Raw genomic sequence first — 142,000 nt, 5'->3', positions numbered from 1 at the left:
ACGTACGCATTCAGTGGAGGAGCTATTTCCTCCAACCAATAACTCACTCAACCCGCTGACAAGAGAGCCCACCTCCGAAGATCGTGACTGGCTGAGGGACAGACTCGGGGGCAGGTTCTCAGGAGTTTCTTGGCTTCTCTCCCTCGAGCCAGAAGAGGAACACTACAGCTTGGAAACACTTACTGTTCCTGAAATTCTCAAATATGTTGGGCATCAGGGACCTGAGGCAACTGTGGCAAGCATGGCATAGTCTGAGGAGCAACAGAGGGCAATTCAGGCGGCTACCACTGGTCAGCGAACCAACCCAAACTGGCATTTGTTCAGGAAAGGAAGGTTGACTGCCAGCAACGTTGGAGCTGTCCTGAGGTCAAAGCGTGTGACTGCTTCCCTTAGTGCCAGGGTGCTAGGGCAACAACAGACCCTTGGTGGTGTTTTGTCTGTACAATGGGGGACTATGAATGAATGTGAGGGCGTCAGGGCATTCACCACTGCAACCCAGATGCAGGTCCATGAGTCATGTTTGTGGCTCTCCCAATCAGGAGTGTTGGGGGCATCTCCAGATGGTCTGGTAGGGTCTTCCGCTGTGCTGGAGGTAAAGTGTCCCTACGGAGCCAGGGAAATGACAATTAGTGAAGCATTGCAAATCAAGGGCTTCTGTGTCAGTAAGGAAGAGAAACATTCAGCCTGCGTGAGGAGCATCCTTACTGGCACCAAGTGCAAGGTCAGCTTCACCTCACTGCAAGAAAGAAGAAGAAATTAAGAAATTGTGAATCGTTTTTAATTTACATTTACTCGCCTTTGCAATGTTGTGGTTGTTAGAGTGTTACCCCCTAAACGCACCAGGAGCGTCTGCGCCGCGCTACGTTGCGGCTGCGCCACGCTGCGACCTCCTCCTGCGACCTAACACACCAGGCGCGTTTCAAAACGTTGCGGAAGCGGAGCGTCGTGTGTGCAGCCTCCCAGTTCTTAATTAACTTTAAAACATTAATATGTAGTTGTTACCTTCCACTCCACAAACTGCAGCGACTAAAAACCAGGCCTTGTCCTTTCTGATGTTGTCCTTGTAGTAAGCATTGGTTACATCGTATACAATGGTGTGTTTCTCCACTTCCATTATGAACACCTCGTCGTCCATTGTGCGTATCGTAGTGGAGGTGTTGTGATGAAGGAGGGGGGTCTGCTAAATTAGTATATACGCGGGATGGGCCTGGCCCGGATGCTCACCTTTCCACTTCCTGCGAGGGGGGGGCTGCCTGTCCGACCTCACCTTACGGCTGCGCCGCGGCAAAAATAGGATTCATCCTAATTTTAGAGAAGCGCTGCACCGAGCCGCTTCTGGGACGCGTCTGAGACGTAACGCGGCGCGTGTGGTGGAATAGCACCCATTGACTAGAGTGGCCGCGATCCTTACGACCGCCGCGGCGCAGCCGTAACGCGGCGCAGCGCAGACGCTCCTGGTGCGTTTAGGGGGTTAGGCTTCCTGTCAGCTCGTCTGTTGGGAAGATATAAAATATTAGTTTCATGGAAGTCACATCGTCACAAATAAGAGCATTAAGACATACAGTACATAGGCTAAAACAAAACATCTAAAGATATAACCTTGCACTTTGTCTCGTGAACATTTTCACTATTTTGACATTTTTATAGATCAAAATTGAACTAAAGAAATAAAGGTAGATTAATCCATATTGAAAATAGGTGTCAGCTGCTACACTAATTATAATAGTTATATTTCTTAATTAATTAAGATATTACTGTATTGATCCCAATTGGGGAAATGTTTGTGTTGCAGCAGCATAACAAGAAAAACTAAATATAAGTTATTATATATACAAAAGTATGTTAGGGATGGAATATTAAATTGAATATAAATGTAAAATGTACATGTGATGTTACGTCCAAGAGAAGCTATGGAGCAGAGAGTTCTCTGCCAGCCAGAGGTGATTTGTTATTAGTTCAATATGTCAAACTGATTTCCCTGACTACAATCTTTAGTTCCATGGTGAAACGTTATGCTACTTGTACTAATTAGACTTATCATATAAGCCACACAGGTTTTAATAGGATGTATTCATTATCTTTACTTATGTTGCGATCTTTTCAGCAGTGCCATCTCTAAAACGGCGATACACTACCCATCATTTACATTTCACCGTGACATGGACAACAATGTAACGTCAGCTTACCTCATGGCACGAATCCAGACTCTCCTTTGGAAAACATTGGCCGGGAAACGATAGAACGAGCACGTTTCATGCGAAGACCTGTGGATGCAACCCGGAGCAAAGCAACAAACCATTGCGTAGCTAACTAGTAGCGCTAGCTTTAGCTAACGTTAGCCAACGAAACGAACTGCCGAGTCAAATTGGAAAACACTGGTAATTAATTGTTCTATAATTTGTAAAACTACGGTGTTAAAAATGACCATTTCAAAAATAGAGATTCTAATGGTAAGATATAGATATACAGATACTAAAGAGACTACAGATAGGCTACTAAAGATAGGCAGGTACTTGCTTTCAAGCAGAACACAGGGGAAAACAAACTTAGCGGGAGTGTTTACGTGTGTAGGCGTAATGACGTACAACGGACTCGACCATTTCTGTAGTCCTATTCAGCCACTCGGTAACAACCATCGTTTTTCAGACACGTAAACTCTTCACAAATCACCAGTGGGGTCACTGCTGATGTATCTACTGTCGTAGAACAAAACGTGATTTATCTCTTAAATTTGTGTCAACCACAGACCTTATTTCGAGCTATTTTCCAAAACCCTATGGAGAAAATACATTGCTTTTTTGACGAAGGAACCGGAAGTGCTAAACATGCTAACTTACTTCCGGGTTTTAGGACGCGTCACTGCGGTTCTCTATGAAAGCAGTTTCTAAAATAATATCCAGGGGATGCATGCAGAGCTGTCATTGGCTGAGATAAGTCCGGCCGTGTGTCACGCCTCCACCGTTCCCGGAAATGCATCCGCGGAGAAGCCGTGGAGGAACCATCAGTGTATCCTCGGTTATAGCTCCTCCAGAGAGCCTCCTCGACGCTCGATCCTCGGTCCTCGGTGTGCATTTAGAGAAATGAGACGTCCTTCAAAATGGCGCGCTGAAATTCATTTCCGGGTCACTACCGGAGGACCGAGGAGTCGAGGAGGGGAAATTTGAGTATTGAGAAGCCTCTACTGTCACTACTCGATCCGTCACCCTACCCGATCGGTTCTGCGCATGTGCGAGATGGTCCGGAAGTCCGGACGGCAACCCAAGATGGACACTTGACACAGTGGCTTTTAGCAAAGCTCAAAAAAAAACCCGAGAGAGATGAGTTATTGTTATTACAACGTGACTTCACTATTATTTAACAACTCTTTTTATTGGGTTCTTTTATTTGGGGTTAAGTACATTGTCAGAATAAGTGAGAAATAGGTTTAACTTCTGTTAGACAGCTATCATACTGAATACATATTTACTGTGAATGTATGCAAAAATGTATGGCATATGGCTGTCTAACAGAAGTTAAATTCATTCCTCACTTATTCTGACAATGTACTTAACCCCAAATAAAAGAACCCAATAAAAAGAGTTGTTAAATAATAGTGAAGTCACGTTGTAATAACAATAACTCATCTCTCTCGAGTTTTCTTTTTGAGCTTTGCTAAAAGCCACTGTGTCAAGTGTCCATCTGGTGTTGCCGTCCGGAGTTGTCCAACATGGCGGACCCTCTCGCACATGCGCAGAACCGATCGGGCAGGGTGACGGATCGGGTAGTGACAGTGACAATGATTACCAGAGGTGGGAAGTATGGAGCTAATTTCCTGCCATAACTCCACAAACAAACTAAACAGATTTTACAAATGCCTCATGATTCACTAACAAACACAATGTGGTTTGCAAATACAAAACACCATCTTCAAACTAATGCATTTAGCTTTGCAAAGAAAAAACATATCTATCAAACAAACACATAACATTTTTCTAATAAATCATGTTTCAGAGACAAATTCAGCAGACACAACTTTTTTTTACAAGTACATAACTTTTTCTTCTCATATTTTTTACCACAAATTCTTAAAATAAAACTGACACTGTTGCACTCGGTACTAGTTGACTGCTACCAGAAATAAAAGGTACTTTCACTGTGTACTTTATGAGTAATCCTCGATCTAAAATAAAGCACAGCTATTGTGCAATATATTTGTATTGCATGTATATTTTTTATTTGTAAAAATGTCAGATAAAGCTTAAAAGAATAAAGATATTGTTGTTATCTAAACGTTTGACCTCTTTCTTTTACAATTTTGGAATCGAAACGGGGAATCGATAAGAACCGGAATCGATAAGCAGAACCGGAATCGGAATCGATACATTTCCAACGATACCCATCCCCAAGGGTGTAACTTTGGTTTGAGAAGTGGGGGGGACACAAAACAGTAACTAAACATTAAGCAATTAAACATTTTCCCGATTTAATTTAAGAGATGTATGGATACAGCTCTCAACACTCATGAAACAGAACTGTAGCTATTTCAATAATCAAAAAGCCATAGAATATGCTCACAACCAATAACGCATATTTGATAAACTCCTCTCTCCTATCTTTATCTAATCTGCATTCTTTCTTTTTAGTTTAAATGTTATGTGTTTGTTTGATAGATACGTTGTTTCTTTGCAAAGCAAAATGTATTAGTTTGAAGATGGTGTTTTGTATTTGCAAACCACATTGTGTTTGTTAGTGAATCATGAGGCATTTGTAAAACCTGTTTAGTTTGTTTGTGGAGTTATGGCAGGAAATTAGCTCCATACTTCCCACCTCTGGTATTCATAAACAACGCATTTTCCACAAACACAACATAAAGGGATTTTCAACCGAGGAAGCTTTGCTGCTGCTGCTGCTGCTGCTGGTAAACAGCGCCCCCCACTGGTGAGAGGTCAGTATCACATCAAAGTGAATTATTGTCGTTATTGCTTCTTGTCGTTCATAATAAAAATCAGGCGATGGTCACATAAAGATCCGTGTATCTACCGTCCAATTGTTTTTATTTATTAAACACGTAAACGGAAGAGCGTTTGAGAGGCCTTTTGCTTTGTGCTTTTTACCTTACTAAATGGTCTCATGGTCCTTGGAGCGAGGGGCGGGGCGAAACTCACGGAAGTGATTTCAAAACAAAAGCGGTGATAATATTATAAACAAAGGGAAACAAGGTGAATTTAGCGATCACAACGAAAACGGCCAAGACACAGATTGAGCCCAGAAAATGGATGTTATTAAGGGCTGTAAATATAAGCCTCTGTCTAAAATGGACAACGTTGTTAGGAGATTTAAACTATACAGCGATTCTGCACTGCGGTCACTCCGCCGCCTCTCGAGTTTTTTCAAATCAGCTGCTCTTCATTCCTGCTATATTTGACGAGTGATACAAATATGTTTTAAAGTACTTTTACTGTGTAGCCTACTTTGTGAGTAATCCTCTGTCAAAGTCGCCTCCTTAGTAGCCTACATAATGCATGTTTTTCTGCTATCTTTGATGAACGATAAGAATATAATGTTACCATTAGTTCTTAATGAAATTGATACTGTTTGACTTTGTTTTACTTAGCCTACAATACATTGAAGTACTTTTACTGTGTATGTTTTGAGAAATACTTTGTCAAAGTCCCCTGCTGAGAACACAATCAAGCCACTTCTGCTAAGTTTGATGAGGGAATTATTTTTTGTTGCAATTAGTTCTTCGTGAGGTTAATCCTGTTGGACTCAGTACTAGTGAAACTACCCCCACAAGTACTATGAAGTACTTACTGTGTACTGTTCCAGTACTCTGTCAATGTCCCCTCCTGAGTACAAGAATGCATGTTTCTCTGCTATTTTGAATAAGCGTTAAAAAAAACCTTTCTTCCTGAGACTGATATTGTTGGACAGAGTATTTTAAGAGGATGGTATATGATATCAGCAATACTTCCAGTCAGTACTCCGGCAGCAGCAATTGCACACCTTGGAAAGTCTTTAGAGTCTGGCCTGGATAGCTGGTCTATCCTTCAGCACACTGACACACTGTCACTCTGGTTGGCCTCTTATGAAGCTGCTGTCTTTTAATATATGATTATTATACTTCCATCAGTCCCAGTCATTGCATGTCAATCAATAGAGCTTCGAAAAATGTGTCCAATTCAACTAAATGTTTTTTTGTGAGTGAAGGCCAGAGCTAAATTATAGATTGTTTGATTGTGTAATTACAAGGTGAGAGAAAATAAATCCACATCCTCCTATGAAACATATTGTATTTACTGTTTTTTTAGAACATTTGCATGTTGAACTACATATTATCTTCCCCAGCCTCAAGGAAATACATTAAAATAAATGGATTCATCATTTTAAAAAATTGATAAAAATGTATAAATTAATAATGTTGTGTGCAAACATTTCAAATTTAAATATAAAATGAAAAATAAGTTTACTTTTGAAAAGATTTCTCACAAAAACCTTTCTAAATTATGGTAAACTATTAAAAAAGGTTTGGTCAATATACGTTTTTCTGCCTAAAATAGTAGAAATTGAACGTAAAACTATATCAAACACCACATGCATGGCAATTAACCCATTTTTGCCCGCTATTTAAATTAACTTTGGTTAGTTAATAAAAATATTGATATTATATATATATATACATATATAATTGATGCAGTCTTTCTGAACACTTTTTTTTTTAAATACTGCAAATTAAGAATATTTTTAATTTTAACTTACGTTGAAAAGATTTGTGAAAGGATAAATTCTTCATGGGATTCAATGGCTCTAGTAAAGGGTGTGTTATGGTTGCTTGTATTATCCTCAGATAGTGGTTTGTTTAAATAACTACTGACATTTTAATAAATATTGCAAAAAAGGGCTCCAAAAAAGACATATATAACCTGGCCGGCTTAACCAGTGTGTAATTCTTCAAGCACCACAAGATTCAGAGTTTATAAAGTACAATTCTGGGCCATTGATTGTGTCATTTCTCCAAACACATACAGTAAAAATGTCTGTTTTGAAGCCTTAAAATGGTGCAGGAAAAGGACTTTACATTGTATTATACTTAAAGACAGGGCTATTCAGTTAAGAGAAGAGAAAAAGGAAAGCAAATTGTTATAATGGGTGATGTAACATTAATGACAGACATAATATGAGGTCCTTGGCACTGTGTGATCATGGGGCATCACCCTTACAGCATCAGGACAATATCATATCGTCACCTTCTTAAACTAATGGCCTAAGTCATATTTTGGAGAATTTTTTTTTTTGCCTAAATCATCTCTTCTTGATGCTGGCCACCTCTGGTAAAATTGCCTACATCCTTATTGAAAGGATAGTGCTGTTCCTACCCTGATAGTATAATGGCCTATGTCAAGAGTGTGACTTAGGCCATATATTTATAAAAGATAATGGCTTAAGTCACATTGTCTTGTGACTTAGGCAATTTTACAAGCTTTACAAAATGGCTACTTCAAGAAAAAGAAAAAACTAACAGATAAATTAAGTTATTTTCATGGTTCAGGGCTTGTCCCCTATTGGCAAGTGATGTTTACTATACTATAGGCTAGGCTATAAATGTTGTGTAGTTATTTAGTCTTTTACTTTCACAATGTATAGTTACTGTAGCTACCGAAGCTATACTATAGGTACTATAGTTACTGTAGCTACTGTAGCTCCATGAAGCATGCACACATTCCCTTCTGGGACAATAAAGACTAATCTAACCTTTCAAAAGTAACAGTTACAATTACTGCATAATTATGAATTAGGAAAAGTACATTTTGCGTTTGTCTGTTTCAATTCTTAATATTGTATTATTGTCTCCTTTTTCCACATTACATTTCCATCTTATTAGGAAAGATTACATGTTTTTTTAATTGAATTAGGCCAAATGATATTCATCAAAATAGCTTTAATGTATTAATACATAGGACCACGGTGCAATTACAAAACATTTTTTCATAATGATCACAGTTGTGACCGTACGCCTACTCCTTTTTGGTAGGAGATGCACTTGACTTTTCAGACACCGATCAGGAATCATCCAATGAAAATGAGACCGTTGTTAAAGAGATGGAGCAGCATGTACCAGGCCAAGACCCTGTATCAGATGGAGCAGACAATAACTTAAACACTCTCATTGAAGAAGAGAGTGTTGCTGAAGATGCCAAGCAGACCCGTCCACACCATGAAGAAGACTTAGATGATGATGATGTTATCATAGACCCAAACTACAATCCATCCTCTGATGAGTCCTCTCTCCCTGAAAATGATGACAGTCTGGCAGCAACTTCAGAACATTATGGTCCTCATCTAGAGGATGTATGAAAACAATATGGTCAAAAGGAAACAACATAAATACCTCAGCCCAGAAACATGGAAGCAAAATGAATCCAGGAAGAAACATCTCAAATGAATGGCATACAAGGCCAAAGGTGGTAAAGAAATAGCTGCAAAGGCTATGGGCCTTCCCTGCAATTCGAAGTTCTGTCAATCCATTACAGAAGAGCAGAGGCAGTGAATATTTCAGAAAGTTTGGTCAATGGACAACTGGGAAGAACAGAGGTAATACATCACCACTTTGGTCACAAAGGTTACCATGAAGCGAAGGAAAGAAAGTTGGTGAGGGATCTAGGCGCAGTTCATCATTTTCCTACCAACTGAAACTTCAGGATGGAACGAATCTTAAAGTGTGCAAAGCTTTTTTTCTTCTACACTTGGTATCCCTGAAAGAACCATTACACTGGCTGAACAAAGACATCATCGACCATGACGAACAAGTGGCAGACCCGCCAACTACATCTCCACCTCAGAGTGGCAAAAATGCAAAGCTGGAAACTGCTGTCACAGATTTCCTTAAGGACTGGTTGAAGGATCTGCCCACTGTTGATTCACACTACTGCAGAAGCACAGCGACCTACAAAGACAAGAAGTTCCTTCACCCAGGCACAACCATCTCCCAACTACATCAGGAATATCAACAAGCAGCTGCAATTGCTGAAGTTGACGCTCTGCCAATCAAGGAGAGGAAATTTCAGGACCTTCAGTCCATGAAACATGTCATGCCCTTCGAGTGTCATCAGCTTTTTGACAATTTGCCACATAATTAGACACACACACACACACACACACACACACACACACACACACACGCACGCACGCACACACACACACACCACACACACACACACAGTAATCAAGACGACTGAGAAAGATTCAGGGGATAAACTGATTTAAAGGTCCCATGTCATGCTTTTCCGGTTATTACCCGTCCCCTTGTGTATTATGTAGTTTTTCTGCATGTAAACGGTCTGCAGAGTCACAAACCCTCAAAGTACACCCTGTAGCGAGTAAAACTCTAACACAGAAAATACCTGTCTGTGCTGCCCCAGAACGCCTCGTTGGACATTTCTCTTTTTCCATTGTTTCTTCCTGAGTATAGTGATGTAATCTTACCCAAGTCCAAATGGACCAATCCGTGGAGCTCCACACACACACACCTTATCTTTTCTCAGCCGAGATGTTCCGCTGAGTTTTGCCGGCACACTCAGCCGCAGCTGCGTGGATCTCCACTCACGTGTGTGTGCTCAGGCTGAGTTCCGTGGTATCTCGCAGACCCCACGCAGTAACCAGGAAACGACACCAGTAATACAGCTCACACTGTCCGCTCCACGAGCCTCAAAGGGCGGAGCGGCGAGCCCCGTAACGTCTCGCCAACACAGCACCCAGACCGCATGCAGCATTCTCATCTGTTTGTCATTACTGGTGTCATTTCCTGGTTGCTAACTAACGCCATTGTAACACATAAACACTGATGTTCAGCTGTAACGGTGGTGGACTAATCAGAACAGAGTGGGGCGAGCTGACCAATCAGAGCACAGTGGGCTCATAGGGAGGGGGGGGGCAGCAACTCCAACAAGGCGTGTAGGACAGAGAGTGAATACACAGACTATACAGAGATGCTGTTTGAGAAACCAATGTGAGTTTGGAACATTGAACAATGTAAATCTATTCTAGTAGACCTCAACAATGGAATTATGATCAGTCGAAATGCCAAGACATGGGACCTTTTAAATGGAAAAGGGTTAGCTGCAATTAAAAACACAGCAAAGAAGAGCTGGAGGGAGTAGTGAGGAGAGGCACATGCCTCCTCAGGGTTTCATTTACTTGCCTTTTGTTTTATTTAGCTAAGATTTAAGTTGTACCTTTTGAGTTTGCTATATTGAATTAAAGGGCCAACAACGTCCAAACTGCCCTCTCTTTTCTGAGTCTCTGTATGCTCTTCTAGCATGTTAAACTGTTAGTGGCTGACCCAGCCCCATGGTCTGTCACAGTAATGCGGGAAAGAGAAGTGCACTGTTTTGCCTAAGTCACTTACTCCAGAAGTAATAAGGCCTAAGTCAGGTTTCAGATTGCCTAAATCACAACAACATGTTCGTAAATTGGCCTAAGTCATCTAATCCTCTTATTTTACACAATTGACAGACAGTGTTATTTGTACGTCAATAGTCATATATTGTCATAACCTTTTTGTGTGAAATAATTAATATATATCATATATTCTATATTTGGTTCAGTTTTTTCTGTTTTTTGAAAAACTTTCAAATATGACTTAGGCCATTAGTTTAAGAAGGTGACGATATGGAGTCAGACACTGGAAGTGTGCTGGAGGCTGATGCGTTGACTGGGACTGATGGAAGGATGAGGCTGATGAGACTGAAGAATCTGTGACGAATTAGCGGCTGAGGAATAATCATATATTAAAAGACAGCAGCATCATAAGAGGCCAACAAGAGTGACAGAGTGGGTCAGTGTGCAGTCTACCATCCTCTTAAAATACTCTGTCCAACAATATCAGTCTCATGAAGAATGGTTTTTTAACGCTTATTCAAAATAGCAGAGAAACATGCATTCTTGTACTCAGGAGGGGACATTGACAGAGGATTGTTGGAAAAGTACACAGTAAGTACTTCATAGTACTTGTGGGGGTAGTTTCACTAGTACTGAGTCCAACAGGATCAATCTCACGAAGAACTAATGGCAATAAAAAAGAATTCCCTCACCAAACTTAGCAGAAGTGGCTTGATTTTGTTCTCAGCAGGGGACTTTGACAAAGTATTTCTCAATAAATACAAAGTAAAAGTACTTCAACGTATTGTAAGTAGTAGGCTAACTAATACAAAGTCAAACAGTATCAATTTCATTAAGAACTAATGGTACAATTATATTTGTTATCATTCATCAAAGATAGCAGAAAAACATGCATTATGTACTATGGAGGGAACTGATAGAGGATTACTCACAAAGTACACAGTAAAAGTACTTCATTTTATTTCTGGTAGAAGTCAAACTAGAACCGAGTCCAAGAGTGTCAGTTTCCTTAAGAACTTGATTTGAAAAAACAAACTCGAGAGAAGGCGGAGTGACCGCAGTGCAGAATCGCTGTATAGTTTAAATCTCCTAACAATGTTGTTCATTTTAGACATAGGCTTATTATATTTACAGCCCTTAATAACATTCATTTTCTGGGCTCAATATGTGTTTTGGCCGTTTTCGTTGTGATCGCTAAATTCCCCTTGTTTATAATAATCACCGGTCCTTCTATTCAGCAGGATACTGAAGTGATTCAAAGTGTGATTTTAACAAACGAGTGCTTTTGTTTTGAAATCACTTCCGTGAGTTTCGCCCATAGACTGTATATATAAATGGACGTAGGGTCCGTGACGTCACCCATAGGATTCTGCAGAGTTGCCGTGAAGCCCTTAGTAGGCGGAGTCGGCCACTAACGGCTCGACAGCGACGTCAGAGTCTAACTCCCGCCTGCTCCAAATAAGGGCAAAGAGGCGGTGCTGAGGCGGAGCCGAGGTTGGACAGGGCGGGACCTGCTGCCACCGAGCGTGACGTTCCAGACCTAGCTCAGGCTAAGAAGCTAAGCTAACATGCTCTCAGTATTAAGCTAACAACCTATGCTAACAACCCAGCTTGAGGTCACTGCTCCTCGTTCCCGGCATATTCTGAAGGTAAGATACCCTGTAACTTTACAAAACTTGTTCTTTTGATTTAAATGTTCTTGAACCTACACTATACAATTGTTTTTTAAGTGCTTCACCGTTTTTTCAAATATAAATGTCATTTGTAACTAAACTTTGTAAACTAGCAGAGATATGGCCAGTGTTGCGTGAATTAAATGTGATTAATGAAATATGACTGTAGAAAAAGAAAGGTGCTTTTATATTGATTAAACCATTTTTATTTATTTCAGCATTAAGAAAAATGAAGATGGCAACCTCCTCCACGCCAAACTGCACAACCTGTAAGTTGATGGTCCTGGCTTACTTTACATGACTTCAGATGGTTGACATTACACACAAACATACTATACATATACATGTGTGCACAATTGTAGATAAACAGCACACAGTATATAAATATATATATATATATAAACTGTGTGCTGTTAATCTGTTTTTTGAGGTTTTGCTCTCTTGTTACTTTTAACCATACAGGTGTGATTTCATAGTTATTTTGCATGTTATTGTCAAAGGAACAAAATGAGAAACCCTTTATAATTGATTTGATATTCCTCATGATCTGAAGCATTTGTTGCTCTCATTTATTTTCCTCCCATAGTGACTGTATGGATAATCGGAGACAGCTATGTCCGGCATGGAGCCCAGAGAGCTACAGAGACCATCGGCAGCAACCTTGGCCTCGACCTGAGGGTGTGCTGGTTCGGTTGGGGTGGACTGCGCTGGAGAGGTGTCCTCCCTTTCTTTTCCTACTCCCCGCGAGGAAGAGCAGTCCCGGATGTCCTCCTCATCCACTGTGGCGGCAATGACTTGGGGGATGTGCCCAGTGTTCAGTTGCTGAACCAGATGAAGGAGGACCTGCACCAGCTTCACCATCGGCACCCTGGCATGAAGATCATGCTCTCCCAGATGAACCAGAGGCGCCGGTGGAGGGCTGGTGCAAATCCTGTCAAAATGGACAAGGCCCGGAAGTTTGTTAACAGTGTTATGGCTACTTTTGTTCATAGCCTAAATGGTGCCATTGTTGACCACTCCAACATTAGACATGACAGTCCTGGGCTGTTTTTGCGAGATGGAGTTAATTTCACCCCTTGGGGAAATGATATTTTTTGTAAAGTCACTAGCCAATTGCCTGAAAGACCACCTCCAAAGACTGTGAACTGCTAAAATGTCAGTATCACTGTTTTTGGATTTGGCCTTTAGAGTATGTATTCTAAGGCCCTTGCTAAGCCCAGACTGTCATGGCTAATGTTGAGTTAGATATTACATCTGTAGCCATAACACTGTTAACATGGCTGCTCTTCCTCTTCCCCACATCCCACCCCCCCCTCTTCCCCCAATGGACTCTGCAGCTCTCCAGGCCCATGCTGGGCATGGCTGTCTGTCAAACCTTTTATTTTGTATTTGTTATGATGTTTTTTGTTATTTTATTTGTTAAAATAATTATGTATTTATGTAAATATTGAAAATAAATTACATTCATATTTTCACTTCTTTTGTCTACTGCTTACTGAAAATGTTAGCTATCACATCCAAATGGGACTATCAAATGAAAGGATAAGCTTACCATACAATACAGAAAACATTACACATTAAGGCTCAAATCTTTTCCCAAGCCGGAGCAGTCTGAAAAGAGTCCCAAGTTTAAAAACACAAAATCTTGACAATGAATACTACACTGTCATTTGTCAGTGACAATGCAAACAACAGGAAGGTCTCCCCTAGTCCCATGTATGTTGGCATCAATGTCATAAGCATACCATAGAATGTAATTATGAAGTGCAACACCCACAATCCCTACAGGGTCGTACCGTCACAGAAGATAATACCTTTTAGAGAGTTTCTAAATTGTTCAGTATGCAGATAAATATTTGTTTTACAATAGAACATTTTTTCTCTATAAATGTTCCCACATGTTGTGAGCATCTACTTTAAATCTTTTGTCAACAAATAAAAAACATCTTAATTTCCTTTAGGACAACATTTTGTTCATAACACCACTACATTAACAATAAGCATAGGAAAATGATAACTGTCAACATTTAAGATTGTGCTTTTACTCTTTATGTAATCAGATCTATTTACATTGAAAATGTGATAAATACACAAGCCACATTGAAAGTTACATCTTGCATTTTATGAAAAGTAAAGGTTTCGAATCATTGTATGACTTAAAGGGATAGTGGAAATCCGCGAATTTTGGGTTTAACTTATGTATTTTTATTAAAAATAAGCATAATAAACCATTTTTTTTAATTTCATGCGCCTAGTTTCATTTTATTTTCAATTTTACTGCTCCCGACCACGCCCTCTCAATGAAACGAAATACTTCGGGAATCTTCGGGTGATGACGAAAACAAAGGAAGACGGGCACAAACATTGGACGAGGCACGAGTATTTTATTATGTTTTCTGGCTGATTTAATGCATCATTAGCCTGTACCATTGTGTACAACGCCATTTATTGCCTGTCGATTAGGCGACCGGAGGCCTCGTCATCCGATAATCCGGTACACAGTGTCGAATGTGTACACTACAGTCATCATATAGACATGATAGACTAACAGTACTGTGAGTACAGCCTACACTTGACAGGCAGCCTGGCTAGCCTAGGATTAGGACCATACTACGTCAAAAGACCGATTGGCTCTAGCTGTATATCATGCTAGTATACAATTCATTTAAATGTATTCATGTAATTAATGCCCATAAGGCTGTTACATATACAATAATAAATGTGACAAGATAATTTATGTGAACCTGACCCTGGTATGTTATGAAATGTACCCTACATGCAGTCATCCTCGGGCATAGCCATAGGCCTACAGTGCATGCATGCCAACTTTTGCAATATATAATATAGCGCCTAGCGTGAGCTATGCTTAGGGACCTACCAGTCAAGATTATTTGTGCGTAGGGGTGCATCATCTGGCGCCTGGTCCTGGTCATCCTCGCCATTGCCCATGCCGTGAACTAACTCCATCACCTCGGGCTCGAACAAATAAGGACGTAATGGTCCATCGTCTGGCTCAATATTCTCACCATCGTCGCTTACTGAACCGGATTCAGATTCAGTTCCTAAAACTACATTTTCGCAGGAAAGCCGAGAGGATGTTTCTGACTCGCTATCATCACTGGATACCTCGTACAATCCTTCTTCTTTGTCTGGTATATTTGCCCTTCCACATTCATTCTGCATAGACGCCATGGTTTGTTATTGTTTCGTCTTCCTGAGTTTTCCTCACTTCCGGTTTGGCTGACTCGATCATTTCGTTTCTAAAAAAGTTCGGGGAAGCTGCAATAAAGTTCTTCTAACATGCGTAAGGCAATTATTATATTTTTTTAATCAGATGTGATTGTTTTGGTACGTAATTATGCTTGTATATAAGTTAAAACGAAACTATTTGGGGTTCAATTTCCACTATCCCTTTAAGTACACTACAAAATAAATTAAAGATGTGCAACAACTGTATCAGTAATTAAAATGATATAACTTATGCACAGGCTTGGGAGGGCTACTTGCCAAAAACACAACCAGTAACTTCATGTGAGTATCAAGATATAAAAGTAATGTAACCTGATAACTTTCTTTTTGTTTTGGATTACTTCAATATCAAATGCAATGCAAATAAACACAGGAGAGAAGAAATATGAATATGATTTTTTTACTTAAAATGTATAATATAATACCATAAAGCAGATTCAGGCAGTAGGTGTAGAGATTCAGAACAGTACGGCTTCCAGAGAAGAGATACCATTTGATCATTTTACAACAACCACTATCTGCTCTTTTTAGGTTTTGAATAAGATTGTAATCCTGAGTTTCCCTATTATTAAAAAAAGTAAAACTAATCCGATTACATCTCTTCCTATGTAACTAAGGATTACACTTTCATTTTTTTCTATACGATCTTGATTCGTGTTCGATGTAATCCATTACTATCTAAGCCAATACAAGTCATAACTTTTGGAAAATTGTCTCAAGTTATAAATTATGCCTTCAATCTCTTTCACGTGGAGAAGACATCCCATTGGCCGAGGCGTTGCAACTTCCCTCAAGCGTCCTACATGAAAGAAAGATCACATGTTAGAAATGTGTGCACAAACTATTCAGTATGACCCGTCTTAGTTTAAAGCCCAAGTGTAAGAGTGAACAGAGGCGGAGTCTGCCTGTTTTCCAATTTGTTTTGTTTGTTGGCTGCTGCTGCCCAAACCAACACCCTCCTCACAAGCATTGACTGTTGGAATGTCATTATGCTCCACATGTGGAACAACAAAGGCTTCTTCAGGTGTGCCTTGTATCATAATGATATTGCTCTGATCAGCAGCAAGACTGTTTTCACCACTACCATGGTCTACATCTGCAACCTCCTCATTGCTATTAACAGTCGAACTAGGAGTGTCACTTACCTCGTCATTGTTACTCACCCTGCTTTTCCTTCCAGGCTGTTGTTCTTTGCCATTGGTGAAATAGAAAATGGTGGGCACTGCAGTGTTTTTCAGGCATCTCCTTCCCTAATAAAAATAATAAACAAAAACACATAAAATAACTTTTTGAGGTCTGTAGATATTCAACTTTCTTTTGAATAATGTTGTTTTAAATGTAAGAGTGCATTATAAAAGACAATAGAGGGCCAACATGTTAACTATGCAGTTAATCCATTCAACAATTACGTGTTTCCAAGATTCAGATTCAAAGGATTTATGTCATAGCACATAGGCTACAGTGTGGGAATGGCAATGAAAATCATCTGACCCGAGCTCCTCCAACAATGCAACAGTTATATAAGACATAAAACAATAAAAGAAATTCAAAATTAAATTAAGAATAATAAATTAGTGCAGGCAGAAATCTATATACACGTAAATATAATAAGACATATGCAAGAACAGAATGTAAAGATAAATATTGTATAGTAAAATTAAATTAAATCTTTTTTTTTTTACAGTGATAGCTGTTAAGATAAATAAGTTATAAGATGACAACAGATGAATGAATGTTGCTATTAAAATAATGTAAAAAAAAGGTAATATAATTCATCTGTTTTTAACATAGAGTATGTGGGGGGAAATGGCAATTCTCTATCTATGATAAAGAGTCTTTGCATAAATTGAAGAGAAATGTGATGGTTTGCAAACAAATCGATTTCTATTTTTCTTTACTTAACTGGCAAAATCTTAATTTGGCCTTTAATAAAAAGAACATTACTCATCACTGGTGTGCAAGCTGTGCCATAACAATTATTTAGCATTGTATAATGTATAACATGTATTTAATTAGTAACAACAATTTACACTCACAAATAGAACCAAGTTATTTTGTTTTAAAAAAAGGATCTGTACCCATGAGTCCGTGCTGAAGGGATGACTCTCAAAGTGTTCACTGCACAGGCGAGAAGAAACGTTGGGGGTCCATGTATTCCTCCGGATGTTCAGCACCCACTGGTCCAGCCTGTCTGGATCACCGAAAGGAAACCTTTATTCAAAAATACATGAAAACCGACCCAAAGACAACAGGAGGGTTAATGCCATATTCACTTAGTAACGCATGAACAACTTTTAAAAATATTTCTATATAGTCTGTGTTGGTAAATGTAATCTAGGTTGCACATTTCCTGCTGAAATACATGCATGGGCCTACCAAGTTACTGCGTGGCACTTTGGTTTTGATAAAACAGTGTAGTTCCACTATATAAACGTTACATTCATAATCAAACGAGATAATATGCAAGATAAATAGCTATTTGTTGTTATTCTTAATGCTTGTCATTCACACGTTAATAAAATAAAATAAGTACCGATACATAGCAGAACAATTGTGGCGATGTTCAGCTTAATAAGCCTTGTTCAACATCATTTATTTAGCTAATACTATAGCGGGCTGCAGGCGAACCAAGTCCGCGTTTCGCTAAATTCCTTGATCTCCAGTTATAACGCCGGGCTCCGCCGCTGGCCGAAGCTAACGGAGCCGCAAAGGGCTAGCTACGGCTCCGGTTAGCTTCGGCGGCGGACTCCGGCGGCCACCACTGGGATAATTGGGTCCCCTTTTAACATTTGCTCCCATTTAGCATTATGGGCGTCATAGCCATAGACTATAAAAGTCTTACCCAAGGCTGAATCATAAACTAAACTGTATATATATACACACATGCATAAAGGGTTACGTCCTTAGCTAGCTACATAACAAGCTAAGCTAACAAGCACACAAACACCTGCTAACGGGGATAACATGTATAATATTATCATTTTACTCACCGAAAAAAGCTGTGAGTAGACTTCTTGGAAGTTCTGTTAGTACATTCAAGCGCACAGCACGACATCTTAATTGTCTGGTATATCACCACGAACACGGCTAAAGCTAAAGGGTCAAGTACAGTACTATGATTAACTAACGTTGTAGCCTCTATGGTTGTAGCCTAGCAGAGTGGACAAGTTGCTGTTAGCTGACAGTGAGGCACGTATCTGTCAATCAAAGTGACCACGCCCTAATGTATGCACAAACTTTAAGACCTAATATAAATAAAAGGGTCGCGTTAGAAAACAATTCACTCACAGATCCATAATCATGAAGGTGGAATCTAACTATATCGATAATAAAATGTATGGAGCCAGGGAGAGAAACATGTTTTTTTCCGCTGTAAAGTTGGGCATTTTAACATGGGGGTCTATGGAAATTGCTCCTTTCTGCAGCCATCGCCTATCGGCCAATATATGAACTGCAGTGTGTGGCACTTCCGTATTGGCTTCCCGGCTCTTTCCCAGAGTTTGCCGCTTGGTTTCGCCCCGCCCCTCGCTCCAAGGACCATGAGACCATTTAGTAAGGTAAAAAACAAAAAGCAAAAAGGCCTCTCAGACGCTCTTCCGTTTACGTGTTTAATAAAGAAAAACAATTGGACGGTAGATACACGGATTCATAAAGAATGGTGTGTTTGGTGTGCCTCGACTTAAATATAAAATGTAATAAGACTCCCTTTGTAATGGCATTTAACTATTGATGTGTAAATAAACGGTGAATACATTTTATCCACAAAGCAGGTAAACCTAAACTGGGTTAGAATTCCTCAACCTTGACAGTCTTTTGTTTTCATCCTGGTGCTCTAAATACAGTGAGAAGAATATTGTATTCATTAACGACAAGGAATATCTGACGCCCTCTGCTGTACAAAACCCATACGTTTCATTTCCCAAGAAGAGAAACCTGAGCCCACAGCACTTCTCAGGAAATGAAAGCTATGCAGGCTATATAAACCCGGTGCAGCTGAGTAGCTCGAGGATAATCAGTTCTTACACTACACAATATATCAAGTCATGGAGCTATGTGAGTATCACTTTACATTTCATCGAGTTTTTACTTCGTGCATTCTAGGCGATTTTAATGACAAACAAAAATAATATTTACTTTAGCAAAGGTATCGATTAAGCCCGATGTTAATGTTGATTTCGATATTCATCTTGTGTTTCAGTTACTGTAGCTTTAGCTGGCGCTGGAGCAGGTAAAACGTTTTCATCTGATTGTAAACACACTTTATTAGATAGCCTACTCTTTATTGAGCCCAATTTGGGGTTATTTAGACAATCCACTTAAATGCTTACTATGTCTGACTCACTATTCATTTTGGAGTGGCCAAACAAATTGGCATTAACAACGTTTCCTCTGCAGTTGGAGCTTTATTCGCTGCTCCTGTTGTTCTGGCCGGTGTAGGGTTCACCTCAGCCGGGATCGCAGCAGGCTCCTATGCTGCCGGCATGATGTCAGCAGCTGCAGTGGCTAACGGGGGAGCAGTGGCAGCCGGGAGTACAGTGGCTGTTTTGCAGGCAGCAGGTAAAGATCATCACTTTTATGTTTTGCATTTTAATCTTTTGGCTAAACTAATGATAATGTCTGCATAGTTGATATATTAAACCTTTGATCCTTGCTGTAGGTGCAGCCGGTCTGACAGTAGCTGCCTCTGCAGGTGCGGCTGGCATCGGAGCAACCGTTGGATGGATAACTGCAGCCCTCGTCTGAGAAATCATGAAGGAACAGGATGGATGAATATGTGTACTTTGCCAAATGAAGGAGGAAACTACAATTTACAGCACTTTCACTTGCTAAACAGCACTTGTGTCATCTCAAACTAAATGTTTTGTTCAATAAATCGGTCTTCTATTAAAGAGCAACATGCAGGTTTTTCTTTTTACTAGATGTATGTTTAACCTAAGCTTGCCTGAAAATTACAATTAAAAAAAGTTAATGCAGCATTTGATATGTTTTACGAGACATAAGGGCAAGCATTCAGAGTGACAGGAGCCGTTTTGAGCTCTGCTACTAAAAACTGCTGTCAGGACATCGAGTCCACAGTTTCCCTCACAGGAAAAGGACCGGAGCTAGCTTTCGTTCCTGGGTGCGTTGTGCGAGGTGCATCCACCTCCCTGCAGCACATACTCTCCAAAGCTGAGGCCTATCAAACAAAACGTTTATCAGGACACCGTATTCGCTCCTCTCTCTCTCCCCTCCGGTACACGGCACCGTGACGTAGTGTGGAGTTGCATTAGGTAACGCTGTGGTGGCTGTACTCCTCCAGCCGTCTCCTTTGTGTTTGTTTGTTTGTTTAACCCTGTCTGTGTTGTTTGTGTGGGCGTGGTGGCTGTCACTCCTGGCTCCCGGCTCAACCTCCACTCACCTGCTGCAATCAGCTGTGCACCCTCCCCCGACTACACACCCGCTTTCCATCAAGCCATATACAACGGCATATCAACGGAGGCCGCAACCTTTCTCCGCCAGATCGTTGTAAAACCACAGTGGTATAACTTCAAGGCTACTTAGCATTATATCTATTTTCTCTAGTGATGGCGAAATGAAGCCTTATGAAGCTTTGAAGCTTTCCAGCCAATTGGTTCGCAAAAGGGTTTATCTCATGAGGCTTCATCATGGGCTTCATTTGAACACAAACCCCCTGTTGGTCAAAGTGTGTACAACAGGCAGATTGGACATCTCAACAGTGTGCTCCAGTGTTTTTCAAAGTGGGGGCCCCGACCCCCTGGGGGGCGCCAGGGGGGTCAGGCAAAGTTTGAGGGAGAGCTTGAGTTTGAGAGCTCGTGAATATTTCGCTCTGCAGCTGGATGATAGCACGGATGTAGCAAATATTTTCGTTTATATATATGAATATAAATACATTTATTGTTAATATTACTGTTGAATATTATATATAAATAGCCTTCAAAAATGCTAAAAATATATGTGAATTGTTCATATTACTGTTCAAAATTATATAATATTATAAAGACAGAAATCACTTTAAAAATGCTTTAAAATATGTTTACTGTTGATATTACTGTTTAATATGGTGTTAAGAATGTTTATAACAGAAGACACAATCAATGTAATGAACAAAAGATAAATACAAACAAAATTAGAAGAATAACTGATTATTAATTATTAATACAAATATATATTAAGAAAATGTATTAAGCTGTATGATTAATTGGTCATATTTTTGTCATAATGTACTCATCATTCAAAAAAGAAATTGGCAACAGGGGGGGTCCCCGCCAGACGATAATGCTATATGGGGGCCCTTGGCATGGCAAAGTTTGGGAACCCCTGCTCTATCTCATACCGAGTTCCCAATGAGTAAAGCCTTAGAATAACTCTAAACAACGAACATTAAATCATATTTTCATGTTAACAATATTGTTTTAATTCCTACATTTATTTATGCTTGTATCCATTTATACTTATGACATGTTCCGGCCTCTATAAGTGAGGGTCTGAGCTCTCTTGATTCCATCGTGTCACCGGGCCCGGCGGGTACAGGAGGGGTAATATGATTCTTATTATACATCCATGGGTATTATGAACGTTGTGGTTCAACGGTTCAACCGATCTGAATCGCTTCGTGAAGCAGTCACGTGGTATCGACAGGCAGCGAGGCTTCGTTTGTCATCGATGACGTCACTGGCCCAAAACGATACAAGCCTCGGTACAAGCTTCACAAAAAGCTTCGGGATTACTCGACACACGCTCCGAAGCCTCGGCACAATACGTAAAATCACTAATTTTCTCATACCTGGATGTTTTAGCGACGCGAGATACGGCTGATACTTGCGCATTAGTTTCTGTTATGGATCAGTATCAACAGTCCTGCTAGTACCGTTACTATATTATCAATACTACTTTAGTTATAGCCTGATATATGATTGCTAACTTTACAATGTTGTGATGTGACTGACGTTAGCTAACATTAACTGTAGCTAACGCCGGTCACTCACCAAGACAGCTGCCCTGTTCTCCACTGGTTCTCCTCACACCAAAGCTCCATTTCTCTCCGATGGCCGTTATTTCTTCTAATCCTTGGCTCCTGGTCTCTTGGACGCATAGCAGGCTCATATTTATATGGTTGTGGTCCGTCATATGCATTCGAATATTTATTTTCAACCTCTTCTGTCTGTGTCAAAACTAGCATTGTGATCCATGTTTATTACTGCGTTAGACCGGCCACTCTCCCCCATGTTACGTCACACGCGTCTTACAAAAACGATGCCAGATGTCACTGTAGCGTATATTTTTTGGAAAATCTAGTGTATACATCATTTTCCTACACATTTATACACTGGTGTCTCTAACCTGCAAGTTGCTCTTTAAACATATTTCAGTGTGTCGCCTGTGCATCTTTCCATTCTTTGTTATGTCCAAGAGAAATAACTTAAATTGTTTACTGGTTTATTAACCTTTTTTAAAGTAGCATTCTTTTTTCTTGCCACAGTTAAGTCGGGCTGTAAAACCAAGCAAGATGTTATTAAGCTGATGATCAGGCAATGCAAGTTTATTTATATTGCACCTTTCAACACAAGGCAATTCAAAGTGCTTTACAAAGAATTAAAGACGTTAAAATAGTGCAGCAGAAACACATTTTAAAATAGCATAATAACTGAACGCTGCTTCTCCATGTCCTGACTCTGGGGACAGAAAGCAGACCAGTCCCTGATGACCTGAGAGTTCTGGATGGTTCATAATTTAACAGGAGATCAGAAATGTATTGTGCTTCCTGTAGTCCAGTATCTCTTTCAGCATTGGCTCACTCTCTCATTAAGACCCCCTCCTCTGCTTACACTAAAAATGTAATTGTCAAAGCAACCTTGAACGTTTGGAATCAGTTCAGACGTTTCTTTGATCTCCAAACATACTCTACACTAGCCCCTTTAACTGCAAACCATGTTTTTCCTCCATCCTTAGTAGATGGCGCATTTACTATTTGGTTTAACCAAGACATTAAAACATTTTCCTCTTTCCAACAGCTATCTGATAAATGTGCACTACCTAGGCAACATTTCTTCAGGTATCTACAGATTAGCAGTTTTGTTAATAATAGATTTCCTCAGTTTCCTAATCACCCAGCTGATTCGCCGCTAGACACACTCCTTAGGCCGTACTCTGAAGGGAATGATGACGTGTATTTACGCTCAGATTTACTCTCTTCGTTTGGTTACCCTGAACTCCATTAAATCTCTTTGGGAAACAGATCTTGGGGAGGAGATTTCTGAAGAACTTTGGGAAAAGCCCTTGCTAATCTTCTATTTGTGCTAGACATGGACTGATTCAGTGCAAAGTAGTGCATTGTACACACTTTAGATTAGATTAGATTAGATTACTTTATTGTCATTACAAAAATGCAAGCACAGTGTAACGAAATTTAAGGATGGTCTAACCAGATCGCAAAACAGTCAGTTACATACACATTTATCAGAAGTATATACCAAAAAAAATGATACAAAACTAAAGGTAAATAGATGGGAAATGTATAAATAGGAATAAATACACAGATAATAATAAATAAATACAGTGAATACAGAATTGCGCTTCAGCACAGCACACGACAACAACTAGGCAGTATGGGACAGCGTGGGGTTCATTGTCAGCAGTCTGACTGCTGAAGGGAAGAAGCTGTGCGTAGTCCTGTTGGTTCTACCCGGGAGGCTGCGGTAGCGTGTCCCAGAGCGGGTGCCACGTAGGGGTACAAACAGTGTATGGTTGGGGTGGGAAGAGTCTCTGATGATGTTACGTGCCCTTCGCAGGCACCGCTTTTCATAGACTGAGGCTATGGAGGGGAGTGGCATCTTGATGATGCGTTGTGCGATCTTCACCACCCTCTGCAGTGATTTATTGTCCTTGACCGTGCAGTTACCGTACCATACAGATATGCAGGTAGAGAGGATGCTCTCGATGGTGCAACGGTAGAAGTTTATTAGCACCTGGGAGGATAGGCGGAGTTTTGCCAGTTTCCTCAGGAAGAAGATGCGCTTGTGAGCCTTCTTGACTAGGGCTGAGGTGTTGGTGGTCCAGGAGAGGTCCTCCGAGATGTGGACTCCCAGGAACTTGAAGCTGGTGACCCGCTCAACCTCTTCTCCACTAAGATGGACTGGGGAGTGCGTGCCGTCTTTGTTCCTTCTGAAGTCCACAATGACCTCTTTCGTCTTCTTGGTGTTGAGAGCCAGGTTGTTGTTAGCGCACTACTCTGCCAGATGCTCAACCTCTTCCCTGTATGCCGGCTCGTCATTGTTGCTGACAAGCCCGACCACTGTAGTGTCGTCTGCAAACTTAACGATGGTGTTTGAGCCATGTACAGGTTTGCAGTCATGTGTGAAGAGGGAATATAGGAGGGGACTTAACACACAGCCCTGTGGGAGACCAGTGCTAAGGATGAGATTCGAGGATGTGAGCTTCCCTATTCTAACATGCTGGGGTCTGTTTGTGAGAAAGTCCAGTATCCAGTTGCAGAGGGAGGGGTCGATGCCAAGGTCACTGAGCTTGGTAATCAGTTTTGAAGGAATGATGGTGTTGAATGCCGAGCTAAAGTCAATGAACAGGAATCGTACGTATGTGTTGCTCTGATCCAGATGGTAGAGGGCAGGGTATAGTGCTGTGGAGATGACGTCATCCGTACTCCTGTTCCGACGATAGGCAAACTGGTAGGGGTCAAGTGTGGGTGGGAGGCATGATTTAAGCCGAGCCAGGACCAGCCTCTCGAAACACTTCATGATGGTCGATGTAAGTGCCACAGGTCGGTAGTCATTAAGGCTTGTTGGAGAGGCGTGCTTGGGAACAGGCGCAATGGAGGTGTATTTGAAGAACGTTTACTAAGCTTAGGCTCTCTAAAATATATAAGGAGGTGGACCCAACTTGTGACAGATGTAGCCAAGCACCGGCGAGTCACGCACACATGTTCTGGTCTTGTCCGCTCTTACACTCTTATTGGACTGACATCTTTAGATCACTGTCAGAAATTACTGGAAAACCGATCGCTCCTAATGCCATGACCGTACTGTTTGGTGTAACCCCACCCACATGGCCACTCTCTTCTCTGGAGACAGCCTTCTGAGCCTTTGTTACCTTACTAGCCAAACGCCTGATATTGCTCATGTGGAATTCTCCAACATCCCCTTCACAAACCTTGTGGTTAAAAGAAGTCCCAAATTCATCCAAACTCGAGAAAATAAGGTGCATACTGCAGCATCTGATATTTAAGAAGTGTGTTACATTTGAAAATGGCAGAAAGTCTTGTTGCAATTTCCAGATATTAAAAGAGGTCCTTTGAGTTCCTCTGGTAATTATCAAATAGTAGCAGTTAAGTGAATACTGTTCAAACAATACCTGTGTTTGTGTTTTATATTGATTTATCTGTTTCATCCTTTCATAAATGTGAGGACTAAAATGGCGGTAGACAAAGGGCTGTTAAGGGTTTTATTGCTGTGGGGGAGCTGGAGCAAGACCCCACTGTGGTCTCTGGAATGTGGGGGGGATGTGTGCATGTGTGGAGGCTGCAGACATAGGAGACAGTGAAATGTCAGAGGTGTTTGTTTGAGATGACCGGAAAAGATGACCAGTTAAACTCCACCCCTTCCTGTTTCTGTTGGGATGAAAGCCTATTCAGCCTTTTGCTCTCTCTCTCTTCTCGCGCCGCTCGGACTGGAAGGTCGTGGCGGCCTGTGGGCAGGGGCCAGGAGTGGGCCTACTCCTGACATTATACATATGATATGATATGGTTTTGTATGGTAATGTATTGATTGTATTGCATTGTTATATTACCATTAAAGTGGATTATTGTTTAACGGTTAATTGTATGCTCTGGACTCCTTCCTGTATTATAACCAGCTTGTTTAGGGACGCGCGGAGATTTGAAAAAGCGGACTAGTTGTCCACTCTTATCTCCATCAATACTGAGGGGCTCCCTGGGGAAATTCCACAAGATGTGGAACCCCTTGTACAGGTATATATGGGAGCTGGACATGCCGGATGTCTCTGTACAATAGGGTGGTGGACCTGCGGTGTTAAACTGTGATTCGTGGGTGGCTGACTGACCAACAAGTGCTATGTTTTTTATTTATTTTTTATTTTTGATATATTTTTGTTCCATTTATACACATTGTTTGATCTCTACTTTTGCATTATGTTATTAATAATGGACTTATATTCAGAGCCTTTAGATTTAGATTTTGTTTTTGTTGTTGATTTTTGTCCTGTTGCAGTCCATTTTTTGTTTTGTCTTTGTTTTTTATCCTGTTGGACTCGAACCACATTGTTGTCATCCTAATTTGTTTGCCAACTGCTATTGTGCTGTCTGGCTGGCTGTTTGTTTATAAAAAACAAAAGTAAAAAAAAATGTATTTTGGCCCTAAACCATTTAATGCTTTATAAACCAGCAGCAGTATTTTTTAATTGATTCTTTGACACACAGGAAGCCAGTGTAAAGACTTCAGAACAGGAGTGATGTGATCCACTTTCTTAGTGTCAGTGAGGACTCAAGCAGCGCGTTCTGAATTAGCTGCAGCTTTCTAATAGATTTGTTAGTGAGACCTGTGAAGACACCATTTATACGGTGGCTGAGAAGTGCAAACAACAATTACAAAGTGTGAAACACTTTAACAAAGCTTGAGACAAATTTACATTTTCTAAAAAAAATTACATTTTCTAAAACAAATTTACATTTTCGAAAACAAATTTACATTAGCAAAACACTTGACGTGCAAGTGATTGACACAAACTTAAAGGGGACCTATCATGCAAAATGCACTTTTGTACATCTTTTATACATGAATATGTGTCCCCGGTGTGTCAGGGACCTCACCAAGTGTCAGAAAACACAACCCTCTCTTTTCCTCCGTACCCAAATCTCTAAAAACGGAGCTGCAACGGATTTGATACAGATTTGAATTGTTCTGACGTCAGAAAAGGGGTGCTCCGCCTATATGGGCAACTCTCCACCTATCAGGGGAATGAGCAGGGCCGCCCCTGGCCAACTTGGGGCCCCAAGCGACATTGTGAGATGAGGCCCCCCCCCCCCCGCCAACCGACAGGAGTGAAAATTTTTTTTTTGGAAACAAAGTAAGCTACCTTGCAAATATAATTCCTGTTTATTATTATTATCAACACAGTTACTTTTGTATACAGTGAGGTAAATGGTAAATGTGCATGTATGTCATTCAGTATGTGTTTACAGGTGAATACGTCTGCATTTCCTGCCAAATACTAGCCTCAAAAAGATTAAAATATAATTAATGCAAATAAACTACTTCTACTAATAATAATAATCAATTCAATAATATAAATACTATATTATTTTATTATAATATAGTTGTAATAGTCAAGACAAAACATGCTTATGACATGCTCAAAAACAGATATTTCTTAAATCTGTATTCAAACGTAGTTCCCTCTGTCAGCAATGTACCAACAACTACACACACATTGCTATCAGTATTTCTCTGTGTTGTGGTTGACATGATGATGACTGTTAGGAGTTAAGGGGAGAGGCTGAGCATCACCATGAAATGTGCAAATTGACATAAAAATGAATAAAAGAGGAAAAAATGCTCCATATTTTTTAGGCTGTAAACTTTAACTGTTATGTAAGCCAACTAGACAGACAGTGTATCACTCTTCCCCCTGTACATTAGCAGATAAAAGGCATAACATACTTGAATGAATGTTAAATAAAGAATGCTGGAAATAACTGCATCTCCATTAGCCTATATGCTATGCAGAGACTGCCTTCTTCATGTCGTGAATTGCAGCTGATGTTTTAATATGGCAATTGGCAATTTGACTTATACAACATTCACAAGTTGTACATATGACACATAAAATAACCCACCTTCGAGAGATGCTCTAGTTTCTTCATGTTTTGTTTTTTTCCCTCTTGCTTGCGCCGAACTGAAACTGTTTTTTCACCGACATCTCTTCACCTGCACTAGTGGCCGTATCAAAGCCGTGATTGGTCAGATGTTGATTCATTGCAACGGTGTCGGGTTACAGACGTGCTCCCCTTGTCACCTCTCACTGGCGCGTGTCAGAGGGGGGTGCGTGGAGAACTGCACGGAGAACTGCACGGAGAACTGCGCACAGCAGCTGAGGCCCTCTGGGCGGGGCCCCCTGTGCAAGGCGGGGCCCCATGCAGCCTGCGTGATTGGCCTGGGAATGAGAGATCGCTCGAAAGCGCTGGATACGCTGTAGTACATATGCCAGGCCTGTAAGTGGCGCTGTAGTCTGCCACAAAAGCAGCGAAGAAGACTTCTCACAGAATCAGCCCTTGCAAAAACAGGGCTGGAAAAGAGCAAATAGAGCGAAATGAGGCATGGCTAAAATGCATGATCTGTTTGGTATTTTGAAGAAAAAAACTTCACCAACATGTTTTATATAGGTATGGCCCTACAATATATTTTTCAAATATAGCATGATAGGTCCACTTTTAGTTTGTTTTGGTGGATAGACCGCCGGTACCTATGGACGGTACGAGTGTGTTTATGGTCGTTAAACATGTTTTGTGGAACGGACAAAAAAACGGTTTTGCTAATCACGATATACTTTCTTGTGCACAAGAGATACGTGTGTGTGTGTGTGTGTGTGTGTGTGTGTGTGTGTGTGTGTGTGTGTGTGTGTGTGTGTGTGTGTGTGTGTGTGTGTGTGTGTGTGTGTGTGTGTGTGTGTGTGTGTGTGTGTGTGTGTGTGTGTGTGTGTGTGTGTGTGTGTGTGTGTGTGTGTGTGTGTGTGTGTGTGTGTGTCAGAGATGATTTAGGCAAAAAAAATCATTTTCTCTAAAATATGACTTAGGCCATTAGTTTAAGAAGGTGACGGTATGTTAACATGTATAATTTGATATATTTGTATATTATAATCCTTTGTTGATAGTGTTGTATCATTTATTTGAACCAGCCGTGTGGAATTGACGGCATAGACGACCGCAGCTGCTGGTGATTGTGTGTGAGAAGGAAAAAGAAACACAGAGCAACGTAGTTTTTGACCTGTGAAAATATGTGTTTGTAATTGATACCTTTTGTTTTAAGTAAAGACAAACTATCCTGAGACGTATTTTGTCCGAGTCAAGCTTATTGCTACCTGTGAATGGATTTTTGTATATGTAGCAATGTAGCAACCATAAGGCTGAGGTTGTCTACCTGCACATGCATGTTTATACCACAAGGGGGCAGATCACCTCATGGTTCATGATTGTTTTATTCTGGACATGAACAGAAGAAGTGTTTCTGTGTGTTGTGCTTTGAGATCGTTTGAGATGCTGACATCTTGCACATGTGCCTTGTGGAAGTTAATAAATGAACGTTTTCTACACCTATAATGCCCTTGCGGTCTGAGTTGTGTTACATAAACATTTCAAAATTTAAATATAAATTGAGAAAAAGGTTAATTTGGAAATTATTTGTCACAAAAACCTTTCTAAATTATAGTAAATTATTCAAATGTTTAGTCAATAAAAGTTTCCAGCCTAAAATAGTTGAAAAATAGTTGCCAAAAAAAGGCATATATATAACCTGGCTGGCTTAGCCAGTGTGAAATTGTTCAAGCACTACAAGATTCAGAGTTTATAAAGTACAATTCTTGGCCATTGATTGTGTTATTTCTCTTAACACATACAGTTAAAATGCCTGTTCTTAAAGCCTTAAAATGGTGCAGGAAAAGGACTTTACAGTCAAGAGAAGAGAAAAAAGGAATGAAAACTGTTATAATGGGTGATGTAACATTAATGACAGACATAATATGAGGTCCTTGGCACTCAGACTCTAGAGTCGTCATTTTGTGATCATGGGGCATCAGGACAATATCATATGGAGTCTGAAGAGTTTATCGCCGGCCACTAGAGGGCAGCGTCACTGCTGTCGCTGCCCGGATATGCCGTGCTTTGACCCGGTAGTGCCTAGCGGCCATTTTAGTTCACATGTTGTTCATTCACTCCGCCTCGAGTTGAGACGTTCATCCACTCACTCATGTAAGACTGTTTCCACTACTGTTTAGTGTGTCTTTAATATATGTAATTGAATATATGTGTATTGGTCATGACATGCATGTATGTAATACTTTGTCAGCTTATCCTGCGACATTGCTCTGTTTCAGGGTGTCGTCATCTTTGTCATTAAAGTACCAAGACTGACATTGAGGAGTGTGTTTCTTCATGACGACACCATGGTCGTTGTTGGATGCCCTGTCCCCGGCTGCGAGTTCGAATCCCAAGACTTGTCTGAAGCACTCGTCATTGCTATATTGACGATTCATGGATTTAGCTACCAGCAGTCGGGCTGAGGGATGGCATCGGCAACCGGCCGATGGAGCTTGGATATCCGCCGTCGCGGACACTGGTGCGCAGTCTGACCTTTGGTCACGCACGGGAGCTCGGAGCCGTCTCTTGGCCCCTCCTCGCACGAGAGACAGCGGCTGACAGATGCCTCGGCCACCTCCTCCAACTCATCGAGCAGGAGGGTGGGATTGACGTAAATGACCCTGCCCTGGCGAGTCTGTCATCGGTCTGTGAGTCCATCTACGCACAGGATGGCGTCCTGCTCTATGGGGACCGCGTCGTGGTCCCCCCATCCCTCCGTGGGAGAGTCCTTCAGCATCTCCATGCCGCCCACCAGGGAACCTCAGCGATGGGGCAGCATGCCCGAGCCATAGTTTACTGGCCCGGGATGTCCGGGGACATTCAGGCCACCTGGGACGGATGTGCAGACTGCAACCGCAATGCTCCGTCACAGGCGGCTACACCCCCCCTGCCATCCTCACCCCCGTCCATGAGGCGAGGCGGTGTTTGCTGACTTCTTCGACTATGGGGGCAGCCACTACCTAGTTGTCGGGGACCGTCTCTCGGGCTGGGTAGAGGTCCTGAGCTCTACGGCGGGTACTGCCCTGGCGGGCTCAGCTGGCCTGGTCCAACACCTCCGTTCATTCTTCGCCACCTTCGGCGTACCGGAGGAGCTCTCGAGCTACGGTGGTCCGGAATTCAAGGTGAGCCACACTGAGGACTTCCTCCGCTTATGGCACGTCAAACACCGTGTGTCGTCCGTTAGCTTCCCGCAGTCGAATGGGAGGGCAGAAGTTGCGGTTAAGACCGCTAAGCGCCTCCTGATGTCCAACACCGGCCCGTCGGGCGGCCTTGATCAGGACCGCTTCCTGCGTGCTATGCTGCAGCTGCGAAACACGCCTGACCCCGACTGCAACCTCTCGCCAGCGCAGATCATCTTCGACCGCCCCCTTCGTGGCTCGCTCTCCTTCATGAACCGCCTCGAGAAGTTCTCGAACTCGCACATCCGCCTGCTATGGCGCGAGGCATGGGCGGCGAAGGAGGACGCCCTTCGTACCCGTATGTACCACCGAGTCCCTGGGGGCTCACTCAAGACTGCTCCGCCCATTGGCACTCGGCGAAAGGGTATTCCTCCAGAACCAGCAAGGCCCGAGCCCCCATAAATGGGACAGGTCGGGGATCGTGGTGGAGTCGCCGGGCCACGACCAGTATCGGATCAGGGTTGACGGTTCGGAACGTTTGACACTGCGCAACCGGCGCTTCCTCCGTGCCTATACGCCGGCCACACCCTGCGCCCGTGAGCAGCCGGCTGCGCCCTTGCCGCCGGCCGCTGCTCTGGACCATCAGCCCCCACCTACCCACCCGGGCCGGGGCGACGCCCCAGGGGATCGCTCAGCGGCCGGCTGTTGGACCCCGCGACTCGGCTATGGGCGCTTCCCCACCGGCACCTACTGGTGAGGTGTCCTCTGACCTCACCGTTCCTACGGGTGCCTTCCTGGGCGCACCGGTGCCGCAGTCGCCGCCGATGCTGCTCCAGCCTACTCGGCCAGGCCGCGTGAGGAGGCCGCCTGCACGTTACGAGCCCGAGTCCGGCAGCTGGATTTAGACCGTTAACCTATTCCGGCCCATAGTTTTCCGGTCTGGGGGGGATGAAGAGTTTATCGCAGGCCACTAGAGGGCAGCGTCACTGCTGTCACTGCCCGGATATGCCGTGCTTTGACCCGGTAGTGCCTAGCGGCCATTTTAGTTCACATGTTGTTCAACTCCGCCTCGAGTTGAGACGTTCATCCACTCACTCATGTAAGACTGTTTCCACTACTGTTTTGTTAGTGAATTCTAGAGCCCTGAAGGCAGGAGAGACTGAAAAGAGTCAAGGGAAGCTTATAAAAGTTAACAGCATTTAATTACACAAAAGATGCGGTGGTGTACAACATGAAATGTGCGAGTGGAGGCGGCTCTCCTCATGCGCCCGGTCAGTCCGGGTCAGCCGGAGGAAGAGGTCAATCATTGGCATGCTCTTCCTGTTGTCATCTGAGGTCTTCTCCTATTGGCCGACGTCGTCGGGGGCGGGTCCAATGCAATTCCTGCCTTGTTGTATTGTTAAATTACATCATTCTGGTGTCTGTGGTTATTTAAACATTCCCTAATAAACGTTATTCAGCGGCAATAGATGAGTGCTAAACCCAGTGTGCTCAGTGTACAACATCGCATGTCATTTCACCTTTGATTCATGGTTTGAAAATGCAGCATTTCGCCACATGCTAATGCTAACCGGAAGTGAAGCATTTTCAGAATAAAAGTATTAAGTTAATAGTTAGTGAACTTCAGGTTTTTCAGAATAAAACTGATTTAAATTAAATAGTGTATTTAATTCAAATTACGCCATATCAACATTGATTTTAATTTCTAACAATCCCTCCTTACATACCCTTTAAGGTATGTACATAATATAGAAATCAATGAGTTCTTCATCCGAACATTGCATGGTACATAACTCATAAAAGTAAAACAAAAAATACAAATAAGAATACATATTCATCATAACTATGAAGTTTTTCATTTGTGCATAACTTCTAGCTTAAACCTTTAATGTTACTTTGTAAAATAGCAGCAATTAGCTTGGTATGGAAAACGTCTAACTACCTCCTTTCACATCATAAATCATCTTCTTACTGTATCTGGTGTAAAAGCACTTGTTCTTTTACAAAGTATAAGAAAGATTAAACTATCTGAAAATAGCTAAATATTACTCTTTATTTACTTCTACTGTGTCTCTGGTGTAATTTCTGAATCTCTGCTGGTTCTAGTAGATATAGTTCTCCCCATCCACATTCTTGTTGGTTGTGGGACAGAGGAATAATAATTCAAACCTGCTGATATTTGAATCTTACTACTGGGCATATGTTACAAACAAAAAACATCTTCATGGTGAACTAAATAAAATCCTTGTAATCTTTCTCAAATCTAAATATAACAATGAACTATTCCTGTTTGTGGTAAAGACACACACTAACGTTATGTAATACAATTTCATTATGGATTCAAAAACAACTAAAGTCATGATGCTGTCAGAGTGAATGATTTCCTGAGTGTATCTGTCCTGTAAGGCACGTCATTCTCTGCTTGGATCGTGTGCAGAAATCCCATCGATTGCACCTGGCAATACGGCTTCCACCTGTCTATTATCAAGCTGAAAAATGAATACAGAATTCCAACATACTGTCATCAAATGTCTTTCTATTATGAATTTAAATTAAATGTATATCCCCATAATGAACTAAACAATAAAGTCTATGGCTTTTACTTCTAATTCTTTAACAGGCTAGTTACAAGATGTTGTCTAAATTAAATTCGGTCTCATTACCTTACTATGTTTTAGCTTAACTGTAATATGTTCTTTCTACATTTCAAACCTCAGTTACTCTAATACCTGTTAAAATATTACAAAATTGTTTCATTATCACAGGTCAACTTCTTCGGTATTCCATTCTGGAATTACATCTCTCACAGTAGCCCCTTGGCCACTGCTTCTGCATCTGTGTTACCTGTTATAACTCAATCAATATTTAGAAACATGTCAACATTCATCAAACCGTATCTTATCCCCAGATATGGAGCAGGTTAATTCTAAAACTATCATTCAATGCTCAGTTTGAACATCTGGGTTGGGGCGGAAGGTTTCTGTCAATCCTTAAAAGAAAAATTTAAATTGTGAATTTTACAGCCATGTTGACATTATACATTATACACACTCCCCCCTTTTTACACATGAACTCATGTGTAACAAAACCCTGTAATGGGGAGTGGGAAAAAAACTGTCAGGTAAATATTGGTTAGGGACATAACGAACATTATTTACAATTTTACATCCATTATCATTATTTCCACAGTAAACACTTCAGTGAAAAGAAGTGTTTCTCTCCGTCCTTCAGATTTTAGTTTGACATTTGCAAACCGTCAACTCCTGTGGGAGTAAAATATCAAGTAGATTAGAAACGGGTCACATGTGCGGTTTCCCCTTTTTGTGGAATCTTTAGGAAACCTCTCGTCCTCTCGAGCTCCAAAATAATATGTTAGTCCAAAAACATGCTTGGTTAGTTATTGTTTTAGAATCATGCAGTTACACTGATCACATGCCGGCATTCACTCACACCGTCTGGTTGTCACGTCAGGTTTGGTCAGTTACACCCCAGAGTCAGTCATGGACAGTGCTTTTGTCACACTGTCAGTCAGGGTCAAAGGTCATTTGGTCTGGGTCTTTTGGCCATGTCGTGCTCTGCAGAGTCTTTTCAGAGGTAATTCAGCATAGGCGGGTACCCTTTATCTACAAAAATATATCATATGCGGAGCGCCATTCCTTATTCATTCACGATTTCAACTATGATTTTCAAGATGGTTCTAACTTTTCATTGGGACTTCTGCCTCCCACCTTTCCTGAAACTTGGTACAAAACTCACTTCCTTAGAGTACTACTACTACTGCAATTCATTTACACCTAATTAGTATTAAAATGTCTAATAGATCTATTTCAGAAACTTGTGTACATAACTATTATCTTGTGTCAAAACATTACTAGGATCTGTGTAGCTCTGCTATGCATTTCATAGCTCATCTTCAATTCTGGTCCACCTAAAAATCATGTTAAACTCTTTAGCAGTGGGTGGAACCCTGGATGTCCGAACATGCAAGAATTACTCCCTCCTTTATCAAGGATTTAAAACAGAAGTCATTTCATATTTCCATCTTAAAGCCCTCCTATGGTAATAACTATGCCACAATAGTGAAATCAACTCTTTAGATTGGAATACTATATCTGGCTTGGCACTAGCTCTCCCTTTAACATTATCCATACAGATAAAGATTTGTCTTATAGAGTGGTTCCTAAAACTATCCCTTTAATGGTGATCAATATTGTAACAAATGAGATCACTACTTTATTCACACGTGAATAAAAATCTCTTAAAGAATATTTTGTTAACATGATGAAAAGATTGAAGAATATGGTTCTACACTGTACTCCAGAACCCACTGAAGTTAATTCAAGTTCTTTAAATGTGCGTTTTGTGAATAAGTGTGTTGATGTGTAAACTCACTCATTCCCGTTCTCCTTTTCTCCTCCTCTGGTTTTCTCAAGCCGTGACCCCGGCCTCCTCACTTCTAATCGACCATGCCAACTCCTCTGATTCTGTGTTCTCTTCAGTCCATCAGCTGTAACTCCATCCGCTGTAACTCTTTTAGGCAGCCATTGGCCCAGTTACATCTGCAGCCCCCATCATGCCACTGTTCTTGCACTGCTTTGCATTTCATCTCCTCCTTCACATTCTCTCTGCTGTTTTTATGGAGGGCGGATTCTGCTCTCATGTCCCACACTTTGCTCTTGTGCCAAATCTCGTGGCTCAGCTTGGAACTTCATGCCCTGCCCGAGGGACTGATGAGAGTATCTCTCTGTATGTCAGCAAGCTGTTTGGTTCTGGGTGCCACAGGTGGAGATAGTTCTGGCTGCAGTCTTGTTGTTGTTGTTGTTTCAGCTCTGGTTCTCTGTCTGTTCGATGGAGAAGGAGGAGTCTCCTGTTGGGTTAGGTCTTTTGTCTGCTTGGAGGGTCGGGATCGTAGCCTTTTCTAACTTAGAGGGGGAGTCCAGGTCTCAGGACGCATTACCTATAAAAAAGTCTAGCACACTGAGGTTAAATAAATCCAACCCTTTCCACTCTGACTCTTTCTAATCATACTATCTGTCTTAATTGTTAAATGCCATCTAAACAACATAACTGATGTCTACTAATGATATTACAAAAACTCACTCTAAAAATGCATCCATTGCTACATATTTACCCAACACAACTCTTTCAGGAAACCATTTTCTCCTATAAATTGAAAAACGTACATGTTTCCAGCATCACATATTCCACACACTACGAAAGAACATCTTCATATTTTAAATCCCACTGTTACTTAGAACAATAGTAAACCTGCAGAGCACACTAATCCGATCACAGTAATGAAATTTGACTCAAGTGTAGGCCTATGTCTACTTTCCATTATACTTATTACTTGTGCTGAACATTTATTTATATTGTCTAAATTCCTTGTCTATGATGTGCAAACAGTTCGGGTGTAAAATGTGTTTTTCTCAATGTATTTACACTCTACAGATTCTTGAGTTTACTCATCTCCTGGTGCTGTCCTTGTAAAAAAATGTTCAATTCCTTATTGTTTTGTACCAGTTTTCCAAAATCAGTTCTAACTGCTGTGCCGTTTCAGGAAAGGTGGCGGTACGGCTACAAAATGTGTAAGTGGGTGCCAACATGTTCCCTTTTTAACTTTGATCCGGAGTGCATCTGCAGTGCGTTCTACAACTTCCCATGGTCCACTCCATACAGGTTGCAACGAGTTCATCTTGTGGATTTTTACATTTACCCAATAACCTGATCCAACAGAAATATTCGTCATGGCCCTGGCATATGCTTCCGCCTCAATATTTCTAATATCTAACACTGGTTCTCCTCTGTATTGTGAGGTGCTACCTTGTGGTGGATATTGCTGAGTGGGGCAATCTCTGGCCAGATGTCTACAATCTCCACATATGAAGCAGCCATCATTCCTTCTTCGTCTCCATTGTCCCTTTTGTTGATGCTGTATGGGAGTGTATACCTGTACTTGCGGCTGTACTTGGGTAGGAAGATACACAGGTATTTGCTGTTGAAGATACTGTGGTGCTTGTGGCTGTACTTGCGTAGGAAGATAATACTGTTGTGTCTGAGGTTGGAATTGTGTAGGATTGTATTGTAGTACTTGTGGTGGGTTTTGTATTTGTTGATGCGGACAATCTCTGGACCAATGGTCCATCTGACCGCATGTGTAACATCCCACTTTCTTGAAACCCTTTCCTCCGCCTTTTCCTCGGAAACTTCCTCTACCTCTTTGTTGGTACTGCATCTGATATTCTGGCACCACCTGAGCTTGAACTGTTAGCGGTGCTTGCATTACTGTCTCTGTTTCTATGGTCTTCTCTGCTTTAGTTGCCATTTGCCTTGCCGCTTTCTTGTTTTTATTAGCTTCGGTATCTCTTTCAGCTATTTGTAGCTTTACAAGTCTCCTTGCTTGGATTTTATCGTCCTCATCAAGTCCCGTTTTTGCTGCCTGGTGTCTGATATCATGGTGAATGAGATGTTGTCTCCATTGTTCAGCGGGTTTATTGTCCAATCCCACCACTTCTTCCAGACGTGCCTGCACTGCTAGAGGAAGGGCTTTAATGACCGAGTTCTTCCACACCATTTCAATAGCTGGAGAAAGATCATGTCTTTCACCCGTGCAAGCCTCCCACACTTCTTCACATTTCTTCAAGAATGCATGCATGTCTTCCCCCGGCTCCTTCTTCAAGCTGCTGAGAGCATGTAAACTGCGTGTTGTCGGGTAGATGTGACGAATAGCAGCCCAATAATTCGACCTGATGTAGTTGAATGGAGTGTCATCTGGGTCATTTGTGCAATTGGCCTCGAAATCTATTGCTCTCACTTCAAGTCGTCCTTCAATCCGTCCGAGCAGGGCCCTCATGTCTCCCAAGCACAGGTGGTCTTGGGCTGTGTACTTCTCCAGATCATTCACCCACTTTTGACCTCCTTTGGTGAGTGGAGGTAGCTTTGACACTAATGCTTCCATGTCCCTGTGAGTCCATGGTTGGTATTGAAATCCTCTTCTTCCAGCCGCTATCAATGGCATGGAGGTATGTGCACCGGTCTTGGTTCTTTTAGTTTTGGGGCATGTCCCAGGGTAATGTTGCTCGTTTCCGCTGTCGTCATTTTCATCTCCCTGTCCATTGGAATAGTCAGGAGAGTAGTTTGTCCGGCGTTTTCTTTGAGTTATTTGTTCTTCTTGTTCTCTCCTTTGTCTATCTGCCATCATGTCCTGGAATCTTACATCTTCTTGTCGTCTTTCCGCCAGAAGTTGTTGGTATTTATCTTCCTCCCTTTGTCTTTCTGCAATAATGTCATTATGGGCTTCATCTGCCTTTTGTCTCTCTTCCATTCCTCTGATGAGTTCTGCTTCCATTCTTCTGTCGAGTTCCTCCAGTCTTCTGTCGAGTGCTTCCTCTCTTCTGCCGAGTTCTGCTTCTATTCTTCTGCTGAGTGCTTCCTCTCTTCTGCCAAGTTCTTCCATTACTGGCAGATATTCTGCTGCTACCACATGTAAGCTGTTTGTCAATCCCTGGCTGGTATATTTTAGATAGAGAATCAGATTTGCAACCATAACTTTTCTTTTTTCAGCTTTTTTCATAGCGTTCTTAGCAGGTCCATACCAAGGGGGTTGTCCGGCTTTGATCCATGCTTTTTCCTGTTGTAGGTATTCAGCATTCTCATGTTCAACTACAGCTTTTCTATGGGCTTCCGTTGGTCCAGGTTGATCATCTGCTGGAATCAATCCTCTCGTTTGCCACTGCTTGAACAGTTCCTCTATTTGGTTCCATGTCTTCTGTCTTTTAGTGGGAACTGTCCCAGCATCTGACCAGGTGTTTACTCTCGCCTTAATATCTGCAGTTGTGCCTGGCACTGGGAGTGCTCTTAACTTGGTGTCTTCTGGCGACATGTTTCTTAAGTACACGGATAATATTATTAAGTTATCAAAAATGAATTGCTAATCCTCTGAATAGTACCTTTGTATTCTTTATAAAGATATCCTATGTCATCTGAACTTTTTTTTTTTTTTTTTTTTTGGAAAAATAAATGTAAATGTTGTAAAACTGAGATTAGAAAATCTAAATTAGACAAAATTAAAATTATGCAAATTTCTAAAATCTAAATAAATAAATGAAAATGAACAGTGTATGGTTTTTACTTTGAAATATGAAAATAGGAATATGGTGCAAATCCAAATAAACCGTGTAGGCCTACAGTGTATACTAAAGTTTATGAAATTATGCAAATGTCATAAAATGTGTTAACTACAATACTTCAATTCAAAGAAACCACATGTAATCTTTATCTGTGTGGTGAAGAATGTGTTAACTGTAATACTTATTATGTCCGCTAGGGGAGCTGTTTCATTTGTAACTCCACTCAAATGTATCAACTAGTACTTCCGGTTCATAAACCTACTTCCTGTTTATTTCCTCAAAATATAAAGTTCAAATTACTTTCTTTGAAAAGCATGAAAAACAAAACAACTCAATCTACTTCATCTACACCATCCCTGTGTATTTAATCAGTAGTTACCGGTTGTATCTTTACTCAAACTATTTCACCATCTACTAATGCTAACTGGCTAGCTAACTAGCTTAGCAGTATAGCATTAACCACATGTGACTGGGGGAAGGGGAACAATGGGAACACTCAAACTCTGCAGATAAATAACCACACTGCTTGTCAATACAAAACAATCTTCATTTATCTTAGCTCTAAATTCTATAGATGCTGACCTTAAAAGCTGATCTCATACCAATCTTGTACATAATCGTTTCGGCTTAGATCATCACACAAAAATATACTTTTCGGCTTAAAAACTCCACACAATATACTTTATTAAACCAGACTACGCAGGTTTAACACATCAAACATATAGACTAACATGAATGGACCCAGTCCAGCGTAAAACAGATCAGGTCTGGTACCTACCCAGAGGTATCCCAGATACAATCTAGTAGTGCCTCCCCAGAAGGTCTTAATACTATGTAATATTCACATTAATCGGGCGGCGCTGAAGATACAACAGAGACGAATAGAAACACTATATACACACTCCACACCACTTGCAATCACCACGGAATTAAACAGGTAACTGTCTCACCTTTCGTTTAGGCCCAGCCAAAAACTTAGTGTGATGCTAGTTAGCTTGCAGCCTTCCCCTCTATTCCAGCTCAATTCCGCTTCAGAGTCCACCCAGTGACGCCAAATGTTAGTGAATTCTAGAGCCCTGAAGGCAGGAGAGACTGAAAAGAGTCAAGGGAAGCTTATAAAAGTTAACAGCATTTAATTACACAAAAGATGCGGTGGTGTACAACATGAAATGTGCGAGTGGAGGCGGCTCTCCTCATGCGCCCGGTCAGTCCGGGTCAGCCGGAGGAAGAGGTCAATCATTGGCATGCTCATCTGAGGTCTTCTCCTATTGGCCGACGTCGTCGGGGGCGGGTCCAATGCAATTCCTGCCTTGTTGTATTGTTAAATTACATCATTCTGGTGTCTGTGGTTATTTAAACATTCCCTAATAAACGTTATTCAGCGGCAATAGATGAGTGCTAAACCCAGTGTGCTCAGTGTACAACATCGCATGTCATTTCACCTTTGATTCACGGTTTGAAAATGCAGCATTTCGCCACATGCTAATGCTAACCGGAAGTGAAGCATTTTCAGAATAAAAGTATTAAGTTAATAGTTAGTGAACTTCAGGTTTTTTAGAATAAAACTGATTTAAATTAAATAGTGTATTTAATTCAAATTACGCCATATCAACATTGATTTTAATTTCTAACAGTTTAGTGTGTCTTTAATATATGTAATTGAATATATGTGTATTGGTCATGACATGCATGTATGTAATACTTTGTCAGCTTATCCTGCGGCATTGCTCTGTTTCAGGGTGTCGTCATCTTTGTCATTAAAGTACCAAGACTGACATTGAGTGTGTTTCTTCAGAGTCAGACACTGGAAGTGTGCTGGAAGCGTTGACTGGGACTGATGGAAGGATGAGGCTGATGAATCTGCGAGGAAATAATTAGCGGCAGAGAAATAGTTATTTATTAAAAGACAGCAGCTTCATAAGAGGCCAACCAGAGTGCCAGGGTGTGTCACTTTGCTGAAGGATATTTGGGACCAGTTATCCAGGATAGTCTCTAAATACTTTCCAAGGGGTAAAAATGCTGCTGCCGGAGTACTGACTGGAAGTATTGCTGATATCATAGTATACCATCCTCTTAAAATACTCTGTCCAATAATATCAGTCTCAGGAAGAAAGTTTTTTTAACGCTTATTAAAAATAGCAGAAAAACATGCATTCTTACTCATGAGGGGACCTTGACAGAGGATTATTGGAAAAGTACACAGTAAGTACTTCATAGTACTTGTGGGGGTAGTTTCACTAGTACTGAGTCCAACAGGATCAATCTCATGAATAGCTAATTGCAACAAAAAAGAATTCCCTCATCAAACTTAGCAGAAGTGGCTTGATTTTGTTCTCAGCAGGGGACTTTGACAAAGTATTTCTCAATAAATACACAGTAAAAGTACTTCAATGTATTGTTAGGCTAACTAATACAAAGTCAACCATTATCAATTTCATTAAGAAGTAATGGTAAAATTGTATTTTTATCATTCATCAAAGATAGCAGAAGAACATGCATTATGTACTATGGAGGGGACTCTGACAGAGGATTACTCACAAAGTACACAGTAAAAGTACTTTATTTTGGTAGAAGTCAAACTAGTACCGAGTCCAGTGTCAGTTTCATTACAATTGAAGATTGCTCCTTCCTGGTTTGATTCATAAAGTCCTATGCAGAGCTTTATTATATGTGATTACTTGCAAAGAGGCCCACAATAGAACTTTGTTTGTGTATTTAGCTAATCTTGTTACGATGTGTGAAGCAGGTAGGACCCAAATGCAGATTTACGTGAAATTCCTTTATTTCAAGGCTATTAGGACAATGACAGAACAGAACACTCACCGTGGACAAGCCAATACACAAGACAACCCGACAAAGAGAGACAGAAAACACACAACCTAAATACACCCAGGACTAATCACATAAACACGAGACAGGTGAGGAGGGAGGAGAAAACACATAGGTACCAGGTGAACACAATTGGGTAATCAGAGAGGGAAACCGACAGAAAGCAAACAGGCAGGAAACGGGGGTGAACACTTTACAAAATAAAATAGGAAACCCAAAGATAGAAAAGGACACACAAAAAATACTAACACAGACAAATCCTAACAGTACCCCCCCCCCTCAAGGGACGGATCCCAGACGTCCCAAAACAAAAAACAAAAATCCAAAAACTCAAGCAGGGTGGGTGGAGGGGGTCCGGAGGAGGGACGCATCACTAAGCCACCAGGGTGGGAGGAGGGGGTCAGGAGGACGGGACTGAACTGACCGCCCAGGGGCAAGGCAGAGGACCAGGAAGGGGTCTCGGGCGGACGGCCCGGGGGTAAGGCAGAGTCCAAAAAGGGGGATTCGGGCGGACGGCCCAGGGGCAAGGCAGAGGACCAGGAAGGGGTCTCGGGCGGACGGCCCGGGGGCAAGGCAGAGGACCAGGAAGGGGTCTCGGGCGGACGGCCCGGGGGTAAGGCAGAGTCCAAAAAGGGGGTTTTCGGGCGGACGGCCCGGGGGCAAGGCAGAGGACCAGGAAGGGGTCTCGGGCGGACGGCCCGGGGGTAAGACAGAGTCCAAGGTGGGGACCATGGAGGGGCGAAGGCAGCGGCAGGAAGAGTCAGGGGGCCGGGCCCGAGGGCGAGGACCGCTGCACTCAGGGGGCCGGGCTCGAGGGCGAAGACCAGACAGCTCTCAGGGGACCGGGCAGGAGCCGGTGTTGACCGGACAGTAACCAGAGCCGGTGGGACAGTTGTCGGCAAGATTCCCCACGGAAGAGGACAAGGAGTTGGCAGGACCCCCGGCGAGACATGTAATGTCGAGGCCTCCAACGAAACAGGACACAGGGTTGGCAGGACCCCCGGCAGGAAAGCAGTCGGCGGGGCCTCCAACGGCACAGGACACAGGACCGGCAGGACCCCCGGCAGGAGAGTTGACGGCGGGACCTCCAACGAGACAGGACAAAGGGTTGGCAGGACCCCCGGCAGGAGAGTAGTCGGCGGGGCCTCCAACGAGACAGGACATAGGATTGGCAGGACCCCCGGCAGGAGAGTTGTCGGCGGGGCCTCCAACGGCACAGGACACAGGACTGGCAGGACCCCCGGCAGGAGAGTAGACGGCGGGGCCTCCAACGGCACAGGATATGGAGTTGGCAGGACCCCCGGCAGACGAGCAGTCTGCGGGACCTCCAACGGCTCAGGACATGGGGTTGGCAGGACCCCCAGCAGAAGAGCAGTCTGCGGGACCTCCAACGGCTCAGGACATGGAGTTGGGACTCGAGAGAGGGCTCGAGAGGGAACTCGATAGGAAATTTGACAGTTGACTTGAGAGGTGACTTGAGAGGGATCTCGAGAGGTGACGTGAGCGGAGACTCGAGAGGAGACTTGAGAGGGAATTCGAGAGATGACTTGAGAGGGAACTCGAGAGGAGACTCGAGAGGGAACTCGAGAGGGGACTTGAGAAGAGACTCGAGAGGGGACTTGAGAGGGGACTCGAGAAGAGACTCGAAAAGAGACTTGAGAGGGGACTCGAGAAGAGACTCGAAAAGAGACTCGAGAGGGGACCTGAGAGGGAACTCGAGAGGGGACTTGAGAGGGGACTCGAGAGGGGACTTGAGAGGGGACTCGAGAAGAGACTCGAAAAGAGACTTGAGAGGGGACTCGAGAAGAGACTCGAGAGGGGACCTGAGAGGGAACTCGAGAGGAGACTTGAGAGGGGACTCGAGAGGAGACTCGAGAGGGAACTCGAGAGAGGAGACTCGAGAGGGAACTCGAGAGAGGACTCGGGTAGGAACTTGAGAGGAGACTTGAGAGGTGACTGGAGAGGGAACTCGAGAGGTGACTTGAGAGGGGACTCGAGAGGAGACTCGAGAGGGAACTCGAGAGAGGAGACTCGAGAGGGAACTCGAGAGAGGACTCGGGTAGGAACTTGAGAGGAGACTTGAGAGGGAACTCGAGAGGAGACTCGAGAGGTGACTTGAGAGGGAACTCGAGAGGAGACTCGAGATGGGACCTGAGAGGGAACTCGAGAGGAGACTCGGGTAGGAACTTGAGAGGAGACTTGAGAGGTGACTGGAGAGGGAACTCGAGAGGTGACTTGAGAGGGAACTCGAGAGGAGACTCGAGAGGTGACTTGAGAGGGAACTCGAGAGGAGACTCGAGAGGTGACTTGAGAGGGAACTCGAGAGGAGACTTGAGAGTGGACTCGAGAGGGAACTCGAGAGGGAACTGGAGGGGTGACTTGAAAGGAGACTGGAGGGGGGACTCGAGAGGAGACTCGAGAGGGAACTGGAGAGGAAACTTGAGAGATGACTCGAGAGGGGACTTGAGAAGTAACTCGAGAGGAGACTCGAGAGGGAACTGGAGGGGTGACTTGAGAGAGTTGGTTCGCCAACAGAAGACGGGGGGCTGGAGTTGGCCGGTATGTTGACTGGACTCGGGGAGCTGGCGTCGGCTGGAGAGCCAGCAGGAGACGAGGTGCTGAGTCGGCCGGTATGCTGACAGGACTCGGGGAGCTGGCGTCGGCTGGAGAGCCAGCAGGAGACGAGGTGCTGGAGTCGGCCGGTACGCCGACAGGACACGGGGAGCTGGCGTCGGCCGGAGACGAGGGGCTGGAGTCGAAACCATGGCTGTTGGGGCCAGGACTGAGGCTGGAACCATGGCTGCAGGGGCCAGAACTGGGGCTGAAATCATGGCTGCTGGGGCCGGCACTGGAGCCGGAACCATGGCTGTTGGGGCTCGGGCTGCTAGCCTGGCCTTGCGACGACTCCTCTTAGCAGCCACCTGAATACTCCGTGGACCTCCATAAGCCAGACGAGTTCCGGAATACGACTCCTGGACAGGAGCAGGAACTGGGGCAGAAGCACGGGTTGACTTCAGGCGGAACCCACCAAGGCGTATGGTGCCAGATTGGGAATTGGGAGACATGGAGCTAGCATGCTTAGGGCTAGCAGGCCGGGAATCACATGCTTCAAGGAAGTCCAAAATCCAGTCAGGTAAGAACTCAACAAAACATGGTTTCTCTGCTGCCAACCGGAGCGCCTCTACCAGAGCGGCCCTCTTCTGCCGAACACTGGACGCTCCCTTCCACCAATCGAAGCAGCAAGCCAGATAGAAGGTTAAATGCTGCAATTCAACCTCCCATGGATCATCTGCTGGGTCCATTTGTGGTCGGTTCGTAATGTTACGATGTGTGAAGCAGGTAGGACCCAAATGCAGATTTACGTGAAATTCCTTTATTTCAAGGCTATTAGGACAATGACAGAACAGAACACTCACCGAGGACAAGCCAATACACAAGACAACCCGACAAAGAGAGACAGAAAACACACAACCTAAATACACCCAGGACTAATCACATAAACACGAGACAGGTGAGGAGGGAGGAGAAAACACATAGGTACCAGGTGAACACAATTGGGTAATCAGAGAGGGAAACCGACAGAAAGCAAACAGGCAGGAAACGGGGGTGAACACTTTACAAAATAAAATAGGAAACCCAAAGATAGAAAAGGACACACAAAAAATACTAACACAGACAAATCCTAACAAATCTAGTATTACATTAACCCTTTAATCTGTCTGTAGGGCTGTTTAAAAAAAAATTAGCACCTGTGTAATTCCTGGAGATCTAATTGTATGCCTGTTAATCATGTGTGTAATGTAATTTGCAAAATTGGTTTGACATTCATGATTCTAAAGATTTTTTTTTTCTGGCTTTAAGTTTATTTCAACAAACACTCAAACAACAAACAGCATTTGCGGTCTCTTGCAATCATTCCCTCTGTTCACTATCAGCTCTTCTGTTGTGTCGCTCTGAAGCCACAGTTTAGGTGCAGAGTGGGGGGGGATGAGCCCTGAAGGATGGTCAGGATTGCTCTTTAGTATGCAGCAGCAGCAGCAGGAAAGAAAACCGTCTCAGGTGTAGCTTTGTGATGTTGCGGATCACAGTGAGGGGGGGGAGTCAGCAGGGGGTCCTCAGACTGCGGGACACTCAGCTGTAACAACACAGGATGAGGACAATGAGTATAAGTGAGGAAACGTTAAATGAGTTTTTATGAAAGTGCTGTTTTTCTGCATTACCGCTCTGTGGCAGGATGACGGCGTTGTCGGGCAGGACTCCAGCTTCCAGAACGAGTTGGGTGAACTTCTGCTGCACCACCTCACTGGACTCAATAGTGCGGCCTGCAAACACACAGAGTTAATTTCACCTTCACCAAATCACACAGCTATTCCATCACACAGTGTGTCTCTCTTCACTCACTGTAGACTGCGATGGAGGCCTCAGACACTTCCTCCTTCGTCTTGATGGTGTGCACCAGGGCGTAGTCGTCGTACACAACTTCAACAATGGTCATGACGTTGTCGTTGTTCCAAACTGATGAGAGCAGAAATAGAAAGGTCAGGCTGCTACGTCAAATGTGTGTGTGTGTGTGTGTGTGTGTGTGTGTGTGTGTGTGTGTGTGTGTGTGTGTGTGTGTGTGTGTGTGTGTGTGTGTGTGTGTGTGTGTGTGTGTGTGTGTGTGTGTGTGTGTGTGTGTGTGTGTGTGTGTGTGTGTGTGTGTGTGTGTGTGTGTGTGTGTGTGTGTGTGTGTGTGTGTGTGTGTGTGTGTGTGTGTGTGTGTGTGTGTGTGTGTGTGTGTGTGTGTGTGTGTGTGTGTGTGTGTGTGTGTGTGTGTGTGTGTGTGTGTGTGTGTCATGCTCTACTCACCCTGGCTGTGGAAGGTGAAGCGACCAGGAGTCTCTGTTTTCTGAGCGGTGTGAGTTGCTCTGTAGCAGGAACCGTCGTCTCTAAAAGATTGAAGAACAGGTTTGTTTTAGAATTGTTGATTTGATGATCAATCATATTTTATAATACAGACATTTCAGAGAATATTCCCCATAAATACCTGCTTTTCTGATTATACAGTATATTGGGGTTTTTGGACCAACAAAGCAATACAACTTAACAATAATATGCAGTAAGAGTCAGACCATGTCAGTTTCTTTTTCCTTTTTCCCCAGGAGAATCCTTATATTGATTTAAAGTATGATTGCATAGAGATCACTCACTTCAAGCTGGCATAGGTGAGGTCCATGTCCCCTCCTTCAGTCAGCACAATTACAGCTGTCCCAGTCTTCATTCCTGCCTTGTTGTTCACAAACCACTGAGCGTTGCTGGCTAATGCGACAGTGTACCACTTGCCTGACATCTAAAAGAAAAACAGAAGGGGTCAATAAAGACTTATAAATTCAAATCTATCAATGCAAAGTAGGTGAGAGGTTATCTGAACAGCAGCACATTGAATCATTTCATTTAAACTCTTATAACCTCATGCAATAAACATGTTACACAACCACAGTTACTGCAGGAATAACCAGCTTTATTTGTTTGTGGAATATCAGCAGAATCTAATCCGTCTCTTACCTTCTGCAGGTCGAAGTCTGCGGCCGGTGTGATGTCAGCGCAGACGGTCAGCGCACACATCAGGGCGACCAGCATCATCAGTGTGTTCTTCATGGCTGCTCCTTTGTGTTCTGGGCTTCAGCAGTAAGAAGAGTTCATGAATGTAAGGTAAAAGAGTAAGGGTGCAGGCTCCTTATATCCTGCAGAGTCCGGTTCCCTCCTCCTCCTGTCTCCTCCTCCTGCTAGCCTCTTGCAAAAACGTTTTGGCATGCAAATCACTGCCGTTACACAACTGGTGGATGGAAGAGGGGGAGGTGAGGAGGGGAGAATGAGGGAGGTCAAGAAAGAAAAGAGAGGGTGGTTACATAATAGGGTCCTTAACACCCTTCCCTTTTCCCTCCTCCATCACAAACGCTCGTTCATGCCTATCAACAGCTGTTTGGTGAGAGTGTGAATTTCTTCACCATATGGCGCATTCATCTACACTTTAGCACAAACATGGAAAGAGAAGTCACATCAACTGTAAGAGCCTGTTAAGTCCACTTCAAGTAAAGTATGAAATAAGAACTTTCTGGGTATTATAAACCAACTTTAGAGGGTTCTCTTGCAGGGAATGGTATTGCCAGCTGCACTAAGGGAGTCATTTTTCTGTCAGAGGTTTTATTATTTCCCATAAAAACATCTGCCAGTGTTGCTGAAAAGGATTTGATTGTGTGTTTGCAGTTCACCTTGAGAGTTTTATAAGTGTTGTAACCACACATTAATAAGAACAGTTGGATGATACTAAATGTTGCGTATGTCTTTGATTTATGTGCAAAAGAACACCCTCTAAATCTCAACTGTTTAGTTAGAAATTGTGTAATCCAAATTGTGCAACATGTAATGTGTTGATTGGCTTTGATTTTTTTGCACAAAAGTACCGTGGCCCTGAAGTGCAAGACACCACAGCATTTCAGAAAACACCACAGCATTTCACAAAACACAACAGCATTTCAGAAAACACAACAGCATTTCAGAAAACACCACAGCATTTCACAAAACACCACAGCATTTCAGAAAACACCACAGCATTTCAGAAAACACAACAGAATTTCAGAAAACACAACAGCATTTCACAAAACACAACAGCATTTCAGAAAACACAACAGCATTTCAGAAAACACAACAGCATTTCAGAAAACGCCACAGCATTTCAGAAAACCCCACAGCATTTCAGAAAACACAACAGCATTTCAGAAAACACAACAGCATTTCACATTGGACGGAAAGGGTATTCCTTAGTGTAAGGGAAACTTCTGTGTAGCAGCAATGCAGTGGGAGTCACCGACTCAGGAAGGAGACACGGTAGAGCAGGAGCTTTGATGTCAAACACTGGAGGTTTATTTGGAGTTAACGGCCGGAGGATTCACATCACAAGTCACAGCAGTCACGGTCTGACTGCACGGGTGGTTGCCACGTCAATTCTGGAGCGCCTCTCTCTTGTTAGCCCATTTAACTGGTTTCACAGAGAGTAATCAACATATTTTGATAAGATAGCCTTAGACAGTTTGGGCACACTGAGTTACCTGTGTCCGCCACTTATGGCCTCGAAGATGTCATACCCTGGAGTCCACAAACAACAAAGAAGGAAGTGTCCCAGTGCACCCACACCAACAGACCATCTGTGACCTAGTGTTGACCGGTCACAGAATGGGAACAATAACATTATGGCTCAAGCAGCCTATGTCCTTAAAGGAGCTAAACAGACATCAGGGTTGGTCCTGTACGTCATATCTAGGAGTCTAGGACAATTATTTCCCTAACACTTAGGGAGAACACTTCTTGTTGGCGATTGGACAGAGCCAGCCATAGAAGCACTGCTGTGATTGGTTGTTTTTGCTGCCAGTCAAGGAACTACGATTCACGATTGGCCCAACACATCAGCCGTTAGCTGTTAACACACACTCAGAGCTCACAGCTCCTCATATCTGTTCAGAAACTGGACAAAAGTTAAATATATACAAAACACAGACTGTCTATGTCATGGTGAATACAGTCGCTGCTTTATTTATGTCTGTATGACGTTGCTGTGAGTGTGGACGGAGCAGCTACAGGCAGGGATATAAACTCATCAGGTATGAAAAAGGTGACAAGGATCCAATCCCCCGACCCCACGGGATATCGGCTTTAAAATGAGGAATAACAGGATGTTAGCCATCAGAACAACTAAAGCAGCAGTTAATAATAACAGAAACATTAAAGAGTCACATCTAATATAAATATATAAAAGCATTTATTTTAATTGTGTAGCAGTCAGTTTATCATTTTGGCAGCACTGTTGAGCATTTTGAAAATGTATTTCCATGCCTCTGTTCAAGGCTTAGTCTGGCTTATCTGTATAGCCAGTGGTGTAAAGTAACTAAATTCATCAACTCAACAAGTAGCTACTATACTTGGGTACAATTTTGAGATACTTCAATGTTTTGCTACTTTGTTATTCTTCTCCTCTACAGTTCAGAGGTACATGGTGTACTTTTCCTCCACTACATGTATTTAATCCCTTTAGTTACTCTACAGATGTGGATGAATGATGTGAAATCTAATCAAGTGTTGAATCAGACTTTAGTTCCACCTGGAGTAAATCCACCAGCTACCCTGCAGTATACAAAAGTAATTCAAACTAGCTGCACCTTCACCAGCTTTGAGAACACTTTCATGATCAATCATTATAAAACATATCATATATATTATTCTGAAATGGATCAATCTGCACAACGACTACTTTTACTGTCGCTACTTTCACTATATTTTGATGATAATACTTTTCTACTTTTAATTGAGGAATATTTTGAATGCAGGACTTTTACTGTAACAGAGTATTCCTACACTCGGGTACTTCTCCTTTTACTCAAGTACAAGATCTGAGTACTTCTACTTTTACTCAAGTACAAGATCTGAGTACTTCTACTTTTACTCAAGTACAAGATCTTAGTACTTCTACTTTTACTCAAGTACAAGATATGTGTGCTTCTACTTTTACTCAAGTACTTCTACTTTTACTCAAGTACAAGACCTGAGTACTTCTACTTTTACTCAAGTACAATATCTTAGTACTTCTACTTTTACTCTATTACAATATCTGAGTACTTCTACTTTTACTCAAGTACAAGATCTGAGTACTTCTACTTTTACTCAAGTACAAGATCTTAGTACTTCTACTTTTACTCTATTACAAGATATGTGTGCTTCTACTTTTACTCAAGTACAAGACCTGAGTACTTCTACTTTTACTCAAGTACAATATCTGAGTACTTCTACTTTTACTCAAGTACAAGATCTGAGTACTTCTACTTTTACTCAAGTACAAGATCTTAGTACTTCTACTTTTACTCTATTACAAGATATGTGTGCCTCAAGTGCTTCTACTTTTACTCAAGTACAAGACCTGAGTACTTCTACTTTTACTCAAGTACAAGACCTGAGTACTTCTACTTTTACTCAAGTACAAGATCTGAGTGCTTCTATTACTCAATATCTATACTTATACCACCTCTGTTTATAGCCTATGAAAAAAACTATTAGAAAACGAAGGCTAAAGCTAACATTAGCAGATAGTGACAATGTATGCTAGCTAGCTAGCTCAATGATTCCTTAAATAATATTGCGACAGAAAAACTTTTCAGTGCACATCACGCTCTGCCGCTCCGACAGGGAGCTCTGCTCTGAACACCTGAACGGCCCGTTCTAACAGCTGTTCACCAGCGGTCAGTCTGTACCACAGTGACTCCGGACCGCACAGTTAATATTAACGAATGCACCCGTAGGTAATGTAGCTGCTGAAGCTAGACCATCATCGTGGAGCAGCAGAGCCTTATTATACATCCATGAGCAGAGCTGACAGGCAGGAAGACTCAAGCACATAGCTAGCGCTTCATTATAATATATAAAAAAAGAACACCATGCGTGTATGATGGCACATAACAGCTCGCGGCCGCAGATTACTCCGGGTCCCAGACCCCCCCCATACCCCAAAAATATTTGTATTGCAGATCTACATGAATCACACAAACAACCTATTTTGGATTCAAAACGGTGAAGTTTGCATCCCTGACAGGTTAGTTTAGCCCAGTGGTTCTCAAACTTTTTCTGTCAGGGCCCCCCTTTGGAGGAAAAAAAAGGTCGGGCCCCCCCAACACAAGTCAGGCTCAGTGGCGGCGCCAGAGATTTATTTTGGGGGTGCTGTGGGGCAGCTTGACGTTTCATAGAGGGTGCTCAAACATTTAGGGTTTCCCATTAATGTCCCGGGCGCTACAGTGGAATTTTCTACTGCAACACTCCCCACGCAAATACACAATGTACCCGCGACTGTTACAATGAAGGCTAGATAATCAGCTCACGGCATAGGTGTAAGCAGGGGTCAAGTGCTGTTTTTATAGGTGGTGTGTGGACCTCACATAGGGGGGTCCGGGGGCATGCTCCCCCGGGAAGATTTATTTTTAAATATTGAAGTTAAAAGCATCAATCTGGTGCACTTTGAGAGCAACATGAAGAGATCTATGGATACCTCTCTCAGCACCCATATGAAACAGAACTGTGAACAGATTTACTTTTTCTTTATGGATATTTTACAAATCACCCTTTTAAACTGTATTCTTGTTTTGCTGTCATATAGTATTTCATACCCGTTTTTCATTTATTCTCTTATTTTTTTATAACTATAATGATCATATAAACGTGTGCCTCGGAAATAATTGTTTACATTAATGGTGACCAAAACGTTTGAGACCCACTGAGATAACACTGAGAGAGTCCTTTAGCTCACTGAGTCTCTCAGTCTGACAGGAGAGGACTCTCCTCCACTTTGTTGTTGAAAGTTGAAAGTTTGCTCGCTAGCACCAGAAGCTAACAACAACGTTCTCCGGTACCGGTGCGCTCTCTCTCTCGCTCGCGCACACAACATGGCTCGTTACACACACACACACACACACACACACACACACACACACACACACACACACACAGAGCCGAGCTTTAATGAAACACAGAGACCCAGACGTAATAGTACTGTACTGCATCATATTATTTTAGAATCAATACTTTTTTTAATTATGATTTTTTTGTATCTTCTTTTTTTTTTATAACCATTTTTCTCTCGCGCCCCCCCTGGCATGGCTCTGCGCCCCCCACTTTGAGAACCACTGGTTTAGCCTGATCGATCCGATTCCGATTCTTTCACACACACACATACGGGTATCGGGCCGAGGGCAACACCGTACTTCCGGTATCCGCCGTTTTACGCGAGGTGCAAGCAGCCGTACACCGTCTAGGTGTTGCTAAGCTTCCTGTACTGAATATCATAGTCTATTGCCTTAATCAATATCTAGTCAACTCTAAAATACCACATATATGCAATGGCATGATAATATTATTGTGACAAGTGGGGTATTCACCTGGTGTTTCCAGAAATTAGACGTAGATCCAGCCAAAATCGACGAAGGCCACTTTCGAGGGTCGTTTTTCATACATCTGCAGGCAATCTGTAAGGGCGATCCGACAACCCACACAGCTCTAGTTCACGCTGGTAACGACCTAGAGCACACCCCTCAAGTCCAGAGATGTAATCCGAAGACATGCAGCGATTTCTTCGGTCGTTAATTCAGAAAAAAAACCTAATGCGCTCTGCCTGGCTACGTTAGCTAGCTGTTTATATTTGCACTTCCAGGATATTTGCACCTTCAGGAAAATGCCGTATTTATATATATATATATATGGTGCGTGTTGCATTGTGGGTAGCTTGTGACGTCACTGTGTGTGAAAGATATTCTTATTCTTATTTTTAGATACGCCCCGCCCCCTCTCCAGCGTCTTGTTTGAATGACAGGAGTAAACACAGAATTAATGCTTTATTAATTCATGGTTTTTAAGGGGCTTATCTCCATGTAAATACTATGGTAGACTACCCAATATTCGCATCGCTCTAATCGCTCGAGTTTCACCGCGGCTGTCAGCTGTGTTTGCTCTTGTGATTCAAACAAGAGGCGCTGGAGAGGGGGCGGGGCGTATCTCCATGTAAATCCTATGGGAGATACCAACTACAACACAATGAACATATTTGACCGTAATTTAATTGTAATACACGTTTCAAAGTGATGCCGAAGTAACTACATACTGATAACGGTTAGTAAAAACCATGAATTAACGCTTTGACAAGTCTGCAGATAAGACGGCAGGCGAAAAGCTTTTAAAATGCGTGTTTTCTGAATGGAATCGGATCCATCAGGCTAAACTAACCTGTAGCTCCTCCATCCACACTCACAACAACGTCATACAGACATAAATAAAGCAGCGACTGTATTCACCGTGACATAGACAGTCTGGGGTTTGTATATGTTTAACTTTTGTCCAGTTTCTGAACAGATATGAGGAGCTGTGAGCTCTGAGTGTGTGCTAACGGCTGATGTGTTGGGACATATTTCGCTGTCGGGTGTTGACCAATCACGAAGCGTAATTTCTTGACTGGCAGCAAAAACAACCAATCACAGCAATGCTTCTCTGGCTGGCTCTGTCCAATCACAAACAAGAATTGTTCTCCCTAAAGGAATACCCTTTCTGTCCAATGTGAAATGCTGTAGTGTTTTCTGAAATGCTGTGGTGTTTTCTGAAATGCTGTGGTGTTTTCTGAAATGCTGTTGTGTTTTGCACTTCAGGGCCACCGTACAGAGCATTGATGCACTCATCCCAGCTCTATTTGCTAAGAGATAAAAGACACAGAGTTGCATTCATTTGTTGTGTAACTCATAAGAAAGCACTTTCATAACCCAGTTATGTAACCGAACTCCCTTTGGGGTTCAACATCTGATCTATATCAACTCCCACCCCCGCAATTCACTGTTTCGCATACACCCAAAAAGCATGCAAACCTACACACGCTGTGAAATTATAATCTCAGTATAAGTGGATGGGATGTAGTTAACTTGATAATAAAACCTTTGAGATGCAGAGTCAGTGGGAGGTAGACCCTAAAAAACCATTTACCAACACCTTCATTGTGCTCTGTATGGTTTATTTATCTGACAATTGAGTGCTTTACAATTGATAGTCCTTGATGCTGAATGTGTGCAGCTCAGTTCTGCCTCCTCAGCATTCGGGGTCACAGTCTGTAAATGAGGAGTGACAGTTAGATTACAAAGAACAATCGCTGCTGTTATAATCCCTGAGTGGACGTTTGATAACAATAACGGTTGAATAAGTGAATCTAATACATGCACAGCCTGCAGGAGCAGACATGGAGACTGTGGGAAGGACTCTTGTTTTCACATTGCATTTACGTACTGCTGAATTACACCATTACATTGCAACACAATCCAGCACTTTATCCATGTTTGCTGTGCTTCTTGAAGGGATTTTCGCAAGTTATAAACAGACAGTAAATACCCTGTTGTTTATACGTTTGAATGCTTAAGATTAACTACCCCCCAAAAGCTCATACAACATCAATAATATAGCAATGAAATGGTTCGATCCTATTGATTAAACCACAGCAGCACACTATATCCTATCAATTCTATCACTAATCATAATGAAATCACTCAGCTCAGATACAACTGCTGTATAGAAATCTCCTATTGGCATTGCTGTATGTCTATAGCTTAGATGCATATCATTACAATATAATAATTGAGCTGGAGAATACATTGTTTGTCGTTCAGCAGCTTAAAGCTAACTGCAATTGTAGAAATGAAGATCGACATGTAATGCTCTGAACCAGTGACCCGTAGCTTACACTGAGGAGGATGAAAGGCATGAAATAGGTCTGAGCACGGCCATCGTTGATGTACTGCAGCGTGCAATGACCTGTGAAAATACTCCATAACTTGACATGAGCTCCTGGCAGCTGAAGGACTGTAAATCGTTTCTGACTCCTCGATTTCCAAGAAACCCTTCTGGTTGGAAGAAGGTATTTTACATGTGTCGGCATGTCTTTGGATTGAGAAGAAAGTGCTGTATTTGCAAAATGTGTCAGCTGCTCCTTTTCCTTGTCTTGTTAATATTTCATAATAGGATAATAATTTAAACACATTTAACTTACTGATGACATGGTCCCGGTCCACATCTCCACAATGACCTGGAAAGGAACGTAAATATATAAAACCAGCTGAGGTGGCAGTGTATTTCCCAAACTACTTTCCCAAATGTGCTGATTACTGGAGATTATGTAGCTCTTGTGCTTTTATTATAACACTTTACATTTGACATTGCATTTGCTAACATATGTTATATCATTTTTAAGTGGACTTACTGTAGGTGGGGAAGGGGAAGAGGTATGCCAGTCCAAATGTCTGATTTTCTGCAAGCTGCTCAAACTTGCTCAACATGGGCTCGGACAGGTCGTCTACCGATCTGCCTGCAAGAATATCATAACAATGCATTTTTAGATATATAGTGCAATCTTAATTTTTACCAAAAAAGAAAATGAGAACATGTCTGAGGAACCCACTGTAGAGTTTTATGCTGATCTGGCCCCGTTTCTGGAAGTACATGATGGCGTAAGAGCTGTAGTCCGTCTCCCCGATCACTATCTTCGTGTCCAGCTCAGAACGAGGTCCTGGTGGAAACAACATGAGCATGAAGGAACGCTGCATTGCATTTTATTAAAAGGGCTTGATAATGTCAGCACTGACCTTTAAGTGTCAGCTTGCCTGGGGCTGCTGAAAGATGGTAGACCTGTTGTATCTCCCAGCACTGGTGATTACTGAGGAGTTTGTGAGATATATGATAACATTCAGTAAAAACATTTGGAAACCTCATAGACTGCTGTTTCTTCCTCTGAGACAACTTAGAGGGATGCATTACCCCCGCTTTAAAGTAGATGTGGCTCATATAAGACCTCTTTTTGTACGTTTTATCTATACTGTTCTAAATCAGGACAGCAGATAGCTTGCACACCTTCCGGCGCAGACTGAAAACTAATCTCTTTCGACTCCACTTCGAGCGATAGAATTACTAACAAAGAACTGCTAACAGAGCACTTATGGCGCGTTTCCACTGCAGGCCTCGCTCGGCCTCGCTCGGTTTGGTTAGGCCTTATTAGGCCCGGCTCACTTTAATGCTGCGCTTCCATTACAGTTTAGGAACTGGGGCAGTTACTATAGTAACGCAGTGTAGGCGGAGCCGTGACGTCATCTTCAATGAGCGCCCCAAAAAACAACACAGCCGTTAGCTCTTAGCACTCAGAGCTCACAGCTCTTCATATCTGTTCAGAAACTAGACACAAGTGAAACCAGTACAAACCACAGACTGCCTGTGTCATGGTGAGTACAGTCGCTGGTTTATTTATGTCTGTATAGGCCGTTGTTGTGAGTGTGGACGGTCGGAGCATATATAACGTTAGCTTAGCCAAGCTCCATTTAGAAAGCACGCATTTTAAAAGGGTTTTTCGCCTGCCGTCTGTCTGCAGACTTGTCAAAGCATTAATTCATGGTTTTTATTAACCGGTATCAGTGTGTTGTTACTTCGGCATCATTTTGAAACGTGTATTACAATTAAATCACGGTCAAATATGTTCATCTTGTTGTAGTTGTAGCCCTCTTGCCAGCGATTCTCTCTCTAGTTTAGCATACTCAGCCCAACTCAGCCTGGTTGTTCCTGGCCCTAGAACCACGATTTAGTCGGGCCAGAAAAAAGGTGAAAAAGTAGCCCCGGGCCAAAACTAGGCCAAAAACAGGCCCCGCACGGCTCGGCACGCTTAAAGCGAGCTACCCGCTGCAGTGGAAACGCGCCATTATATACTAATAAAGGACTGGCTTATCCAAAGCCAGTTGAGTAGCACTTGAAATGTTTTAGCTCTGAAACCTGATGTACTTATATGATTCTGTTTTCTTCAAGTTTGTATCTTGTTGGTCGAATGCACTCATTGTAAGTCGCTTTGGATAAAAGCGTCAGCTAAATGCAATGTAATGTAATAAGCTGTGTCACAGTCTCACTCTCAGATTTACCTACTTTTCTAATGTTGCATAAGGAAATGACAAAAGAAAAAGGTTTTCCTGTATGTGGCCCAAAAAGGATTATTAATCTGCCAGGTCATGATGATCCAAAAGAATGCGTAATACAAACAGGTTTAACTGTCCTCCATCCTCCTTCCGGTTGAAGCATGAAGTCAGTAATAAAAACAAGAAAGGAGAGAGATCTGTGGCATTTTAACTCCCTCTGCAGATAAATCAAAGGTACTTACTCTCGGGTTTTAGTGCTAACAGACATGGTTTGGTCAGAGTCGGGGGAGCGAGTGAGGGTCAGCACCGTTGGCTGCACCTTGGTCCCATGGTTTATCAAGTGAGAGCATTTAGAGGCCATGTTGAGCAGGTACCATCTTCCTGTCATCTGCAGCACAAACAAGCAGGCGACCGAGGAAACAAAGGCAAGACTTTATATATTCTCTCCTAAAACTGAATTGCTTTTCTCTCTCAAAAAAGGTATGCTTTTTAGCAATTTCTACCTAGGACTTGCCCTCCTTTATCAGGTCAAAATTAATATATCTAGGGTAGAAGAACCAGCACCTTACCGTGGTAGAGAGGTTTGTGTGCCCTGATGAACCTGGGAGCTGTGTTGTCTGGAACCTTGTGTTCCTGGTAGGGTCTCCCATGGCAAATTGGTCTCAGGCAAGGGGCCAGACTAAGATTGGTTCAAAAGACCTCATGAAAGGAAAAACAAGAAGTGAGGATACCCGGCCCAGAGGAAGCCCGGGGTCCCCTTCTGGAGCCAGGCCCAGAAGGAGGACTCGTCGGCGAGCGTCTGGTGGCCGGGCTTGCCACGGAGCCCGGCCGGGCCCAGCCCGAAAAGGCAACGTGGGCAACACCTCCGCTTCTCTGTTCCGCAGGCCCACCACCTACGGGAAACATCGATGGGGTCGGGTGCGCTGCCAGACGGGTGGCAGTGAAAGCGGAGGGTCTCGACGGACCAGACCCGGGCGGCAGAAGCTGGCTTTGGGGACGTGGAACGTCACCTCTCTGGGGGGGAAGGAGCCGGAGCTTGTGCGGGAGGTGGAGCGTTACCAGTTGGATCTGGTTGGGCTCACCTCTACGCACAGCGTCGGCTCTGGAACCTTACTTCTGGATAGGGGTTGGACTCTATTCTTCTCCGGAGTTGCTCAAGGTGTGAGGCGCCGGGCGGGTGTGGGGATACTCACAAGTCCCCGGTTAGGTGCTTCGTTGTTGGAGTTTACCCCAGTGGACGAGAGGGTCGCCTCCCTACGCCTGCGGGTTATGGGGGGGAAAACTCTGACTGTTGTGTGTGCTTATGCACCCAACAGCAGTTCAGAGTATTCGGCCTTCTTGGAGACCCTGGAAAGAGTCCTGTATGGGGCTCCTGAAGGGGACTCCTTAGTCTTGCTGGGAGACTTCAACGCACATGTGGGCAATGATGGAGACACTTGGAGGGGCGTGATTGGGAGGAACGGCCCCCCTGATCTGAACCGGAGTGGTGGTTTGTTACTGGACTTCTGTGCTAGTCATGGATTGGCCATAACAAACACCATGTTCGAACATAAGGATGCTCATAAGTGTACGTGGTACCAGAGCACCCTAGGCAGAAGGTCCATGATCGATTTCGTTATCGTATCATCGGACCTGAGGCCGTATGTTTTGGACACTCGGGTAAAGAGAGGGGCGGAGTTGTCAACTGATCACCATCTGGTGGTGAGTTGGGTCGAGTGGCGGGGGAAGCCTCTGGATAGACCTGGTAAGCCCAAACGTGTAGTTCGGGTGAACTGGGAACGTCTGGAGGAGGCCCAAGTTCAGGAGGCCTTCAACTCACACCTCCGGCGGAGCTTTTCGGGCATTCCTGTGGAGGTTGGGGACATTGAACCAGAGTGGTCGGTGTTCAAAGCCTCTATTGCCGAAGCCGCGGTGGGGAGCTGTGGTCTCAAGGTCTTAGGTGCCTCAAGGGGCGGTAACCCTCGAACCTCCTGGTGGACACCGGTGGTCAGGGAAGCCGTCCGACTGAAGAAGGAGGCCTTCAGGGATTTGTTATCCCGGGGGACTCCCGAAGCAGTTGCAAGGTACCGACAGGCCCGAAGGGCAGCAGCCTCATCCGTGGCCGAGGCAAAGCAGCGGGTGTGGGAGAAGTTCGGAGAAGACATGGAGAAGGACTTTCGGGCGGCACCAAAGTTGTTCTGGAAAACTGTCCGACACCTCAGGAGGGGGAAGCAGGGAACCATCCAAGCTGTGTACAGTAAGGATGGGACGTTGTTGACCTCAACTGATGGAGTGTTGGGACGTTGGAAGGAACACTTTGAGGAACTCCTGAACCCGACAACTCCGCCCTCTATGTTAGAGGCAGAGCTGGAGTATGACGGGGGATCAACGCCAATCTCCCGGGGGGAGGTCACTGAGGTCGTCAAACAACTCCACAGTGGCAAAGCCCCGGGGGTGGATGAGATCCGCCCGGAAATGCTGAAGGCTCTGGGTGTTGAGGGACTGTCATGGTTGACACGTCTCATCAACGTTGCGTGGAAGTCGGAAACGGTACCGAAGGAGTGGCAGACCGGGGTGGTGGTCCCCCTTTTCAAAAAGGGGGATCAGAGGGTGTGTGCCAATTACAGAGGCATCACACTACTCAGCCTCCCCGGGAAAGTTTACTCCAAGGTACTCGAAAGGAGGGTCAGGCCGATTGTCGAACCTCAGATTGAGGAGGAACAATGCGGATTCCGTCCTGGTCGTGGAACGACGGATCAGCTTTTTACTCTCGCAAGGATCCTGGAGGGGGCCTGGGAGTACGCTTATCCGGTCTACATGTGTTTTGTAGACTTGGAGAAGGCGTATGACCGGGTTCCCAGGGAGTTACTGTGGGAGGTGCTGCAGGAGTATGGGGTGAGGGGGTCTCTACTCAGGGCCATCCAATCTCTGTACTCCCAAAGCGAGAGCTGTGTCCGGGTCCTCGGCAGTAAGTCGGACCCATTTCCGGTGAGGGTTGGCCTCCGCCAGGGCTGCGCTTTGTCACCAATCCTGTTTGTAATATACATGGATCGGATTTCGAGGCGTAGTCGTGGGGGGGGGGGTCTGCAGTTCGGTGGACTAAGGATTGCACCACTGCTTTTTGCAGATGATGTGGTTCTGATGGCTTCATCGGTCTGCGACCTTCAGCACTCACTGGATCGGTTCGCAACCGAGTGTGAAGCGGCTGGGATGAGGATCAGCACCTCCAAATCTGAGGCCATGGTTCTCAGCAGGAAACCGATGGACTGTCCACTCCAAGTAGGGAATGAGTCCTTACCCCAAGTGAAGGAGTTCAAGTATCTCGGGGTCTTGTTCTCGAGTGAGGGATCAATGGAGCGTGAGATGGGCCGGAGAATCGGAGCAGCGGGAGCGGTATTGCAGTCGCTTTACCGCACCGTTGTGACGAAAAGGGAGCTGAGCGGAAGGCAAAGCTCTCTGTCTACCGGGCCATTTTCGTTCCTACCCTCACCTATGGTCATGAAGGATGGGTCATGACCGAAAGAACGAGATCGCGGATACAAGCGGCCGAGATGGGTTTCCTCCGCCGGGTGGCTGGTGTCTCCCTTAGAGATAAGGTGAGAAGTTCGGTCATCAGGGAGGGACTCGGAGTTGAGCCGCTCCTCCTTCGCGTCGAAAGAAGCCAGTTGAGGTGGTTCGGGCACCTAGTTAGGATGCCACCTGGGCGCCTCCCTAGGGAGGTGTTCCAGGCACGTCCAGCTGGGAAGAGACCAAGGGGTAGACCTAGGACCAGGTGGAGGGATTATATCTCTTCGCTGGCCTGGGAGCGCCTTGGGATCCCCCAGTCAGAGCTGGTTGATGTCGCCAGGGAAAAGAAAGTTTGGGGCTCTCTGCTGGAACTGCTACCCCCGCGACCCGACCACGGATAAGCGGGAGAAGATGGATGGATGGATGGATAGGGTAAATAGCATTTAACGAACCTTTCTACACTGAACAAAAATATAAACGCAACACTTTTGTTTTTGCTCCCATTTTTCATGAGATGAACTCAAAGATCTAAAACATTTTCTATATACACAAAATAACCATTTCTCTCAAATATTGTTCACAAATCTGAAAGAATCTGTGATAGTGAGCACTTCTCCTTTGCCGAGATAATCCATCCCACCTCACAGGTATGGCATATCAAGATGCTGATTAGACAGCATGATTATTGCACAGGTGTGCCTTAGGCTGGCCACAATAAAAGGCCACTCTGAAACGTGCAGTTTTGCTTTATTGGGGGGGTCCGAAAACCAGGCAGTATCTGGTGTGAGGGGTAGGGGTAGGGTTAGGGTTAGGGGTAGGGGTAGGGTTAGGGTAATGTTGTGAATCGAGTGGCCCATGGTGGTGGTGGGGTTATGGTATGGGCAGGCGTATGTAATGGACGACGAACACAGGCCACTCGATTCACAACATTACCCTAACCCTAACCCTACCCCTACCCCTCACACCAGATACTGCCTGGTTTTCGGACCCCCCCAGACCCCCCCAATAAAGCAAAACTCCACGTTTCAGAGTGGCCTTTTATTGTGGCCAGCCTAAGGCACACCTGTGCAATAATCATGCTGTCTAATCAGCATCTTGATATGCCACGCCTGTGAGGTGGGATGGATTATCTCGGCAAAGGAGAAGTGCTCACGATCACACATTCTTTCAGATTTGTGAACAATATTTGAGAGAAATGGTTATTTTGTGTTTATAGAAAATGTTTTAGATCTTTGAGTTCATCTCATAAAAAATGGGAGCAAAAACGAAAGTGTTGCGTTTGTATTTTTGTTCAGTGTATGTTGTGCTAATAACAACAATTGGCTCATATGTCCATGTTCAAATTCTATTCAGCTGAAAATCTCCCATATTTCCTAAGACACAATATTGACATATTACACAAGCATGTCCATGTTGACAACTCCCCCACTAATCCATAACAAATCACGTGAACAATTTGTCAAATTCTCTTTTTAGCATGGGTACTTGCATATAATGGTTACATTGTTCTTCCTCCTTTAGTATTAGCTTTAAATGTTAAACAATATACAAATTGTTCAAAAACCTGCAATATATGGCAAGTGCGTCACAAAATTCCCTTTTTCTAGGTTCTTCTTGAAGCAAAATGTCAGTTTTTTGGGGCTATTCTCTCCAGGTCATTCACATTGTTTCCACTGATTATTTTTGCAATGCTATTTTTTTAAATTATTCGGACAGGTAAAAAGTGAGGACCAGAATCACTGTAAGTCTGCTCAAGTCGTCACAACTCTGCCTGGAAACTTAAATAAAACACCAACACAATGTAAACATATTTATTATAAAGTCCTTCTATTAAATGCACAGTGTCATAGCAAAATGTACCTGAAGTATCAAATGTAAAAGTACGTGTTCAGTGGTTTACCTGTTGTATGTCTACGCTCTGGGCAACGGGGGCCAGGTCAATGAGTTCGACCTTTGGCTTCTTATGGCGTGTTCTTTCGAGTCGTGGACGACTTACAGCCCCCCCTACAGCCTCAGTGGAATCCCATAAACACACACACATCAACACAGCCGCTGCCAGCATGCAGCGCCATACTCCAGCCATCACTCAGGAATACACACAGTCCTCTTCTCCTGGGTTCCAGGGTTCTGATTTCTCGTTTCCTTTTGTCCTCTTGTGTTGTATTTTCTGTCCCCTCTGTCCCTGTCTGCTGAAATCCCAATCTGATTTACCCAACCTCAAGTACACAGACACGTGAAATGTGTAAACAGACCGAGAGCAGAGGACAAACAATGTGCAACGCAGGATGGTCTGTTAAATATTAGCTTGGTCTACTGGCAGATATGAGGCCACGCTACGGTGCTGCACCGTGAGCATCAGAAGGGGGCAGCAATTCATTCTTATTCAACTTTAAGTCTTAAGAAACTCAGACAGATTAGCTTCACCATACATTCAGAGAACAAACAAAAGGTGCATTTATTGACAAGTTATTTTGCTTTTGATTCCTAAAAGATGAAACAATTTGATGTTGTCTGAAAATACAGAATCAGTAATGTCATAACTCCTGTGTTTTGCAATCTCTACATAAAAGAGGTTGTCTTAATTCAGGCAGATTGTATTTTGACCTTTTTCCAACATTCACATTCATTTTTTACATTCAGGGTGACCAACTCAACAATTAGTGAATAATACAACAGTTACTACAATTACTTTTTAGGAAATGTGTTTTTAAAGGAGCTGTATGTATATTTCTGTCCAGTTTATATCCATAAACACCAAGTCCTCTTCATTCATAATGCAATTACCAAGACATTTTGTGACACACAAAGCTTGCAAACATGTGTAGGTAGACTATTGACATTTGGGTGGTCCTTCGATGTGTCAAATGAAACACAAATGTGTCTATAAGTCCAGTGGGTTTAGTTCTGCTCCTCCTTGTTTTCAGGCTTGTTGTTTTCTCTGGGTTTAAAGGTGAGCGCCAGGCTGTTGATGCAGAACCGCTGACCTGTGGGGTCCGGGCCGTCATTGAACACATGACCCAGGTGGGAATCACACTGCAGCAAACACACACACAAATATTTGAATGCAAAGATATAATTAAATGCATCGAAGAATCTAACTTTACTGCTTTATAAAAACTGCACCCAGAGATATATTGAGCAAACTGAACCTTGGCTCCAGCGCTCAGGAAACCACTCACGTTTTTACAAAGGACCTCAGTCCCAGCATTACCCAGGCTGTTGTCAGGGCGACGAATGATGGAGGCGTGGCTTTCGTCCCGCTCCCATGTCCCATGAGCCTCTTTGAATGCCGGCCAACCCGTCCCAGAGTCATACTTAGCCTCTGAACTATCAAGAGAGGAAGGAGCATTTCCTAAATGAGAATCTGCTAATGCATTTCTATACAAATATCTAATTTATGTTGGGACGTATTCACTCATTAAACTGACTTACTTAAAAAGCGGAGTATCACAGCAGACACAGTGGTACATCCCCACTTCATTATGGTTAAGGTAGATCCCACTAAAGGGCTGAGAACACACACACACACACACACACACACACACACACACACACACACACACACACACACACTTCGTATTAGAAGCAGAAACACACAACTAACAGCTGAGGATTTTTCTCACTAGTTTTGTGCCCTAATGCTCATTATTTTGTAACTCCAGTACAGTCATTTTCCCTTATTATTTTTATATATAGTATTTAGTTACAGTTTGAGGTACTTTCTTTGAGTATTTTCATTTCCACTTTATACTTTTACTCCATATCTCTGTGATGGCAATATAGTACTTTTTACAAGATGTTTTATTATAGATAAAACTACCCAGTAAAGTAATAAAACTGTGGAAGCATGACTTCACTTGTTGCAAGACATTTTTACTTTTTGCACCTAATTAAAAAAAGTGTTTCTGAAATAAATTACATAACGAAACCGGCTCGAGATACACTTTTTGTTATATTCCATTGAATGCTCTTAACATCCCGATAGCAATGAATATCTTAAGTGCTTTGACATCTGTGGAAGCCGTGGCGCTGTAAAAAGCACGACCAATCATCTGAGCAGGCCCGACTAAAGTAACTGGATGGCCTACCTGCCTGTCAGCCTTCCATCACAGCACAAACTTATCTCGTGCCCTCATTGGTCATGTGCGCGTTCGTGTGTGTTGGAGGAGGGGTTCTGTGAGGAAGTGGCAGATTTTTTCCGGTTGTGTATTTTCAAATTCTAGCGCACTCGAGCTGGTTTCTCCAAAATTACCTACCCCACCTTTAAGTAAAAGATCTTTGTACTTTTAACATTAATTATAATCTGAGAGCTTCTCTCTCATAAAGCAGGTTTGTAGCTGGATTAACCTGAAACAGAAAAACATACAGAAGTGAGCAAAGTCCACCTGTATGTTTTTCTGGTAGATAATGTATGCAGACAGTACTCACCATCTCAGTCCCTTTCTCTCTGGTGACGACAAACTGCTCTGGGGTCAGTTTCTTCTGCCAGTCTGTGGTCTCATTGTACCGGGTGAGAGACCGCAGGCCTACAGAGAGACAGAAGGACATTAAATCCACTGTTCCTGGCCAATCCACAGTCTGTGTCCGCTCCGCAATCAACCGAAAAACAATTAAATGCATTGAATTTTTTTATTTAATTTCAAAAATATAACCCTCAATATAAGACCACAGATCCTGGGCACATGGACAATTGAGAAAATGGTTATCACATGACTTGGAACATAATACACCTCACTCCTCAAGGCTGAACAAAACAATCATAAAATGTAACTTAATGCTAATTCGTAAAGTAAAATGCAGCTCATCTGAATCCTACAATCCCACTTTAATTGTAGTCCCTTTTTGCACCAGCAGCAGGTTTGTTATTCATGCTTTGTGAGAAAAGTGCAGCATCGTGCACCTGCAGGAGTGTGCAGCCTCAGATAACTGTTGGTAAAGAAATCAAACTGTATCCCAGTACCTTGCGATGTGGACACGGGACGGATGAACACCGGGATCCTCCTCGGTAACACCGCGGATCTGACCGTCGCCTGCTGGGAAAATACTACGGAGAGACGGGCGACGAAACGCGACATGTTTGCTGCTGCTGCTGAAGTGTGTCTAAAGTCAAGTCCTGATAACAGTGTGTGCGTGTGCGTGTGCGTGTGTGTGTGTGTGTGTGGCATTACTATACTTGTGGGGACCTAAATCTGTCTACACAGTCACGTGTGGGGACTCGCCTCCCTTATGGGGACAAATTGGAGGTCCCCATGAGGGGAATCATTAATTTTAGGGTGAAGACTTGGTTAGGGTAAGGGTTAGGCATGTGTTGGTTATGGTTAAGGTTAGGATAAGTCTCCAGGAAATGCATGTAAGTCAATGTAATGTCCCCTGAAGTGATGTATACATGGTATATGTGTGTGTGTGTGTGTGTGTGTGTGTGTGTGTGTGTGTGTGTGTGTGTGTGTGTGTGTGTGTGTGTGTGTGTGTGTGTGTGTGTGTGTGTGTGTGTGTGTGTGTGTGTGTGTGTGTGTGTGTGTGTGTGTGTGTGTGTGTGTGTGTGTGTGTGTGTGTGTGTGTGTGTGTGTGTGTGTGTGTGTGTGTGTGTGTGTGTGTGTGTGAGTGATCCGGACACAGTGCACAGGGTTCACTGGAGATATTGCTAGACATGGTGCATAAAGCTCTTTATGGCTTAACAGCAGCTCGATTGTAAGTGTTATATTACACCAGTGTTATTGCTGGTGTATTTTACCGTTATATTGATATTGTAGACCTACTGGGTTTTTTCCTAGAATTTCCATTTTTTTTGGACCGTTGCAGTAGGCTACTTTGTATTTTTATCCCATCTTAATGTGTTTTTTTAATTATATACTGAATATAGTTAGTGTTTTACACATTTTCCAATAAAACAACATTGAGGTATAATGCACAGTATGCAATAACACTTTCACATTATAGGAACTTATTATGCACTGAGCAATCCTACGGTACATTATGCTCTGACTCCTCACAAAAATATGTTTTCCTTTCCTTTTCAATGATCTGACCTAATTGCCTCATTCAAGGCACAGACACCAGATAAAGACCGCCTGATATCAATCTGTCTCTCCTCTGCAATTACACTGTAAATCCTCTGTTGGGAAGAACCAGGTTAAACCAGTGTGTTTATCAGACAAGAGCACAGGCAGCGTGTTTCCATTAGGCTGGGGCACGCAACACAATAATCAACTGAACATTTGATACTTCATTGTCAGATTTAACCACAAATACACGCACAATACAAATCAATATATTGCTATATGGTCTGGTATTGCACGGCTGCAAGTGTATTTGGTGCCAGCAGGCTTCCAGGCTGGTGCATGAGGTCTACTGTGTAGCGGCAGGGCTGTGCAGGGCGCTCCTCCCTGTTGAAGAGCAGCACCTCGTTCCAAGCCCGGTTATACTCCCCTCTGACCAGTGTGCAGCTCAGTCCGATGCAATCAGCCAGACACTGAAGATACAGGTTGGAGGATAGTCATAAAGAAACTAAAGCACCTGTATTTCATTTGTTAGTGTGCACATCATGCTAATCCAAAGGAGCTTGAAATAAAATGCGTTGGGATTAATTGTAGCAATGAAAGGTGCTTTACAAATCAAATGTATTCTTATTATTGAGGATGCTGTGTGGTATCTAGGTACCTTGAAGAGAAGAGCCCTATGGCCGTAGATTCCCTTGCTGATCAAGCCGATGGGAACGACGTTCGCCTGAAGCTGAAACTTGAGCTCGCTGAGGTGCAGCACCCACGGATATTCATGCAACCTTTCCATCTCCACTGCTCCTCCCATGGCTTCACTCACCAGCCTGACTCCCAAATCCATGCACAGAAAACACATTAGGGTGCTTCAACATTTCACAGGTAGGTTCTATTACCAAAGAACAATGGCTGCCAATCATATACTCTGTGATTTTCTTTCTTATTTACAGTGACAGTGCGCGTTGGTTATGTGCGGACTGCATTCATCCGTCACCTTGCCAAGGCAGCACACTGCTCCCGTTCATCAGTCAGAGGGATGATGGATTCTTTGGCCTCTTTAATGAGAAGCTGCAACGAGACGTCGTCCATCATCTTCCACGGTTTCTCGGGTAGGGGCTCATCTTTCTGCTTGTCCTCCTCTTTCTTCTTCCTATGCACAAGGACAGTGAATGTAAGAGGAACTCAGTCAGTGTCTTTAAAATAAGGGAGAATATCAACTGTGATTTGACAGTGGCCTACATTCTTTGTTTGCGATGGTTCATTAATCACACAGCATACAACAAATAACATAAATCCTCATCGAGAAATACTACTAAATGTTCTAAGATATTATTGGCAGTGTTAATATGACTCACCTCGGGGTCCTGCGCTCTGCCTTGCTGCCGGTGTCTGTTTCCGATGCGTTGCTCTGCCTCTCTTCTGTCTCCACTGTCTCTCTGCCGCAGAAAGGATTGAAGGGTTTAAATAACTGAACACAGGTCTATTAGTCTATCTTTCTTGTATATCCTCAGTTGTTGTTGTTGTTGTTGTTGTTGTTGTTGTTGTTGTTGTGTGTGTTTATGTGGCTCTGTCTGTATGCATGCAACACACAAGAGCACCCATTTGCTCTAAAAGGTTAAAAAGGCAAACTTACCTCATTCTAACTCATGAACAGATGTATGTGTGTGTGTGTGTGTGTGTGTGTGTGTGTGTGTGTGTGTGTGTGTGTGTGTGTGTGTGTGTGTGTGTGTGTGTGTGTGTGTGTGTGTGTGTGTGTGTGTGTGTGTGTGTGTGTGTGTGTGTGTGTGTGTGTGTGTGTGTGTGTGTGTGTGTGTGTGTGTGTGTGTGTGTGTGCTTAAGGGGGACATGGTTGACCATGAGGGGGTTAATTCATCAACATGTTGGAAGCTTGTGTAACATGTGTGTATACTATGTGCGTTAAGACTTTGATACACATTCATGTATTCTTATTCTCAGTGTGCGTGTGTGTTGTGCAGGCATCTTCATAGTTGTTCTCGTAGGTCCATTAGTCTAACACAAAGGCTCTTTATCTGTGTGTGTGTTGCCATCTTTTATAAAAACAGGGATTGTTTACCCTCAAGAGGCCACACGAACAGAAGGCAACGAGGAGAGGGGAGAAAAGAAGCTAACGGGGAAATGGGATCACTGGATTGGAGAAAACAGGGGGAGGGTGTTGGTAATCTAACAGCCACAATAAATTGTACTGGCAAACTTCATGGTGTGGCTGGAAGTGTAAAACACTCAGTTATGTCTCTACCACCATCTGTGTGGGTGTTCTTGTTAGTTTCCCACTCTGCTTGTCGTGTAAGATTGATTTGCAGTGTGGGGAGCGGCTGGACATATTCTCAAAGTTTAGTTCTAGTTTTTTAATGAATTGTTTTAAGACATTCAAGAACACATACTCTGCTGCTGTGTTGACTACAATGATGGGCCGGTGCTCGTTGACCGGCTGCTTTGACATTTCCTCTAAAATCAGAATCCTTTGTCCTGCACGAGCCTGAGAAAAAGAGAGACGGAAAAGGAGTTGATGCAAAAGTGTTAAACACCCTTTGTTACAGTATGGTTTCAGACGGATATTGGTTCAAACAGATCAATTAAAAAAGTTCAAGTTGTGAAATATAGTAAGATTATGAGCATGTCTGGAGATGGGACAACATATATTTGTTGACCTCTGTTTAGTAAAGAATACACACACACACACACACACCTTCCCAGCGTCATAGAAGCCGTCACATATAAGGTCAGTGGAGGCTAAGTGACTGGTCAGGCTGTATTTGGCGGACAGGTTGGAGTTAAGCAGGCTGATCATAGCCAGCTCGCTGAAACGGCTCCTTCGATTCACTGATTGGTTGATTTCCTGTAGCATTTCCAGGGCTCTGAGACGCATACACAGAACAGAAATGCAATCATAGAGGGATATATTCAGACTAATGATACATATAAAAATACATGGACAAAATGCTCCATACTTTAGTGAGGAGCTTCATGTAATACTGTCCTATACTGACATCTAGTGGTTATTCAATATATTACTATGAGCTGGTCTCCACACTTTTAATTACATTTCCTTAAGTCAGTTTCTTACCCAAATGTGCACATCTCCACAGCGGCAGGCCCATCACTGGCACAGACGCTGATAGCCCAGCATGCATTGTGCAACACTTCTTTGTGATAGGAACGCAGCAGATTGACCAGTGGGTGAAGGCCTCCAGCACTTTGCAGCTTTGTCGGACATGGAGTTTTAGTTTCGTTAGTTTCAGTTTTATAGAGATGAAGATAAAAATAAAAACAGGAACAGTAAAATCAATATCAGCAAACTGAACTGGTATTTCCTTTATGCAAAACTAGGGCTTCCCCTATATGTTTGGTTGTTTTGGTTTTTGTTGACTAAGCTTTCTTCAGTTGAATTTTTGGTAATGCTTTGTTGTGCTAAATTCCTTTTTACGGATCCATTGATAAATTAAAGAATCTATTAGTCGATCAAATCGTATGAGTGTTAAACGACACCAACCTCTGCCCTGGCTTCTGTATCACAGGTCAGCACTGCGAGGCACCGCGTGGTGTTGACCAGCAGTTGTGTATCTGTGGAGTTCAGAGGCTCCACCAGAGCTTTAACGGCTCCTAGGGACAGAATACTGCAGCGGATGACCTCCTGCGCTGCCATGTTGCCAAGTGTGGCAGCAGAATTAGCCAACGTCCTGAGACCGCTTCCATTTAGCTGCTGGACAAGGACTTCATGGCCTCCTGCCTCGTACACTGCACTGCAGATAGAACAGAAATGGTTGAGTGATTTAATGCAAGGAGCTGACTATAAATGCAGTATCGTAACAACGCATGCAGCATGGAATGTATGTATGTTGGATTTGCTCAAATAGGTAGAGTATAAGAAACATTTTGGCTAAGGAAAGTGAGGCGGTGATGCATGGGAGGTGGAGGTAAATGTCCCGAGAACGGAAGGAGACAGTAATACTGAAATATGAAGTCAAACCGAGAGACGATGGGTATAGGGAAGATTTGTCAGGGGAATAAAAAGTGGAAGATTATAATGGAGAAAGGTAGAGAAGAGAGGTAAATGGATATTCAGTCAGGGAGAACCGTGCAAAGACGGATGAAGAATTAAATCATTTGTGAAATAGTGGAGAGGAAGGAACACTGCACAACCTTAAAACACATACAAAACGTTTAAAGACGGCAAACTACAGTTTTAAGGCTGATTATTTACATATTATGCCACTCCCACCACTGCTTACTATAGGGATTATCTTTAAAGTGTGTAATAGGTTGTGTGTCACTCACAACATGTTGAGCTGGTTGCTCTGTGTGAGGTAAGAGAGGGCCTGTGCTGCTGCCTCTTTCAGCACCAAACTCTCATTGTTCAGCAGCTGTACAACTGCCGGGATTCCACCTGAGACACACACAGATGCAACTCATTCACACTTCCTCCTGTTGAATGTGTGTGTTAATGTTAGTGTTGTTGTGTGAATGTGTGTGTACCCAGGTCTCTGAAGCTGTCTTTGCTGGCGAGGTGGAAGCTCATGACGCTCACCGCCTGGCAGGTCGCTGTTTGCACGCTGATGTCCGCCACAGACAGAAGCTCTACCAGAACCTTCTCCACATTCTGTTCATGGAGCAGTTTGCGATTCTCAGCTTCACACCATGAATGAAACAGAGAGAAAGTACGTGTCAAATATGCCCTTGTGAATTCTAAACCCAGTACAAAAACCTCTTGTTTCCTTCTGTGCTTACAGCTATGAGCAACCCTGGTGATGCATTTCACAGCATTGGACTGGATGGCAGGTGTGTTGGGGGTGAGAACGAACTCCATCAGCCTCTTCAGTCCTCCATCCTTGTGGACCAGCTGTAAACTCTCACTGTCACTCAAACAGTTAGCAACTACCTGTAGGGTCCCAGCATGAAGGTCACTGAAGTCCTGTTGGAAATAAAAAATATGTATAGGATTTAAAGGGCATCAGGATCTTAGAAAAAGTGATATTTCAAAGGGGACCATTTCTAGCTAATAGTGCAAACAAAACCTGGGTATTTTTAACTTTCTCCATATGTTATTTTCTCAAACTAAAGGGTGAGATGTAGATATACATGTTGTCTCTCTCATATACCGTGTTACTGAGGATTTCCATGAGTTTCTCAAACCCTTGCTCTTCCCTGAAGGTGTTGCATGTGTCTGCATCAGTGGTGACATTCTGCAGCGTCTTTAAAGCCAAATGCTGAATGGCAGGGAAGTCAGACTTTAACAGTTCCAGAAGTGGAGGGATCCCGCCCGACTCGTGGACTGCCTGTCGACTTTTCTGATCCTACAGACATACAGTTCAACACAGGAAACAAAGGGACAATGACAATTGTAAAACCTTTTCAATTGTAATAATCCCAATCTTAAAAACATCCACAGTGAAGCATGTTATAGATGTAACTTATGTGTCCAACATGAACAAGCTTATAAGCATATAGCCTTGAGATCTCCACTAGTCACCTGAACTAGGTTAAAGATGATTTCAAGCGAGTTGTTCTTCACATCGGGGTCTGGACTGGAGAGGAGCTGGATCAGAGGTGGCAGGCCCTTGTTGTCAAAGATCTGGACCTTACAGACGAAATCCACCGACAGACAGGCCAGGCACAGTGTCGCAAACTCATGGACCACTGTATCTTCTTGAATGGGAAAGAAAACAGTGTTAACATGTGTTAGTGTGCAACCGAACAGTGGTGTGAAGTACCTCAGCAGTACATTAACTCAAGTACTATACTTCCAATTCTGAGGAACTTTTTTACTCAACTTCATTATTATATTATCTGAAAGCTAAAAAGTTACCCCTTATTCAAACCAGATTAGACCTTGAAATATATTTAATGATCCTAAAAATACAAAAATAGGCCACCTGATGAATTGAGTCAAATGAGTGACATGTCAGTGGTGTTACAATATTTAAATGATGTTTACATAAATGAATAATCCAAAAGTGCATCACATAAATAGATGTTTTTCTTTTTGTTACTGTTGAGTACTTCTTCCACCCCTGCTATAAGTACACATCTGCTTCCGAGTCTATTCATCTTGACATCAACTGACTCACTTCACTCACCTTCAAGTGACAGTTTGTCAATGATTGATAGAATGACATCCTTTTTCTTCAGAGCACTCTTGACCTCACCTTTCAATTGAAACATGAGACAAGATTATTACCTGAGGAACAGTTATTCAGTCACTCAGTGTGTAAGTCAACAAAACAGTGAATTGTGCTGCCAGTCAACAAGTCTCAAACAGTCATCAAACATCTTAGTATGTTATCGCATGTTGTCTGACAAACCGTTGGTGGCCATGATGCCTAAGGCCATGAAAGCGTTGCGTCTGACCAGCCTGTTGTTGTTGCTGATGAGCTTACAGAGAGGCTCTAATGCCCCGAGTCCCAGCAGATAGAATTTGTTATCATCTCCTAACAATAGGGGGAGACAGTCAACAGGGAAATTAAGCATGATGGTGCCAAGCATACTAACAGTGCCTGTGGGCATTTATTATGTATTAGTAAGGATACACACTGTAATGTAATCAAAGACAATGGCAGATAACAAAATACAATTGGGATGGTGTTAAACATAGTAATACACAGGTAATATAATAACATGTTGATTGTTTTATGTCACCTCTAAATGTTTGAGCTTAGAAGGGAAACAAATTAGATGATAATGTAGATTTTATAACAAATCTGAAGATATTAGATGAGCAGTGGTCATCCCCAAGTAGGCTACATGTTGTGCTTTCAAGCAGGGATGCACACACAAAAACAATTAGGGGTTAGCAGTATAGCTTACTGTACCTTTCTCTGCAAATGTGTATATTGCTTCACAGGCTTTGACTAGGATGTCCTCCTCCTGGGAGCTCAGCAGCAGCACCACTGTTTCTGGAGTTTTTCCTTCAACAGGTAGTGGCTCAAACTGTGGAGAGAGGGAGATGGGCATCATGCTACAATGGAAACAAAGTATAGAAACCTTTTTAGAAATATTTATCTCTCACCGGTTCCTTGCATCGAGTTTCAGCTTCCTTTTTTGCTTTCTTCCCCATGTTGTGACCTAGAGAGAAAGAATATTTGTCTTAACAGCGTTTATTGATCACAGTAGTTTGACAGCAATACATGCTATGCCACATTAGCATTCATAGCTACAAAGCTAACCAGACAGCCACATTAGCAGGTTCATAAATAACGCTTTACAAACAAGTGCAGACCCACCTCTTCAAATGTCACTATGATTTACCAATTTCTCCCCCAAACTAAAGGACAAATTCTGTATTTATAATTAGCATGACAACCGGTAAGAAGGCTGTGTGTTTAGTGTTGTGGAAAAGGAGGTTGACAGTGAGTTGCTAGGCAACGCTTGCCTAGGCAATGAGGGTAATTTTCCTTAGTTTTCAAGTTATTGTTAAAATGTAGTAGGCTTTAAATGTGTGTAACTTACGCAATTTCACCATGTATATTGTGTAAAAATGGACATGGACAAGTTTATTCAATGTTTTGTATATTGCTTACCACAGAGATGTTGAATTACAAGATCTATTAAATGATGCAAAGGACAAAATCAAAAATATGTTTCCTAAATCTGTCATTCTGAGTTAATCCTCCATCAAAAGGAATGGAAAATCCAACGCGTACGTACATTTGTTGATGGGGGATTGCGGTGTGTCGTGTCCTGTACAGGTCATTGGAGAATATTGAGGTAAATGTAGCTACTGCTGTGAAGAGTGAGTCATAAAACAAATTATCTCTCCAGCGCACTGAGGCCTCCTGCTCTCAGAGAGGCTCTTACACCGCAATGTGCCAGTGGAAACAGCATGCACCAGAAAACCAAATGACCTCTAAAGACATTACCTCTGGTGGTGTGGACATGACCACCCTTCTGCCTGAAATGTGCCTCAGATTTAATCTAAACGAAAGCAAGCCAAGGATGGGGGATGGTCGGGATGATGTACAGGTTTCCCTGCTAATGCATTATCATTATTACAAGAGCTGCACACACGCGCATCCCTGCACGCACTCTCAAATCCATATGGCCACCTGAAAATGAAAAGTCGTCACACAAATGTTCACATCGAAACGGGGTTTTCTGATTAATGCACGTTGCGTTTTTTATTTGAAATGTACATGCATATTTAGGTATTAAAAACACTGATAGGATTGATTAAACAGCACAAAAAAGTAGCATAGTGGAGGAGGGTTGCAGCGAATCAGCGCCGCAGCCACTGCAGATCTCAGCAGGCTGTCACCTCCCTCCTCGAGCTGTCAGTGACAGCAGCTCACAAGAAGCTGCAGACCCACACTCAACCACCCGGTGATTTTTACCTCGAAATAACAGCTCCTCTGCGTTTTAATTCAAACGGAGAAAAGGCATGACAGGATAAACCCCTGCTCCACGGACTGACACGGGCAGGTAGCAGGAGGGCTCGTTGGCTGCTGGTTAGCTTGTAGGCTAATGCTAGTAGACTAGTGTACGGTGTTTGGTTGTGTTTTTTGCCGTCAGTTGGCTACTTGCTAGCGAAGGTCGGAGGAGCTAACGTTAGCGGATAGTCAAGAGCGTTTAGTTAGTCATTCGGCGTCATTAAGGTGTCATTTTAATAATCTACTCTAAAGATAAATAATTATTTGTATTTATTTGTCAGGGAGCTGTAAAGTATTCCTGTTTAATTCGTTTGTTAATATTGCTGAATGTATCGTTGCTAGCTTCTTGGCTATGCTAACGCCAGCTCACATCACAGGGGACTAGCTTGTGAAGGAAGGAAGAGAGGTGACTTATGATGTGTGCTGAGGGAAGCAGCATACTGTTGGGCGAAGGAGAGCAGCAGTATTAGCCTAAACACATCCTAGTTTATCCTACTGTTTCTTTCGTATAGGGCCGTAGCGTGTGTTAAGCTGTTAGGCACGTTTGATGTAGAAAATAATTCGTTGACTTTGATTTGCGAGAAATGAAAAGTGTTTGTATTTCTGAGTCGTGAGCTAGTGGCCACTTGTGCCAGCTTCAAGGGGAGATACACTGTCAGGATAATCGCACAGATCTGCAAAAACCAACTCAGATTGCTAAAAGATGGCTTCGGCGAGCAGCATTGCCGCAGCTATTGCGAGCAAAACGAAGACGAAGAAAAAGCACTTCGTCGCCCAGAAAGTGAAGCTCTTCCGTGCCAGCGACCCGCTGCTCAGCGTGCTCATGTGGGGAGTCAACCATTCGGTGAGTCAGACCATCTCATGTCCAGTTGACGATGTCTCCACGACCTTTCCTGTGCCACATTAAGCCTCACTTGCTGTCAACTATGATCATTTGTGTTATTGTAGTTGATTGACACACATGGGAGATGACAGCTGTCCAGCGGTTTGCTATTGCCGTCTACGTAAATGTGTGTCTTGCTTCGGGTATTCTGGCTCGTACAGCATCATTAGGCATGATCGGATCTTGTACTTGGGTAATAGTAGAAATACCAAAGTGTAGGAATACCCTGTTACAAGTCAAAGTCATGTGTTCAAAACGTTACACAAGTATTGTCATCTAAAAACACTCATTGTGCAGATTTCACAATCATATATATATATCATATGTTTTGATTTTAATTAGTGATGTGTTCATCAAGCTGGTCACGGTGGAGCTATTTTAATTACTTAATTTACTGCTTGGTAGCATGTGAATGTAATCCAGGTGTAACTAAGTGTTGATTTATATTGTTTATCATTAATCTATATCTGCAAAGTAACTAAAGGTACTACACAAATGTAATGGAGTAAAAGTACAATATTTACATCTGAATTGTAGAGTAATAGAAGTATAGACAAGCATAACATGGAAATACTTGAGTAAAGTACCTCAAACATGTACTTAAGTACATGTATTACTCAACACCACTGGGCATTATTAAGCTGTGTGTGTGTGTGTGTGTGTGTGTGTGTGTGTGTGTGTGTGTGTGTGTGTGTGTGTGTGTGTGTGTGTGTGTGTGTGTGTGTGTGTGTGTGTGTGTGTGTGTGTGTGTGTGTGTGTGTGTGTGTGTGTGTGTGTGTGTGTGTGTGTGTGTGTGTGTGTGTGTGGTGTGTGTGTGTGTGTGTGTGTGTGTGTGTGTGTGTGTGTGTGTGTGTGTGTGTGTGTGTGTTCGACTCTTCTTTGGCTTCCTGTTGTGCACATGTAGGATAAGCTGCTAGGGGTCTGTGTCATGAGAGAGCAGATCTTCCCATGAAAGACAGCTTATCTCTGCTCTCATTCTCTTCCTTTGCTGAATATTTGCTCTGGGGCTAATAGTACTTATATGTTGGACAGTGAGCCAACTTGGCCAGATACAAATATTCTTGGCACCAATTTCCAAATGTTAAGCCTTTTTTCCAATGTTTAACACACATTATTGTAACAAACGCGTGGGGCTTGGAATGATATATATGGAACAAATACTAAAATTAAATATTACAACATATAATATACAGTTCTCTATCAGAGCTTTCCCTCTTGCAATCTTGTTATTAATACGTATACTCGCCTTCATCCTTTACTCATCATGTTTATTATGGTAAAGCCAGGCTGTTTACTGAATATTTGATCTCATGTTTAAGGTTTAAGAGATTGGCTTTCCCGGCTGTAAACAAAAGCGCTCTGCCGTAATTGAGCACCATTACTCATTGATGTATTCAGTATAGAGATGTCGGTGACAAATTGTTCTCATGGGGTAAATAATCGTGTAAAAGATGACATACCGGTAGTTTATATAGAAAAGAATGTAGGCCCATTGCTGCAGAGTGCAGCTCTGCTTTTTGCTCTTTGTCCACATCCGCCTTAGGGTTGCCCGGCTTGGTTTTGTTATGCGTGGCAGTGGTTAACAGACAGTATGAAGCAGAGCGTGGCTTTAGCAAGTTAATGGAGAATACCTCATCTCAGTAGGAATATAAAATCAGTTTTTACAAGGTCCATCATATATTTTACATTATTATTCATTTTGCATTAAGGTAATGGGGAATACTATTTAAAAATATGTCATCCAGCGCCTTATTATAAGTTAAGACAGGGGATTATATCGCATAAACGCTTTGTGGAACGTTTGTAACTAAATGGCCACTGGAGAGAAGTGGGTTGGGGCAAGGTTTCATGCCAATTTGTGCGATTTTCACTTCCTATAATCTCGGCCTAAACGTTGTCTTCTTTAAATGCACAATTTGTATCCACTGTTTCTCTTTGTTGATGCAGATAGACATGATGTTAGAGCATGCCGTTTTTGGCTAAAGCACCAGCCGTTTTGAGGATGATTTGGCCTCTTTTGACTGACTCGTGACTCATACTGATGCTCTAAAAGCCACATCACTATTAAACATTTCAACATTGTAGGAACTATCTTACTTTCTACAACTTGGATTGAGTGTCTCTGTGATTGGGTTAAGGAATCATGGCGTGTTTGATGGACATCAGAGTGTCAGATGCCCAGTAGTGAGGGCATATTGCGGAGGTCAATACTAAGCATGTTATCTTTGGCAATTTAAACGATACCGTTTGATTTGTGTTACGGGTGGCAGTTCAGTGTGGATTAAGCCGCCTCCAGACAGACGGGTAACGATGCCAAGACAGCTAAAGACCAAGAGCTGTTATTTTGCATCTAAGCTGTAGTCTGTAGATAGATCCCAGTCTCCTGGCTGTGGTGTTAAGCCTGAGGGTGCAACGTAAGACACAAGAGGTTTACCTCCATGCTGCAACTGATCATTCGCGTTTTGATGCATGAGAAAGATTGATATTGACTAGGGATGCACGATATTGGTTTTTTGAAACCGATACTGATACCGATAACTTCCTGCTTCTCAAGACCGATACCGATACCGATAACAATATAATATATATATATATATATATATTAAATGTACCTGTAGTTTTTGCACACCTGGTGGTAAAAAAGAGACTAGTAGTGAGCAAATGACATGAGCATTACTACTATGAACAAAGCAAAGCCAAGAACAGTTTTTCTCTTCAAAGTGACCATATTTATTTTCCCAAATAAAGTTCTTGCCTTTTTCAAAAGCCTCGTCGATAGGTAAAAGCCCGGTGCCTTTGCAGCTGGCTTTGGATTTGCCGCTAGTTTAGCAGCGCAGGCGTCTTCGTACGCTTTGAACACACCGTCGTAGCCATGGCGATGTTTCAGGTGACTGATCAGGTTGGAAGTATTATAGCACGTTGCCTTCTCCCCTCCTCGTGGAACTTCTGCATTTGTTAATACAAATAGCAAGCGAACTATCTAACTCTGAAACTTTGAAGTAGTCCCATCCTACCGACGACATGTTTGTTTACTGTCCTGGCTTCACGGCCGCACGCCATTTACGTCACAGCCAGGCATGAGTTAGGGAGCGCTGGATTTGTGAAGAACTCCCCTCTTCCTAAACCACTAATACCACAGTACTGGCAAAACGGGAGGAGCCGAGTGAAAAACAAGCTCATCCCAATCCACCCACACCGCGGGATCTTTTTATTTATTTTTACCCAAAAAATATATTGTATATTATCGGGGCTATTAATACTTTTATCGGGTTTATCGGGATGACGTCATAATTCCTAATATCGGACCGATAATTATCGTGCACCACTAATATTGATGCATCGTCCGATATGACATCATCTAAGAAAGCACACTTCCCTTTGTTGGATTAGTCACTGCAGTGTCTGTTAAAAACATTAAAATATGAATTAAATGTTGTCCGTGCATGTCCAAAAGAGTGAATAATCCAAGCTCGTGTCATAAACTCGCTCCGGTCTGATTCAGCCGTCTACGGAGGAGCAATGTGCCACTGACTGAAGTATATAAGCATACAGGAGTTTGAAGAATCTACATGTTCAAACTGGATTGCATAACACAGAGCAGGACTGCCGCCAGCACATTTCCTTCTTATGCCTTAGGCTACCTCCCCTGCGATTTTTCTCACCAGCCACCTGATAAAGCGGTGTGTTTCTCATTCCATTGGCAACATACAAAAGACATTCCGTGCCAGGTCAGCAGGTTGAGCCACAGGGTGTGAAGATTACAGTTCGAAGGTGCTAATGTAAGGTTACTTTACAGCAATTGAGTTTGCAAAAGTTAACCAGTAAATAACAAGACTGCAAAGGAATGGATAAAAGGTGAGGCCTGAGAATGCAACCAACATGCAAACACATGCACACGTATATTGCAAAATGTAACCCCCACCCCTCCGTATCTTTGGCCTGTCAGTCAAAGCACTTTGGGCCCTCCAGAAAAACAGATTTCCTTTCTGAACCAAGTGAGACTGGCCAGGTTCTTACTCCAGACAATACAGAAGAGCCACGGATACTACCGTGCCAAGATGCATAGACAAATAAAAGGCACATTGATGTGGCCCAGAACCTTCCGATACATCCTCAGAAGTATTTTTATATAATGGCTGAGAAGTGGCAGGTGTTTGTGCTTCTGAAATGTCTTTGTGTGGCAAAAGGTGTGTATCAGGCAGCTTGCTAGAAATAGCCTGCGTTGACAGGTAGCCAATTTTGACTTTAATCCTAATTCTTTGAAATTGTACTTGCATCACTCAGAGCCTAAATGGGTTACACAGCTCATGGTTTTACAGAAATGGATTTAGGCCAAAGCATAAACAAATTGGAGAGGGGATTTTAGTTGTAACCGCTGAAGCTTAGTGGGTGCAAAAGATTAAACAAAACAGTCTATGAAATCAATCAGACTGGTCATTACAAAATCACCTCATGGTTCTATGTCTGCAATACACACGATAAAGAATAGGTCTTCTCTTGGATCTATTAGTGATCACAAATTATGATTTTGCGGCCTTAAAGAGTTTTTCTATGAGTTACTGTCCTTCCTACTTTATTGTATGCTTGTGAAATGATCCCTCTGCCTCAGTTATGTTCAGTCTGACACACACAGCATACATTTATCCCACAGGATAAGCCAACAAGTTGACCAATATAAAGCCTCGCTATGTAATACATTGACCCTCCTTTCATTCTTACATATTGAGGCCTGGAACTTATATATAACAGACAACACTTCTTTAGATGAATGAATGTCCCATGTTGTTGTTAAAAATAAAAGTCCTCAGGGGGTGAAGGCAGGGAACTTCACAGATTGCAGCTATAACTCTTTTAGTGTTGTTGCACCAGCCACTTTGGGACACTTCAGACTATAACAGGATGTATTACATTAAAACATTAGGTTTCAGTATGGCAAGCTGATTCTAAATATGTTTCAAGGCGTCAGAGTTTAGTTTCTGCAGTGCAAAACCGATCGGATCAACTTTTCAGCTTCATTGTCAGTAGTTTGTAAATCTGTAATGCAGATGTTGTCTGTCAGTTCTTGTTTTAAGTCCTCGGTTGTGTCGGAGTGCTCATCAGACAGCGTTCCAATGATTTGTCCCTGACTGAAGCTGCATTGTCACAGTTTAAGGCTCACACTGTGACATCCAGTCCAGCAGCTCCTGACCTGCTGTTGCATGGCATCTGCTTCTGTCCTTTTTAAAGGTCACCCATCCTGCTATTTTTAGGCAATAGCATGGGTCTCAGATATATACAAATATATAAAAAACATGTCTATGAAGTGTTTTGCTCAAAATACCAAACAGATCACCCATTCTAGCCACGCCTCATATCCCTCTGTTTCACTTCCTGTTTCAAAAGTGCTGATTTTGGGGATAAAGATTTTAAAGGAGGGGTCTGAGCTCATGCGGGACCCAGCAACTACCGTCTAAACTAAATGCTGCCGTGATGAAACGCCATATCATGGATTATCAAGGATCCTCTCTGAAACAGTCTGGAGCTCAAAGGCTTTCTCTCTTGCCGGTTACACCACGAGGTGAGTTCCTTTTGACTTCCTGCTTCTTCACACACATGCTCTCCAGCACAGGTTAGCTCTGAGTGTTAGCGATGCTAATGTAAACACCGACCATATTACGTCCAAAACACGTCACGCATTGTTTCTGATAGCAACGTTTCTGATTGGGTCGTGGGTCCACATTTCAGATATTACGTCATATCTGACGCACATCTGGATCAGCTCCGTTGTTCCCCCGTTTTTAGAGATTTGGGTACGGAGGAAAAGAGAGGGTTTTATTTTCTGACGCTGCGTGAGTTCCCCGACACACCGGGGACACATGTTGATGTAGAAAAGACATAAAAAAGTGCATTTTGCATGATAGGTCCCCTTTAAAGTAAAGATGATGGTGGTGTAGAGTTGATGTTTCACATGTTTTTTTCAATATCACGGGCAAAGAGGGAGTCAAATAGTGTGTAAAAAATGTCTTTATATTGTTCGTACAGTTCCATTTTCAATATAAAGCAGGCCGTAGAGTACGTTGGCTGTAGAGCAGGGGTCTCAAACTCAAGGCCCGGGGGCCAAATCCGGCCCGCGACTTCATTTGACGTGGCCCTGCAAGAGCTTGCAAAGAATATAATACGTTTATTAAACGGTTACATGCCGCTTTACAGAAGCACGTTGCCCAAAAACTACATGTCCCACAATGCATCTCGTTTTGTGACATGCACACTGAAGAGACTTGCAATTATTTGCCCTGGACTTCTGCTTTCAGACATAGTTAATTACTAAGTTATTATCCTATCCGATAATAATCCAATTCAGAGGCAATAATGTAATATAATACATTATTTTATATATATATATTATATATTTATATAGTTACAACCGGCCCTTTGAGTGCAACCTTTATGCGAATGTGGCCCGCGATGAAATTGAGTTTGACACCCCTGCTGTAGAGGGAGATTTAGTAGAGAATAAGAGGTCTTTTTTGTAGACAAGTCTTATGCAAGTATCCATCTGAAGTGTTCACTGCTTTTGACCTCCTTTTTAGATTTGAGTTTTTCTTAGTTCCACCCATTCCTCATTGTTACTCTCTTCCCAGCCTGCAGGTTCATTCACTATTTTTGTCATAACCTCTTTTTGTGTCATCTTGTCTATCTGGCTCACATTCATTCCCCGTCCCCCTTTCTTATCCTTTTCTTTGCATTTCCCTGTCTTTCTGTCTGACTCAGAGTAGCTGCGTCTAGTTCCATGGATTGGATAAGAGAGGGATTCTATAAATATCTGCAGGAGCGACTTACAGCTAATATATGCGATGATGATTATAGGTGAGGGCAACAGAAAAGCTGGAGCCCTGAGGCAATGACAGCGAGAATAACTTGTCTTCAAAAATATTTGTATCTTTCTTCTTGTGTGTGTGTGTGTGTGTGTGTGTGTGTGTGTGTGTGTGTGTGTGTGTGTGTGTGTGTGTGTGTGTGTGTGTGTGTGTGTGTGTGTGTGTGTGTGTGTGTGTGTGTGTGTGTGTGTGTGTGTGTGTGTGTGTGTGTGTGTCTTGCCTAAATGCAAAGTGACATGTTGCTGAGCAGCTTGATTCCTTCACCAGGCCGTACTATAACGTAAGCCTGTTTGTTGCTCAGTCGGTCTAAACCACTATATCCTTTAATAGCTGGCCTTTCATAGCACTGACCTCACAACCGACGTGCTGAGCTGTCTGCATGTGTGTTCCTATCATTTCTGTCGCACCTATTTCCACCTTAGTCATGTAGTGTTTCACACAGACGGCATGTGTGTTGTGAGATCTTTAGCCCCTAAGGAGATGCTGACATTGAATGATATCTGTCTTAATTACATGTACACTGTAATGGCTTGGTATTCCTGGAATACTCTTCTGCGTAATGTAATACTTGGAAACACACATTTCCTTTCTTCAGAGTGTGTGTGATTGAGTAGGGCTGTGTATCGGCATGAATTCAGTATCACATAAAGGGGTTTTGATTTAATGAGCGATACTGAAAAGTGAGGCAACGTACTGCAATGTTAACTTCCTCAGAAGCTTAACATCTGGCTGATTTATGATATGTGCATTCATCACAGTCCCTTTAATTCACAACACAACAGAAATAACATTGTCTGCCGCAAATGTATTATATATGGGCATAGATATGTCTCATAATTATTTGTGTGAACATAAAAATAATTTGTGTGTAAATATGTGATATGTAAAACACCACAAATGCATTTAAAAGATTTGCAAACTCACAAATAAATGTGCAAATGTAAAACGGATCTGTAAATAGGCTAAATGTTTTCACAAATAAAAAAAAGATCTGTGAATATCTCTTTAACATTTACAACTTTCGATCAGGCATTTGTGAATTCATTTTGTATTTGTCGACCAAAAATGCGCTTGCGGGTCTCAAATCTCCGCTCGTGGATCGTCTTTTTACACACACGGAATTTTGAGACATATTTTCCGCCGGTCTCTTCTAAACTCTACTCGTGTCACTCGGTGATTTTCGGAAACCACGTGATGGCCCGCTGATGACGACATTTCCCGTTTGACTGAATACACAATAAACAATGAAGAAAGAGTTGTATCTGGGCTGCTTCGCTGCCAGCTGCTCCCCCGGGACCCGAAAGTGGCGTATAGCCTGTATTTCAACATCAACGAAAGTGCTCGATATATGCTGTATTGATCCAATAAACTAACACAAACTAACTGTATCACTATAACATTAGTTCAGTCAATTTATCGAACATGTCAGAAACAAAAAAATATAACAATAATATATATATATATATATTAGTGCTGTCAAAATTATCGCGTTAACGGCGGTAATTAATATTTTGAATTAATTGCGTTAAAATATTTAACGCATGTGCAGAATGGCCCGCCCCATACGTGCCACCAGTGGCAGCGCCAGGGTATGGCTGGGGTAGGCTACACCCATACCAAGAAATGGCTTAGCCCCACCATGAAAAATGATGTTAAAGTAAGCAAAATAAAGTCTGCCAACTCGCGCGGAGTAAATTGCACAGACAGCAGTTAATAAGATTGATTTCAGTAGCCACGGTTTTGAAAACTTTTGTCACGTAGTGATCGTCTTCTCAATAGAACATCTTTGATAACGGCGTAGTGTTGTTGCAGGAAGTCTCGACGGAGAATACTTTTGCTGTAGTACAGGGCAGAGCCATATAATAGTAATAATATGGCTCTGGTACAGGGGTGCACATAACTGGTACGCAGGTTATGTGCGTAATCTGAAATGCGTACCGTCACTTGTATCACAAAGCACATTTGCGTACCGACGTACTTGTGAAGCTTTTCCAGAAGGCGGATAGATCACCGGACGACAGAGTCGGTCTCCGTGTGCACAGACAGGCTGCTGTTAACGTCGGTCTGTACAACGGAACTGTGCCCAAACTACGCCAACCGGCTGCGGTGGGAGACTCCCCCCTTCACTGGAGAACTGCGCTAAAACAGCTGATCACAACGTTCGCACTCTGTGGACACGAAGTACTCCACTAGCCGCCGCCCTCCCCCCTCTGTCGACTTTCCTGAAGTACTCCCCCGTTGATAGAAATCAACACGTAATGAATTAAGACCCCACGGTTTGATGATTGATAGGTGTGTGGGTTGTCTTTCATTTTGACATGCAGACATTTTTTATAATAAACATAGATACTGTATGTTAAATGGATATATCCGCCTTCTTTCATTTATCTTTCCATTCCCAACAATATACATAAATAAATGGCATATTTTGGACATAGTTCGAATGGTGATTAATCATGATTAATTAATTTTTAAGCTGTGATTAATCTGATTAAAAATTGTAATCGTTTGACAGCCCTAATATATATATATATTCTCTTTTTTTCACTCAGATTAATAATTATAACAAAGTACCAAAAAAATAAATAATAACAAAAATAATAATAATAATAATTTTCAGATAGTCTCTGTTCATGTTCAACAGGGGCAAGAAGAAGCTTTAACTTTTCTGGTCCTACCCCCTCTAACATATATTTTTCTTATAAAACATTAGGTCATCGTCATCAGCGACATGTTTTTCTTGTTAATCTTTTTTTTTTTCTTTTTTTTTTACAAAACAATCAAAGAAATTACTTTTTACAATTACAAGAAATAACAACAAATGGGATTTTACAGGTCCTGTTCATAACCATTAATGATTTGACTCCTAAATAATACTTTCATTTTAGATAGACTTGTACAATATTTCAGTGCATCGTTACAGTTATTCCACAGACTAACACCTGTTGATGAGATGCAATGAAGTTTGGCATTTGTTCGTACGGGTGGTTTTTTGAAAATGCAGTTTCCTCTCAACGTGCATGCTTTCTCTCTGTGTGAAAAGTCCCTGGATATTATGAGGTAATTGTTGATTTGCGGCTTTGAACATAATTTGAATAGTTTTATCATCAACCAGGTCTTGTAGTTTTAGTGTTTTTAGTTTGATGAACAATTTATTTGTTGGTTCTCTGTAGGTAGTTTTATGTATAACTCGTATGGCTCTTTTTTGCAGGACGAAGATAGGATGTGTATTTGTTTTATATGTGTTCCCCCAAACTTCCACACAATACATCATGTATGAAGGAGCAGTACAGCATAAACAAAGAAGCTTGATTAATTAGGTATTTGGCTTTATTCAGAATTGCTATTGATTTGGATATTTTGGCTTTGATATCATCAACATGATGATGATGGCGATAAAGAATGCATCTAACGTTCATTATAATAAAAAAACAGAGCATTAAACAAACCATCATGCTCTTACTTTGAAATCATGCGGAAATGTCGTCATCAGCAGGCATTCACGTGGTTTCCGAAAATAACCGAGTGACACGAGTAGATTTTAGCCGAGACCGGCGGGAAATATGTCTCAAAATTCCGTGTGTGTAAAAAGACGATCCACGAGCAGAGATTTGAGACCCGCAAGCGCATTTCTGGTCGTCAAATACAAAATGGATTCACAAATGCCTGATCGAAAGTTGTAAATGTTAAAGAGATATTCACAGATCTTTTTTTTATTTGTGAAAATATTTAGCGTATTTGCAGATCCGTTTTACACTTGCACATTTATTTGTGAGTTTGCAAATCTTTTAAATGCATTTGTGGTGTTTTACATATCACATATTTACACACAAATTATTTTTATGTTCACACAAATAATTACGAGACATATCTATGCCCATAATTAGACTATTAGATTAACAATTGATTTGAGCATCAATACTGTATCACAAAACATAATATCCCATTGCTCGAGTGTTTCTCTCTGGTCTCGCTCCCTGGAGTCTAAAATAGATTAAATGAGATGACGGTGTGAAGTGAATGCAGACGGCTTACAACTCAAGGTATGACTACTCTAAGCCTTTAATTACTCTGCAGAAGTCTTACTCATGCTGGTTGCATTTGTCAAGGCCCTGTTTCTTTCCATGTGTCTGTCTCTCTCACCAGCAACCACACACACACACACACACACACACACACACACACACACACACACACACACACACACACACACACACACACACACTCTTGCAGTCCTCTTACCTTACCACTGCTCCACTTTTATCATCAGTGTGTCCTCATTATGGCTGACCTCTCCATGCTTGTGATCTGAGGAATGGGAGTAAGGGCTACCCCCGATACTTAAGCTGCGTCACGGAATTAGCTCACATGTTCTAGTCGTGAGTTATATATTGAGAGGGACTGATCATTGTGTGTGTGCTTGACAGCAGAAGATGCACTCAAATCACATAGCATGGGTTGGAAAAGTGCATTTAAATTACACCAAATTATCTGTACACTGGTTTCAGATTTCGTTGAGACTGAAAGCCTGTCTTGTCAAGTGTGTTATATGATTTGACCTGATTGGTAAAGAAAGCCTCATTAATTAATTTCCCATTTGCAATTTTTTTCCTACCCGCCCATATTTTGCGAGAATTACATTTTACGGGCAAGCCGATGAATCAAAGTTGCACACACCCAGATAATATTGTTGTACTGTGTTTAGGGCTCTCCTTAAAAGGGCGTGATTAGGATCTTCATGTAAGATGTAGTATTCTTTATGTGGACATTGTTGGCTGTTCCATAAGGGGTCAGGGACTCTAAACAGATGATGTAATATCTTGTTAAGTGGTCAGTGAAAGGTCAGGAAACAATGCACTACAGCTCTGTGACCTTTGGTGCTCACGTCTGTCTGCTAAAGGGCAAATATCCATTCAGCTGGGCGTACTATCCAAACTGCATATGATTATCGCTGTGAATATCCATCCGTCATGTTCTGGTCAGCAAGTTGATTGAAGCTCAGCGGTGGTGTGTGTGTGTGTGTGTGTGTGTGTGTGTGTGTGTGTGTGTGTGTGTGTGTGTGTGTGTGTGTGTGTGTGTGTGTGTGTGTGTGTGTGTGTGTGTGTGTGTGTGTGTGTGTGTGTGTGTGTGTGTGTGTGTGTGTGTGTGTGTGTGTGTGTGTGTGTGTGTGTGTGTGTGTGTGTGTGTGTGTGTGTGTGTGTGTGTGGGTGTGTGTGTGTGTGTGTGTGTGTGTGTGTGTGTGTGTGTGTGTGTGTGTGTGTGTGTGTGTGTGTGTGTGTGTGTGTGTGTGTGTGTGTGTGTGTGTGTGTGTGTGTGTGTGTGTGTGGTAGGGCCGCTCGATTATGGCAAAAATCATAATCTCGATTATTTGGGTCAATAATTGATATCACGATTATTAAAAACGATTATCCATTTACTTTGAAAACATCCATTTATTGAAAAGAAAAATGTGAACAGTATGTTTTTTGATTACCCTGAACATTACGGATAATTCAACTTTTTTTTAAATAATCGTTTTATTTCGATTATGTTGTTTTCATAATCGTTGCAAGCCAAAATCGTAATTGCGATTAAAATAGGATTAATTGAGCAGCCCTAGTTACTGGGGAAATCATTTTAATGTGATTTAAGAATCTGTTGCTTTGCACCACAGTAAATATTACTGCGCTGCTTTGATTACCAGATTTCACATCCTATTCCCGCTTTGTATATTTACGCCTCTTCATATCTGTTAATTGCATGATCACTCAGTCTTGATTGCACTTTAATAGCAGCCACTTAAACTGTAATGGCATATCAATTGGCATCGAGGAAACCCATGTCCCATTTCCTCTGCTTAATTGACAGTTTGACACGAGAACATTGAGCATGCTTTGAGAGGACTCCAATGGGAAATATTACGCAAAGAAGCTGCTCCCACGCTCTCTGGCTCTCACCTGATACTAGTGTTCCCCAACTCCTCTTTTTATCTGTACTGTTATGATTTTCTTCTTAGGACACGAGAAAAGTTGGCTCACGTTAGCCGTTTTGTGTCTTTACACAAAACAACTGAGGGTATTTTTAAAATTGGCAATGCTCTAGGTTTGTTTACTTCCCCGCCTCTTGCTTTGAGACTCGCTTAATTGAAAAGAAACCCCCAAGCTCACAAAGGGAAACATCTCAAGAGACCAGTACTAGTTTTTATTGTAGTAAGAGTCCGTCTTCTTGTGCTTGTTGCTGCATTGGGTCTTTGTAGTACGTTTAGAACAGCTTGTACAGTGAGAGATTAACGTACATGTAAGGAACAGTTGTTACGTAGTATTTTATTTTGGTTCTCAGGTGACACCACCCACGAGTTCTACATGCAGAGATGTCAGCAGATCATGCAAACATTTGGTTGAAATCGTGTTTTTTAACATATATGTTAAACGGCCCATGGCCCGTGTCATGCTTTTCCGGTTCTGACCCGTCCCCTTGTGTTATGAAGGTTTTTGCATGTGAACGGTCTGCAGAGTCTCAAACCCTCAAAGTGCACCCTGTAGCGAGTAAAGCTCTAACACAAAGTACACCTGTCTGTGCTGCCCCAGAACGCCTCGTTGGACATTTCTCTTTTCCCATCGTTTGCTTCCTGGTTCTGTGACGTGTGAACACCCAGATCAACAACAAATGACCGGATTGGCCCAAATGGACCAATCCGCGGAGCCCCTCACTCACCAGGACCCCTTGGCTAACTAACAGGGAGTCCCATTGACTTGCATCGAGCTCCCTGAACACTGGTAATAGACGAGTTGGGATGGCGGAGGAATGCTCTCCGCAGACCCATTCTCACAGCGTTATAAACCTTTTTCTTACTCGATATCAAGCCACGCTTATTACTGGGCTCACAGGGAGGGAGGGGGGGGGGGGGGGCAGGAGCTCCAACAAGCCGTTTAGGACAGAGAGTGAATACCTGGTGAATACACAGACTATACAGAGATGCTATATGAGAAGAAACCAATGTGATTTTGGAAAATTGCACAATTTAAATCTATTCTAGTCGACCTCAACAATGGAAATATGATCAGTAGAAATGGCCATGGGACCTTTAAGCAACATTTAATATGAATAAAGATTGGGTCAAACAGTCTGAGAATATCAAAGGTTTCTGATTGAAATATGACCAAAAAAGAATCGGAAGACAAAGGAGGAACTTCAACATTTCTAAACATGAAATTTACACTGCTGACACATTCTCGGTGCAGCTTGCAAGTCAGTAACCGAGATATCAGATCAAAGGTGAGAGATTTCCTGTGAAGTGTCGAACGTGTCACTTCATATTGGTTTCATATCTGATTCGTCTTGCTTCTTTCTTTTTTTAATTACACTTTCATTTTCCGCCTTTGTCATGCATCCTGTTCCAAAGAAATGACCCAATGCATAGTAATGTTAGATATACTTCCAAGTAAAAGGTGTTCTAATCTCACCGCTGTCAGCACTCCCACTGCCATCTGCTAAGAGCGACTCATCTCTCTGTCATTGTTCAGGGAGATAAGGCTGTGCTGCTGACTGTGCACACTCTCTTCACCAACTTCCTGTCCAATGGAGCAACACACATTTGCTTCACTCGGGCCGGAAAACAAGTCTTCATCACCATGGAGACAAACAGGAAGTGGTGGTGTGAAATTTTGTCTGCATGTTTGATATCTGCAGGAAGATAGGCAGATTTGCTCAAGATATAAATTATGACAAGTTCCCAGCAGTTAATGTGAGGACTACGTCTGTACGTTAGGGTAGATTAGTTGTTTCAATGCAATTATGAGAAAAAAACATTGCTATCCAAACCAAAAAGGATTCATAACCGTGATTGTCAAAAGCATTATTTGTAAAAACAGCTATTCGAGTCGTTCTGATCTTAACTATAACTCCGACTGCTCTGTTTACAGTGTTTAGGGAACCGTGAATAATTTCAGGAAGAGACACATTAGCTGCTGAAACAGTGCTGTACAAAATAGGGATTTAACGATACCAAAAGTGCAGTTGTTGTTACCAGTACCAGTGAGATTCCTAGATTCTTGATACCTAATTTCGGTACCACACTAAAAAATAACTGCAAAAAATGAATTTACGTCAACATAAACTGCTTTGCTACCGTTTGCATATCATCTTAGTTAAGAAGTCAAACCGCTCATAATTCCCTTTTTTAATATCTATTTTATAACACTGTGAAAACATTTCCTTCAAACTGTACCGTCTCATTTTTAGACTTGAATCGACCCGGTACTCCACCATCTGTTCTTGTGACATCCTTTCTACAAAAACAGGCGTGGCAGGGACGGGGATATTTAAAAAGATACACACTTCAGATTAAAGTATTTGTTATGCTGTGTGCAATGGGCCTGCTTGTTTATGCAGCTTGTCTATTTGTGTAAGTGTACTTGCTAAGATCAGGCATTGTCTCCTCCTTGTGTGAAACACAGCTTTGTTGATTAGGCGACATCTCCCCACTGTGTACCCATGATGCATCTGTGCTACAGCATCACTGTGACGTTTGTGCCTGTCGCACCATGGAACTGAAATATACTCGGATATGACATCTGTGGAATCCTCAGCTTGAGCCGTCTCTTTAATACCCTCATTTTATTATCTCTTTCTTTCATGCTTTCCTCTCTTTTCAGATACGCTTCCCAGATATGACTTCTCCTATTTTACATGCTTCCTTTCTTAAAAGCATCTCCTGCTGTTCGTGTATCTTCTATTAACAATGCACACTTTCCTAACACTAATCAACGCTAATCCTAGAGGATATGTAACATGTAGGAATGGAGACGGTTTGAATTGTAACCTTCACATGAAAGTAAGACAAATCCAAAGTGCCGTACGCACAGTAACCAGCCTTGTTCTTGAAATGCTGTTTGTGTGTGTTTGCTGAGCTGGTTGAAGGACAAGTGGGAATAGTGTGCAAAGGCTGACCTTTGCACATAACTGGACAAGCTTTTGCAGACTTCAGCATTTCAGATTTGTTTTACAATTGACCCAGCGAGCCAGTACAGTAGGTCAGAGGTCTTACTTTTACTAACACACTGGCTATAAATTGCAGACAAAATCTACAGTAGCTGATTTTTATTATTATTAACAAGGTCAATATCCCCGTGTTTCCCATACATTGATTTATTTCCGCCACAATTAAATATCGTCCGCCACAAATGGATCTCATAAAAAAAAAGATATATCTTTTTTTGTTGGTAGTCTAAAGGATAGTGAGGTGGGCTGATGATCGGAAGGTTGCGAGTTCAAATCCCGCCTGGAACACCACTACTAGTGTGTCCTTGAGTAAGGCACTTAGCCCTCAGTTACTCCAGGGAGAATGTCCCTCTAATCGGTCATTGTAAGTCGCTTTGGAATAAGGCGTCTGCTAAATGCCCAAATCATATTTTGGGAGAATAAACCCCACAGATCCTCAACTCCGGAGTGTCTCACTCATTACCAACGCAACACAGAGCAACAAGAACGTTGTCTACAGTAGCCATGAACTCGCATGTATTTTCTTATTTGAGGAGGGGGTGGATGCGTGGGCCACCCGAATATATATATATATATATATATATATATATATATATATATATATATATATATATATATTGATTGGGATAAACCCCTTGAGATGCACCATCTCGTTTTCAAGGGGGTAGGTTAAGGGGCCTTTGGCTTTTTTTGCCGGGGGGGGTGCGGTGCCCCCACAAATAGAATCAAATTCTGTGGGAAACACTGATCCCCTCCACAATTGGGAAGTTATGTTGCTTATTTCACAATTAATTATGTACTTATTGTATAAATACCTCTACTGCAGTCAACCGCATCTACCTGGTCCATTTCTGACAGACTATTTGGCAGTCCTTCATGTCAAAAGTCTAGATCTAAATATGGGCCACACAAATGTACTAATTTGGGAGGCCAAGGGATCAAGTAGGTACTCGTCCACCACGCTCAACCTGTTCATCATAATAAGTCGGTAGGGATTAGCTATAATTGTATAATTAAAAGCCTCGACAGTGCAGTGCGTTGATATTGGTCAAACACAAAATCCTGAGATTAATATCAGAGAAATGTTTAAGGAATACTGTTTTAAAAAACCCTCTTCTTAGTTGGATATGCAAAGTCTCTGCACCATAATCCTCCTGCAGCATTAGGCAATATGCAAGAGTGAAACAAATATGTGATGCCTCCTAATGCAGCTTCTGGAATTGTGATACCACCTCGTGTCTTTCTGCACAATCCTAGCTGTGAGCAACAATGTAGACATCTCGAAGTACATGTGGGGCGTCTCTGTGAAGGAACACACACATATTTCGTGATTTATGTTAAAGTCAATCAAAGCTCAAATGTTTGAGTTTATGTAGTGCACCTACATTAGCAGTGTGCTTGGTGGACTGACGGGTTATTAATAGATTCAAGAAACCTGCCAGCACTCCTGCCTGCAGCCAACAAAGAATATGCAAGCACACACACACACACACACACACAAACACGCTTTATATTTGTATCACGCTGTGTCTGAGTCATAACAAATGTCAGGTCTACATATTACAGCAAGGTGATGCATGACCAGCTCCAAATGGAAACCCCTGCAACGTGCCGTATGTGTCAAACGCCCCGCTGTTTTTCAATTGAGTTATTCATCGTGCAAGGTTTATGGAAGTGCTTTGTAATTGTGCCTTTTGTAAGATCGATATCACCACCGTAAATGTGCATTCAATTCTAAATGTCCAAGTCATATGGTCAAGCTCAGTGTATCTCACCACATCAAGACATGTTGTGACCAGTGTGTCTGAAGAGAGGGTCAGACAGACTTACGCACTGGTATTAAAAAAAGCATTTCAGCAAGAAGAGAAATGCACAAAGGCAAACGTCATCACGCATTGGAAAAAAGTATATCTGCCTTTGAGCTGTGAACACACTGACACTAGATGATAGGAGAATAGCAGTGCGTCACAGACTGCAGGATGTTAAGATGACCTTTTATGCAGGAGCGACATCACTTTAAGATTCGCTAATAATCAAATCTGAATATTTGTAATTAACTTCAGCTCTAATGCCTTGGCAGAGTGCTTCTATCCCCGTCTTTTTCTTCTTTAACGACGCAGAGAAAACTGTAATGGGTGCAAAGCTCCAGTATCAAGTCAATGTATTTTCCACTTAAGGCTTTGCCAGAGATGCCTGTCCGTCAACAACATCATGTTTATCAGTGGGAATGATTGATGGTGTTTGTCTTGGTTCCGCCTATACTTCCACAGTGAGACACTCTTTTTCTGCGCACTATCCCAAAGCTTCACGTCTAGCATTTCTAATGTCCTTTTACGACATGTTTCATACTGCTTTGGGTTGCTATGTGTGTCACTGATGCTCTTTCTTCCTCCTTCCTGTGTCTTTCCTGACAGATAAATGAGTTAAGCCATGTTCAGATTCCCATCATGCTCATGCCAGACGACTTCAAGGCGTACTCTAAAATCAAAGTGGACAACCACCTCTTTAACAAGTAAGTTCATTTTTAGTACGATATTTATGAACGGATTTCCAGACAAAATGAAATACTACATGTATATAATTAATGTTATTTCAGACCATCTCATATACTCCGTTCTGTCACTCTGATGTTTTGCTTTTATCTTCACTCAGGGAGAACATGCCTAGCCATTTCAAGTTCAAGGAGTACTGCCCTCTGGTGTTTCGAAACCTCAGAGAGAGGTTTGGCATCGATGATCAGGACTTCTTGGTAAACATCCAAGCAATGTTTCTACCTTTTCATGGGTCAAATGTATAGATTAGTACGTCCTTCCTGTAGCACTAGGTTCGTGTTAATGTTCCAGCCACTAAAGACAGTCTGGTGATTTTGCAGGTATGACCTTATCCTGAAATGTATCCGAACCTTGTTTATTCAGTAATGAAACCCCCAGGTGCTCGAAGCTCACTGGAAAACACGCAACTGTTTCAAAACAAATGCGATCACAGTATTACCGAGAACAGTGTGGCACTTTTTCCTTCCCCTCTTTCGTTTCAGCCTTGATTTCCTATGTTTCCCACTCCTCCCCGGTAAATCCCCATCCCCAGTGCAGGGTATGAGTTGGCAGTATTTGGAGGTCGTTGTGTCCCGGCTCAGTGCAGCTGTCCGTCTCACATGTTTACATTACAGAGTGGGCAGGGGGGTGTTCAGACACTGGCGAGTAAAGAGGAATGCTGTGACATTCCCAACGTTAAACTTATGTTATGAGCCACATTGGGTTTATTGGTTAGTATGTTTTGCCCTGGCTCTAAAAGCCCGTTGATACCATTTCTAATTGGTGACATTACTCATTGCAGACATTGGTCACCACCAGCTGCAGGCTCTTTTGATGACATGCACAGTTTTAATGAGCAATGCTAGCAGTATTACATTTAAGTTTTGGACGGGTAACTGAAGTGCAAACAGATTAACCTTTCTGATGAATGCCTGGTGGAGAAAATGACTAACTGAAACAAAGCATGAGGATCATGGAGCTTTTTCACCTATGCCCGCCTAAGGCAAAGGGCCTCTTAAACATTTTCATCCAGTGACACAAACCACTTTAATGTTCCTCTGCCGTTAGAAGGCTCTCTTAAGGGACCCCTAGAATCAAGACGGCAACCGATGTAAGGTCTAAATACGAGAGAGAAATGCTGCCAGACCGTTGTTGAGGGTTGATCCTCACTGTTCAAGTCATCGCATCGTTTGCTTGAGTCGCAGAGGGGAAAGGGAACGGAGGGCAGAGGACATGAGACATTCTTGGACAATGAGGCATTGAGCCAGGGGTGGTGTGTGTGTGTGTGTGTGTGTGTGTGTGTGTGTGTGTGTGTGTGTGTGTGTGTGTGTGTGTGTGTGTGTGTGTGTGTGTGTGTGTGTGTGTGTGTGTGTGTGTGTGTGTGTGTGTGTGTGTGTGTGTGTGTGTGTGTGTGTGTGGTGTGTGTGTGTGTGTGTGTGTGTGTGTGTGTGTGTGTGTGTGTGTGTGTGTGTGTGTGTGTGTGTGTGTGTGTGTGTGTGTGTGTGTGTGTGTGTGTGTGTGTGTGTGTGTGTGTGTGTGTGGGGCAGATCATGCAAAAGGTGACAGCTGATCGTATCGTAGTGTGTGTGCATCCTGATGACCGCTATTTCTGTTTCTGTGTGTTCCCTGTTTGTTTTCAGAACTCCCTGACACGCAGCGCTCCCTTGAACAGTGACGCCCAGGGTCGCAGTGGGGCGCGTTTCCATACCTCTTATGACAAACGCTACGTGGTCAAGACCATCAGCAGTGAGGATGTGGCAGAGATGCATAACATCCTGAAGAAATATCACCAGGTAGTGACAGCTGATCTTATTACGTCTTGTACAAACGCAAGCCTTGATTCTTCAACGAGAAAGTCATCATAACACCGTTTGTCTTCGATAGATTCGAAACGGCTCAGAAACTAAAATGTTCTCTCCTCAAACTCTTCTGAAACAAGCGTCTAATCCTGTCTTATCTCCGCTGCCTTAATCTTGATATAAAACGCCATGAGGTCAAGGAAAGATGTGTAGGGGACATTAATAAGGACTTAGGAATCGACAACTGCGATGCTAGGAGAATCCCACTGCAATAACATTAGGCAACATAATTATGCAACGATGGATTATTGATGTGGCTCCGTCATCACTGTTGCTGCTGCAAGGAATTATGGGTCGGCATTATCTCCTTTCCTTTCATAAAGGATGATGCATTGTAGCCTCTGCTAAAGGGGATAAGAAAGGGAGCATTGAAGCACCTTTCCTTAGCTTTTAGAGAATTGCACCCTCTCTTGTCATGGCTGTCACTTAAATGCTTCGGGGTCATTTCCCTCAGTGTGGAATCCTTACGTGAATAAAAGACCATTCAACCACAGACCCGATCTTTTGCACTCGTTCTTCGAAGGAACTGCAACGAAATAGGACATTATAAGCACGTGTGCAGAATTGTAATGTGCATCTGTACTATTTCTGCCACGCGGGCCTACAGGCATAAGTCGGGAACCTCTTACCCAGCGTTTCAACATCAATAAGTGTCAGGGAACAGATGTATGTGATTGTTGTCGCGGTATGTCAGAGCTTTGACGGATATTCCTTCCGTCTTTCCGAAGTTCATCGTGGAGTGCCATGGCAACACGCTGCTGCCTCAGTTTCTGGGGATTTACCGGCTCACCGTGGATGGAGACGAGACCTACATGATTGTTACACGCAATGTCTTCTCTCACAGACTCTCCGTCTACAAGAAATATGATCTCAAGGTAGGAGGGGGAAACCCATACAGGAAAGTAAGGGAATGAAAAGTGATCAGATGGGGCATTAATATCACAAGACATTATGTACATGTTATCTATAACTGCACTACGCCAGTCTCTTTGCGACTTTCAAATACTTGTTGTGACTGATCATCTGAGCGTCGGTGCAAGAATTAAGATGTTTATTTGATCGCTTTTGTGTCCCAAAAGAAATGCCTGTTTTTACTCAAACGCAAAAGATACATTGTAACTGTCGTACAAGGTTGTATGTTTTAAACTACAGGCATTATCCAGTGGGTAATACGTGTTGTAAAACAGGGCTGGGAGCATCAGATAACCACTGAAGCTGTTTTAATCCACTTAAAGCCGCTGCCTAATAAGGTCAGCTTCTGTGTTCAGACATGCCCACGCCGGGTAATGAGCATCTGTCGGAATGAGTATAAATACAGTGGTAAGGGAAAGACATTTCAATTATAATAATAGTCATTTCCTTTCTTTTGTTTCTAGGGTTCCACTGTGGCACGAGAGGCCAGCGATAAGGAGAAGGTACAGTCACCTGTCGAGAGCCGGGGGCCGCTGTTACACGCCCACAGCTTTAACCTTCAGTAGAGGAAGGGCATCCTAACCTTTCATTCATGCTTTAAAGAGACAACAACAATTATATAAACTCAGAGTGCTACCATTAAAAAGAAAGTTAGTAAGTCCAGAAAAGGGTTAGAAACATCTGAGAAAAACACATGAAATGAAAAAAGACAATCCACACCGCTCGCGTTTCACAAAACTGATTTTCTACAAGCGTATCGGCACCAAATGTGTGCTGGACATAAAGCAGGTGAACTAGTTAACTGCCCTGCTTGGGTTATAGATCGTGTAGCTTACTCAAAAGCTGTGTATGTCCATCAACCAGGCTGCTGTCCTCGCAGCCTCTGAAGGTGCATTGCTGAAAGAACAGCAGGCTCTGATAACATTAGAGGTCAGTCGGTGTGGATTGAACAGATGGACACTTTTTATGGCACTAAGCTGATGATAAATTAGGAACACGGTCCGTTAAAAAGTGTTCAGAAACACTGGTCTGTTTTATTTCCTCACAGCTTTTTCCTGATTTGATTCCCCGTCCATTGAAAGCCATGTGGACACTTAGAGAACCAGAGGGAGAACAAACTGTTTCCAGTGGTTTGAGTTACCCACACCGCTTCAAACTATTCCAGGCTCACTGTCATCACCCAAATGGTGCAACTAACGAGGGTAGAGTCCCGTTGTTTCGCTTTGGGCGGGGGTGACAGTAGCGCATATCCATCTCCTTCAGTTAGCACCTACTTCATCACCCCATTCCCCTTCTAGCCCCTGCACGCTTTCTGTGTCTCTTTAATTTGCTTCATCCCCTCTAACCTCGCTTCTGCTCTCCCACCAGTTCCCCTGCCTGCTGTCTGTGTGAGAGAGATTGAGGCGTGTGTGTCTGTGTTGGGTTTTATCCTATCAGATGTCTCGTGATGTTGGCTAGTCCTGTGTGTTGTGTGTTTTCTATGTAGCTGTGTATCTGATTGTGTGTGAGTGGGCAGTATATATAAGCTTTTCTGTGACTGACAGTGATGGAAATGTTGCCGTTTGTGTGGGACTGGCTATTTTCGGTTCTTGCTCTTGGCTGAAATCGTGCTGCACCTGACGGTTGAGTGTGCTTCCTGTTAAACCTGTGGTAGCAGATATAGGCATTTATAGATCTAAAAGTCTTTAACTGATAGAAGTGGCCGACGGCGTCCTGGAACACTTTGACTTTGGACCACTGTTGGCTTGACCCGTCAGTATTGAAAAGGGATGCTTGTCCGAATTGTTCTCCACACGTTGCTCTTCCGAGTCATGTCTGACCATGGAAAAAGGTTTCTACATGAGAGCAGTTACAATAATGACCCACAGGGGTTTGAACTTTCCACTGCCGGGCTGTACAGGGGCCGAACCGTGGGGCGCCATGCAGTGAGGCATAAAGAACTTCAGGGAATCCCCAAACTAAAAATAGCCTGCTGTAAATGGAAGACGAAAAAAATGGGGTCTAAACAGAAGAATGGAAAAAAGCAGCTGAGGGTTTAAAGCGCACGGAGAGCTCCTGTGACCTCTTTGTCGGCGGCTTCGCTGTATCAACAGAACTCCTTTTTGTTAAGCTTAAATCATGAATGAAAAGTTCCACTGACTCTTAACTCACAAATGAATGTATTGCTGTGAGAATTCTGTAGTTGTTCCTCGTGAAATGCACCTAATGCAGTTACATTGTATTGTTTTACACGTCAAAAAACACGCAGAATGCAAAATACAAAACACAGTACGTGATCACACACACACACACGTTCACACCCAACTAACAACAGGCCTCAGACACACAAGGCTCAAGCATCAAAGAGGGGGATCTGAGACGTGCAGGTTTCACCACATGAAGCACCCTTGTATATATTACACACACTTACAGACGTGCTTAAGTGAACCTGCAGTTAACTACTACACGTGCTCAGTGGCAATAGAAATGTTGTCTTCCCTTTCCTCAAAACAGTTTTTCGTACTTAAATTCCAGTATGTGAACGCTAACACTACTTTAAATTAGTAAAACACTCACACACTCACTTCAGACTTCAGATGCCAAATGAGAGTTTTCCAGAAGGTACAGTGTGTGTGTGTGTGTGTGAGAGGAACAATAATTGCTTTACACCCACACAACCAACAAGCATGGCAGGGTTCTCTCTCGACTGCATGCCCGTCTCCCTTTCATGCATGGTCTCAAATGTTTTTTTGCATCTTTTTAAGTTGACTTTATTTCTTACACATGTCGATGTGTGTGAACACCAACTCCATTCTGTTGCACATTGTGAACATGTTCAGTTTCACCAATATGGGACATGTATTTTCACAAATACATGTGCGGTTCTTTCTGACACATTTTAATGTACAACATTTAACCAGGCAGATGATCCGTGGGGTTTTTATAGCCCAATCGGTGTCTTTCACTTAGGCATATCGTAAAAGTCAGTTTATTTTACTTTCATTGCAAAAGTCATTTAGGCCACGAACCCACAACGTAGCAAACACCGCTGTAGGGGAGTCATGCGGTATGTGTCATGTGACCTGGAAATAAAGGTTGCGTTTGTCAGCTGGTGGTCTTTGGTGTGTGGAAAACCACTCGTCTCTGCCTGTGGGGGCACATGGCTTTGATGTGTCTGTATGGCTGAGTGTGAACTGTTTTGCTATTTTATTAGTCGCTCCTTACCCACTTTGTTGAACCCCGTAGAAGTAGTACCACGCCTGAATAGACGTTTGTCAGAAGACATAGTTGTAAATAGTTGTCTTGCTCCTAACGCCTTTAGAGTAGCGCTGCAGTCTGCTTCCTTCTCTACCAGGAAACAGTTTGAATACCAGTGTAGGCAGACTAAAGTCGTGCTCCATTAAATATAAATATTGAGTATACTTCTTTTAAAATGCACTTATCTGCATTGTCATGACGACACTCTTAGACACAGTTGCATAACATTGGAGAAAATGTAAACCCCTTTGCGTTCAAGCCCTTTCCAACCCTCTACCAATTTGAGAAAACAATTGTGTGCTGTAACATTTTAAACACTTTGCCTTTACTTCCAACTTCCTTCCTCCCTTCCTCTCTCCTTTCTTCTCTCCTCTCCTCCACCCCTACCGACCCTCCCTCGCTCCCCCTTCTCTAGCAGCCGCCCCAACCAGAGGATGTGCCCCCGCGGCCCAAATCTGGTAACGTTCAGCAAAGGCTGCAAACCCTTCGGATTGCCACGCGCTTTTACTGCGCCATGAAACACGTAAGAGATGTAAGGAACCAGGGCTCATATATATATACCAGGCATGATCTATTAAAACAATCTTTTTTTATTATTATTTACTGTACGGCCGAGCATTTTCGTTTCCTCGTCCTCTCCAAGCTGTTATTTTGCACACTCCATCCATCGACAGTCACCTTTTGCTCAGCAAGTTCGGTTTCAGTTTGTTTTTGTTTCCACCATTCACTCAACGGCACCGACATGTTTGTGAAACACTGGAGGGCGCGAAGTGAAGCAGTGAGGTGACGGCGTGAATGGGAAGGACACTGCTGACATAATTCAGGAACCAGAGTTGGAAAGAGAAAGTACATACTTCCATTCCTGGAAAGTCACGTTATTTCAGAGGGGCACCTTCCTTGCTTTGTTGCTATTTCTAATTCCAAGTTTAAAACTGAAACTAGGTAAGTGACCCAGAAGTCTTCTATGTTCTGTAGTGGATAAGCAGACGGCATTGATCACAGCAGTGTATGGAAGTCGTTGTAAAGCCTGTGATAAAGACGGTGCATCCATTGCAGCTGAAACACTTTGTGTATTGAGCAGTCAATGCGCTGGTGTTTCATGTCTGTAAGGTATTATATTAGCTGTCATTTGACCACAGCTAATATGACTGGCCAGTTTTCTTATTTTAAATATATAAAAGCCTCCCGAGATAATGAGCATATTTAGAATCGGCATGGCAGTAATCCTTGAAATGCCAATTACCTCTGTCTCTAGTTTTCGGGGAACATTGCTTATTATTCTATCAAAAAAGTGTAGTTTCTAAATGGGATTTATGTATGTTGCTTTTAATAAAGGGACACAAATAGTTTGGTTATCAAAGCGAATATTTGACACAATCTCGATGCAAACTATTTGCAGCGTACATTAAGTTTCGGTGTTGCAGAAATCCTGCATCACCGTGTTCTTCTGAGACGGCGTGAAATCAACGTGGCCAGCTGGCAGGAAGCAGAAAATACATTTTACTATTGTTTTTAAGCTCTGAGAGAATTCACCTGTCACTACCCCCCCTCTCTTCCTGACTCTAATATATCTTTCCGTTTTTCTACTTACTACCTCAGCGTAGTGCACAACTCAAGAGTCAGACACATTGTATTACTCTCTCAGAAACCTCTGCATGTCTGGGACAAAGACTTAATGAACCGGTCTGATTTAAAGTGCAGAGATGGATGAATGTAAGAGATGATTTGGTGACAAAGAACTTTAACCGTGATGTTCATTTACTTTGTATGTTGCATCTATATTCAGTCGAGCAAGTTGTCCATCCCATATTTCTTTCCAATTGGAGGTCCATGTCTGTTAAAATATGTGCTCAAATGTCCTATTTGTGAGATGTATTACCATCTGTGTGAAGGTGTATGTGTGTGTCTGTGTGTGTTGTCTAAGCTCATTGTAGTGCTGCCGCTCTTCTCCTGCTGCTGTCGAGACACTGCAGCAGCGGATCTGCTGCTGATCTGCTGCTGCTCCTCATGTCCTGCTCTCCTCCTCCTCAGCCAATCAGAACTAGGCCCCGTCCCTCCTCACATAACACCTCCTCCCCGTACTGGTCAGAGCCATTAATCCCAGTAGAGCGACTCCTAAATAGGAAACTCCTTCGTTCTGCTGAATAGAGGGAATGTACAGAGTTATAGAAGTAGTTTATACTAGATGCAATCCACAGTTTAGTTTCCGAGAAGCATCTTAAACGACGGGGTGCTTTTGGGAGAGCAGCCCAGTGCCAACAAGGACGTTTCATGGCTTTGAGTTGGACGTCCTTTTTTTTTTGCATGACACAAAGAGTGTGGATCCACCACATGCATCAATAACGCTTTCGAGACTTCTGTGCAATGTGCAACCAAAATGATATGTGCCCTTTTGTTTACCTTTCAATGAGAATATACGCTAATAAGTGCATGAGGTGGATCTGTACCCTGCTGTGAGCATGCTGCATGTGCAGTTGATCACAGACGGCCTGTACTTTGTCAGACAACTCATTTTACAAATGATATGTGTTGTCTTTGGCAAGAGAGGCTTATCTGGAAAAACACAGGCTCAAAGTCTTATTTCTACCAACGGGTATTTCAACATGCGGGATGTCAGGCAGATCTATTGTGAACACGACTATTAGACTTCACCTTTGTCATTAGGCATTTAGAAATACCCCTTTCTTCATACAGGTGAACTATGTTTAGTCCTGTGTAACATATAAGGTATATTATTAATGATATCTGGGTGAAATGTAATGGAGAACACTGATGCCGGTGTTATTCCTTTAAGTCAATATTTCTAGTCAAATGTTGACCTTTTATTAATATCTAAGGACTTAAATGCGTCTGATTAAATTAGCTTAATATTTAGGACCACTTTCTCTTTTTATCAAAGATTTGAGCGTCAGATTTCTGTTGCATTTTTCACCCAGGTCTCTCAGGTTCAAGCCGTCTGTTGTCGTGTTTTTGACTGTTGTTTATTTGGCTGCTAATCTCCAATACTAATGGGCAGGCCAAGGAGCTGCCCACCTACAAGGACAACGACTTCATCAATAACGGACAGAAGATCCACATTGATGGGGAGAACAAGAAGATGTTCCTGGAGAAACTCAGGAAAGACGTGGAGGTATGTGTTACAACACACACACGTACATTTTCTATTTCCACAACCCTGCTTTCATTCCCTCTGCCACCTTCCCTCGTCCTCAGTTCCTGGCCCAGCTGAAGCTCATGGACTACAGTCTGCTGGTTGGGATCCACGACGTGGAGCGAGCTGAGCAAGAAGACGTGGAGAGCGAAGACAACGACGCCGACGAGGAGGGCGAGAGTGACGGGGGGGGTGTTGGAACGCCCCCTGACAGCCCCAGCAACACCCTGGACAGCAACAAGCCTCTGTCCCCCGGAGAGTTTGATCCCACCATCGACGTCTACGCCATCAAAAGCAATGACGGTGAGTAGCGGCATGTGTGTCATGGATTTATACAATGTTAAATCCAACCCGTGCAACTTATTCAACAGCTTAATAATATATAGAGTACGAGAGCTCCCCCTGCTGGGTGTTGTTGTTCACACTTGTGTTTTAACCTGCAGAAGGATTTGATCCTTTTTAACAGCACCTGATGACATTCTGCAAAAATAAAATAGGTTCTCATCCAGGGTGCCTTTTTGTTTGAAACCACAGCTGCTCCCAGGAAGGAGGTTTACTTCATGGCTATCATAGATATCCTTCAGCATTACGACGCTAAGAAGAAAGCAGCTCACGCCGCAAAGACTGTCAAACACGGGGTATGTGGCTGCTTACAAGAGGAGATATGTGTATATTATTATACAGTATAACACTGACCAGAGTTACAAGGTGATTATACTGCATGAGGAGACCAACGGTTGTCTCTGTGTCCCTCTACAGGCCGGAGCGGAGATCTCCACAGTGAACCCAGAGCAGTACTCCAAGAGGTTTCACGATTTCATCACCAATATCCTGTCATAGCCTCCAGGAGTGACGGGGGGCACGGAGGCACATGGGAAAGGGAGGGCAAGGGGGGAGTAGGGCGGGGAAGAGAGGTGATGGAGAGAAGAAGCATCAAGAGGCTGAATTAATAAGGTGCTGTGATGGCTTTGTGTCGCTCTCCCTCTCCTCGTCCCTCCCTGCTTCTCTCTCGCCCTCAGTGGCGTGCCACGCTCTGCAGCTATAAAAAGAAAACCATCATTCGTTTACATTTAACCTCTCCTCTGTTGACTTTTGTGTTACTCTGATCAGGGTGTTTAAAGCAAGCGTCCAAGTCATTACGTTTTTTTTTATATTATTTGTTGTTGTCTGTACGGTTGTTTATGTGGGAATTTGGCTTATTTTTGTATTGCCTCTATTACGACATCCAGCTCCCTGCTTTTGTTTTTATGTTGATGTTTGTTTTCGTCTTCTCAGCATGATAAGTAGGAGGGTATGACGTGTGCAGTGCAGAGGTCAGATTACGGCACAAGGCTCGAGCGGGATGTAACGAGGACGTTGAGCCTCGCCTGATGCAATTGCTTCATTTCAGGAAGTGGGAAGCAGTCTTCCAAAAGGCCAACAGCCACACGCCCAAACACTATACTCAGCCAAACAAATCTTCCCATTTGCGGTGATCCTGCATCCCTCGCCCTTTAGACTCCGCCCCCTCCGTGTAAAGTGAAGGAGTTGATCTTCTGGGTTCTCTTCCTGCCACACACTCACAACAAACACATCTCATTAGCTGATTAGTTCACTTGGTGCACCTCAGAGGTCGTCCCTTACGCTTTGTTGTGATGAAGAATCTTTTAAGGGAAGGATGGAGCATACAAAGTGTTGTTTACTTGCATTCCCCCTGAATATGTCGGGCATTGTTTTCTGTGGCGGGGGATGACCCAGAAGTCTCGTGTGGCTGAAGAGATTGAAGTCACTCCTTGTTATACGGGGTGTCAGATTGAAACATCAACAGCCCTTTACTTTCTGTTGCCATCAGCACCTTATGAGTAAATAAAAAAAATGTTGCACTTTTATTTGTTATTAGAGGTTAGGAGCTCTTGTTCTGTTACATGCGCTGCAACAAAGAGGACAAACGTGTTAGAAATGCTGATCCCAGATCCCGCCTCCTCCGCCTTCACTCCCCTGCTGGTGGTTCTTACTGTCGGGATGGGATGGGAAGACTTCACTGCATATTAGACGGGAACGTGGAAGAGTTCTGTTCACGGGGCTTTTGTAAAAAGACGTTTACGATCCTTTTAAAAGCCCTCTGTGGGGTGGAGGGATCTGGGATCAGCTACAGTGTGTCGTGTTCAGGGCAGGAGACGGTTTACCTCCAGCATCGTACCAGCACACACTCGGTGTGTGTGTGTCAGTGTTCAAAAGTTGTAAAGGGAGAGACAGTGAAATTAGGGGGGAGGTGGGGAAGAGAAGAATGAACAGCGGCAGCATCGTTCTCTCCCCTCACCTCGGCTGGTATTCATCGTTGTTCGTGTTGTTGTTGTTGTTGTTGTTGACATTTTAAAGGTGGTTTAACTGTGTTTGAATTTGGCAGTTTTATGAATTGATGTGGTAATAATTTTTTTGTTTCTGTTTGAGGTTTTTTTTTGTATATTTTGCACAAGAGGAAAGGAACCAAATGTTACGAATACGATCCCAATTAGTTGATACGGTCTTAACAAGGGAAATGCAATATACTTGTGTGTAAGTGGGAAAAGTTGTCGTGCGTGTGGCGTTGTGTATCACTTTCTGGATAACCAACTAAAAGTCGTCCTTCTTGACTATTGTAACCCATGCAAAAAGCTTCCATCACGATATGTTTGTTTATCATAGAATATATTCACATTTATATTTTTACATTGGATTTTAGTCATGAAATATAGTTGTATTTAAAAAAAAAAAAAATAAAATAAGGAGCCACCCTTGGGAATGAATGATGGTGCTGTGGTAAATGAAGAATGATACTGCTTGAATTTATACTCACTATAGATGTAAGAAAAAACCTAAAAGAATTGCATGTCACAGGACGAAGTTTCCTTCCCCTCTATCTGTGTTGTTCTCGTCGTGTCCCTTCACTTTAACCAGATGTGTGAGCGTACAATAGTCCCTACCATGCTTTAAATACCTGTGTTTCATTGTATACACTGTGCAAGATGTGTGCCTTTATACTCCCAAATTATTTAATTTTATATTTTGTAATCTTTTTTTTTAAACAAAGGTAAAAGGTTATTTTAATAATAGGGTGTTTACTTTGACCTGCATTATTTCCAACTTTAATTTCAACCCCTCGTTCTTCCACTCCAGCACCTCCTGCAGTGTTCATATTATTCAGTTTAACAAAACCATCTTATGATTGTGTTTTTTAACCGTCATAAAAGTGAATATCTGTCTTGAATTTTAATATGGTGGATTGGTTTGGATTCTGTAAATTCAAATCTGTCATTGTGATACTTCAGTGTGTGCAGGCGTCTCTACTCTGAGGCGTCTTAACCCCTCGTTCGTTCACGCTGGTCCTGCCTTTATAAAGAGTGTGTGTGGAAGTGCATTGTGATGGTGTTTGTGTCGTTCTCTAACTGGCTGCTGCTCGGGAGTCTGTCAGCATGTTCATCGCGTTTACCTTCGTAACCACAGATATCAGGAATGTGATTTTTGTTTTACAAGTTTGTCCACATTTTCACTTCCCTTCGTCGATTTCTGAACCCGGTTTCTGTTCACCTGAGTGTTCGTGTCCCCCACCTGCTTGTTATCAGGGAGGTCATCCGCTGATAGGTCACCCTGAGTCAGTGGTTAATGGATATTTCAGTGTTCTTTCTCTATTAATGGGCTGTTTTGTTTCTATTGTCACGTAGCTCATACTGTACATAGGTTGTGTCATAAAGAAAACAGGAAATGAGGGAAGACTCATCCTCTCCTCGTCTGCTTTGCTCTGTTTGAGGCATAGCTGAGTAGAAAACGGAGCAGTGCATGCTGGGAGAGTGAGTTTTTTTCTGTTTTGGGAATATTAACTCTGGTGATGCCAGACTTTAACAGATGCAAATGTAAAGACGATAATAACACACTCACTCTTCTGCTGTACTTTGACATGTAAGGCTTTTGTGACTCACGAATGAGCTCCTTCACCAAACCTGTTGCCACGGTAACTTGCCAAAAGCATATTTCGGCAGTCAGAACGACCCACCATGAGCTTGAAGAACATTGTGTACTGTGTAATGTGTCTGTTTGTCTAAACTGATTTGTTTTTACATGCCCTGGGAGATGGTGCATTCGCTGATATGTGAACATGTCCAAAGTTTTGAGAAACAGCCCTGTGTTCATGTGGTGTTCAATTGTTAAGGGAATTACAAATGCAAATGAGCGGAGGCCAGGCCAGATCTGCAGAGATGGAACATTTCCTGAGGCGGATTAAAACACAAAAAAGTCTTTCTGGACAACAGTTTGGATTGAATCCATTGAATTTGCATGGCCAGGAAACATCCTGCAGTCGAGCTTCGGTCTCACAAAAGTCCCAAGTTCTTTTAGACTACATCTAAAAGACTTACGCATTAGTGTATGCACGTGTGTATGTGTGAGTGTGTGTTATTGCTGTCTGACAATGGTTGGTGAGAGCTCCCTTTCAGTGGCAGAGGCCAAAACGATGATGTACGTTTATTGTTCTTCACATTTAACGATGATGATGATGATGATGATGATGATGATGATGATGATGATGATGATGATGATGATAATACACTCCATCCCATAAGCTTCACTCAAACCAATTAAAGCACTTGTTCTGCTTAACTCAAAGTTTACCTCTGATGTTTTTATTATCTGATGTTGATAAGTACCATAGTTGTTGCTTATTTTAAAATGTGTTTATTCTACACTAATGCTCATGGTTTATTTGTGTCGCTTTCATTTGGTCTTTTTTGAAGCCCTATTTTTACCCTTGTGCAGTAGTTTCCTCCACAGATATATAATGTCCTCTGATATTATAGAACACATCCGGCCAACATTTCTAATATAAATACATTTGAAGAACAGTGGATGCACAAAATACCTGGAAGATGAGAGCAAGTTAGTTGGATCTTCATAATGATCAATCAAAAAACGAAAAAAATATACGTGCCACAAAGGAAATATTTACTAGTTCCTTATTATATAACGTCGCAATCGCTTTAATAGAAATAGTAACAACACTTAACAAAACAAACAGTATGCGTTAAACTGCTTCGTGCATAATGTCCGCTGTAGAAGTGAATATAAAAGCAGTTTTTAAAACAAAGACACAGCTGACTTAAAACATGAGGTAATCCGTGTATGGAAAACTTGAACCTGCGCCTATTTATATATGTATTTATTTATTAGGCCTGCCAAACAATGAAGCCTTTGACACGCCAAATGTCAGAAAAAAACGGGTAGGATAAAAAAAAAAAGCATGATTAAATAAACACTAGCCTTCTTCATAACACATTCGTTCATGTTGTTGGCACAAACTGAGCACAAGACTTATTATTCAGATTAATCAGAGGCAGTTGAACATCACGAGAAGCGTTTCTGTAAAACCAGTCCAGTTTTAAATATGTTTTATATTTTGCGTTCGTTCCTTATCGCCATATGTCTACCGACACACTGCAAGGAGTTCCTTTTTATATATAATATAAATAAGGCTAACATTTCACAACATAGTTTATTTTAAAGACACTTTTTACAGTTTTTGATTCAGCTTCAGCAAATTAGAATTATATTCTCTAACTGGAGCAAAAGTCTGTCCATTGCTTTACAACAAGCTATGTTGCAGAATTGATTAAATGTCTATTCAGTTTTTGGAGGTCGTGCTTTCGATATTTATTTTTATTTATGCCTGAAAAACGCGGAACCTATAGGTTAGGGTGGGTTTATTTCTCTTTATCAATAATGTCCGTATAGCCTATGCATTCACTCACTTTGAAAATTGAATTTGCATTGCACATTTAAACAATAGGCTCCAACAAGCGATAACTTTAAGGATATAGCCTAATAATAGCCTACATATCAGATGTTTAAGGAAGAAAGGAGGAGGGGGTGGTGGCAGCTGCAGCCGGACTAGTTTAGGTCTCAGAGGCGGAGGCTAATTTACACCGTCAGTAGGCCTACAAAGTGGAGAACAAGCAGACAACAAACAAAGGGCGGCCCGCCATGTGCGCTGCAGCTGCCCCCCACACACACACACACACACACACACACACACACACACACACACACACACACACACACACACACACACACACACACACACACACACACACACACACACACACACACACACACACACACACACACACACACACACACACACACACACACACACACACACACACACACTCTGAGCTCAGACGCAGTGAGCTCAGACGCAGTGAGGCTCCACGGCCGCCAGGGGGCAGTGTGAGCTGTGCAGAAATACAACTTCACCGTACATTTTATGTTTGCATTTCAAAACTACATATGAGGTAGACATACCTCTCTGTGATTGGAGCAAGAGATTAAATCCACATAATATTATGCTGCCTGCTGAAGTGTCTTTGAGCAACACACTAATGCACCTCAATTGTTGCTGCTCTGCTGAACCTGACCTTTGACCTCTCAAAGAGTGCCGTTTTTTAATGCCACTCCATGAAATGTCCTTTATTTGATGGTTAGTCTCTCTTACACAACATATAGTGACAGCATGAGTTGTCTATAGCATATCTTACTATAATTTGTATAATGTAGTATAGGCTACTTCAATATATGTTGTTAGTATTACACTGGTCCTATGTTTAAATTCTACAATACATTTCTAATCATTTTCTATTACTCAAAATCTCCCCTTTTTTGTTTGTGTTACTTGAATTTGCAAGTCATTTTGTATCTTCATTTAGTTGAGTACATTTCAATCATAGCACCAAGTCAAAAGTACTGTGTTGACCTACAGCCTGTGAACAGCTGGTAAAATGTACCTGCGCAATTTGAGCACAGGTGGGCCACGCCCCCGATGACGTCAGAGGAGTTTGCGCACCGGACAAGCAACTAGAGCAGGGGTGCCCAACCAGTCGATCGCGGGGAGATTCCCAGTCGATCGCGAGATATGTCTAAAAATAGAACAACAATATTCTGTTTTATCGTTAATGTCCTATAACATAATCTTCCCGTGCCAGAATAATGCACTTGAACGCACCAAAGCTTTGTGATTGGCCGGCGTGACCCCATGTGTGGGGGCGTGGCTGGTGGGCAGTGGGCACTATTTCGCTGACATTCTCCGTGTCAACAGGAGTGAGTGACAGTCTGCACACAAACAAGACCGCAATTATGGCTGAAGCAAAAAAAGCCCAAAATATATAATTTTCACTCCGAGTGGGAGGGTGATTATTTTTGTATCTATTCCAATTCAAAGTCCATCTGTCTCATCTGCAATGCGAGCGTGGCTTTATCGAAGGGTAATTTAGGAGCGGCATTTCAAAACAGTGCACAAACGCTACGAGACGGAATTCCCTCCTAATTCTGCCCCACGTTCCCAAAAGGGGAGGGGCCTGAAATGACGGCTAAATGCACAGCAGTCCATTTTCCCCAGGCCCAACAACAAGAGCAAGGCTCTACCAGAGCATCTTATCGTGTCAGTCACGTTCTTGCGAAACACATGAAGTCTTTCAAAGACGGGAAGTTGTGAAAGAAGCTTTCCTGGAGGCTGCCGACGCGCTTTTGGGGACAGTAAAAATAACAGAAGCATTTCAACAGGTTTTTGATATAATAAAAACTCAAGTTAGATACCGTTATTAATCAGACCTCTGTAAGTTTTAATTTGTTTGAACTTATTCATTATAATTATTGTACAAAATGGTATAAGAATGCAAACTTAAATTGATTATAGTCTTATCAATTCAGGTTAAGAAACTAGTGTTGCTTGCATCCTATTTTAAAAGGCATTTATTTTTATACTCGACGATGATGCAACCAAAAAAGGGTTTGATTCTATTAATTTTGTCTTTTATTGCACTGTTGCAGCAGATTCCTGTGTAGCTTCAGATCTGAGTTGTCTTATTAGTAAGCCTCATTTATACTTTTGTAGCAACACTATTTTTATATAATGGCAAGCCACATCAACCAGCTCTGACTGGGGGGTCCCAAGGCGCTCCCAGGCCAGCGAACAGATATAACCCCTCCACCTGGTCCTAGGTCTACCCCTCGGTCTCCTCCCAGCTGGACGTGCCTGGAACACCTCCCTAGGGAGGCGCCCAGGTGGCATCCTAACTAGGTGCCGAACCACCTCGACTGGCTCCTTTCGACGAGAAGGAGAAGCGGTTCAACTCCGAGTCCCTCCCTGATGACCGAACTTCTCACCTTATCCCTAAGGGAGACGCCAGCCACCCTGCGGAGAAAACCCATCTCGGCCGCTTGTATCCGCGATCTCGTTCTTTCGGTCACGATCTCGTTCTTTCGGTCACGATCTCGTTCTTTCGGTCACGATTCGGTCGGACTGGTAAAATATATGTAATTCAATATTGATATGTATTGTTTATATTTTCCAACTGTATGTTTATTTTCTCTTTTCTTCATGTGCAATGCCTTGTTGTCATGTTGCTGTGGCAAAGACATTTAAAAGGACTATCTAATCTGAAACAAGCTGCAACATGCATTAAAGGAGCTTTAAAAAAAAAACACACAACACACAAAATAACTAAGATGTAAAACTGCTCTTTAAAATGTTTAATTTACTGTAAAGGCACATTTTCATGGTAACATTTGAACTTGTGTGACTGATGTCAGGCCGGCTGGTATCTCTCTAACCGCTCCAGCAACACCTCTGAGTACCCAGGGGAGTAGTACCTGAAACACACACACACATTTGATTACTGTTTACACACACAGGGCAGAGTTCCCGTTACAATATGTTTTCGCCGGTCAACATGTCCGTTAAAGTTTAAATCTTCCGGACACAATTTGAAAAGTGCCGGTCAAAGGTCTTCTTTGTTATTTATTGAGCTTTAAAACAAATTGATATGATTCAATATTAAAACAAACTAATTATAGTAGATTAACTATTCAAAAGTGTTCAGTAATTTACAATAACACTGGAATAATAAACGGAGCGCTCTCTCCCTCACCTGACAGCCCGTAAGTATCATGTAATGAGTGACCCGACAGAAAAACTAAACATATCTATAACTAGTTTAGGTAGTTTGAAAGGTCATTAAAATAGCTACATGTGATATTTAGGGGTGTAACGGTTCACAGAAGTCACGGTTCGGTTCGTACCTCGGTTTGGGGATCACGGTTCGGTGCGGATTCGGTACAACAAGAAAAAGCAAAAAAAAGTCCCAAATGCATAATTCCAGGTTTGTTGTTATTATTTTTGAACAGTAGTGCAAGTTTCAGTTTCAAAATAAGGAACTCTGACATTTTGAATAATTAACTGTATTAAACAGTTAAAAACAAACTATACACACACAGATGGCCATATTATCTATAATGGCTGATGTCAAAGAAAAAGGTTTCATCAAGCTGTAAAACTAAAAAGAATGTCTTGAAAATATTACAAAATAAATAATAAGAAAGTGTTTCAAGAGCGCAAAGTAGTTGAAAAACATATGCCAAAAGCTTCCGTTATTTATTTTGGTCTCTCGGCTCTCATGTCTATTGGCTTCTTAAAAACAGCGGGGATCAGCTGTTGAACTGCTGCTGTCTTTTGCCGGGCTCCGGTGATTGGCAAATCTGGGTGATGCCTTCTGATATGATTTAGCATGTTTGGCGTGTGTTAGCATTAGCATACCGCTCCGCTGTCGAGCCACGCCGACACACCGTCCTCGTCCGATCCACCACTCGCACACTCCATCGTTATTGTAGTCCACAGGGAACCCGAAATGTTCCCACACAGCTGATTTAAAAGAAGCAGGTGGGTTCTAGCTCCTGTGTGTTATCTGAAATCGCCATACTAACTTTTCTTCTTCTTGTATTTTGTTCGTTTTGTTGTTGTTTCTTCTTGTTCTTCATTTGTTGTTTAAGGGCGGCTGGCAAACAGCTTTTAGGCGCAATACCGCCCCCTGGATTATAAATAGTGTAGTGGATACTGCCCTGAATGACAGACATTTTTCCCACTCGTAAAAAAAAAGGCGTATTCGGGTGTGACTGCATGTGCCGAACCGTGACGTCCGAACCGGTTGTCAATTTTAACTGATTTGAATATTTACTCACCAGCAGGTAGCAACAGAGGCTAATTGTATGTAACAGCCTGAACAACTACGAGAACAATATGCATCCAAAACATATTAACAACGTTTAAAAAAGAACCGGTGTCGTTTTTTCGGAAAAACAAATCCAGTGAATGCTGGGAAAACGAGGAGAAGGCGCATTATGAAGTGTGTGTGTGTGTGTGTGTGCGTGCGTGCGTGCGTGCGTGCGTGCGTGCGTGCGTGCGTGTGTGTGTGTGATTACACACACATCGTGCGCCTTGGTGACTGGACATCTCCTTCATAAAACTAATAAAAGAGGGAGTAATCGGGCAGTTCGACACACACACATCATGCGCCTTGGTGACTGGACATCTCCTTCATAAAACTAATAAAAGGGGTGTGTGTAGAGATGTGTGCAGAGGTGTGTGTGGTTAACACGTAGCAGCCTGCAGTCACTCGCTGTTCTGATGAAGGTAAACACAGCGAAGGCGGTGCGTAAAAAGGCACAGCTCTCGGCTGGTGCTTTACTTCTCAGTGGCGGAGTTACACGTCCCGCTGCCTCCTGATGCTGCCTGCAGCCATTTCATGAAGTGAAGGAGGTTTTCCTTCTATAAAACAGCTGCGGGCAGCAGATACCGTGAGAGTCCCGGACATTAATTCATAGATCAAGGCAGACTGGTTTACTCTCCTGTTTTGCCAATCCGGTGCTTAAACAAAGGTAAGGCAAGGCAAGTTTATTTATATAGCACTTTTCAACACAAGGCAATTCAAAGTGCTTTACAAAAAACGAAAGACATTAAGAAAATGGCATTTAAAATCAGTCATTAAAAAGAAAAGCTAATAAAATAAACATATAGCTCTACACCCCTGGCCGACATGTCCTTAAAATGAAGTCCGAGTTTGAAATATATCTCAAATAATGTATGCACTGCCATTTCCCCACATAAACATAACAGTCTGCAATCAAACGGTTGTCTCTACGCTCCTCTTCCTACTTGGCGCACCGGTAACTTTCTCGTGCGCACGAGAGGCTGAAACCTTAGGCTGAGCCGCCGAATCCCTCGGAACATCATAAAAGCCATTTTCAACGGTTATCTGGTGAAAGATTAACCAGGCTACTGGATGAAATAATATGACTGGTATAGGTGCGAACATTAAACACTTTTTGAAAAAATATTATGATAAAATATTTGTATATATTTATAATTCTGCAAATATTACGATAAACTCACAGCTATTTCGCGGCCCGGCAGTAACACCGGGGATTGGGAACCCCTGACGTACGAGACGAATACAGATAACGTTACACCCCTAGTGATATTCTAACCTGAAGTGTGTTTTGTTCCGCTCACCGCTGCAGGTGATCATGCAGAGCTGCGTGTCGACTCGTGAGCAGCAGCTGATCTCTCTCTCTCCCGTCAGATTAGACTTCACTCGCGTTTATGTCCATATCGATCAGATCCAGCTAGTTCTAGCTAATGATATGACTACCTGCTTATCAAAAGACACCTAAACAATAAGTGTCGCTATATGCAACCGGGTGAGGCCGCAAAGTATAGCGCAGCATTATGCATTTGTTTACATGCCCACCGGAACCCCGAGGCATTACCAACAGATCAACGCACAATCAACCCATACAGGACATCTCTTTCTCCACATTAAGTGTTAGACATTAGAATTGACTATTTTTGTCTGTCACATAAGTGGCGCAAGTTGCGCAACTGATGCGGTATTGCGCTAAGCGGAAATAATTTTGACCGGACACTTTGACCGGAGAGATTTAGATTTGCCGGTCTTATTGTGTGTGTGTGTGTGTGTGTGTGTGTGTGTGTGTGTGTGTGTGTGTGTGTGTGTGTGTGTGTGTGTGTGTGTGTGTGTGTGTGTGTGTGTGTGTGTGTGTGTGTGTGTGTGTGTGTGTGTGTGTGTGTGTGTGTGTGTGTGTGTGTGTGTGTGTGTGTGTGTGTGTGTGTGTGTGTGTGTGTGTGTGTGTGTGTGTGTGTGTGTGTGTGTGTGTGTGTGTGTGTGTGTGTGTGTGTGTGTGTGTGTGTGTGTGTGTGCGCGTGCGTGCGCGTGCGTGCTAGGGAGAGACACACACCTGACGATCTCCTCGGGGAAGCAGCTGTTGATGTTGTTGATGTGATCCTGCAGAGGGGAGCCGGGGTCCGCCTCGATCTCCTGGAGCTTCTTCAGACCTCCGCTGGTCACAAACAGTCGGCGAGCCTTGCTGTCATGAGGGAGCACCTGAGAGGAGAGGAAACTCAGGTATCACATCCAAACCAACAACTCTAAAGGCCCGGACACACCAATCTGACAAAGAACTGACACAGAACTGACACAGACGGACCCCGACTGTTGCGTCGCCTCACGTTGCTGCGTTTTGGCCATGTGTCGCACTGGAACACACCGCAAAGACTTCAGCCGACGGCCAAGAAGCACGTACGAACTGCGCATGCGTGAGTGGCAATACCTCTCCTTACCAGCAGGCGACGGTAGTGTGTCTTCGTCATTCAAAAGAGGCAACAACCGGAAGACAGACTGCGTGATAACCGAGAGAAGAAGAACAGACTGCGTGATACAAACAAACAACAAATAGCGTGTCCGTTCCATTTTCACTCTACAGTGAGAAGATCACGGGGCTTTCCCGCACCTGAGTCGAGAGCTGGAGTTAAATGAAATCTCAGATTTGCCTTCTTAATCGTTTGTTTGGGTCCCTCACTTCCGTTTCGCTTCTCATGCACTGATTCGCTAGCTGAACAGCTAATCAGAGTGATTTATTTTGCCGACTGCCCGCCGATTCAACATGTTGAAAGGCCCGACGGTGCGGGACACACCAATCTGAGTAGGGCGTGTCAACGCTCATCGTCGGCCTGACGCCCACCGACGCCGATAATCGGCCTGGTGTGTCCGTGCCTTTAGAAACCTGACATTCATTTAGATTCTGGGCCATTTTGAATCGGCCCTCAGCTAATTCAAAAAGTTATAATGCAGTACGGCCCTCAAATGAAACTTGTGCTTGTCTTGTACTTCTTACATATAGATACAGATATTACTCAGTAGTATTAATTTGTTAATGAGCCCACTTCTCAAATCAATTCAGTCAATTAAAGTTGAAAACATGTTCTAACAAATCTAAGCTGATAAGAAAAAAAGCCCAATAACTTAAGCATAACAAGCTTCAAATGTACCCTTCATATTTCCTCTTATGATTATCAATCTGAGCTTCTGTTGTAAGGAATGACTGCCCTCTGGAGAGCTGTAATTTAGGATGATACCTACATTTGATTTTGCTGACCAATAGCTCAGAGATGGAGTACTCGAGTCCTGGACTCGGACTCGAGTCCTGGACTCGGACTCGAGTCGGACTTGAGTGCCGATTTTCGGGACTCGTGACTTGACTCGGACTCGCGCACTGATTGACGCGACTCGGACCTGGACTCGTGAATTCTCGCACAGGATGACTTGGACTCGGACTCGGACTCGTGAATTCCCCCCCCCACGATGACTCGGACTCGACTCGTACATTGACGCTCCGACTTGGACTCGGACTTGAGCACATTTTCTCTGGAGTCTGATGTCCTCTATCCTGTATGGCGAGTTCACGTACTGGGCCCCGCTGTTCCAGTCTAGAGATGTCTACAGACACGCCCCGCATCGTGCTGTATGCTTTCACACATTCTGCTTCCACATTGGAAAAGAGCAAAATGCTCGTTATGTGGAAACAATATTGAAGAGAAGGCTCCGTAACACATTACTCTAAGGATCGAGTTCAGACATATAGGCTGTCTTGAACACTATCATCAGAGTAACGTGATCTAATCAATAAATAAAGATTCAGCCGATAACACGAAAGCACATGGCTACTTAACATGCATAATGACAACATTTTGCATGCTAAGTAGCCATGTGCTTTCTGGGGCTAAATCTTTATCGGTAAACTGATTTAACCCGTAAAAGTTCCTTCAAAATAAGAGTGCCAATCTTATTACTATCAAAATAAAAGTGCAAAACGAAAACTTTACCATAGGAAAATATTGGCATACAAATATAATCACTTCTCTAAAAGGTAACTCATTTTAAATATAGTTTATTTATATATAATATTAATATTAGAAATAAGCTTTATATTTGTATAGCACCTATTACAAGAATTGTAGCCAAACTCGCTTCACAGCAGTTCAATAGACAGGATAACAGCAATGTAGAGGAGCAGCTACATTTCAAAACATATATCCACGAAGATTAATACATGAAGACTTGTGACTCGGACTTGACTTGGACTCTTCTTAAGTGACTCGGAATTGGACTCGGACTCGAACACAGGTAATGATGACTCGGACTCGGACTCGACTTGGACACTCCTTGGGTGACTCGGACTTGGACTCGGACTCGACTACGACTCTCCCTTGGTGACTCGGACTTGGACTCGGACTCGAAGAGTGGTGACTCGAGGGTGACTTGGACTCGTGAATTGGTGACTTGACTACAACACTGCAATAGCTGAACTTATGAGGCAGTATACCTCTAGTGAGTGGCCCCGCCCTTCGTATATTTTTCTGTATTTGGCCACCCCTGATTTAGATTTCCCTTTTTGAAGCAGATTCCTGTTGTGTTTAGGGATGGGTATCGTTAATGTTTAACGGTACTACTACTACTACTTTTATCGGTTCTTTTAGAGAGAAAAATAAGGTAAACTGACTAAACAAATTGTGAACAAAATTAACATTGCTTTTTATTTAAATTAAATGCATAATATTTCACATAAAAAGAAACAACAATGTTTTAACAAATCGTATTGAAAAAAATCTGCCCTTACATGCTAAACTCTTATTGCACTTTAGGTAACGACTAACGAGCATTGTCCACATCGCGACGGGCGCTTAGTTCTCTCCGCCATCTCCTCCGTGTGTGTGTGTGTGTGTGTGTGTGTGTGTGTGTGTGTGTGTGTGTGTGTGTGTGTGTGTGTGTGTGTGTGTGTGTGTGTGTGTGTGTGTGTGTGTGTGTGTGTGTGTGTGTGTGTGTGTGTGTGTGTGTGTGTGTGTGTGTGTGTGTGTGTGTGTGTGTGTGTGTGTGTGTGTGTGTGTGTGTGTGTGTGTGTGTGTGTGTGTGTGTGTGTGTGTGTGTGTGTAAACTGCCCCGCCCCCTCGCACACAGATGGGGAGAGAGATCTCTCGCCTGGATTGGAAAGATCGAAAATACTAAACATAGACGCATTTTGCTGTCTTTTTGCGTGTTAGAAATGGAGTTTGCGAAACTAAAACTGCAATATAATGTTTGTGTAGCAATAATACATATGATATATTTTTTACATCTACATTTACTATCGTCTCCAGTACCGATAAAAAGACCGATAACGTCGGAGCTTAACGGTACCACGGTCTTTAATAATTCATCCCCGGGGCTCGGTACCCATCCCTAGTTGTGTTGGACTCACCTTGCTGAACTGGCCGACCACGTGTTTGAGGATGTTGCTGGGAACATCGTAGAGGAGCGGCTCCAGACCCGGCAGGTAGGTGCACTTCTGCAGAATGCTCTTCAGGGCCTTCTTACTCTGAAACACGAGGAATTACATTATACTGTATACATTCATACAAACTGTTGTTTCAGCTTTTTACCAAGTGATACCTGCAGTCCAGTGAGATCAAAATGTCTCCATGTTTGGCTTTAAAAATGTGCAGTCGTTGCCTCACTGTTATTGAGAGCAAGTCAATATACTTAATACATAAGTGATAGTTGTTGTACGGTGGCCCTAAGAGCTCATTGCACCAAACATTTGGAAAATATCTTGTGTTGCGTACTTCACGTTTGCTTGTTTTGTGATGACTTTGCTTCCTGCCTATAATCCCTATTGAGGTGGGATTTATTCCAGATGTCTCTAGTTACATTTCCTCAGCATCATTTGCTGTTGTGCGTTTCAGCTGCTTTGTTTTTATATTGCAAACAAATACGTTCTGAAATGCATTTACTTATTGTCACTGCAACCATTTCGGCTTTGTGCATATTGCGGTGTTTGGTTGTCTTCGACATGTTTATACAAACAAGTCATTTTTATTTTATTCTAAAATGAAGCAACTGCACAAAACTTCATTTCCCCTGGGAAAAAACATTATTTTAGATTCTTACTCTCTGTTGCGGGGGGCGATGTTTTTTCCTTTTATTGCTTAATTTGCAGCTCTTTGAGCTCTCGGGGCCAACGCAGATACAACTAGAAAGCCCATATATGTATGTTTTTGAGATATTCAACAGTTCAGAGCCTCGTCATTGAAGCGTCTCTCTGCTGCTCTTACTTTGGCCTGCAGGTCCTCGGAGCTGCTGGCCTCCATGTACAGCTCCAGCAGTTTGCTCAGGAGGTTGGAGGTGGCCACCGCCTTGGCGTGCTCCGGGCTGTGGTGTCCAATCTGTCCGATGGACCAGGCTATGGCCGCCTTGATGTGGTGCTCGTGCTCCTCGGACATACACAGGGCCAGCTGTGGCACCCCCTGCAGGACAGGAGGACAAACAGGACTCGGTGAGTGTGACCTACATACTGGACCTGCTGGTTGTACTGCTGCTGCCACATGGCTCATGGAGAGGGATCACACGAGAGATCAACACCTTGGAGAGGATGACAGCCATGGCCAGGTTCTCGCTGTGAGCCGCCACATATCCCAGCATCATGATCCCCGGCAGCCGCAGGTTTCCACTGGACTCGCCCAGGAAGTCGATCACAGCTGCCATGCCTCCACAGTTCACGATCACCTGGGACAGCTGCAAACACACTCGGCACATTACTCTAGCGCCTGCATGTGTGTGCCTTCAGTGAACGAGTGTGTGCTGCAGTACCTCTGGTGTGTGTTTCACCACCTCCCTCATCAGAGTGGTGACGTTCTTCCTCACGTACTCATCAGGGTCTTTGAGGCAGGCGACGGCTGCAGGGAACACCTCCGCCTCAATCACCATCTCCGCCAGGCTGACCGAGTGCTTACTGATCTGACTGAGGGCGGAGAACACCTGCCTCTACAGGGACAAGAAATAGGGCTGCCTTCATTCGAGAGCTCGTTTATAGTTTATACCGTTTTGCACAACAAGTCAGCATATATTCAATATCTGGTACTTCTGCTTAATACTAAATAAATGTGTGTACATTTTTGATATTGATCGTGTTGCTTGCAAGATCTGAACATGCACTAACATGTTTGATTCTTTTCTAGCAGGTTTTTAGATGATACGACAATTGTTTTTGTATTTCAAGTAAAAAAAACCTGAAGAATATTTTTTATTTAAATGAAGTCTGGTGGAGAAATGTTTCTTATTCATGATAGTCTTTCAATAAAACCTTTTGAATCCCTTCATTTCATTCACAAAGTGTCTCATGGTAACTGAAGGTAACACACGAACATATAGAGCCTCATATAATAGGTCAAACGTGTTCTTTGAGCTGGCCTACCTTGAGCTTGGCGTCAGGGCTGAGGATCATCTGGGCCAGGTGTGCGATGGCTCCGTTGTCGACCACGGTCTGGGCCAGCTCCGGGGAGTGTTTGCAGATGTCACTGAGGGTGGAGGCCGCGATGCGTTTGAGGGCCATCTCCGGCTCCAGAAGACAAAGCACCAGGAGGGGCACAGCGCCGGCATCCACCACCGACTGAGACAACTCTGCCCCAAGAGGGAAGGGGTGGGAAGCAGAGAGCAAACACTTGTTATGCAAAATCCACCTTTTCATGTCTCTTCTACATCAACACGTGTCCCCTCTTCTTCATGTCTCTTCTACATCAACATGTGTCCCCTCTTCTACATCAACATGTGTCCCCTCTTCTTCATGTCTCTTCTACATCAACATATGTCCCCTCTTCTTCATGTCTCTTCTACATCAACATGTGTCCCCTCTTCTTCATGTCTCTTCTACATCAACATGTGTCCCCTATTCTTCACGTCTCTTCTACATCAACATGTGTCCCCTCTTCTTCATGTCTCTTCTACATCAACATGTGTCCCCTCTTCTCCATGTCTCTTCTACATCAACATGTGTCCCCTCTTCTCCATGTCTCTTCTACATCAACATGTGTCCCCTCTTCTCCATGTCTCTTCTACATCAACATGTGTCCCCTCTTCTTCATGTCTCTTCTACATCAACATGTGTCCCCTCTTCTTCATGTCTCTTCTACATCAACATGTGTCCCCTCTTCTTCATGTCTCTTCTACATCAACATATATGTCCCCTCTTCTTCATGTCTCTTCTACATCAACATGTGTCCCCTCTTCTTCATGTCTCTTCTACATCAACATGTGTCCCCTCTTCTTCATGTCTCTTCTACATCAACATGTGTCCCCTCTTCTTCATGTCTCTTCTACATCAACATATGTGTCCCCTCTTCTTCATGTCTCTTCTACATCAACATGTGTCCCCTCTGTGGAAAGAGACTGAAAGTTTCAGGTAAAAACATTCTCTCTCTTTTTGTCCTGATCCATTTCTATAAAAACCTGTCTGAAAATGAGCTGATCAGATTTTGGCCACTTTGTGATGTCATAATGACTTGGCTTGTGTTTAGCCAATCACGAACCAAGGTAGACCAATAGAAATCTAAGAATGTGTTTTTACGTGCGTCGTGCCGGGCGATGTAGTTGAGAGCCCAGGCAGCCGCTTCCTTCACACCGGGGTCGAACTCCTCCAGGCAGAGCACCAGAGCGTCGACCCCCCCGCAGGCCAGCACCGCCTGGGCCAGCTTGGGGGTGTGTTTGGCAACGGCTCGCAGAACGAAGGCTGCTGCTTTCTTATAGAACCTCTGCATACAAACACACAAAGATACTCTTACATTCATGGTCTGTCTTAAGACGTTACTTACGATTGAAATACAAGTCAGTTATATTGTCCCATGATTTGGTACATTTATAACATTGTCCTTTGCAATTTAATGACAATATTGTATGACATACTACACTTACAATTCATTAAAGAAGCCATTCCATGGATTTGTTTTCTTCAACATGACTTTTTTGTGTTTTAATATACAAAAACTATTTTTTTTCAACATACTGTGTTTATATAATGATTTTTGCATATTTTCAAGATACTGAATGATGTTGTTTATACTGACATCATTTATACTGTCGTTTTTTATGCACACCATTATATCTTGTTTTCTGTCAGTTTTTGCATTTCTTCGACATCCCATGCTGTTTTTTTTTACTTCGACATAGTATACTAGTTTTTTCCCACTTTTTTCGACATACGATGGATATTGTGTCTTATTTTGACATAATATGCTATGTTGAAAAAAGTGAAGGAAATGACAAAAAAGCCATAGTCGGGAAAACTTTAAAATGACAAAAAAAACCTTCGTATTTTGTGTCGAAATAAGGCACGTTATAGAAACCAGGTGTAGTATATATATTGTTGTCGTTAAAAATGATCGAAAAGTCATAGTTTATGAAAAAATATACATGGTATTTTTTAGATAAGGGTCCTCCCTTATATAACTATTTTTTGTATTTACTTACTATAACTATTTTTTATTTGTGTTAAGGGTCCCCCCCCCCCCCCCTATGACAGGAACTTACTTTTTAGATAAGGGTCACTTATATAAAAAACATATTTTTTTAGATAACGGTCACTACTTATATAAATATAGCATGTTGAAAAAAACGACGTATAATGTCGAAATAAGGCATAGTATAGTATGTCAAAATAAATCATGATATCGTATGTCGAAGAAAGTGGGGGGAAAGTATAATATCGGATGTAGAAAAAATGGTTGAACTGCATTGAAGAGGCCCTCACGTGAGCCTTAAAGATGAGAGACTTACGTTTTGCGAGGCCAGAGAGAGGACCAGCTGCGGCAGGATGTCCTCCCGGACCACGGCCTCCGCCAGCGAGTCGCTGTGGTCGGCCAGCCGGCCCAGAGCCAGCGCGGCGGTCTGCTGGATGCCGGGCACACTGTCCAGCATCAGGGGCCGCAGCAGGGTCATCACCCCTGCCGGAGAGGAGAAGATTACACCCTGGGAACAGCAGCCGCATCTGACATGTCTTAGTGGTTATTATCTTGTTTCTCTTACCAGCATTTTGAAGCATTTCTATGTTCTGTGGTCTAGCTGCCAGATCAGCGACCGTTTGCACAAACTGCATCCTTGACTTCTGATACTGCTCAAAAACTGCAAACAGACACAAGCAAACAGTTTGACTTGAAGCTGCATTTTCCTTATTTTTTCTTATTAAAAACCTGCTCGTGCATCTTACCTTGAATTATCTGTCGTTGACTCATTGTTACCCTGATGGAAAGTGTGTATTTTAGTAAGAAAATGCAGGTTATTTACACAGAAAACGGATTTAATGAACACAGTGATCAACGCAGCGTTTCCCCTGATGGTCTCCAGGTTTGGTTTAGGTAGTGTTGTTAGGTGTTACCGTGACAACAGACAGGAAGTAGAATGTTCCGTGCCAAAGATCGTCTATTGACAAGATGACTCACCCTCTGGAAAACGTTCAGTGTGTTTCTGTTGTTACCGCTGACGACAACATTACTTTCACCACTTTTACAAAGCGAAACACGAGCTTCTGGTTGCCTACAGTGAAACATGTTAGCTAATTTTAGATTTTAGCCGAATTTAATTGTCAAGCGATTCAGAAGTAGCCTTAGTAGACCTACAAATATGGGAGAAATAAGCACAAAGAAGGGATTTTTCTCTGACTTGAACTCACTCAAAAAGTACAACATTTGTGTTGACAAGTAAACGTGGATGCATAGCCTGCACGATTCTCATTGGCTGTTATCACTGTCTCTCATACCATAGACTGCGTGAACCTATAACGTTTGCCATCGATTTTGCATCATGAAGGCTTTTTTAAATAGGGTTAATCTCCAAACGTAAACTTTGTTTAAGTTAAAAATTGCTGGTTTCGTTATCGCATCCATTATCTGGTCTGTTGGCCATCGTCCACATTTATTTTACTGTTATTCACAGTCTACTTCAAAGATATACTACGTTATATCAATATGTTTACACCTCGGTCTGCAAAAATAAACCATATCAATATTATAGGCTATGACAAAATGTGATTCGTCTTGATATCGGAGTACATATTATTTGGTAAGCTTTTTTTATATTGTCACAGCAAACAAAGCAGAAGAAACCACTGAATGGCTAACTGAAAGAATGAAAATTATTTAATTGTAGTAGGATTAACATGTTATGCTTATGACCTATACAGGTTCAGTTTTTACATAGGCTGTATTTTTTGTTGCATTATGAAATGCAAAGATTCCGTTTGAGGCCATTGTGTTTTTTAGCCAGGGATAAATTATAACTTAAACATAAAATATCACTCCGTTGGTGCGCAAACGGGATATATGTTTTCGTTTTTCAAAACACTGCAGACGTATACAGGGCCTATCTGAATTATTATGTGTGCATAAGTATTTTGAAGATCTGCGGCACGGCTTGTTAATATTTAATATACTTTATTTTTTCGGTTTTATTGGAAAAGCTAAGTCTTCTTCGGTTAAAAAAAATGCAACTGTGTTTACTCGTTTTTAATTTTGAAAATATCATATCAATTAATGAATGTAAAAAAGTACTTATCATACTTTTAGCGTACAAGCTAATATTGCTTGAAATGTATAAAAAAGAAAAGAAAAGGGATAGCAGCGTTATTTCACAATAAAAAAAAATGGTAGCCTTTAAAAATAAAACAGTTGGTTATCTTCCATTGAACCTGCATTTCAGTGCAGTAAATGCAATTACTCATGTGATAAATCATCCATACAAAACACAAATCAAAAAGGCTTCAGTCTTCATTAAATGTATTCAGATTGTATCCCGGGTCAGCCTCTTTAACCGAGTTATCTCATTCACACAGACATCTGGCGCTCTGCAGCCTGCACACTCCAATCACGCCTTTATTTGTTAATGCTAAACACCACAGATGATCCTCCACCAAAATAAAAAGAGATAAATACCACTAACCTCTTAAGTGTAAAATGTTTTATTTAGATGTTTTATACTGTGCAACAGTAACAATACAATAAGTTGTCCATACAATCGAGCGATACAAATACGGAAAACACAGGGGACATCAAAACATCTGTCGATGAATGAAATGGAGCTGAGCCCAAGTCATTCGCAGAACAAAGGGGGAATAAGAGAATAACATTATCGCTGATTAAATATGCATTTTGTTTCTATTTACATGTGGATTCTCTAAAATTGCTTATAACATGAAAAAACAATCCGATCCACTGCAGTTACAAGAAACTGTTTTTTATTAAAAGGCAATTTAAAGTTGTGTTTCCTCCAACAGCCCGAACAAACTCCAAGATCGACTCCACACTTCCGAAAAACCTTTGAGGGGCAAACACGCAGATTCCCCTTCATTCGAGAAAGGAAATGTTATCATGCATGTTCAAACTGACAGCTTCAAAATATCCCGACACGCATGACATAATCATGACTGACACTGAAAACAACGTAAAAGAAAATATAAAAGTCCATCTTCAGTAGATTCTGTAAAATAAAGATGTAGCTTTAAAATGGGATAAATGCTTCTCTCCAACCTCCCTTTTTTCCAACATCAAAACCTGCTTTTTAAAAACATTCCCACCGTCTTCCTCTTTCCTTTTATTCTGAAATGTCTCTGATTCCACTACGTTTACATGATGCCATAATATTTAGAACAACAAATGGAGAGGGAACGGTCTTCACGACGCGCGTCACCCGGAGGAGGTGGCGGATCCGTTCAGGGTCACGTTCCGGGGCTTGTTGCTGCCGCCTCCGCCGAACTGCGTGAAGGACCGGCTGGGGGTGGGAGGAGGGGCCGCCGCCGGGGTCCCGTTAACCGGGAGCTGTGGGAGCTGCGGGAGCTGCGGGAGCGGGGACTGCGCCGGTGTTCCGGGGCTCGGCAGCGAGGAGGAGGTGGACGGAGCTCCGGAGGGACTCCCGGCCTTGTCGCTGGCAGAGTCGCTCTCTGGACCGGATCTGATCGCGCTGTTCTGGCCCTCCTGCTGCGCGTGGCTCACCTTCATCTTCTTGCAGTTGGGTCGGACTCTGTACTTCAGCGGCAAGGGGCCATTCTGTGGGGAAGGAAGGAGGTCATTCAATATGTAAACGCATAAAAGGAATGACCTAAAAAAATGTTTTGTTTTGAAACAGCCTTAAGAAAGATTTAGATAAATACGTAAAAAAACCTCCCCTGTTGATAACTTACTTTAAGACAAATATATGTTTTAATTAAAACCAAATGCATGATATAAATAGCCCTTTGTATTGAGCCTTACAAGTCTTTAGTGTGAACAAAAGTGAACTGGGTTAATAGATATTACCATGAAACTTCCTTAGTTGATAACTCGGTCATTTCTTTTACGTTTCCAAATTCATGCAAATGCAATACATTATCGAATGCTAACTTTACATGCATTCAAGGATAAATCCACACCCGTTAAAAGATAACGAAAAATAAAATACTAAATGTGTATTTTGGATGTTTTCCTTTCACAAGTCTGAAAGAATACTTTTTGTTGCAGCAAAATAGCCAAACATCGCTGGATTGACCGGTGCAGAACATGCATGCAGTGCCTCACCGCAATAAAACAAATGAACTCCTAATGTGCATCTTCCAAACAACCTAATTCAAAGTATATTCCAATGATGTGTTCATTTCGGTGTCCCAAAACATCCATGACCAAGTCAAACACTCTAAGCCTTATTCCAAAAAAATAATAATCAACCAACTAAATAAAAACGTCCACAAGTATATTCGCAAAGACAGATGAAGCCCCATTCTCTTGTCTTAGTAACAATTATTGAAATGCAATTTCAGGTTATTTGTTTTGTTCCAAATGTCGGAGAATAACCTACATCTAGGTCTACAACCCAAATACAAATGTTGGTTTGTATCAATCAGCAATCATACAGTCTGTATTTTTAGATTTAAAGACAATTGAAATTGAAAATATGTTTTAAATTGACCACATAGTGTCTTGCCCATGGTAAATCAAAACGGGTGGAAACCCTTTACAAACAGACCACTTTGACCTCTGCAGTCTTTTACTATACAAACAATCTAAAGGTCTGATCTTAAATGTATTTATTACTCAAAATATAATCTATATAGACTATTTTTAAGATCATTTTTTTCACAACAAATAACAAGGTGTTTCAATGCATGCTCCAGCTGATAAAACATGATCATATTTAATATTTATTTGACAACGTGGATCACTTAAAATGACTAATTAACATATCACACAGAACAGGATTTGTTTGTTGTTAGTTAGACAACATAAATGTAAATAAACCAACAAAAATCAAGTATTCTTCGTCCCAAAAAGATCTCTCACCCGTCTCCAAGTGTAGATATATGCTATATCCATTAACGTGTAGTAATCTTTCAGAGGTTCGTCTTCATACATGACTTCAACCTAGAGAAAACATTAAACATTTAAAAACAGTGCATATAGGTAACATTTTAAAATAGGAATTATAATATTGCAAACCCCTCGGATCGACAGATTTAAATTAAAGTTTGAATTGTAGTGCATTGGTCACAATAAATAAAAGTGTTTAAATGGTGACCTGGTAGGCGTTCGGGATGTCCATCTTGCTGCGCAGGAACTTCCTCAGGTGCATCACTGTCATGGCCGCCGGACACTGCAGGTACCTCTTGTTAGCAATCTGCAGAATAATGTTAGACACAAAGGAATACATATTTGTGCACAAGTGTCATGAGCCTTAACAGCAGGAAACGGATGTGCTTCACAGAAACATTGAAGCCCTTCTCAAGAGGAAACAATATGTGTATAATGTGTTCACAACAGAGTGGAGGCATGAGTTGCTTTTCTTAAAAAGATTTTCATTTTGCTCACAAGAAATAATGCTGGGGGAGAAGAGAAGTAACTTACCATATTCTGATCTTTACTCGGCTTGTCCTCCACTGCTCCTCCCAGTCTGCGAGGAATACAAAAAAGAGAAAATATTAGGACTTTAAAGGTCTGTGATGTTGTGTTGTTCATGTGCCAGCATCAAGCCCTGCATGCAATACAACAAATTGATTGTAAGCAATGAATAACACCGCATATTAAAATGTAAAAATTATATATATTTTTTTGTAAACAAGAAAAGATCTACAGTTGGATAAAAAGTGCACTTTATAGATTTATTTCCTTAAAATTATATTTGACATATATAGTAATTGTTGTTTTTTCCTTATGTCAGCAATCCTTAAATAATGTTTTTAAAAAAACACACGTAAAATTAAAGGAAATAATAATTTAAAAAATAATAATTCAATAAAACCCATTTAACTTGTATCTTTTTCCAAAAAAGAGCCTTTGTAAGTGACATCCAAAAATGATCAATGAAAATGATTTCTTATCCTGCAGAAAATGTGTGAGGACTTAGAAGGATGTGACTCGTTTGACTCACAGCGATGCAACTGCAACTCGTATAGTTATCCATTAATCAACTAGTCGGAAAATAAACACATATTTCCCTCACACTTTCTCAGAGTCCAAGATGATCTCAAAGATATTCAGTTAAATATGAAATAAAACAAAGAAACTCAGGAAAAAATAGCATGAAGAAAAAGCTTGAGTGATTCATCGATTATCAAAATAGTTCAGATCATTTTTCTGTTGATCTACCATCTCATTAGCTGGCTGATCATTGCAGCTACTTGGTTTGGTTCTGCCCTGGAGATCGGAGGTGGATAATAGTAAGAAAAAAATTAAGTTTGGAGGATAAAAAAAAAGATCTTAATATTTCTGATTAAGTACGTACTCGATGGCGCCGAAACACTCGATCTATTCTGTAAATTAAATATATTATCTGGGACAAAACCCCACAAGATCAAACATGTAAATGAAGCACATACATATCTGCCACTGAATTAAATACTTAAGTTTGTTCCTTTGTCAGCTAAATAAAAATGTAGCCTTAATCATTATTGGAAGAAAATACAAACCTGCTGTGATTGAAGAACTCAATGGAGAGGCTGATGATCTCATCATCTGTGATTATTCTCTTATCGTCGTCTGCCACCTCCCCGCGGTCCTCATTGGATCCATTGGACACTGCAGAACAACACACAGAAATAAACCAAGATAAATCACAAATAACACTAAGACCGAAGGAAACCTAAAACGAGACTTTTATTAAATACAAAACTTCAGCGTTTTCCCACCTTTTTAAACATCAAATGACTTTTACTCATATTCAAGGACCAACATGGCATATTTTGAGAAATAGATGCGGGTTAAAGTTAAACACTGAGAGTTTTAAAATAACAAGCAGGCTTCACAGAAAAAAAATCAAAAGAACTTCGAGTTGTATTTTTGCCCCAAAAATAAAAATCCAAGAACTTTTAATGAGCCAAGTCCACTTTTTTCTATATTCAAAAACTCCAAGGATTGGATTTTCCCCTCAAATTGAAGATATTTTGTGGATTTCCGAAACCAGGTGAAACCATGCTTTGAGAAATGTGTTTCTTCCCTCTTCCATGCGGTGACTACATGGAAACTAAATAAATGGAATAGCATGTTTTCTAACTCACCGTCTACGGGATGCTCCGAGTAAAAGTCTCTTCTCCTCTTCATTTCATCTGAGGACATTCAAAAAGACAAGCAATTACAAGTCTGAGCAAATACTACACAAATATAAATATTGTCCTTAATACACAACGGGATAAATTCAATCTAAATATACGGACAATTTCCAATGTTTGGTTACCATATTTTATGGGTTGGATCAATGCAGCGAAAACCCGCCATACATTCCCTTTATATCATAATATTTTCCTTAAATGAGTGAAAGATATGAAAGAAAACCAACTTGAGTTTTGTCTGACCTATTTTAATGTTTGATCAAACAGCTCATACAGAATAACATGAAACAAAGCCGCAAACAAGATCTGACTGCAAACAATTCATTTCAGATTATAAACAGAAAAACATTGAACATTGTATTTCAGTATAAATATGTGTAACTTTTTGGGGGCTTAATTGATTAGAATGTAATATTCTTTCCCTTTTTATTCTGCAGAAGCGGTGATAACTTAAACACTGTGTGCTGAGTGAGAATGAAACGGTTGATCAGAAGAGAGCTGGACGATGTGAGTTAGAAGGAAAGTGAACAGATGTTAGAAACAGACTTTATTGTCTTACTTTTGAAGAGGCCAGGAACCAGCTTGTAAACGATGTCCTGTAGAGTTTTGTCAGACCTGAAGAGAGGAAAGAAAAATCAGTCAAATCACCAGATACTACAATGCTCAATATGTATTTCAGATAGTTACATTCTTTCAATTTGATTAAGCGGCTGTAGAAAAAGACAGATCACTGCAAAGTGTTTTCTCTTGTTTGCAAATGCTTCACATTCATAGAAACGTGTTTCTTGACAGACTGCAACCAGAGATACAACAGACTTTCATTTCTAACCAATCACTGACTCGGCTGTTCATTCAGGAAACAAAGGGGAAAACCAGAGAGGAGACAAAGACTGTTGTCAATATCAAAGCTGCCTAACATGTACTATACATGGAAAACGTTTTTATATGAGAAGAAATATACGTTTTAAATTGTGATAAAATTCAACCCATGATTGGCCACAATTACACAAAGATTCTAAAAATCTATATCAAAAATGGACATGAAAAAGGGAACAGGAAATGCTCACCTTATGTTGAGCAGAGGCTTGGTTTTATGCACTTGTACATCACAGATGGGACAGTATTTGCTGGCTTCCAGGTAGCGTACAATGCACATCTTGCAAACTGCAAACCATGAAAAAGGGAACAGAAACTGTCAAGATCAGATATCATCTGAAGTGATATCCTGAGGGAGGCATATACTTTAAAGCATTGTTTTAAATGCAGTGTCTGTGAAGGGAAACATGCAAGAAAGACTCTTGTATATTGCTGCAACATATTCCCACAATCAGCAGCTTGCAAAACATTAGAAAACAAAAAAGCAGCACAATTCTTTTGGTTCAGTTTGCTCACATGAGTGGAGACATTCAATGATGGTGGTGGCGTCTATGAAGTATCCTCCACAGAGCACGCACATGAGGTGAGGGTTGAGCTCAGTTATCTTTATCCTGGTGGTTCGATGCATGATGAGGGAAGGCAACAACAATCCTGCAAGCGGAAAGAGAAACAAGTCAGAACAGAGCATGCATGGCGGAGAGACATCAGAGGCTGCAGGTCTGTGCCATTTGGAAGAGGGGCTGCTGTTTGTTTGACTGTTAAAGCAACATCATCTTTTATGCTAATCCCATAATAAGCAAAGGGGAAGGCGCTCGGTGGCAGATTGATAGGCAGCAGCAGCACAGTCACCTGACCGAAGCGCAGGGAATAATCATCAATCAATCTCCTCCGAGGAGAGATCGATGGAGCCTCCATCCCCTCCTGCCTTCATCTTAAATCAACATGGCGACATCAGAGGAACATGTGCACTAGCTTTGATCAAATGTTTCCAAGCGAAAGGGAGAGCCATGATAAGAAAACACATCTCAATTTGGACGCATTCTGCTAAAATCGATACGCTGGATATGCTTGTGTTAAATATGGGACTAAATTAAGACTAAAACAGAATTATAATTTTAAATGTATGAGGGATCAAATACAAATGTAGGCTACCTTTCAAAATAAATCGGGTTGGTGCTCTCCCACTGAGATGGATGTTTATCCGATAAAAATATGTTGGAAAATAATGGTCCAGTGGCGCCCCGGGGTGAGAATGGGTGAGGGTGGTGGGAGACAGCCATTCACTGCGTCAGGTGTGCCACTCGGGCTATATGGGGAAACCTGAGCGTTTCTATGGCAACTCCTTTTGCTTTTTCAAGCCCACATGTGTGCTCACCAGTGACCAGAACCAGACAGGATGTGCAACCAAAACAACGGAGAGCTGCCGGTGTGCAGCCGGGGGGTGAGAGGGACCGGAGCTCCCCGTCCCCCGCACACACACACACACACACACACACACACACACACACACACACACACACACACACACACACACACAACACACTGGACTGCCAGGCTGCCGACTGCACGGCTGCCATTTTGTGGAGGAAAAAAAAACCCGAGTCGGTTCAACGGGCTGCGGGGTTTCCTTGCAAAAGGGGATAAATAAACCCGCGAGAATATGAGATCCGCAAATCTTTATGCACCATATGGAGCAGTTTGGGTCCAATAGGGAATAATCTCGTGTTATTGTGGTTCGCTTTGCGCCGTTTCTCTTGTTGTGTGCGCGATACAGCAGGCAGCTGACACTGAAGTTACTGCACACACTGGATCATACTTATTTATTATGCGCCATTATCAACACATAAACCGTGTATGTAACGTCAACACTGCTTATGCTTACACGTTGCGCATATTAGCATTGGACTTTACAAACCCGGTTAGAACAAACAGCTTACACTCAACCGGTGAATTAAGTCTAGTGGCAGAGTATTGTCGTGTGTGCATTTTACCCAGTAATTAGCCATAGCCATGTGGTACATGTATCTTGTAAGGTTGGTAAACAATGATCCAAATCGATGCGCATTAATAAAACTGAGCCATAATGATACGAGCTGTCGTTTAAAGTCGTTAAAAGTCAATAAACTACACCAATAGGGGACTGTGCGTGGATGATAGCCAGCCTGTCCCACACTGTTACTTTATGGAGACACAACCGGCACCGAGCCCCGGCCGCTTTCAATGCTCCACCCGACCTCTCCCGGGGCAAGACCGCAGTTTGGACAGCGACTCGGACTCCACACATCATGATGGATAATGTCTAGTACATGCAGGGAGCCTGTTGCGCCATTAATCGATTGACGTGTGTTTGGACAACTGCTCTCCCTGTCCTGAGGGAGCTGCACTTTATAAAACTCAGTATAGTCAATCATCCCTCACATCCAGAGTGAATTCATGGGGCTGCAGAACCAACAGCAAAACAAGTCCAGAAACACATACTGCGCATGAATATGAATCACATAGGCTTTGTTCTTACGATTGATAGGTTTAATTATTGAGCCTGTTTTGATAACACATCATCAGAAATTCAGAATCGCCACTAAATCTTTAATTATGTCAGTCAAGTATCAACAAATGAGCAGATTTCCCCTCGCTTCTTGCAATGACCCAAAGCCTCATTTATCCAAAAAAGGAGAGCAGCTCCTCCTGTCGAGGTTCCCCTTACACGTAAATCAACAGCAGCTGGAAATAACCCAATTAAAATCAGCAATGGGAAAAACCAAGAACACATATTCACCACTTTCAGTCAATACAGAAAATCTAGAAATAAATATTAGGGGATTCCTAAATGACCACATGAAACTTTTTGAATAATTCTGAGTGTTAAATGATTCTCAACACACACTGGAAACCATGCAGTCCGAGAGGCTATAACAACATATCACCAGACCCGTGGGATGCTCAACCCAAGTGGGGGGAAATACATTAATTGTAACCCATTAAGCACACAGAAAGTGCCCAACAGCATTCATGAGTAAAATAATAATTTGGTATCACCCAAGAGACAGAAGCTCCAGTCCTGTGGCTCCAGATTCAGAACCAACATATTTAGCCGCATGAGGGTGAACATATGAAATCCATGATAATCCTACATGTCAACAAACAAATATCCAATGCTCACCATAGCATGTTTAAAATCAGAAACAACCAAAGCTGTGGCAGGTCGCGAGACACAGCCAGCCTTTGTATCCTCCTGGCCGAGGTGTCGCCACTTTTCTTTTTTAATTTACCTCAAAAACCAACCATCCTTCTAAATGATGGAAACCATACATCTAAACGCAAACATCCACAGTGCGTGTTTAACGAGGATCCAGTGTTTACCAAGCAGCCGTTATGAAACATTTATGCACAGTGGAAATTGTGAGCCTCCATGTCAAGTATGGGAGCAACCCAAGTTAAGTTAATAAAACAAACATTTAGTCAAACAAAGCCAAAAGCAACATAGCATCGGGTTCCCAACCACACAAACAACCCAACTCTATAAAATAAAGCAGCTGTATGGAAATATAGCGCAGAAGGAGCGTTTGGAGCACTTGCTGTTGTTAACATCTCAGCCAACACAGGCTGGATCGCCGGAGATCTTCCACTTTACATAAATCCAAACGAAGCAAAGCAAACCCCAGCCGAGATCAGCTCATACAGACACATGACTGATAAGAAGCTACAGCTACACTGAGTCTCCGTGGATCAGAAATCGCTTTTTTGTCCAAACGGGGAACATGTTTTGCATTAAAGTGTTGCGCAGACACACCGAGCTCCACGTCGGTGATCGCTGCAGCTGAAAGCTCCACATCCACCGCTGGATCGGTACGTAGAAAAAACACAAAAGCACCGAGCCAAACCTCTCCTGCTGCCCCCGTTAGTTAGACACGATATCGAAGAAGACGTACCTGGATGCTTAGCTGGGGATCGGTGGATCTTCGGGCGAATAGACAATGAAAGTTGGGAGGCAGATCAGCAGAAAATGAATAGGAGCCGAGCCGCCATCTTGAAGCTGCAGACGCTGTCAGTGGCGGAGAGCGCACGGCGGACCGGAGCGCATTTCAGATGTGCGAATAAAACCTTTCCTCGCCGCCTGTGCGCTGAGAGCGTATCCGATCCGAGGCTCCAAAACAACGCAGTCCTGCGGCTCCGGCTCGGGAAGGTTTCCACTCTGGCACCGATAACTTTGCCTCCAAAATATCCGCTTCACCCCCCAGTAAAATGCAGCAGCAGTGTGTGTGTGTGTTTGTGTGTGTGTGTGTGTGTGTGTGTGCTCCGTGCAAACTGACACCGTCCCCAAAATGGCTTGTAGTTCGACCGCCCCGCTTTGGTCACGTGGTCTCGTTGCTTAAGGGTGCCTAGGAATTACTGTCGGTGTACGTCTCCCAGCCTGCATACACATAATATTAAAAACACACGCATGTAGCCTACATATAAAGTCTTTTATCCATCCAATCCGATTAAGTAGCCTCAGCAACTGTTTGTGCGTAACTTTAGCTAAAAAACACAACAGTGCGAAAAAACAGTTTGAACTATTTTGGTGTTTCTATGACGCATGATTTAAAATAACACATAAAATAAACATGAATCACATCGTGTACTTTTGACCTCAAAAGGTCACACTCCCAATAGGCTCTCCTTCTTTTAAATGGCACTAAGATTAGAGGCGTCTATAAGTAGGCTATGGTGTGCCTTGGTGTTAAAAATAACGTCGACTTCAAAATGCCTCAATCCGCTCACCCGAGCAGCAGGCAGTCACTTTATTAATCTCTTTTCATCGTGCCTTTAAAAGACCCACGCACTTGGTTAAAACACGTCCATGTGACTGATGGCTCTGGTGTCAAACCTTTGTCACAGGCTGTCCTGACATCTGCGAAAAAATGCCCCGCAACTTCCACGTGATGAATTGGAGGCTTTATCCCGCAGCCAGCGCCGCAGAAAATGAAGGCATCTCGGATGTTTATGGAACATGAGCCGCTGTGGAGCTTCAGCTGAGGGGCTTTGAACTGTCAGCTGTGAGGTGGATGTAGAAGATTAAGAAAGTCTAAAAGGGGAGCGACATTCTTAGGGCAGTGCAGGAAAAAGAAAATAAAGTCAAGGATTTATGTTTGTCTTTTAAAAATAACTCCCTGTCACCAGTCATCCAGGAAAAAGCGCAACAGAGCAGGAAGAAATGAAAATATGGCAAAAGTCCTAGTGAAAACACAAGCCTGCAGTTACAATCTTAATCTCTGACATAAAACCTACAACGTTGGCATCAATTTAATAATAAAGTTAAATAAATCCCCACTAAATGTAGCGTTTTTTAGACGGTGTGCGCACATCAACCCGTGGAATTATTCAAAGCAGAAAGTGGATTTTTTTTAATGTATTTTTTTTTTCAGTTTTATTTGAAACACAAAATCTGGAATGATAATTGTCTCGCAGGCATACACGTCTTGTCAATCTCAGGTACAAAAGAAGCTACAAAGAGGAAAGCAGTGCGCTGGAGCTGCTTTGTGGAGCAGAAACATGCGGAAACTGGACACCGGCATCACATCTGACTGGCTTTCTCCACACACTTAGCCGCGTCCTTCAGCTTCCCCACCAAATCCTGCAGACAGGCAATCGTTTTGAACAAGAACAGGTCCGCCAAAAATAAACGATTTAAAAAGTAGCCTAACATTTACGCTCTGAACTAATGACAAATAAGAAGTAAACATGCGTGCAGATTGTTTGATTCCTTCCGACTTGTCCCCGATTTATTTAGACTCGATGTCGATTTGAATTCACCAAATATTTTGCATCGTGAATATGATTGCTGCACACGTGATTTAAATACTGGTCGGCTCTCACTTTACACAAACAGAAAGCATCACACAGTCAAAGTCACACTGGAACTTGGTTTGGTGACGATGCATAATGACCATTTTTAACAACTTGATGCATCACCATATCGGGGACAGTACGTTGCAAATGTTCTTCTGCAGCAAGCATTTGATCGCGAAGATATGATACAATTATAACATGTATTTTCTGTGGAAGTTGTCCTGACTGAGGAGGAAAATTGCAACAAGCTCCGTGACTCGACTTTCACTTCTGCTTTCCCAGACATGCTGCATGTTGTGCGTAAAAGCTATTCATGCATCTGCAACACGGTGTAATTCTGGAATAACAGTGACAGGAAATAAACCCCTCCTCTATACCTGCAGCTGCTCCACTGTGCATGTGAAGTTTATATCTTCCGGGGATCCTTCATTCTGACAAAAGGAAACAAACAAGATCGTTGTTTTACGCACGGAAACGCACCAAACATACAAAAAAAAAAAATCAAGGGAAGTGTAGGATGTGCATAAAAGTGTTGGTCTTACTTCAGTATTCAGGGCAATGCAGTAGAAAGGCTCGTTGACCTTATCGACCTGATTGTTCTGTCGGGGAAACAACATTTTAGTTTGGAGCAAGAAAGTGTGCCTGAAAAAAAGACGTGCTCGAAATAGTGTTTCATGTACCTTCACGTGGTATTGAAGACGCCACGACACATCGTTAATATGAGGGGGACACCTTCCTATGCTATAGGGGGGATAAATACTTAGATTAAACATAATTGTATGTATAATTTCTTCTTAAAGTGAAAGAGAAAAAGCTGATCTGGACATTCCTCTGATTTGAGCATTTTTAGCCAGATCCATCTCGCTTTTAGTATTTTAGAAATATCCATTAGGAGTTATTTAACCCCGTTTATAGTTTTGTTGGTCAACTTTTTCTGAGGTGCAGAAACTTAATTTTTATAAATCGACAATTTCTTTGCAACTGTTTCAAATCCGTGTGCAGACGAAGCTTCTCTTTCACAAAGAGGGTCATAAAACATTTACATTGCAATTAATCACTCCATGTCCCTTCTGACCCTCACTGGGCTGAAGCAACAACTTCCGTACTCTTCCTTTTATAACATTACAACTTTGAGACTGCATCAAAACTATGAACTCAGATATTCTCTGCTTTCGATCCGTGCGTCTTCCCCCTCTCCTGATGTCGTTAATCATCCGTGAGTTGAATAACAAACAAATTGAAAGTTTGATGAACATTCTGGTGAAATTGTAAATAATGATGCAATGTTTAATTTTAATCTCTACAAAAACTCTCATGACCCAGTTCAATCCTGATGTATTCAGTTTGGATAACACGACTAAAAGATAACCTCCACAAGTGAGACTCACCTTGCTAACAGTCGCTCCAGTTCTGTTTTATGTTTCTGTAAAACAAACCCATATAAATCAGAAAATCAGCAACAAAATGATGTATTTCTACATATGCAATGTTGTTTGAACTGTCACCTGATGTGCTTCATAGAACATGTCTATTCTCTCTGCACTGAATGTGAGCTCTTCGAGGCAGGAGCTGCAAGAACCAAAACACACATTATTACATTTCACCCAAAGAATAGCAAACTTTATAACAGCAACATTTCACATTTCTGGACACTGGCAATATAACTTTAGCACATGTATGTTTATCCTTTAAAGCAGGAGAGCAAACACAGCCCTCAGTTAAATGTTCAAGTCTCCATTGTCCAAAAGGTTTAGTCACAGTTCAAATGTAGTTTTAGAACATGAAGAACTCCAAAAGATGGGTTTTTAAAGGGAGTAAAAAAAGAAAACAAAATAATAAAAATATATTCCTGGAAGTGTTGAATATTCTTTAGCTGTATGGTGCTTGTTGGACACCTTCAAAATATCGCCTTTCATTTCTGCTGATTAAAATCTATTTACTAAAATGCTTAATGTTAAGACAATGCATTTGGAAAATTGCTAGAAGGTGTGATATAATAACCACTTAAACTAATATGTCAAACCATACTTATTATTAAGACTTGTATCATTATGCTGTTCAAGAAAACTTGTAATTACCAAGAAAACCTTCTTTTTTTTTTAAAGGACATCCCATAACACATTTGGTATTAACATTCAAAACACTTTAGTAATCGACTTTAATAACACTATGACCTAATGTAAATCTTTGCAGCATTTAATTTATATACTAATATTTTACATATTTCATTATCTTGTTGTAGATCTGAGGAAGATGTAATCAGCAGCTGTCTCCGCTAACTATAAATACTGAACATAGAGCAACAGTTTTTCGTGTCACACTATGATATGAGCACTTTCCAAAGCCACAAACCAGCACCTAATGAGTGTATTTTTAGCACGTGCCGGGTTCTAAAGCAGCTTTACAGGAAACCTCTCACCTTATGGTTGACTTGTCTGCGTTGAGTTTGACCGCCTCCAGGATGAAGGTGGTGGCTGCAGTGTGACTCTGCTTCAGCGCGATCTGCTCCACCTGCTTCAGCTCGGCCTGATCTGCAACACACACACACACACACACACACACACACACACACACACACACACACACACACACACACACACACACACACACACACACACACACACACACACACACACACACACACACACACACACACACACACACACACACACACACACACACACAGTGAGGAGGACTTTATATATTCTCCATGGACACGACAGACGCGTTTAACTCCTATCAAAGGACGTGGGCTACATGTGCGATCCATACTCTCCAGATTGACGTGCAGAATGGAAATCAATCATGATTTGCATGTGAATGGGCCCCTCAGCTGCAACAGCCAGGGGTCCTTTGTGTGTTTGCATGGTGAACATTGCACTTTCTATATAATTCTGCCATTATAAAGAGTCGGAATGCTGCAGAAGTTGGACAAAACATGGAGAACACAACCGAAGCAGCAGCCATGACAAAGTAGGAGCTGTATTGCATGGAAGTCTGCTGTCAATATGCATTTAGGAAAGACCTGCTATAGCTGTTAACAATCGGATGTGTCCCCATCATCAGTTTTGACTAATGTTGATTGAAATAGTCCAACATGGTGTTTCTAATGTGTTGAGTGGAACCGTTTGAATGACAAAGGGAACGAGAGGGATTGTGTGGCAGAATATAAAGCAGGCAGCAGCATAAATGACTAATAAGAGCTCACGACTGGCAAATGACCCACTCCTCTCATTACAGATCTTATAAGATGTAGCTTAGACAACATAAACAACTCGGAGCCTCAGAAACCCGCAAACACCTAGGCAGCTCCTCCACTCTGGGAGAAACCGGAAGCAGCGGCGGGGACGGAAGCTCCAGAATCGGCGGCTCACCGAGGACTCCGGGGTCCGCCTGAGAGGAGAGCAGGCTCCGGTAAGAGACCTCCAGAAGCTCCCGGTAGCAGCTCGTGATGAAGACCGAGGGGTCCGCGAGCTGCTGCAGCCCTCTCTGCACAGACTCACACAACTCCATTTTGCAAAAGGCGGAGCCACACCACGTGACGGATCAGCTGATCAGCGTGTGGTGGAGCAGCACGGGGATAAATCTCTGGGGGTCGACCAGAGGAGGGTTTGGGAGCGATATTTATGGGGAGGGGATTGGTCTTTTGGGAGTTTATGTGTTGGTTTCCATGCGATGTTTCCTGTTAGTGCTCCACAGACTGAGAGATGTCTCTGCAGTTCAATCTGCATGTTTAATAATCACACTGAAACAGATGGAGAGGGGGGGGGGGGGGTTCTGTCTCATTCTGGTGCTACACTCGAATTTCCCTATAAATAAAGATCTTATCTTATCCCACTGAAAACTAGAAATCTAATGGACTTGGTGGACAGTAATTACATGTACTTAAGTAAGCTTACTTTATTACAATGTTGGGGTATTTCCATGTCCTTCTATTCCCTATGTTACTCTTCACAGGCAACTATTCTACTTTAACTGCTCTACAATTCTTGAATTATGTTATAGGCTACTTTTAAAATAGAGATTAATAATACAAAATATAATACACATAGATATATTGGTTCACATAGTTTTACTTAGTAGAAGTAGAAGCTCAGCTGCAGCATTAAAGGGATGAACACATCAAAGCATGACTATTTAGAATTAAATAATATTGTATTATTCTTAACTGGGCCATTGTGCAGAATTTAAAAAAATGTATGCTAATAATTTGGTAGCCAACTTCCACTTAATATATCTGCAGGTCTTTGCTCAATGTCTACACTGTGGTAAAATGTTATATGGAAATCCTCTGTGATCTTCATCTGTTTAATGTAAATGTGATGTTGACCCATATACACACCGTACAGTTAGCTATAGTGCAGTATCGATGTATGTCACTCATGAAGCCAAGATAACACGAGGACACTCTTTTTGCTGCAGAGATGAAACCAGAAAGCTGTGGTTTTCTGTTGAAGCAGGAGATGCAGATGAAGTGAAACCAAGTGAATATTAATTAGTTGTGTACAAACTCTGCAGCCTACATCCTGCTGGTGTCAGAGAAGAAAACACCGGCCTCTTGACAGAATAATTTCAAGAGCATTGTCTCTCTTTTTTAATGGCTTTACCACATTAAGCATGTTACAGTTTAACTCAGTAGTTATTTATTTAAGTGAGTCATTTCTCTTCTCGTAAAGCAAAGCAGAACAGAGCATAGTGTCCTAGTGGGTTCCCCTGTTAAAGA

General features: G+C 42.5%; 9 protein-coding genes and 1 long non-coding RNA gene across 15 annotated transcripts; 3 read left to right on the top strand and 7 right to left on the bottom strand.

Annotated features, from left to right (window-relative positions):
• The first annotated feature begins 11,851 nt into the window (after positions 1-11,851).
• Positions 11,852-13,522, top strand: LOC139435891 (uncharacterized). The gene is made up of 3 exons (XR_011645099.1): positions 11,852-12,026; positions 12,269-12,319; positions 12,637-13,522. It is a non-coding gene; the product is annotated as an uncharacterized lncRNA (long non-coding RNA).
• Positions 13,523-19,272: 5,750 nt separating this feature from the next.
• Positions 19,273-20,194, top strand: LOC117465750 (interferon alpha-inducible protein 27-like protein 2A). Of its 2 annotated transcripts, none has more exons than XM_034108748.2 (4): positions 19,273-19,352; positions 19,498-19,527; positions 19,695-19,856; positions 19,957-20,194. In XM_034108748.2, the coding sequence occupies exons 1-4, from the start codon at positions 19,343-19,345 to the stop codon at positions 20,040-20,042; spliced, it is 288 nt and encodes a 95-aa protein (XP_033964639.1). In that variant the 5' UTR covers positions 19,273-19,342; the 3' UTR covers positions 20,043-20,194. The 2 variants fall into 2 exon arrangements, with proteins under 2 accessions (XP_033964639.1, XP_033964641.1); XM_034108750.1 differs by having other exon boundaries at positions 19,276-19,352; positions 19,737-19,856.
• Positions 20,195-45,613: 25,419 nt separating this feature from the next.
• Positions 45,614-48,001, bottom strand: LOC117465748 (lipocalin-like). The gene is made up of 6 exons (XM_034108746.2): positions 47,801-48,001; positions 47,446-47,585; positions 47,105-47,184; positions 46,658-46,771; positions 46,477-46,578; positions 45,614-46,391 (listed from the first exon to the last, which is right to left on the bottom strand). Exons 1-6 carry the CDS (start codon positions 47,891-47,893, stop codon positions 46,372-46,374), a joined length of 549 nt encoding a protein of 182 aa, XP_033964637.1. The 5' UTR covers positions 47,894-48,001; the 3' UTR covers positions 45,614-46,371.
• A 6,803-nt stretch (positions 48,002-54,804) lies between these two features.
• On the bottom strand, positions 54,805-63,509 carry c8g (complement component 8, gamma polypeptide). The gene is made up of 7 exons (XM_034108318.2): positions 63,134-63,509; positions 57,990-58,135; positions 56,440-56,510; positions 56,256-56,363; positions 56,058-56,162; positions 55,848-55,883; positions 54,805-54,915 (listed from the first exon to the last, which is right to left on the bottom strand). Exons 1-7 carry the CDS (start codon positions 63,314-63,316, stop codon positions 54,896-54,898), a joined length of 669 nt encoding a protein of 222 aa, XP_033964209.1. The 5' UTR covers positions 63,317-63,509; the 3' UTR covers positions 54,805-54,895.
• Positions 63,510-63,659: 150 nt separating this feature from the next.
• msrb2 (methionine sulfoxide reductase B2) lies at positions 63,660-66,681 on the bottom strand. The gene is made up of 5 exons (XM_034108319.2): positions 66,194-66,681; positions 65,662-65,759; positions 64,666-64,742; positions 64,413-64,560; positions 63,660-64,266 (listed from the first exon to the last, which is right to left on the bottom strand). Exons 1-5 carry the CDS (start codon positions 66,396-66,398, stop codon positions 64,132-64,134), a joined length of 663 nt encoding a protein of 220 aa, XP_033964210.1. The 5' UTR covers positions 66,399-66,681; the 3' UTR covers positions 63,660-64,131.
• A 144-nt stretch (positions 66,682-66,825) lies between these two features.
• armc3 (armadillo repeat containing 3) lies at positions 66,826-75,126 on the bottom strand. Of its 3 annotated transcripts, XM_034108627.2 has the most exons (19): positions 75,101-75,126; positions 74,889-74,964; positions 74,251-74,306; positions 74,054-74,171; positions 73,547-73,672; positions 73,322-73,390; positions 72,715-72,890; positions 72,344-72,538; positions 71,973-72,156; positions 71,721-71,873; positions 71,523-71,631; positions 70,738-70,987; positions 70,312-70,448; positions 69,934-70,102; positions 69,629-69,723; positions 68,582-68,662; positions 68,221-68,376; positions 67,891-68,053; positions 66,826-67,702 (listed from the first exon to the last, which is right to left on the bottom strand). In XM_034108627.2, exons 2-19 carry the CDS (start codon positions 74,932-74,934, stop codon positions 67,508-67,510), a joined length of 2,478 nt encoding a protein of 825 aa, XP_033964518.1. In that variant the 5' UTR covers positions 74,935-74,964; positions 75,101-75,126; the 3' UTR covers positions 66,826-67,507. The 3 variants fall into 3 exon arrangements, with proteins under 3 accessions (XP_033964518.1, XP_033964517.1, XP_033964519.1); XM_034108626.2 differs by lacking the exon at positions 75,101-75,126 and having other exon boundaries at positions 74,889-74,982; XM_034108628.2 differs by lacking the exons at positions 74,889-74,964; positions 75,101-75,126 and adding an exon at positions 74,465-74,592.
• Positions 75,127-75,475: 349 nt separating this feature from the next.
• Positions 75,476-108,624, top strand: pip4k2aa (phosphatidylinositol-5-phosphate 4-kinase, type II, alpha a). Of its 2 annotated transcripts, XM_034108629.2 has the most exons (11): positions 75,476-76,451; positions 94,738-94,835; positions 94,976-95,072; positions 96,495-96,647; positions 97,442-97,588; positions 98,090-98,128; positions 101,278-101,394; positions 103,879-103,992; positions 104,076-104,316; positions 104,548-104,651; positions 104,773-108,624. In XM_034108629.2, exons 1-11 carry the CDS (start codon positions 76,311-76,313, stop codon positions 104,851-104,853), a joined length of 1,332 nt encoding a protein of 443 aa, XP_033964520.1. In that variant the 5' UTR covers positions 75,476-76,310; the 3' UTR covers positions 104,854-108,624. The 2 variants fall into 2 exon arrangements, with proteins under 2 accessions (XP_033964520.1, XP_033964521.1); XM_034108630.2 differs by lacking the exon at positions 101,278-101,394 and having other exon boundaries at positions 75,477-76,451.
• A 3,899-nt stretch (positions 108,625-112,523) lies between these two features.
• On the bottom strand, positions 112,524-124,393 carry spag6 (sperm associated antigen 6). Its single transcript, XM_034108869.2, has 11 exons — positions 124,216-124,393; positions 124,035-124,130; positions 123,786-123,952; positions 122,581-122,764; positions 121,432-121,637; positions 120,828-121,001; positions 120,600-120,752; positions 120,293-120,484; positions 119,440-119,556; positions 116,104-116,249; positions 112,524-112,665 (listed from the first exon to the last, which is right to left on the bottom strand). The coding sequence occupies exons 1-11, from the start codon at positions 124,238-124,240 to the stop codon at positions 112,602-112,604; spliced, it is 1,524 nt and encodes a 507-aa protein (XP_033964760.1). The 5' UTR covers positions 124,241-124,393; the 3' UTR covers positions 112,524-112,601.
• Positions 124,394-125,945: 1,552 nt separating this feature from the next.
• On the bottom strand, positions 125,946-136,413 carry bmi1a (bmi1 polycomb ring finger oncogene 1a). Of its 2 annotated transcripts, none has more exons than XM_034108699.2 (10): positions 136,316-136,413; positions 131,965-132,099; positions 131,640-131,736; positions 131,132-131,187; positions 130,522-130,569; positions 129,934-130,042; positions 128,873-128,918; positions 128,547-128,645; positions 128,312-128,392; positions 125,946-127,045 (listed from the first exon to the last, which is right to left on the bottom strand). In XM_034108699.2, the coding sequence occupies exons 2-10, from the start codon at positions 132,074-132,076 to the stop codon at positions 126,686-126,688; spliced, it is 1,008 nt and encodes a 335-aa protein (XP_033964590.1). In that variant the 5' UTR covers positions 132,077-132,099; positions 136,316-136,413; the 3' UTR covers positions 125,946-126,685. The 2 variants fall into 2 exon arrangements, with proteins under 2 accessions (XP_033964590.1, XP_033964589.1); XM_034108698.2 differs by lacking the exon at positions 136,316-136,413 and adding an exon at positions 135,378-136,006.
• Positions 136,414-136,833: 420 nt separating this feature from the next.
• Positions 136,834-140,828, bottom strand: commd3 (COMM domain containing 3). Its single transcript, XM_034108700.2, has 8 exons — positions 140,652-140,828; positions 139,697-139,808; positions 138,783-138,846; positions 138,666-138,700; positions 137,958-138,018; positions 137,820-137,876; positions 137,655-137,708; positions 136,834-137,062 (listed from the first exon to the last, which is right to left on the bottom strand). Exons 1-8 carry the CDS (start codon positions 140,788-140,790, stop codon positions 137,003-137,005), a joined length of 582 nt encoding a protein of 193 aa, XP_033964591.1. The 5' UTR covers positions 140,791-140,828; the 3' UTR covers positions 136,834-137,002.
• Between the last annotated feature and the right edge of the window lie 1,172 nt (positions 140,829-142,000).

The sequence above is a fragment of the Pseudochaenichthys georgianus genome, chromosome 20 (assembly GCF_902827115.2).
Source record: "Pseudochaenichthys georgianus chromosome 20, fPseGeo1.2, whole genome shotgun sequence".
Taxonomy (NCBI): Eukaryota; Metazoa; Chordata; class Actinopteri; order Perciformes; family Channichthyidae; genus Pseudochaenichthys; species Pseudochaenichthys georgianus.
The sequence above is the reverse complement of the archived record's forward strand: the minus strand, read 5'-3'. Positions and strand labels throughout refer to the sequence as shown.

Bases quoted from the DNA above. Each gene is read 5' to 3' on its own strand.
- LOC117465750 (XM_034108748.2), top strand. The intron at 19,528-19,694 runs GTAAAACGTTTT...TTTCCTCTGCAG, and splicing joins TTTAGCTGGCGCTGGAGCAG to TTGGAGCTTTATTCGCTGCT. The intron at 19,857-19,956 runs GTAAAGATCATC...TCCTTGCTGTAG, and splicing joins GGCTGTTTTGCAGGCAGCAG to GTGCAGCCGGTCTGACAGTA.
- LOC117465748 (XM_034108746.2), bottom strand. From the start codon at position 47,893: ATGAAGAACACACTGATGATGCTGGTCGCCCTGATGTGTGCGCTGACC. The intron at 47,185-47,445 runs GTGAGTGATCTC...TCAATCTTTTAG, and splicing joins CTCACCTATGCCAGCTTGAA to AGACGACGGTTCCTGCTACA. The intron at 46,772-47,104 runs GTGAGTAGAGCA...TGCTCTCATCAG, and splicing joins CTTCACCTTCCACAGCCAGG to TTTGGAACAACGACAACGTC.
- c8g (XM_034108318.2), bottom strand. From the start codon at position 63,316: ATGGCTGGAGTATGGCGCTGCATGCTGGCAGCGGCTGTGTTGATGTGT. The intron at 56,163-56,255 runs GTGGGTTCCTCA...ATATTCTTGCAG, and splicing joins GATCAGCATAAAACTCTACA to GCAGATCGGTAGACGACCTG. The intron at 54,916-55,847 runs GTAAGTTAAATG...CCTCATTTACAG, and splicing joins GGACCGGGACCATGTCATCA to ACTGTGACCCCGAATGCTGA.
- msrb2 (XM_034108319.2), bottom strand. From the start codon at position 66,398: ATGCCACACACACACACACACACGCACACGCACACGCACACACTGTTA. The intron at 64,743-65,661 runs GTGAGTACTGTC...GTGTGTTCTCAG, and splicing joins GAGAGAAAGGGACTGAGATG to CCCTTTAGTGGGATCTACCT. The intron at 64,561-64,665 runs GTAAGTCAGTTT...CTCTCTTGATAG, and splicing joins TGTGATACTCCGCTTTTTAA to TTCAGAGGCTAAGTATGACT.
- armc3 (XM_034108627.2), bottom strand. From the start codon at position 74,934: ATGACCTGTACAGGACACGACACACCGCAATCCCCCATCAACAAAT. The intron at 73,391-73,546 runs GTTTGTCAGACA...TTCAATTGAAAG, and splicing joins AGGCATCATGGCCACCAACG to GTGAGGTCAAGAGTGCTCTG. The intron at 70,988-71,522 runs GTGAGTGACACA...TTCTATCTGCAG, and splicing joins AGCAACCAGCTCAACATGTT to TGCAGTGTACGAGGCAGGAG.
- pip4k2aa (XM_034108629.2), top strand. From the start codon at position 76,311: ATGGCTTCGGCGAGCAGCATTGCCGCAGCTATTGCGAGCAAAACGAAG. The intron at 76,452-94,737 runs GTGAGTCAGACC...CTTTCCTGACAG, and splicing joins TGTGGGGAGTCAACCATTCG to ATAAATGAGTTAAGCCATGT. The intron at 98,129-101,277 runs GTACAGTCACCT...CCCCTTCTCTAG, and splicing joins AGGCCAGCGATAAGGAGAAG to CAGCCGCCCCAACCAGAGGA.
- spag6 (XM_034108869.2), bottom strand. From the start codon at position 124,240: ATGAGTCAACGACAGATAATTCAAG. The intron at 123,953-124,034 runs GTAAGAGAAACA...CCTCTCCGGCAG, and splicing joins AGAAATGCTTCAAAATGCTG to GGGTGATGACCCTGCTGCGG. The intron at 122,765-123,785 runs GTAAGTCTCTCA...GTTTGTATGCAG, and splicing joins TCTCTCTGGCCTCGCAAAAC to AGGTTCTATAAGAAAGCAGC.
- bmi1a (XM_034108699.2), bottom strand. From the start codon at position 132,076: ATGCATCGAACCACCAGGATAAAGATAACTGAGCTCAACCCTCACCTC. The intron at 130,570-131,131 runs GTAAGACAATAA...GAATGTCCTCAG, and splicing joins GGTTCCTGGCCTCTTCAAAA to ATGAAATGAAGAGGAGAAGA. The intron at 128,393-128,546 runs GTCACCATTTAA...TGTTTTCTCTAG, and splicing joins ACATCCCGAACGCCTACCAG to GTTGAAGTCATGTATGAAGA.
- commd3 (XM_034108700.2), bottom strand. From the start codon at position 140,790: ATGGAGTTGTGTGAGTCTGTGCAGAGAGGGCTGCAGCAGCTCGCGGAC. The intron at 138,847-139,696 runs GTGAGAGGTTTC...TGGTTCTTGCAG, and splicing joins GCAGACAAGTCAACCATAAG to CTCCTGCCTCGAAGAGCTCA. The intron at 137,709-137,819 runs GTAAGACCAACA...TCCTTTTGTCAG, and splicing joins GCATTGCCCTGAATACTGAA to AATGAAGGATCCCCGGAAGA.